This window comes from Triticum urartu, chromosome 2 (assembly GCF_003073215.2).
Source record: "Triticum urartu cultivar G1812 chromosome 2, Tu2.1, whole genome shotgun sequence".
NCBI classification, from domain to species: domain Eukaryota; kingdom Viridiplantae; phylum Streptophyta; class Magnoliopsida; order Poales; family Poaceae; genus Triticum; species Triticum urartu.
In genome coordinates this window covers 708,440,190-708,584,368 of record NC_053023.1, presented here as the reverse complement: position 1 = coordinate 708,584,368, position 144,179 = coordinate 708,440,190, and the positions used below count along the sequence as shown (strand labels likewise).

General features: G+C 45.5%; 1 pseudogene; it reads right to left on the bottom strand.

Annotated features, from left to right (window-relative positions):
• Window positions 1–23,451: 23,451 nt before the first annotated feature.
• On the bottom strand, window positions 23,452–25,039 carry LOC125534253 (annotated as a pseudogene).
• Between the last annotated feature and the right edge of the window lie 119,140 nt (window positions 25,040–144,179).

The following is a 144,179-nucleotide window of genomic DNA, read 5'->3' as shown; positions in this document are numbered from 1 at the left end:
TATGTCGTGGTTTTGTCACGGCAGATGTCCTAGCGTGAGGACTTAGTCGTGAAGCCAACGCATCTATGTGGTAGCTTGAGAGGGGTTGAGAGGAATCGAGAGACGCAACACAAGACAGGGATTTAGACAGCTTCGGGCCCCGGGAAACATCATCCGGTAACAATCCTACATGCTGTTTGAGGCTAGGTCTCATTATCATCACGAGGGAGTCGCCGTAAACCGGCTCTCCTCTTTGTGTCTATCCCTAAGATTGTTTCTTCTTGCTTGTAGCTTGTCCCTCTTTGGGGAGCCCTACCCCTCCTTATATATGTTGAAGAGGTGGGTTACATGTAGAGTCCAACTCGGACTTAAGACTTAACTATTCTAACTTATCTTCATGGGCTTCTTAACATCTTGGGCTTCATAACGTCTTAGGCTTCATAACCCCTGGCAACCCAGTTATCACTGTTTGCCAGTTTAACATTGTCTGCCAGTTTAACATTGTCTACCGGTTTAACATTGTCTGCCGGTTTAACATTGTCTGCCGGTTTAACATTGTCTGCCAGTTTAACATTGTCTGCCGGTTTAACATGGTCTGACTTAACTCCAGCCGGTTTACCGTCTGTCATAGCCATCTGTCTTAACTGTCTGCCTTAACTGTCCGCCGGTTTAACATCCGCCGGTTTAACATCCGCCGGTTTAACATCCACCGGTTTACCAAGTCCCAGCCGGTTTACAACTCCGGCCGGGTCATACCGCGGGGTATATCCCTGACATTAGCCCCCGGTTTAATTTGGATTTATCCATGTTAAACTAATCCTGATCCTCTTTAAATCCTTGTCATTTCCTTCCAGAAAATCCGGGTCAATAGGCCAGCTTCATAATCAATTTGCTGACATTGGTTTGTCACAGAGAAATATTGTGAAGAATAACTCCTTTGACTCAGCTCCCAATGCTTAACAAAAATATTGGTCTTTAAAATACTCATCTGATCTTCACCCGGTTTAAGAATGTAGAACTTTGCCGGTTTACAAATATTGATGGCACCGGATCACAACTATTTGTAAACATCAAGCTTGAAAATATACCTCCTTTGTATGAATATCACTTGTAGCCACCGAGTCTTAAGAAGGGAGCGTAGTAACTGCTTTAAGACTTGCTTCAATATGAATGTCACAGGCTTGAAGAAATCCATGTTGTTTATCCTAGTCACTTAGTAAAAACTGAATACTCCATATTATGTAGCCCCCAAGTTTCGGGTTGTCTTGCTTGCAGCAACCTGGGACTTGAAATTGCCTTATGCTCATAAAAACTTCAACCAGTGTAGCCCCCAAGGGCCGGGTCATTTATGCAAATAATGAGCAGGGACTTGAATTGTTGACAGGAGCAATTGGTAGCCCCCAAGGGCCGGCTCATTATGATGTGATGAGTCGGGTCTTCAATAAGACTAATAAAAATGACTTTGCATTAGCCCCCAAGTGTCATGGTGCATGCTTGCAGCGACATGAGACTTGCATATTTGATATAATCTTCAGTTGAATAATGTAGCCCCCAAGTGCCGGGTCGTGAGCCTATAGCGACTCGGGACTATTCCTTCAATTGTAAAATAAATCATATCCATTGATAATATAATAGCCATTGTGCTAAAGCGACTTTGAAAACCTTCATCATAATACTGGTTATTGATAACCATAATAAAATCCAGCCATGTTGGCTATTTGAAGGTTTGAATAATACAATCCAATGATTTATGAGCGCATGATTCCAATAGCGCAATCCAAATATATACTGGTGACTTATAGTCGAAACCAGACCGGTCTGATAGTCTCCGGATTATGATTTGACCGTGTTTCATCAATTTGTAATTGACAGTCGAACCGGTTTAATAATGTCGGCTTGAAAACACAATAAAAGAAATAGTTTAAAAGAGAACAAAATTCAAGCAAAGGCAAATATAAAACCATTGCAAATGAGGCTTTGAGCCGATCAAGAGGCATTACCATGGTCGGACACGACCAAGCCCCCAAAAGGCGTAGCTATGGTTCGAGTCAGCCAGGTCCCCAAATGATGCATTGGCATTACGCCGATCAAGAGGTGTAGCGATGGTTCGGGTTCGACCAAAGCCCCCAAGTGATGCTGTGGCACTAGGCCGATCAAGAGGCGTGACTATGGTTCAGACGTGACCACAAGTCCCCAAGTGATGTTGTGGCTTTACGCCTATCAAAAGGTGTTGCTATGGTTCGGACGCGACCAAAGCCCCCAAGTGATGTTGTGGCATTGAGCCGATCAAGAGGTGTGACTATGGTTCAGACATGACCAAGCCCCCAAGTGATCAATAATATGATAAGCCAATAAGGCTGGATACCCATGTTTGAACTGCGCATCATGGCAGCAGGTCCTCTTTGGCACCCTTTAACTTTTCGTAAGAGATAAATCCTTCTTGAACCAGGATTTTGAACCGGATATTGAGAGCTTCAAAGCTATGTGGGAGAACAAATTTCCCTTAAACCGGATTGCAAACCGGAATCTTCATTTTCAGCTAGAAATTTTCTGACGGCCTTTTAACTCAAACTTGCGAGAGGTTAATTCCTTTTTAAACTGGATTTGAGCACTTCAGAGCTTTGTGGTAGAATAGATTTCCCTTGAACCGGATTATAAACCGAAAGTATCATTGTGAGCCGGAATATTTCTGACGGCCTTTAAATTTTCATCAATATAACCGTAACCTCCGGGACCGGGTTATCTTTTCCTTTAACATCCTGGGACACTTGAATTTGCTGAAACTGGCAAGACTTGTTGATTCATATCATCGTAGCCCCCGAGTCTTAAGATGACTCAAGGAGTTGTCTTGAGATTCTCCGTACTTTGACCATAGTAGAAGGTATATATCATTGGTGTTGATAACGCGATGTAAATCCACAGAAGGCTGAGGTGACTGCGGCGGGTTATAAATGATCCCATATGAGCCGTGTCAGCAACTCGGCCAATGGTTCCTTCCAACTGGCTATTTGAAGTTGATCAAACTGTAGTGGCAGCGATTTGTGTGCATGTCCATTGAACCATTAGTGCAGACGGCGGCTGATGATAACTTGCCTCCAATTTGCTAAAAGAAAAACGGGCTACCCAAGTTGTGACTTGTTCATACGCAATAAACAGCTCATGCAGACAGGTGCGGCCCGATATGTTGATGTAGACCAGGCCACGAGAGACGGACAGCAAAGACGACCGCGGCATCAGAAGCGGCACGGACAGATGAGTCGGCCGCGGTGTTATAAGCCGGCTCGGACGGGCGAGTTAATCGCGGGCGCGGTCCCGGCAAGCTGATGTAAACCTGGCCACAGGGATGACGACGTGCTCACGTTCATTCACCAGGTGGCATGACACGGACGAAACACCAGTGCAGAATGTTGCTAGTGCGTGCTCCGCGCCCGTAATATAACGCCTCATTTGTAATGATCAATTATCCTGCGTCAAAAAATATCACATGCCAAAGCAACTGTTCCTTGACAAAAATATTATGCGCTAATAAAATAGTCCTTAGATGGATATCACCTGATATGTTAAGACGGAAATTATCCGCCGCGGAGTTGATGATCACCCCGATAAAGCTGATTTATTGTCCAATCGCGCGTAGTTGCGTTGAACCCGAGCAGCGGCTCACTTGCACTTAATAAACATCTCATGCAGACAGCACAGACAGCTGCTGATAATATAGACCGGATCACATGGTGGCGGTTTGCACATGTCCATTGGACAGCTTGCATGGGCAAGTGTAACCCTAATATGCTGATATAGATTGGTCCTGCATATAAAAATATACAAACCAACATAATTGTTCTTTGACAATAACAATATCTATCAAATAAAATAAACTTGAATGAATATCACCTGATTTTTTTTATCGGATGCTGACACTTAATAATGTCTGAACATAGCCCAACGCAGATGTATGTTGTGATCTGATGTAGCACTGCCTCATATATGTCTGGGTAGACAGACTGAAATATCAAATGTTGAAGTCTATGCTATCCTTCATATTCTAGCACTTGATCACTCGGTCTTCCCGACTTGATTTAGTACTTGGTCCATGTAATGTTGCTACCCACTCAGGTTGAATCTTTTCAACAAGTGCATGGGTCTTGCCTTGAAAACTGACCCGCCTATGACTGATGATCGTACAGCCTGAACCCGTGCAAGTCTTTCTTATGGCAAACTGTTGCTCTTGCAAGGACAGATCACACTAAGTGCAAACAGAACCTTGATAACTGACAGCGTTTTAGGGGCTGAACCGATCTGACCCCCTTTTTCTCCCAATCTTCAGCACCAGAGGCTAGACTTTTGTATTTTGTTTTAGAACACGCTGATGTATCAACGGAAATGCCTTACGCTTTGTAGAATCACTACCACATCAATCCAATCGTGCACCTGCCATCAGCAATGATCAGATGTACACACAGGGGTGGCTCGTGGCGGCTCAAACCGGACCGGGTTAGGCGACACGAAACTGTCTCGAGGTACGCCTACAGCCGCGGGTCAAAGCGACATGAGGCCTGCCCGGGGTGGCTTATTACACAGCCAGCAAAGGCAGCGGTGGTTTAGGCGGGGTCCACGGCGGTTTAAGCGAGGACCACGGTAGTTTAGGCAACTGTGGTTCAGCGAAACAACAAGCCGGCTTAGCCAAGGCCATGGTAATAGCAAGTCGCGACTCACCGGAGAAGCAGCAACTTAGCAAGGCGGAACGGAGGCGACGCCGGTTTGGCGAAGGCGAGTTGCGGCAGCTCAGGTCACCGGGAGGCGGCAGAAACAGCAACTCGGAGGCGGGCCGCCGCGTGAGGGGCGCGACGCAGCAACCCGGCGAAAGTGAGCCGGTGAAAGCGGTGCGATAAAAGCCGGCCCTCGATGGTGGCGGCTCACAGGGCGAAGCAACGGAGGCGGAGCCCCACGGCGGCTGCTCGACATGGCAGTTTAACCCGGCGAAGGCGGTTTGGAGGCGCGGAGGCCCGGTACAGGGCACACCGCAGCCGCGGGAACACCGCGCAGAAGCAAGTGCTTGACCCGGGACTGGGAGCACCGTGGAGATGACCCGTGGGCGGTTCGGTGGAGACGAGGGTGCGGACAAGGCCTGGAGAAGATGAGCAGCCGTCCACGGCGGGTCGCACGGGGGGAGTCCCGCAGAGGCGGAGCCCGACGACTTGAAGACGAGGTTGTGGTGGCGATTCTGACGCGGCTGGTTTGACGAGGCGATGGCGGTTTAGAACGACGGGGCAGGGGCGCCGGCGGTTCGACCATGGAGACAGGCGAGACGACTCGGGGTCGCGAGCCTGGGCGGTTTAGAAGCAGGGGCGTCGGCGGTTCACGGCGACGGGGCAGGGTCAACTTGGCCAATGGAAGCGCCTCGGTGGTGAAAAACGGGCGAGCTATGGCGACTGGAGGTGGCTCGGAGCCAGCGGAGGCGGAGTAAAGCAGAGTGGCGATTTACAACAGCGGAGGAGCAGGGCGTCTCAGGGCAACAGAGATGAGTCCGGGGCGGCCCGGCACCGGTTCGGCGGCGGCTCGGAAGTGGGTGCGAGGCACGGGTGCAGCGGCAGGTTGGAACGAGTCTACGCCGGATCGGTGCTGCGGGCAGCTCAGAAGCTGCATGTCAAAGCGGAGGGATGAGCTGGCGGCAGCCGGAGCCGGTTCAAGGCGAGGCCAGCTTGGCGCGAGGTCGGCGGCGGTTTGGCATGAGCAACCCGGAGGGCAGCGGAGGCTGAGCTGACGGGTTGGAGAAGAACAGAGGCCGAGGCCGGCGACGGCAGCTCGGGCGACTCAGCGCGGGGTCTGTTTCTGGGTCGTCCGCCTTGCCAAGTCGTCCGCCTCACCTTTACGGGCCGTAACCAGTTGAACAGACCAGGTCATGGCCTGTTTCTCTCTCTCTTTTTTATAGTAATCTTCCCTTGAGAATCTAAGCACTGGCACTGGCATCTAATACCCTGGCAATCTGATGTGATGGCTTGTCTTCATCTTCACCTTGGCTTCCGTCCAACACGTGAGACGTACTGGCTGAATTAGTACTTTGACTTTAAGCGGTGATTTGGGTCTTCCCATGAGGACGTAAGTAGCTTCATCAGTTTGTTCGCTTCCCAAACTTTGAGATTTGAAGCGAACCTGCATACATCAGCGGCTCGAACGCAATCTGCTTTACGCGTAATTTTTCCATCCTGTCCCAAAACGGAGATAGGGTTCATAGTAACCCGGCGGCAGCCGCGTCTGAGGTGCTGCCACAGGAAAATTTCTCTGTTCCAGCTTCTGACAATGGTGTAGCGGAAATAGATCCGGTTCAATGGATCGCGAGGTCACAGCAGCACGCAGTACGCAACCCTCGTCATCTTTATCCCAGAAAGCGATCAGCAGCTACCAGTTGATACCCTCGGATGCTCTGAAAGCTCATAGGTACGGTACAGTAGTAATGCAACATGCCGGATTGGATAAAGCTTCAGTTCATCTCGGCGGATCAAAAGTGATCAGACAAACCGCCGGACAGTAGCTACGAACAGACCCTGACCCTGACTGTTTTTGACTTTGGACCAATCTTGTATTTTGTTGCTCTGACTGCTTAATATTGAAACAACATAACTCCTCCGTTGATGACTCTTCTTTATCTTGAAAAATTGCAAACTTCTCGAACTTTAGAAAAGATCCCTCCAAGAACTCGACACCACCGTGCGCAGGCCCCACGGTGGGCGCCAACTATCGTGGTTTTGTCATGGCAGATGTCCTAGCGTGAGGACTTAGTCGTGAGGCCAACGCATCTATGTGGTAGCTTGAGGGGTTGAGAGGAATCGAGACACGCAACACAAGACAGGGATTTAGACAGCTTCGGGCCCCGGGAAACATCATCCGCTAACAACCCTACATGCTGTTTGAGGCTAGGTCTCATTATCATCACGAGGGAGTCGCCGTAAACCGGCTCTCCTCTTTGTGTCTATCCCTAAGATTGTTTCTTCTTGCTTGTAGCTTGCCCCTCTTTGGGGAGCCCTACCCCTCCTTATATATGTTGAAGAGGTGGGTTACATGTAGAGTCCAACTCGGACTTAAGACTTAACTATTCTCACTTATCTTCATGGGCTTCTTAACATCTTGGGCTTCATAATGTCTTGGGCTTCATAACCCCTGGCAACCCAGTTATCACTGTTTGTCGGTTTAACATTGTCTGCCGGTTTAACATTGTCTGCCGGTTTAACATTGCCTGCCGGTTTAACATTGTCTGCCGGTTTAACATTGTTTGCCGGTTTAACATTGTCTACCGGTTTAACATTGTCTGCCAGTTTAACATGGTCTGACTTAACTCCTACCGGTTTACCACCAGCCGGTTTACCGTCTGTCATAGCCATCTGTCTTAACTGTCTGCCTTAACTGTCCGCCGGTTTAACATCTGCCGGTTTAACATCCGCCGGTTTAACATCCGCCGGTTTACCAAGTCCCAACCGGTTTACAACTCCGGCCGGGTCATACCGCGGGGTATATCCCCGACATAGTATGTGCCCTAGATGTGATATGTGTTGGGGAACGTAGTAATTTCAAAAAATTTCCTACGCACACGCAAGATCATGTGATGTATAGCAACGAGAGGGGAGAGTATGATCTACGTACCCTAGTAGATCGACAACAGAAGCATTTGGTTGATGTAGTCGTACGTCTCCACGGCCCGACCGATCAAGCACCGAAACTACGGCACCTCCGAGTTCTAGCACACGTTCAGCTCGATGACGATCCCCAGACTCCGATCCAACAAAGTGTCGGGGAAGAGTTCCGTCAGCACGACGGCGTGGTGATGATCTTGATGCACTACTGCTGCAGGGCTTCGCCTAAGCACCGCTACAATATTATCGAGGACTATGGTGGCTGGGGGCGCCGCACACGGCTAAGAATAAGATCACGTGGATCAACTTGTGTGTCTCTGGGGTGCCCCTGCCTCCGTATATAAAGGACCAAGAGGGGCAGGCCGGCCGGCCACACAGGGCGCGCCAGGAGGAGTCCTACTCCCTCCGGGAGTAGGACTTCTCCCCCAATCCTAGTTGGAATAGGACTCGCGAGGTGGGAAAAGAGAGAGAGAGAGAAGGAAGAGGGCGCTGGCCCCCTCTCTCCTTGTCCTATTCGGACTAGGGGGAGGGGCGCGTGGCCCAGCCCTGGCTGCCTCTCCTCTTCTTCCACTAAGGCCCGTTAAGGCCCATGTAGCTCCCGGGGGGTTCCGGTAACCTCCCGGTACTCCGGTAAAATCCCGATTTCACCCGGAACACTTCCGATATTCAAACATAGGCTTTCAATATATCAATCTTTATGTCTCGACCATTTCGAGACTCCTCGTCATGTCCGTGATCACATCCGGGACTCCGAACAAACTTCAGTACATCAAAATGCATAAACTCATAATATAACTGTCATCGTAACCTTAAGCGTGCGGACCCTACGGGTTCGAGAACAATGTAGACATGACCGAGACATGTCTCTAGTCAATAACCAATAGCGGGACCTGGATGCCCATATTGGCTCCTACATATTCTACGAAGATCTTTATCGGTCAGACCGCATAACAACATACGTTGTTCCCTTTGTCATCGGTATGTTACTTGCCCGAGATTCGGTCGTCGGTATTCCAATACCTAGTTCAATCTCGTTACCGGCAAGTCTCTTTACTCGTTCTGTAATACATCATCCCGCAACTAACTCATTAGTTGCAATGCTTGCAAGGCTTAAGTGATGTGCATTACCGAGAGGGCCCAGAGATACCTCTCCGACAATCGGAGTGACAAATCCTAATCTCGAAATACGCCAACCCAACATGTACCTTTGGAGACACCTGTAGAGCTCCTTTATAATCACCCAGTTACGTTGTGACGTTTGGTAGCACACAAAGTGTTCCTCCGGCAAACGGGAGTTGCATAATCTCATAGTTATAGGAACATGTATAAGTCATGAAGAAAGCAATAGCAACATACTAAACGATCGGGTGCTAGGCTAATGGAATGGGTCATGTCAATCAGATCATTCACTTAATGATGTGATCCCGTTAATCAAATAACAACTCCTTGTTTATGGTTAGGAAACATAACCATCTTTGATTAACGAGCTATTCAAGTAGAGGCATACTAGTGACACTCTGTTTGTCTATGTATTCACACATGTATTATGTTTCCGGTTAATACAATTCTAGCATGAATAATAAACATTTATCATGATATAAGGAAATAAATAATAACTTTATTATTGCCTCTAGGGCATATTTCCTTCAGTCTCCCACTTGCACTAGAGTCAATAATCTAGTTTACACAGTAATGATTCTAACACCCATGGAGCCTTGGTGCTGATCATGTTTTGCTCGTGGAAGAGGCTTAGTCAATGGGTCTGCAACATTCAGATCCGTATGTATCTTGCAAATCTCTATGTCTCCCACCTGGACTAGATCCCGGATGGAATTGAAGCGTCTCTTGATGTGCTTGGTTCTCTTGTGAAATCTGGATTCCTTTGCCAAGGCAATTGCACCAGTGTTGTCACAAAAGATTTTCATTGGACCCGATGCACTAGGTATGACACCTAGATCGGATATGAACTCCTTCATCCAGACTCCTTCATTTGCTGCTTCCGAAGCAGCTATGTACTCCGCTTCACATGTAGATCCCACCACGACGCTTTGTTTAGAACTGCACCAACTGACAGCTCCACCATTTAATGTAAACACGTATCCGGTTTGCGATTTAGAATCGCCCGGATCAGTTTCAAAGCTTGCATCAACGTAACCGTTTACGATGAGCTCTTTGTCACCTCCATATACGAGAAACATGTCCTTAGTCCTTTTCAGGTACTTCAGGATGTTCTTGACCGCTGTCCAATGATCCACTCCTGGATTACTTTGGTACCTCCCTGCTAGACTTATAGCAAGGCACACATCAGGTCTGGTACACAGCATTGCATACATGATAGAGCCTATGGCTGAAGCGTAGGGAACATCTTTCATATTCTCTCTATCTTCTGCAGTGGTCGGGCATTGAGTCTTACTCAACTTCACCTTGTAACACAGGCAAGAACCCTTTCTTTGCTTGATCCATTTTGAACTTCTTCAAAACTTTGTCAAGGTATGTGCTTTGTGAAAGTCCAATTAAGCGTCTTGATCTATCTCTATAGATCTTAATGCCTAATATGTAAGCAGCTTCACCGAGGTCTTTCATTGAAAAACTCTTATTCAAGTATCCCTTTATGCTATCCAGAAATTCTATATCATTTCCAATTAGTAATATGTCATCTACATATAATATCAGAAATGCTATAGAGCTCCCACTCACTTTCTTGTAAATACAGGCTTCTCCAAAAGTCTATATAAAACCAAATGCTTTGATCACACTATCAAAGCGTTTATTCCAACTCCGAGAGGCTTGCACCAGTCCATAAATGGATCGCTGGAGCTTGCACACTTTAGCTCCCTTTGGATCGACAAAACCTTCTGGTTGCATCATATACAACTCTTCTTCCAGAAATCCATTCAGGAATGCAGTTTTGACATCCATCTACCAAATTTCATAATCATAAAATGCGGCAATTGCTAACATGATTCGGACAGACTTAAGCATCGCTACGGGTGAGAAGGTCTCATCGTAGTCAATCCCTTGAACTTGCCGAAAACCTTTTGCGACAAGTCGAGCTTTGTAGACAGTAATATTACCGTCAGCGTCAGTCTTCTTCTTGAAGATCCATTTATTCTCAATTGGTTGCCGATCATCGGGCAAGTCAACCAAAGTCCATACTTTGTTCTCATACATGGATCCCATCTCAGATTTCATGGCTTCAAGCCACTTTGCGGAATCTGGGCTCACCATCGCTTCTTCATAGTTCGTAGGTTCATCATGATCTAGTAGCATGACTTGCAGAATAGGATTACCGTACCACTCTGGCGCGGATCTTACTCTGGTTGATCTACGAGGTTCAGTAGTATCTTGTTCTGAAGTTTCATGATCATCATCATTAGCTTCCTCACTCACTGGTGTAGTTGTCATAGAAACAGTTTTCTGTGATGCACTACTTTCCAATAAGGGAGCAGGTACAGTTACCTCGTCAAGTTCTACTTTCCTCCCACTCACTTCTTTCGAGAGAAACTCCTTCTCTAGAAAGTTTCCGAACTTAGCAACAAAAGTTTTGCCTTCGGATCTGTGATAGAAGGTGTATCCAATAGTCTCCTTTGGATATCCTATGAAGACACATTTCTCCGATTTGGGTTCGAGCTTATCAGGTTGAAGCTTTTTCACATAAGCATCGCAGCCCCAAACTTTCAGAAACGACAACTTTGGTTTCTTGCCAAATCACAGTTCATAAGGCGTCGTCTCAACGGATTTTGATGGTGCCCTATTTAACGTGAATGCGGCCGTCTCTAGAGCGTATCCCCAAAACGATAGCGGTAAATCAGTAAGAGACATCATAGATCGCACCATATCTAGTAAAGTACGATTACGACGCTCGGACACACCATTGCGCTGTGGTGTTCCGGGTGGCGTGAGTTGCGAAACTATTCCACAATTTTTCAAATGTACACCAAACTAGTAACTCAAATATTCTCCTCCACGATCAGATCGTAGAAACTTTATTTTCTTGTTACGATGATTTTCAACTTCACTCTGAAATTCTTTGAACTTTTGAAATGTTTCAGACTTATGTTTCATTAAGTAGATATACCCATATCTGCTTAAGTCATCTGTGAAGGTGAGAAAATAACGATATCCGCCACGAGCCTCAATATTCATCGGACCACATACATCTGTATGTATGATTTCCAACAAATCTGTTGCTCTCTCCATAGTACCGGAGAACGGTGTTTTGGTCATCTTTCCCATGAGGCACGGTTCGCAAGTACCAAGTGATTCATAATCAAGTGGTTCCAAAAGTCCATCAGTATGGAGTTTCTTCATGCGCTTTACACCGATATGACCTAAACGGCAGTGCCACAAATAAGTTGCACTATCATTATCAACTCTGCATCTTTTGGCTTCAACATTATGAATATGTGTGTTACTACTATCGAGATTCAATAGACCACTCTTCAAGGATGCATGAACGTAAAAGATATTACTCATATAAATAGAACAACCATTATTCTCTGATTTAAATGAATAACCGTCTCGCATCAAACAAGATCCAGATATAATGTTCATGCTTAACGCTGGCACCAAATAACAATTATTTAGGTCTAATATTAATCCCGAAGGTAGATGTAGAGGTAGCGTGCCGACTGCGATCACATCGACTTTGGAACCGTTTCCCACGCGCATCGTCACCTCGTCCTTAGCCAATCTTCGTTTAATCCGTAGTCCCTGTTTCGAGTTGCAAATATTAGCAACAGAACCAGTATCAAATACCCAGGTGCTACTGCGAGCATTAGTAAGGTACACATCAATAACATGTATATCACATATACCTTTGTTCACCTTGCCATCCTTCTTATCCGCCAAATACTTGGGGCAGTTCCGCTTCCAGTGACCAGTCTGCTTGTAGTAGAAGCACTCAGTTTCAGGCTTAGGTCCAGACTTGGGTTTCTTCTCTTGAGCAGCAAATTGTTTGCTGTTCTTCTTGAAGTTCCCCTTCTTCTTCCCTTTGCCCTTTTTCTTGAAACTAGTGGTCTTGTTTACCATCAACACTTGATGCTCCTTCTTGATTTCTACCTCCGCAGCTTTCAGCATTGCGAAGAGCTCGGGAATAGTCTTATTCATACCTTGCATATTATAGTTCATCACGAAGCTCTTGTAGCTTGGTGGCAGTGATTGGAGAATTCTGTCAATGACGCAATCATCTGGAAGATTAACTCCCAATTGAATCAAGTGATTATTATACCCAGACATTTTGAGTATATGCTCACTGACAGAACTGTTCTCCTCCATCTTGTAGCTATAGAACTTATTGGAGACTTCATATCTCTCAATCCGGGCATTTGCTTGAAATATTAACTTCAACTCCTGGAACATCTCATATGCTCCATGACGTTCAAAACGTCGTTGAAGTCCCGATTCTAAGCCGTAAAGCATGGCACACTGAACTATCGAGTAGTCATCAGCTTTGCTCTGCCAGACGTTCATAACATCTGGCGTTGCTCCTGCAGCAGGCCTGGCACCCAGCGGTGCTTCCAGGACGTAATTCTTCTTTGCAGCAATGAGGATAATCCTCAAGTTACGGACCCAGTCCGTGTAATTGCTACCATCATCTTTCAACTTTGCTTTCTCAAGGAACGCATGAAAATTCAACGGAACAATAGCACGAGCCATCTATCTACAATCAAGCATAAACAAGCAAGATACTATCAGGTACTAAGTTTCATGATAAATTTAAGTTCAGTTAATTTACTTAAAGAACTCCCACTTAGATACACATCCCTCTAATCCTCTAAGTGATTACGTGATCCAAATCAACTAAACCATGTCCGATCATCACGTGAGATGGAGTAGTTTCATTGGTGAACATCACTATGTTGATCATATCTACTATATGATTCACGCTCGACCTTTCGGTCTCCGTGTTCCGAGGCCATATCTGTATATGCTTGGCTCGTCAAGTATAACCTGAGTATTCCGCGTGTGCAACTGTTTTGCACCCGTTGTATTTAAACGTAGAGCCTATCACACCCGATCATCACGTGGTGTCTCAGCACGAAGAACTTTCGCAACGGTGCATACTCAGGGAGAACACTTCTTGATAATTCAGTGAGAGATCATCTTATAATGCTACCGTCAATCAAAGCAAGATAAGATGCATAAAAGATAAACATCACATGCAATCAATATAAGTGATATGATATGGCCATCATCATCTTGTCCGTGTGATCTCCATCTTCGAAGCACCGTCATGATCACCATCGTCACCGGCGCGACACCTTGATCTCCATCGTAGCATCGTTGTCGTCTCGCCAAGCTTGTGCTTCCACGACTATCGCTACCGCTTAGTGATAAAGTAAAGCATTATATCGCGATTGCATTGCATACAATAAAACGACAACCATATGGCTCCTGCCAGTTGCCGATAACTCGGTTACAAAACATGATCATCTCATACAATAAAAATCAGCATCATGTCTTGACCATATCACATCACAACATGCCCTGCAAAAACAAGTTAGACGTCCTCTACTTTGTTGTTGCAAGTTTTACGTGGCTGCTACGGGCTTAAGCAAGAACTAATCTTACCTACGCATCAAAACCACAATGATAGTTTGTCAAGTTGGTGCTGTTTTAACCTTCGCAAGGACTGGGCGTAGCCACACTCGATTCAACTAAAGTTGGAGAAACTGTCACCCGCGAGCCACCTCTGTGCAAAGCACGTCGGGAGAACCGGTCTCGCGTAAGCGTACGCGTAATGTCGGTCCGGGCCGCTTCATCCAACAATACCGCCGAACCAAAGTATGACATGCTGGTAAGCAGTATGACTTATATCGCCCACAACTCACTTGTGTTCTACTCGTGCATATTACATCAACATATAAAACCTAGGCTCGGATGCCACTGTTGGGGAACGTAGTAATTTCAAAAAAATTCCTACGCACACGCAAGATCATGTGATTCATAGCAACGAGAGGGGAGAGTATGATCTACGTACCCTAGTAGATTGACAACGGAAGCGTTTGGTTGATGTAGTCGTACGTCTCCACGGCCCGACCGATCAAGCACCGAAACTACGGCACCTCCGAGTTCTAGAACACGTTCAGCTCGATGACGATCCCCGGACTCCGATCCAACAAAGTGTCGGGGAAGAGTTCCGTCAGCACGACGGCGTGGTGACGATCTTGATGCACTACTGCTGCAGGGCTTCGCCTAAGCACCGCTACAATATTATCGAGGACTACGGTGGCTGGGGGCGCCGCACACGGCTAAGAATAAGATCACGTGGATCAACTTGTGTGTCTCTGGGGTGCCCCTGCCTCCGTATATAAAGGACCAAGAGGGGGAGGCCGGCCGGCCACACAGGGCGCGCCAGGAAGAGTCCTACTCCCTCCGGGAGTAGGACTTCTCCCCCAATCCTAGTTGGAATAGGACTCGCGAGGTGGGAAAAGAGAGAGAGAGAAGGAAGAGGGCGCCGGCCCCGTCTCTCCTTGTCCTATTCGGACTAGGGGGGAGGGGCGCGCGGCCCAGCCCTGGCTGCCTCTCCTCTTCTTCCACTAAGGCCCGTTAAGGCCCATGTAGCTCCCGGGGGTTCAGGTAACCTCCCGGTACTCCGGTAAAATCCCGATTTCACCCGGAACACTTCCGATATCCAAACATAGGCTTCCAATATATCAATCTTTATGTCTCGACCATTTCGAGACTCCTCGTCATGTCCGTGATCACATCCGGGACTCCGAACAAACTTCGGTACATCAAAATGCATAAACTCATAATATAACTGTCATCGTAACCTTAAGCGTGCGGACCCTACGGGTTCGAGAACAATGTAGACATGACCGAGACATGTCTCTGGTCAATAACCAATAGCGGGACCTAGATGCCCATATTGGCTCCTACATATTCTACGAAGATCTTTATCGGTCAGACCGCATAACAACATACGTTGTTCCCTTTGTCATCGGTATGTTACTTGCTCGAGATTCGATCATCGGTATTCCAATACCTAGTTCAATCTCGTTACTGGCAAGTCTCTTTACTCTTTCTGTAATACATCATCCCGCAAATAACTCATTAGTTGCAATGCTTGCAAGGCTTAAGTGATGTGCATTACCGAGAGGGCCTAGAGATACCTCTCCGACAATCGGACTGACAAATCCTAATCTCGAAATACGCCAACCCAACATGTACCTTTGGAGACACCTGTAGAGCTCCTTTATAATCACCCAGTTACGTTGTGACGTTTGGTAGCACATAAAGTGTTCCTCCGGCAAACGGGAGTTGCATAATCTCATAGTTATAGGAACATGTATAAGTCATGAAGAAAGCAATAGCAACATACTAAACGATCGGGTGCTAAGCTAATGGAATGGGTCATGTCAATCAGATCATTCACTTAATGATGTGATCCCGTTAATCAAATAACAACTCCTTGTTTATGGTTAGGAAACATAACCATCTTTGATTAACGAGCTAGTCAAGTAGAGGCATACTAGTGACACTCTGTTTGTCTATGTATTCACACATGTATTATGTTTCCGGTTAATACAATTCTAGCATGAATAATAAACATTTATCATGATATAAGGAAATAAATAATAACTTTATTGTTGCCTCTAGGGCATATTTCCTTCAATATGTTCATCTGCTATGCTAGTTCGCATGATTAGTTTAATCTCTGCTGTTGTGGTCATGATTTATCTTCTGTTTATTCGGATTAAATCTCGTAGTAATTTGCTCATATTTCCAACAAGTACCCCCCGAACCGCAGTGTGGTTGTACTCGGGGTTAGACTTCATTGTAAACTTGGTTGTGGCTGAGAGGCCCCCGTGCGTAATGAAAATTTCCTTTCCCCACAAAAAACGTGATTTAAACTGAATCTTCTAACACCCTCCCTTAATCTAAACTACCCTATATTTAAGTTCCTCTTGAATTCCTCAAACGGCCTTGCCGGAAGGGCTTTGGTGAACCCGTCTGCCACTTGATTTTTGGAAGGAATAAACCATATGTCCAACTTCTTCTCTGCAATATTTTTCTCTCAAAAAATGAAAGTCAATTTCAATGTGTTTGGTTCTATCATGAAAAAACGGATTAGCAGAAAGGTAGGTTGCTCCCAAATTGTCACACCATAAACAAGATGTACGATGTTGCTTAATTCCTAGCTCATGAAGAAGTGATTCCAACCAAATAATTTCAGCAGTGGCATTCGCTAAGAATTTGTACTCAGCTTCTGTACTTGATCTTTACACTGTGGCTTGTTTTCTGGCACTCCAGGAGATAAGATTAGAGCCAAAAAATACTGCAAAGCCTCCAGTTGATTTTCTGTCATCACTACATCATGCCCAGTCAGCATTAGAAAATGCACTAACAAGAGTAGAACTAGAACGTCTGAACTGGAGACCCAAACTTGCAGTATGCTTTATGTATCTTATAATTCTTTTAACAGTTGTCTAGTGTACCGTAGTAGGAGCATGCAAATACTGACAAACCTTGTTAACTGCAAAGGATATATCTGGTTGTATCAACGTCAAGTACTGCAAGGCTCCCACAGCACTCCTATATTTTGTGCTTTCTTCTTCCTTGAGTGGCTCACCTTCAAACGCTGAAAGTTTTTCTAAAGAGGACAATGGTCTGGGTGAAGGCTTACAGTCCTTCATCCCCATATGAGTTAGAAATTCAGTAGCATATTTTTCCTGAATCAATACTATGCCATCTTGAAGCTTCTTAACTTCAATGCCTAGGAAGAAGCGTACATCACCAAGATCTTTGAGAGCAAATTCTGAACTTAGATCTTGCAGAAGAGCATTAGTAGCACTTTGTGAAGAACTTGCAACTATAATATCATCAACATACATCAACACAAATATAACTGTGTTTCCCTTATTATAAATGAAGAGTGACGTGTCAGCCTTGGATGCAATAAAACCAAGATGCCTCAACTGAGAGCTCAACCTTGAGTACCATGCTCTCGGTGCTTGTTTCAAGCCATAAAGAGCCTTATCAAGCTTGCACACATAGTGGGGTGTTTTTTTATTCTCATACCCAGGTGGTTGTCTCATGTAAACCTCATCTTCCAGAACACCATGCAAAAAACGCATTCTGAACATCTAGCTGTCTCAAGCTCCACCCCTTAGACACAGAAATAGCTAGCACAAGCCTAATAATTGCAGCTTTGATGACAAGACTGGAAGTATCTTCATAATCCAGACCATAACGTTACTTAAAACCTTTTGCAACTAGTTGTGCCTTATATCTGTCAATCGAGCCATCTGCCTTTTTCTTGATTCTATAAACCCATTTACAATCAATGATATTTTTACCTCTTTGTTCAGGTACAAGATGCCAAGTTTTGTTTCTCATAAGTGTAGAGTATTCTTCATCCATTGCATTTTTCCACCTCAGATCTCTGAGTGCATCTTCTAACCTTGTTGGTTCCCCTGCAATACACAACATGCCATATGGTATAGTTCCATCAGTTCGGATTCTTGGATTTCTTATACCTTTTTGTAATCGAGTTGAAACACGCAAGATCACTGGTTGAACAGGAAGTGTAATTTGTTGTGCATGGGGTGATGCAAACTCAGCCGCAGAAAGATCCTGATCCTGGAGAAACGTCAGATCCACTTTGCGCAGCAGATCTGGAGTTGGACATTGTAGCCTGCGTTGTGGCCCCTTTTCCTAAGTCAGCAGCCATAGAGGATCCCGAGCCAGTCGCTGTCATGGGCTCTCGCTCGCGCGTGGATTGCGGCGATCCCGAGCCAGCCGCTGGCACATGCAGGCACGTGGGTCGTGGGACAGCCGTTGTAGCAACCGACATGGCGCCCGCCCGCTGGCTGGACTGGGTTCTGCCAGGCACGCGATCCCGCGCAAATCTTCGTGCGTGATCCAAGGGATCTTGGCGCACAGGAGTTCCAGGTGCCGCGGGATTCTCCTCGTGTCCATCGCCTATTCCGTCTCCTTCCTGTGCATGAAATATAACCTCATTTTCAATGAAATTTTGACCATTTTCTTCACCGTTTTCTGGACCGTTTTCTTCTGCTCTTCTCCATGAGCCTGCACAGGTATAGACACAGTACGAGTACTAGTAGAATCATCATTTTTGTTAGTACAATTGTCACCCCCATGATCAAAATCATGAAGATTGAACGGAAGAAGAAGAATTTCCTTTTTAAGGAGGGCTCTGGCATTAGGATGAAGAGATGCAAAGGGAAAGACAGACTCATCAAAAACAACGTCACGCGATATGTAGACCCTACCAGTGGAGATATCTAGACATTTGACCCGTTTGTGAATTGGACTATATCCAAGAAAAGCGCATTGCTTTGAACGGAAGGCAAGTTTATGTGCATTGTATGGTCTAAGGTTGGGCCAGCATGCACACCCAAATACACGAAGTGATTTGTAATCAGGAGTGATGCCAAAAAAGTCGTGTGATAGGAGTTTCAAACTTGATGACTCTGCTAGGAAGCAAGTTTATAAGATATGTGACAGTCAAGAATGCATCATCCCAAAATTTTAGTGGCATGGATGCATTTGCTAGTAGGGCAAGCCCTACCTCAACAACATGGCGATGTTTTCTTTCTGCAGAACCATTCTGTTGGTGAGCATGAGGACATGAAGCATGGTGTGAGATACTAAGTTACTGAAAGAAAGAATTGAGTTTCTTGTATTCACCACCCCAGTCAGTTTGCATGGCAATGATCTTAGTGTTTAGTTTTCATTCGACAAGATTTTGAAAATTCTTGAAAACTTGAAACACTTCAGATCGTTTTTTAAGGAGATAGATCCAAGTAAATTTACTATAATCATCGATAAAGCTTACATAATATGAATGTCTACCAACTGAAACAGGAGCGGGCCCCCAAACATCTGAGAATACAAGTTGTAAGGGTGCAGTAGAGATACTGGTAGAAATAGGATATGGTAGCTGATGACTTTTAGCTTGCTGACATGAATCACAAACTGACTCAATGCTAGCCTCATGAGTATGAGAAAGCTTATTTCTACTAAGAGTAAGTTTAACAATAACCGATGAGGGATGACCTAATCTACTATGCCACTTTGAAGAAGATGCCTTGATGACGACAAAAGCTTGCTTATTCAGCGATGATGATGATGACGATGATATGAGTGGGTAAAGACCTCCCACGCACTTGCCCCTAAGAAGTACTCTCCTCGTGTCCAAGTCCTTAACCAAAAAGAACTAAGGATAAAATTCAATGGGAACACGGTTATCACGAGTAAACGTATGAAGTGAGACAAGATTTTTTGAAGTTTCCGGCACATGTAGAATTTGATTTAGATGCAAATTTTTCATGGGGGTTTTAACAATTGAATGACCAATATGAGTAATTTCCATACCAGAACCGCTTGTGGTGTGAATTTGATCCGGTCCATGGTACTTGTCTCTGATTATCAACTTGTCCAGTTCACCCGTGATGTCATTTGTAGCTCCAGTGTCCACATACCGGTTGGTATCGATGCCATAGCTGTTGGTGACAGCATTAGCCTCTTTGTCCTCGTAGTCATCTTCCTCATAGCGATCCCAACATGCACGGGCACCTCCCGCGTGGAACTTGTAACAGATCTGGCACTTGGGATAATCCTGAGGGGCTTGTTGACGATGATGCTGCTGTTGTTGGGGCAGCCTCTGTAGCTTCTTCCACCACTGCCAACAGAGGGAGAAGGAGGACGTCTTCCTCGGCCATGCCCTCTGTGGCCATGCCCATGGCCTTGATTCTTATTCTGGTCGCGCCCCCTGTACACCGTGTTTGCCGATGAATTGAAGATCCCATCTGTACCATCACCGAGCATCTCTACTCGTTGATCGATGGTAGAAATCTGGGCGAAGAGCTCATCCACCGTGATGGAAGTTTTGACTGCGCCAATGGCTGCCACAACCGGATCGTAATCTCGGTCAAGACCTGTAAGTACATAATCCACCATCTCGGGATCAAGACACCGGACGACCTGCTGCTGCAAGTTCGTCCCCAAGGTTTTTCATCTTGGCGATGTAGGTGTTGCTGGACATGGCCCCCTACTTCGTGATGGTGATGGAGATCAGCAGGTTCGTGATTTTGGACTGGGACTGCGATGCAAAAATTGTGGTGATTGCAGTCCATAGATCGAAGGTGTTTTCCTTACCGTGGTCTCCTCGGAGAGTGAATTCAGCAGGTGACTTAGGACCTGCTGATCCTTCGACAGCCACGGCGCGTACATAGGATTTGGTACTGCAACCGTGGTCTTGTCCGACTGCTGCTGCTCCACCGTGATTGGGGGCGCCGCATCTGTTCCATCTAGAAGCCCTGTGACCTGCGCTCCTCGCAGGCCGGGCATCACCTGAGCTTTCCACAAGAGGTAATTCCCCTTTGCCAACTTCTCGGATGGGGGAGGACCGAGGTTGAGGATGACCGTGGTTGAGGTGGAAGACATGGCGATGGAAGGAAGTCTTTCTGGAAGCTAGATTGGGAAGAGGGTAGCTCTGTATACCATGTAAAGTTTGGAAGCGTTCCCACTCCTTGTAAGGAACCGTGTGATTTGTAATTATATGCGACAGGAAGAGCCCCTGTTCGTGGCGTACAAGTTGAGACCAATCGCTAGGATACAGCGGTACATATAGAGAACAAGAGGAACACGAGAGGGAATAGAGATAAGGGGAGTTTGAGATTACAACGTGATTTAAACTGAATCTTCTAACACTTCTAAGCGCGCGCACACTAGACAAAGATGATCGGTCGGCTAACAATCGCCGTGGGTCAGACAACCGTCACGCCTGATCACGGTCCTGTCTTCATTTCTGTGGAGATGACTAGTTGCCGATGTTTATGTCGGGCCTCTCATTTTCTCACTTAAATGTATGGTCTTAACCTTTTGGATATGGTGACCTTAATGAAATAATTCAAAATGATATGGTGCAGTAAAATTATATCATGAAAATAGATGGCCAGAAGGCAATTTATGCTTCAATCCGTCGTTCCTCTTCTGGGGGTTCTTTTCTTTTCTCTTTAGCCGCTTGTTTCGATTGTGGGGCTCGTTTTGGTTTGTTCGGAGTTCATCGTGCAGGCAATTGAATTTTTTGGCTTCGCTAAGACTGTTGTGGCTCGTTGTCTGGTGCATCATTGCGGTTTGGTTAGATGTTATTTCTACGTTGTCAATTTTTGACGGGTGCGCGTGTCGGGTACCGAATGTATTCTTGAGTTTTATGCTTGGAAGCAAACAGAACCCAAAGGCACACTTTTGTCTCGGGTCTGGGTTCGTTTTTCAGGGGCACCCTCTAAGCCTCTCAGTGATGCTAGGGTGGTTTGTAGTCTTCGATCTTTGATCGGAAAGACCGAGCGAGTTGATATGCAGTTTACTCGGGCTCACGGGGTGCCCAGGTTACTTGTCAGTGTTCTGGCTATTGAGCACATTCCGGATGTGGTTAGGTGGACGCATGCCGGAATGGTATACAAACTAGAGATTAAATTAGAGGACGCTGAGATGTTTCAGAAAGCACTCCTGGATGGGGGTGATGTGGACATGTCTGATAAAGATGATGACACGGGCAATAGGGAGAACAATGGTAGTGATGGAGAACGGGAGGGTTCTAATGTGGCTGCAAGTCAACCCAATCCGTAGGCGCCGGAGAGGGGTTCAGTGCAGACTTCGTCCACACCTGTTCACACTCTGAGGTTTGGGTCCTTTGGGATGTCGTCTTCCGCACCTCCTCGACTGTGGAGTGACTGTGTCGATAATGATGATGTTGCAGAGCACAATTTGCCACCCATTCCGATGGATCCCATTACTGAGGAGCCACTTGTCTTGTCGCCGAAGTGTGGTTTGGCCTAGTCTGGCATGGCGCGCGCCACGAGTCCGAAGCGGACGACAGCGGCTGGGCAGGAGGCCATGGCGTCATCACTACCAGTGTCGGATCAGGCGGGGGTCGGCTACAGGCCGGCGGCCCGTGCTTGCTACACGAGTCCGACGCGGGCTGGCGAGGGGTCGCCACGCGCTAATGGGCAGGCGGCACAGGAGTGTCCCGAGCCCCAGCCAGCGCCCGCACACCAGATGGGTGCGCCTGAGAGGTCTTCGCCGCAGGCGAGTCCTGGGCAGGCGGCTCTGGACTCGGCCGCGAGACTACCTCCGGCACGATCTTCACCAGCTTCGTTTGGAGGGCGCCGGCCGGCTATGGGTCCTACGGGAGGTGGACCTGGAGGCTCCAGGCCGCCGACTCCCCCTTTGCCTGGTCACGTCACGGCGGACGGCCCTGCGGAGGAGGTGCCCATCCCGCAGCCGTGGTCTACTGAGGAGGTGATTGCGTTTGGCGGCCACCCGGACCCTGTACTCTCTAGCAGGCACGTCAGTACTCGGGTTCAGGACCAGCCAGATGCCGACGACTTTCAGCTTGGGCGCGCTATGCGAGCCGCCAAGCTTAGGGACGTCGAGGCCCAGACAGGTATGTCGGTTAATAAGCAATGTTCTATTCTGCATTTTTCACAGCATGAGATTATGAGTAGAGCCTATGACATAGGAGTCTCGCTTGGGACAAATGGGGTAGAAATTGTTAAATCAGTTAATGACATTTTAAACCTAGAGGCTGAGAGAGCCTTAGAGTTGATTCGACAGTTAGCGGCGGTTAAACCTATGTCGGATGCAGATATTCACAATTTTATAAGTCTCATTTCTATAAGTCTAAAGACTTTCGTTTTCCGTTTAATAAGTCTCATTTCTATGGCTTCCCAGCACACGCTCAGATATCAAGATGCATTAAATCATTGCATGCAACGATTAAATGAAAACCCACCAATGCATGTAAAAGTTCTTAGTTATTTATTGGTCACACATGCATGTATTGCAATTAATTCATTGAAAAACATAATTGTTTGAGAAAAACGAGTGCATTTATTGAGTCCTTTTGTAAACTATCAAAATTATTCCATCACTCATCATCTATTTTGGTTGGTGAGATTTTTTAGTTGAGCATTGCTATTTGGCTATCTAAACCGGTAAGGAGGGAGTACTAGTGGAGTAGCTAAAGCAGGGGATTGACCACTTGCCCGGTAAAAAGAACAATGCCACTCTTGTCCTCCCTGATTAGGAACAGGGACGGGTGATCTGCCATGAAGTCAACATGAGCCGCCGGTTCCTCCTCCGCCGTGATGGAGAACCCCATCATTAAATCAGCTTCAGTGGCCGCAGCGGCCATTGTTCCATCCTCGTTCACCTCCACAACGCACTCGTGGAGTACGTTCTGCACCGCTACAGGCGGCGCTGGCTCTGAGAATTCGATCATCTCCGACCAGTCGTATGTAAAGTGGAACGGTAGCTCCAGACCAAGGCCTTTCAGCACATCTCGCGCATCTATCTTGGATGACACCTGGAACTTTGGGATTCTCAGGTTCCTCACCGCGACGTGTCGTGTTGGGACGCAGCGGTCCAGGAACTCGGCGGTGCCGGAGGAGCTGATCTCGCGCACCAGGGCCTGCAGGCCGTCGCGCTCGTCGGGGAGGTAGATGTGCATGCTGAACTCGTGGTTGCCTTTGCTCTCGTAGGGCAGCAGCAGGACTTTGAAGCCGGGATGGCAGCTGATTCGCTGATCGTTTGTGCTCGTCATGAACGGCACGCGCACACGGCTCCCGTCGGCGTCGGGCAAGAAGAAGTCGTCGTCCAGTGTGTTGTAAGGAATGAACGGATCTAGCCATGTGCCCCTCACATAGAGCGCGTTGCCGATGACAAGATGACAAGGACCGTCGAGATGGCGTCGAGGTGGCCTTCTGGCATGAGGTCCTTGATGAAGCCGCCTGTCTTGTCCTCAAACCAGCGGTTGATCTCAACCCTCGCCTCTTCCACCTTAGGTTGATTAATTCTCAATTAGTTGGACAAAACAAATTAAAAATACAGGCAATATATAGCGGTATGATCGATCGACATTTTCTGTGTGTATATATAGGAACTAGCTAGGCAAGATCTGAATTGCAGCAGAAATTAAGAGAAGTGTGGTTGCCGGACGGATAATAATCAATTAAGTAGTGGAGAATTACTGTGCGTACATTCTCTCTGAATGGCATGGCTCGCACCGCGGCCTTGAACTTGGAGGCGACCTTGTCGGCGAAGGCGGGCCTCAGCCGGAGCGACGCGTCCACCCAAACGCCTACTGCGCACCGGATTTGGGGCTCCACGCCATCGGCCCTCCCGAATACAAGGGTGGCCACCTCCGAGGCGAGGGCCGCATGCGCAGCGCCGCGGGAGAGGCCCAGGAAGGAGACGATCTGGTCGAGGGTGTCGCCCGTGGCACCGGCAGCGAGAAGGACGAGCACGGAGTGGATAGACAGCGGGGAGATGGCCAGGTTGCGTTTCTCGCCGTCGCCGCTGAGTTGAAGCAGGAGCCGCGTGGAGAGGGCGGTCAGGTCCGTGATGGCTCCGGCGAGGTCCTCCATCTCCATGGAACGGTGCGGCGTAGGGCGGTAGGGGTGGGTGTCTCGGTGGGTGAGGCAGTGGCGAGGTGTATCGTAGGAAGGGAGTTGGGGTTTTATAATTCAAATTCCTTCCTCACGAAGTTCCAGGGTTTTACTCTATAACTGGTATTTATTGCCGGGAATGATATTACTGTACTTCGCCCTGAAGTTTTCTAGAATAAATGGATTTTTATTTTCTTTATCAGAAAATATACAATGTGTATTATACGGTAGCGCGATATGTCACTGATCTTCTAAGCGCGCGCGCACTAGACAAAGCCGGTCGGTCGGCTAACGATCACCGCGGGTCGGACAACCGTCACGCTTGATCACGGTCCTGTCTTCATTTCTGTGGAGATGACTAGTCGCCGATGTTTATGTCAAGCCTCTCATTTTCTCACTCAAATGTATGGTCTTAACCTTTTGGATATGGTGACCTCAATGAAATAATTCAAAATGATATGGTGTAATAAAATTATGGGGTTGTTTGGTTCTAGACCTAGCATTGCTATACTTTGCCACACATTTTTGTCAAGTTTGCCTAAGGTTAGTTCATCAAAATAAGAGCCACAAGTTGGCAAGCCTAAGAAAATCTTACCACACTTTTTGTGTGTATGTCGTGTGGGGTTTAAGTCTGGCTTGCCTAAGATGTGGCTGGAACCAAACACTCATCTAAATTGGTCAAACTTGCCTAACCTAAAATGTGGCAATCTTTGACAAAGTTAGTCACAAACCAAACAACCCCTATATCATGACAATAGATGGCTAGAAGGCAATTTACGCTTCGATCCGTTGTTCCTTTTTTGGGGGGTTCTTTTCTTTTCTCTTTAGCCGCTTGTTTCGATTGTGGGGCTCGTTTTGGTTTGTTCGGAGTTCATCGTGCAGGCAATTGATTTTTTTGGCTTCGCTAAGACTGTTGTGGCTCGTTGTCTGGTGCATCATTGCAGTTTGGTTAGATGCTATTTATGCGTTGTCAATTTTTGGGGGGTGCGTAGGTGATACGTCTCCAATGTATCTACTTTTCTTAACGTTTTTCCTTTTGTTTTGGATTCTAATTTGCATGATTTGAATGAAACTAATCCCTGACTGACGCTGTTATTAGCAGAACTATCATGGTGTTGTTTTTGTGCAGAAATAAAAGTTTTCGGAATGGAACAAAACTTTGCGAGAATTTTTTATATAATATATAAGAATTTCTAGAGCCAAGACCTACCGAATGGGGGAAATTGGGTTGGCACAACCCATTAGGGCACGCCCCCCTCACCAGGCACGCCCAGGTGGGTTGTCCCCACTTGGTGGCCCCGCAGACCCTGAACCGGCAGTATAAAATCCTATTTTTTTAGAAAAAAATTGGGGAGAAAGAATTATCACGATTCACGAGACGGAGCCGCCGCCACCTCCTGTTCTTCATCGGGAGGCCAAATCTGGAGTCCGTTTGGGGCTCCGGAGAGGGGGGGGTCTTCGTTCTTTGTCATCACCAACCCTTCTCCATCACCAATTCCATGATGCTCCCCACCAGGAGTGAGTAATTCCTTCGCAGGCTTGCTGGTCGGTGAGGAGTTGGATGAGATTCATCATATAATCGAGTTAGTTTTGTTATGCCTTGATCCCTAGTATCCATTATGTTCTTAGATTGATGTTACTATGACTTTGACATGTTTAATGCTTGTCACTTTGGGCCCGGTTGCCATTATTTTAGATCTGAACCGCTTATGTTATCACCATTATATTCATGTTCTAGATCCGATCTTACAAGTTATAGTCACCTACTACGTGTTATGATCCGACAACTCCGGAGTGACAATAACCGGGACCACTCCCGCTGATGACCGTAGTTTGAGGAGTTCATGTATTCACCATGTGTTAATGCTTTGTTCCGGTTCTCTATTAAAAGGAGGCCTTAATATCCCTTAGTTTCCAATATGGACCCCGCTGCCACGGGAGAGTAGGACAAAAGATTTCATGCAAGTTCTTTCCATAAGCACGTATGACTATTTACGAAATACATGCCTACATTATATCGATGAACTGGAGCTAGCGCCGTATCGCCCTGGGTTATAACTGTCTCATGATGAATATCATCCAACAAGTTACCGATCCAATGCCTACGAATTTGTCCTATATTGTTCTTGCGAAGTCATTACTGTTATCATCACTGTTACCGTTACTGTTACTGTTGTCACTACTATCAAAACTATCATATTACTTTACTACTGATTACTTGTTGTAGATAATTAATTTCCAGGTATGATTGAATTGACAACTCAGCTGCTAATACCTTCAAATATTCTTTGGCTCTCCTTATGTAGAATCTATAAATTTGGGTTGAATACTCTACCCTCGAAAACTGTTGCGATCCTCTATACTTGTGGGTTATCAGCAGGTTGGCGGCCACATGTGTTTTTGTTGCTATGTGGCACTGGTGTAGGTTGATATATAGTTGACCAACAAAACAAACCCTTGCTACGAGCCCACAACCGACTCCCAACAGCACGATGCACCAGGAGCCTCGAATTTGATTAGGTATGACAAATCTCAATTAAATGTGTGGTCTCAACCTTTTTTTCTAGGAGAAAATTTTCAATCTATTCATCTTTAATCATGGTAGTATGAGGAACACTAGAAATAATAAAAATTACATTCAGATCCGTAGACCACCTAGCGATGACTACAAAAACTGAAGCAAGCCGAAGGCGTACCGCCGTCATCACCCCTCCTCGCCAGAGTCGGGCAAAACTTGTTGTAGTAGACACTCGGGAAGTCGGCTTGCTAAGACCTTATAAGACCAGCGCACCAGAACAACAACCGCCGTCGTTAAAGAGTAGTGTATACCGAAAGGATCCAACCTGAAGACACATAAACATAGATGAACTACGACAAGATCCGAACAAATCCACCATGGTCTCAACCTTAAGATGATATGATGATAAATACTATGTAGTTTCGAATAGAATAAAATAAATTCTAGAGAAATGCCTAAACAAGCGAAAACCCAATTCGGTTCCCAGGCTCATCTGCACCCGGTCAGAAAACAAATCAAAACAAATACTAAAAAAATTCAATAAAATCCAAAAAAATGTGTGATAGATATTTTATGCGTGAGGTTCGGTCCACATTTCAACTTATTTGGACATCCGAGCAGCTCTCAGCAAAAAAAACAAATCAGGATCAGAACAGTGTGTGAACAATAAACTTTTTTACAGACCCTGAATTTGTCTTTTTTACTGAGAGTTGCTCAGGTGTCCAAATGAGTTAGAAACTTGGAGTGCACCTCACGCATAAACTTATATACCACACCAAAAAATTTGAATTTTTTTAGTTTTTGTTGTGATTGTTTTCGTAAGGGCAGGTGCCGATGAGCTCGGGAGCAGAAACGTCGCTCTCCTAAACAAGGGTGTTTCTATGAATATTTCCCTAATAATAAAGCACGGATTGACTTTGTCGGGTTCACCGTCACAATACGCTTTCTTCCTATGAATTTACGCTTTCAGTTTGAATTTAAAATATATACGCGAGGTGGTACTAAAGCGTTGATCGATTTCGCTATAGCCATCGAGAACGAAGAATCAGGCCAGCGACCCCATCCGGTTAAAACGTTGGTTTGGTCCGTCCGGCACCCCTATGGGCCGAGCTGGGCCTGGTCCTACTTTTTTGAAAAACAAAAAGAAGGTGCGATATGGATATTCGAACTCACGACCAGCCGTTCTGTCTTAAGGACTACGGCCAAATAAGCTAGCTCTATTGATTATTCAAATTAGAAGATTGACTTATACTAATAGTCTCATCTTGCTTCCTTCCACTAAATCCTCCTAATTTATATACGTCTTCCAGGTTCCTGGGTCTCAAGGAGGTGTCCGAGGAATTAAGAGTATTTCAAATGATCTAGAGAGATACAACCAGGCAAAAGGATCGTGTGGAAGAAGAGAGACCGGCAAGAGGGGTAATTGACGAGGGAGAAGGAAAGCTGCGTGATTAGAGGAATCATGTGTGCTAATTAACAAGGGAAAAGGAAAGAAGGGCTAAGGAGGAATCACGCATGCCAATTAACGAGGGAAAAAGGATGCAGGCGTATGTGTCTAAGACAAGACCTAATTGCGAGTCGCCTAGGTATTTCAATAAGCCATTGCCGCTACCCAGGGAACTCCAATGAACGAAGTCCTCCTCCCCGATCGCCGCAGTCTGCGACGTGCTAGCTACATGGATCCCGCGCGTCGGCTGACCAGCACTATCCTCCGCGCTCGATCAAGTCGTCTAGGCTTTTTATCGCACTAAGCCGCTACCACCACCGGAGAGAACTCAGACTAACAGAGTACGTGCTACACAGCACGGACATCCGGGTTCGATAGAATATGATCCGTATTTTAAAGTTCTTGCAAATTGAACTGGCTATTTAATATTTCTTCTATACAATTGCAGAGGAGAGATATTGATATGTTTTTTCTAGAAAAAGGAGAGTATGAATTCAACGGCCGTGCTTCATCTATTATGTGATACACCGTCGTACAACACGAGTACTTTTTTCAAAATGGTGGCAAAAGATTTACCCCATCGTTTAATTACAACATGAGTACTATATTCTATGCGATCAGATTATGAATAACCTTGAAGTAGCATGCTCTGTTGTAACTCTCAACATGGACTTTTTCCATTGTACTTTTGTGTTGTTAGTTTGATCCAACCGGAATTCATAGTGTTTGAGAATGATGCCCATTTTGTTCAAGTGCAATGTGCTAGCAGCATCACTGTTATGAGTTTTATGTGACTTGTGCATATCCGTGGCCACTTCTTTCAATGTTCTTTAGTTCTTTAATGGTTTTTTTTAAAGTCTGGGATTTAGGACAACTTATTTCAGGCGCACTAAACCGTTGTTTGGACATCGTTCATGGCCCTTGATACTTTTGATTGCTTTTAATATTCTTATGCTTGTTGTGAAATTGTTTGAATGATAAATTATTTTTTAGGTTAATCAGCTTATATTTATTTATTTCCTTCCGTTGTAATGCACGGATATGTTTGCTTTAAAAAATATATAAACGGACTTGAATTTCTCCATTTTTTCATCTGTCATGGTATTTACCCGACACAAATGAATTGATGTCCCGTGAAGTGAGAGAGGGGCTAAAACACATTATTTAAACCAACCGTTTGAGCTAGATTTTTCACGACCCCGTGCAAAATCCGGAAAAAAATTTGCTGCTCAGTGCGAATTTTGACTTTTTTTTCATGGCGTAGTGCAAATCCCAAAGAGTACTCCAACTTTCCAAAATAATACCTTCTATGGAAGATTCGAAAATTAGTCCTTTAATATCAGAACCGTCATACAAAATTCATACAAAAGTATCGTATGTGTAGCATGGTTTTTTATGTATGACTTATATGTATTTCTGCTAGCTTTTGGCATGCACCTCCCTGTAGCCACCAGATGACACCGTTTAGTTATTGTTGTGTTGTGCTTATGAATGTATCTATGGACGCGTCAATTATCTCTTCCGTTGCAACGCACAGCCATTTGTACTCTCTTGCTTAAATATGCAATATCACCCATTCAATGCGATGGATCAAGAAATAATCGAAAATTACATAGTGGCCAAAAAGAGTGCAGTGAATAATTAATGATCAAGTGAAGGTTGTTCGTGTGGAATCTTATCTGCGATCTCAACCTTCAAGCGATACGATCAATCGAAAGTGATTATTAATGACTGGACCCCAAAATCTACTTATAAATTGTATTGAAATGTGTGATCTTAAGTATTAACTTTTTTATATGGTACCGAAAATTTAATGGAAAATTATATACTGAGCCAAAAACCTACCAATGGCAAGACTATATAAAATTCCTTGCAGCTTAACCCTTTCAAGTTGCATCATGCATACTTATTTAAAGAACTCGAATCTATTATAAAACTTCATGAGAAGTACAAAGCACCTCAGACATAATAAAATTACGTTGAGATCTCTAGACCACTAAACGACCACGGTTGCCACTGAAACGAGTCACGGACGCTCCATATTCTGGCTAAAATTTCCAGCAGCATAACGGTATTCCACAACAAAAATTGAACAGGACTGCAACCCAGCTCTTCTGGAAACGACAAGCTAATCTGACAACATGACAAACTAACTAAGCCGTCCATGATTTATTTTTTTTTTGAAACAAGGCAAAAGACTTGCCATTTTCATTAATTAAGAAGAAGGTTGTTTTGTCGCGAGAATAGACCTTTTCGTTTTTGCCGCCCCGCGACTTATGTCTAAAGCCGTCCATGATTTCATCTTGCTACTCGCCACCATCTTTCCTTCTTCAGCAACTGAATATCAACGGATCATCGACGCACCTCTCCTGGAGATGAGCCCACAATGCTCATCAGCCCAATGGCCATCATCTCTTTGTTGCCACCAACCTGGTAATCCTTGGATGAAGCAAACGTCCTACAGACTGCTAGTCCTTCCTATCAGAGTGAAATTCAGGGCACGCATCAGATTATCAGTGGCACCTACTTAAACATAATCTGAAGCGTAGGGTATTGTTTCACTACTGTGAGGTTATATATAGCATACTGTAGGGGAGATGGTTCCGGTGACGAGGCGTGGCCGGTCTTCATGGTGAGTCCAAGATATGTCAGATGGAAGAGCATTCTGTCACACAAGGGGCGATTTAGGCCACATTTAAGTGACCCAATCTGCGGCGGAAAGATGTTGTTAGAGTACGTAATGGGCCTAATGGGTCTGGGTTGGCAGTATAGCCTGTTAGTCTTAGAGTTAATTAGAGATAAGGATCACTTGCTTAGAGGTCAAGTAAGCCTTGCTTGGGAGTCAAGTAAACCTCTCTATATAAAGATAGGAGATGTATCAATCTAATCAAGCAAGAATTAAGAAAGAAATCCCTTTCATCTTACCCGGCCGTGGGCAAAAGGCCCCCGGCCGGCCCTCTCGCGCCCTCCTTCGAGCAGCGTTATAACAATTTGGTATCAGCTAGCTTCGGTTCGATAATGTCTTCACCGCCGCCCAACCCGTCTCTCCCGTTGGCGGTCACCTCGTCGCCTCCGGCGACCACCACGACCGTCGCCCCGCTCCTGCTTGCGCCGGGATCTTCTGCCGCGCCCGCCCCCGTCGTCCTCACCCCGGAGGAGGTGTCCGGGGCGCTGCGGGACCTAACCTAGGCGGTCCAAGAGATCTGCCTGTTCTTGGCCGGGTCCTACGGGCCGCACCAGGCTGCGCCATGATGACCCACAAGTATATGGGACCTATTGTAGTCCTTTCGATAAGTAAGAGTGTCGAACCCAACGAGGAGCGGAAGGAAATGATAAGCGGTTTTCAGCAAGGTATTCTCTACAAGCACTGAAATTATAGGTAACAGATAGTTTTGTGATAAGATAATTTGTAACGAGCAACAAGTAAGAAAAGTAAATAAAGTGTAGCAAGGTGGCCCAATCCTTTTTGTAGCAAAGGACAAACCTGGACAAACTCTTATATAGAAGAAAGCGCTCCCGAGGACACATGGGAATATCGTCAAGCTAGTTTTCATCACGTTCATATGATTCGCGTTCGGTACTTTGATAATTTGATATGTGGGTGGACCGGTGCTTGGGTACTGCCCTTACTTGGACAAGCATCCCACTTATGATTAACCCCCATTGCAAGCATCCGCAACTACAACAGAAGTATTAAGGTAAACCTAACCATAGCATGAAACATATGGATCCAAATCAGCCCCTTACGAAGCAACGCATAAATTAGGGTTTAAGCTTCTGTCACTCTAGCAACCCATCATCTACTTATTACTTGCCAATGCCTTCCTCTAGGCCCAAATAATGGTGAAGTGTCATGTAGTCGATGTTCACATAACACCACTAGAGGAGAGACAACATACATCTCATCAAAATATCGAACGAATAACAAATTCACATGACTACTAATAGCAAGACTTCTCCCATGTCCTAAGGAACTAACGTAACTACTCACAAAGCATATTCATGTTCATAATCAGAGGGGTATTAATATGCATATAGGATCTAAACATATGATCTTCCACCAAATAAACCAACTAGCATCAACTACAAGGAGTAATCAACACTACTAGCAACCTACAGGTACCAATCCCAGACTTAGAGACAAGAATTGGATACAAGAGATGAACTAGGGTTTGAGAGGAGATGGTGCTGGTGAAGATGTTGATGGATATTGGCCCCCTCCCGATGAGAGGAGCGTTGGTGATGACGATGGCGATGATTTCCCCCTCCCAAAGGGAAGTGTCCCCGGCAGAATAGCCCCGCCAGAGCCCTAGATTGGTTCCGCCAAGGTTCCGCCTTGTGGCGGCGGAGTCTCGTCCCGAAAGCTTGCTTATGATTTTTTCCTCAACGAAAGACTCCGTATAGCAAAAGATGGGCATCAGAGGGCCACCAGGGGGCCCACAAGGCAGGGGGCGCGCCTAGGGGGGTAGGGCGCGCCCCACACCCTCGTGGCTGGTGAGTGGCCCCCTCTGTTACTTCTTGCGCTCGGTATTTTTTATATATTCTGAAAATAACTTTGTCAAGTTTCAGGACTTTTGGAGCTGTGCAGAATAGGTCTCTAATATTTGCTCCTTTTCCAGCCCAGAATCCCAGCTGCCAGCATTCTCCCTCTTTATGTAAACTGCTACCTCTTGAGCACTGCGTTGGTTTTCCCTTGAAGAGGAAAGGGTGATGCAGCAAAGTAGCGTAAGTATTTCCCTTAGTTTTTGAGAACCAAGGTATCAATCCAGTAGAGGCCACTGCTACCTCTTGAGCACTGCGTTGGTTTTCCCTTGAAGAGGAAAGGGTGATGCAGCAAAGTAGCGTAAGTATTTCCCTCAGTTTTTGAGAACCAAGGTATCAATCCAGTAGGAGGCTACGCAGGAGTCCCTCGCACCTACACAAACAAATAAAATCCTCGCAACCAACGCAATAAAGGGGTTGTCAATTCCTTCACAGTCACTTACGAAAGTGAGATCTGATAGATATGATAAGATAATATTTTTGGTATTTTTATGATAAAGATGCAAAGTAAAGAAAGCAAAATAAACGAAAAAGGAAATAGCTTGTTGACGAAAGATTAATATGATGGAAAATAGACCCAGGGGCCATAGGTTTCACTAGTGGCTTCTCTCGAGAGCATAAGTATTACGATGGGTAAACAAACTACTGTTGAGCAATTGACAGAATTGAGCATAGTTATGAGAATATCTAGGTATGATCATGTATATAGGCATCACGTCCGAGACAAGTAGACCGACTCTTGCATGCATCTACTACTATTACTCCCCACATAGATCGCTATCCAGCATGCATCTAGAGTATTAAGTTCAAAAGAAAAGAGTAACGCTTTAAGCAAGATGACATGATGTAGAGGGATAAACTCATGCAATATGATATAAACCCCATCTTGTTATCCTCGTTGGCAACAATACAATACGTGCCTTGCTGCCCCTACTGTCACTGGGAAATGACACCGCAAGATTGAACCCAAAGCTAAGCACTTCTGTCGGTGTCAAAACCGGCGGATCTCGGGTAGGGGGTCCCGAACTGTGCGTCTAAGGCAGATGGTAACAGGAGGCAGGGGACACAATGTTTTACCCAGGTTCGGGCCCTCTTGATGGAGGTAAAACCCTACGTCCTGCTTGATTAATATTGATGATATGGGTAGTACAAGAGTAGATCTACCACGAGATCGGAGAGGCTAAACCCTAGAAGCTAGCCTATGGTATGATTGTATGTTGTCCTATGGACTAAAACCCTCCGGTTTATATAGACACCAGAGAGGCTAGGGTTACACAAGGTCGGTTACAAAGGAGGAGATACACATATCCGTATTGCCTAGCTTGCCTTCCATGCCAAGTAGAGTCCCATCCGGACATGAGACGAAGTCTTCAATCATTTATCTTCATAGTCCAACAGTCCGGCCGAAAGATATAGTCTGGCTGTCCGGAGACCCCCTAATCCAGGACTCCCTCAGTAGCCCCCGAACCAGGCTTCAATGACGACGAGTCCGGCACGTAATATTGTCTTCGGCATTGCAAGGCGGGTTCTTCTCCAATTTCCAAGTGTTTGTAAATAGTATCCAGCCCCATAAATGTCCTCTTGGCTTCTGCGCCCAATAAGGGCAATTTCTCGAACGAATACGAGGTGCCCGGGCATTTTTACATTCGCCTCCCTAGCCAGATAAATAAATTGTCTATTAAATGGATTGGGATTCTTAGATCCGATCCACACCATCCTCCCCTCAGCGAGAGTCCATCAGAGCGCGTTTCGGAAAGACCGATTCCAGCATGGCCAACCTCCGCAGCTCCTCCTCCCGCCCTCGTAGTCCTAAGCTTGGTGATTGGGAGAGGTGTTCAGTTCCACATAGTCGATTGGTCGAACTGCAGACCAAAGGATTTCTTCCTCCGGCATACATGGTGCTTGTTCGAGCCGGGCTCGCCACCTACAATGGCGGGGAGCAAGCGGAGAACTTTCCCTGTCCCTCCATGGGGGAACGGGTTTGCCTTGTTCCTTACTTACTAAGGGGGCTCAGATTTCCAATTCATCCGTTCCTCCGCGGGCTCCTGGAGTTCTACGGCCTCCAACTACACAATCTCACCCCTGCCTCCATCCTACACATCGCCGGCTATGTTGCTCTCTGCGGGTTGTTCCTGGGCTGCGAGGCTCACTTCGAGCTGTGGAAAAGGCTATTTTGCCTTGTCCCTCACACATAGAGGGAATCACTTTATCAAGTGGGCGGAGCCGAAGTATGGCGCATCACCGATACCGGATATCTGTCCGGTACCCCGAAGAAGCCATCCGAAGACTGGCCTTCAGAATGGTTTTATATGGAGGACGTCCCCCTTCCGGACCCTGTTCGACGGGGTCTTCCTGAGTTCAACAATGCTCCTCTGAAGAAGCACCGAAATTGGCGCCCGCAGAGCCCCCAGGTGGAAGACGACAGAGAAGTCCTCTATCTGATGAACCGGATTAAGGCACTGGCTCAGTCAGGTTTGACAATAACCGAAGTTATGTCGATTTTCATAATGCGGGGAGTGCAACCACTTCAATATCATGGGCATCCCTTATGGTGTTTCAACGGGGAAGATGACGCCACCCGCTACGGGCGTAAGGGTCCGGGTGATGCTGCCGCATTAGCCAAAATGTTGTCTGAACTATTCAAGGGAGAGGAGGAGGAGTTCACCCGCATCAAGCCACGGGACGGATTTTCCATGTACAATCCTCCAAGCTGGGTAAGCTATATCCCCTTACTTCCATCTTCCTACGTTTTTCGTTGTAAGTATTCACCTTGCCAATTTACGGCAGGAACTGCGAAACACCAAGGAGGTCTGCAGCCCTTCTCCACAACCGAAGGACCCAGACCGGGCCCTTGACTCCGGACTCGAAGAAGATCCGGTTATCTCCGTGGAGCTGATAAACCGGCAGTTCTATCAGTTAAGCTGCGACGATGCCATGGTGGCCATTACGGCCGACTATCCCGGACTGCTCCCTGCATCGCACGTAAGAAAAACCGAAAAGTACCAACTCAAAAAAGTAGGATCCCCTTTTAGACACTTCACCCGCCATATTCACATGGCCTTTTTACAGGGAAGACATTCAGGACGCCCTGCAGCAACGCGCCAACAGGATGCGCCGAGGCCAGGTAGGCCAAAAAGGAAGGCAGTTAGGACGGAGACGCCGGCGCAGAGGTACAACAAACCCGCTCCATGGTTGTCGTCTTTCTCAAAATATAATGACGCCCGTGTTTCTTTAACAGAAAAATGCTCGCCGGAATATGTCCGGCGAAGTCGCCGATCACGCTTCCACCAGTCGGGCACCAGGACCGGACACGGAGGCAGAAGCCGATATGGGGCAGGCGCCGGATAATCCCCCTACATAGGATGCGGATAGGTTATCTGCTACAAACTCAGAAGTGGAAAGCGCCATGAATCATAGGCGCCGCCGGGCCGTACTCCGTGGAAAGCGCCATGAATCCCCCTACAGAGGCGTTTGATGCCTTTAATTCTGGAGAGGCGTACCTCCCTGCCGCTCACGATGGTCTAGCCAGAACCACGGATCAATATGTAAAGGATGTACGGGTGAGTGAATCTGACGATTTTGTATGTATCAGTAGCCCTTGAGACTTGAAACAGTTAGCCGAACTGATTTAAGGATCATCTTTATTGTGTAGGTTCTTACAGAGAAGAATAATAGGCTGTCCCAGGAGCTGGAGGAATGCAAGACCCAACTGCGGGCCGCTATTGCTGCATTACAGGAACAGAAAAAACCTCCCGCTGGTAACATTTTAAAGAATGATGGTTACCATATAGTGCGCGGCATGGCTGCAGATCTAACAATAGATTTTGCAGATGAATCCGGAGAAAATCCGGGGGACCAGCATGTTATGCGGCAACTAGAAGCTGGCAAACGCGTGCTGACTGAGGTTAGGCGGGAGAAAAACAATCTCCAAGACGCCAATATAAGGCTGAACGTGGAACTAAAAGACGTTCGGGGCAGCTTGCAGACTCCGAGAAGGAGAATAAGAGGCTTCGACGCGGCATTTTTAGTAAGTGCTTGCACGAATCCTTTAAAGGTATTCGGCGGAGAAGCCGACTAACAGCGTTATGTCTGTAGGTATGTTGACGGGTCATCCCGCGGAGGAAATGCCCGGGTCTATGGGTGATCTTCTGTCCGAGCTGTCACATCTGCACGAACAAGTTCGGCAGGTGATGCAGGGTGTTGCCCAGGCGCTGTGGCCGTCCGTCTCCTTGCCAGAGGGTGTTGCGGAGCTTGCGGAGAAGCTCAAAGGAGCAAGGCGGTGCTTCCGATTATGGAAGATAGCAGCCTGCCGACAGGGTGCCAGAGAAGCCTGGGCCATGGTGAAGACGCGGTATACCAAAATAGACCCAAATCACATGGCCGAGGTCGGACCTGTGGGGCCCGACGGAAAAGAGATTCCCGTTAGCTTAGTTTATGGGCAAGTAGAATTAGCCGCAAAGTATTCCCAACAGGATTGTAAGCTAGACCGCCTGTTGGATGGTATAGAAGAAGAATTTAGTCAGTCTACATGACTATGTAATTGAAGTGACATGTATAATGCCTTCTAGCCGGATTGTAGATCGTTTGCCGTTGCAGACCTTTTCGCTTTAGCCTCCGGACCCAATAGTCCGGAGTGTATCCCAATACCCGCTCAGTTATATAAGAACCGGGGTATGCGTGGAGACTAGGCGTAGGGGTCATTAGTGCTTTATCAGACAAGTGCCCAACTAGTTATGTTATATTACATGGGTAGTAAGAAACATCTTCCAGGGAGAATAGTTCCGTTAAGGGTTCCTTTCCCTGGGCAAGCATGCCCTAAAGTGCATGTCCGGACTGCGATAGGAAACGCAGAAAAAACATCTGGGGGCAGATATGAAAAAGTAAAAGTCATCTTTTGTTCACCGACCGAATATTCCCTTAAGAATGCTAGCTTTCGGCTTCACCCAGTCTAAGGTACACATCCGGCTGACCCGGCGGTAACAATCGCAGAGGTGCTCCCCTTATGCCCTAGCCGAATTAACGGGAACGTAGGGCATAAATACAAGAGCCAGGCAACCCAGCTTGGACAAAACTTAAGTCATATCGATGCATACAATGGTGAAAAAAGGTACATGCAGAAGTATAACACATGTGTTGGGCATGAAGCCTGGATAAATAATTTAAGCTTCTGTGAAAGAAGCCCCCAGGTATGAAGAGTGCAGCTAGCGCATCTGTAATGTGCAAACAAGGCACAAGGTGACCCTTGAAGGCCTAGAGAAATAAGAAAAGAAAGAAAGAAAGGAAAACAAGACAGATAATGTATTTGTGAAAAATGGACAAAGGGAGGGGACTAACATAGAGTCCGGTGCTAGGCATAGAATCTTCGGGGCCTGGCCGCGTTCCATGGGTTCGGCTCGAGTCGACTAGTCGATGCATCCCGCAGTCGGTACGCTCCACCGGTCATAACTTGGTCGATAATGAAGGGACCTTCCCATTTGGGCTCGAGCTTGTTCTTTTTCTTATCTGGCAGGCATAGAACTAGTTCGCCAATGTTATAAGTTTTGGCCCGTACTTCTCTGCTTTGGTATCTGCGAGCCTGTTGCTGATAAAATGCGGAACGGGCTTTGGCTACGTCGCGCTCCTCCTCCAAGGTGTCCATACTATCCTGCCGATCGAGCTTGGTTTCTCTTTCTTCGTACATGCGCACTCTAGGTGAGTCATGAATTATGTCACAGGGCAAGACTACCTCTGCGCCGTACACCATAAAGAAGGGTGTATATCCGGTACTACGATTCGGCATGGTCCGCAGCCCCCAGAGTATGGAGTCGAGCTCCTCTACCCAGTGTGTGTTAGACTCCGTTAAGGAACACACTAATCTAGGTTTAATGCCGCTCATTATAAGACCGTTTGCTCGCTCGACTTGATCGTTGGTTTGTGGGTGATAGACTGAGGCATAATCGAGTTTGATGCCCATTTTGCTGCACCAGAGTTTTACCTCATCGGCCGTGAAGTTCGTGTCGTTATCAGTGATGATGCTGTGGGGGACGCCGTAACGATGTACAACCCCGGATATGAAATCTATCACCGGTCCGGATTCGGATGTTTTAACCGGTTTGGCCTCTATCCATTTGGTGAATTTATCCACCATGACCAATAAGTATTTTTTCTTGTGGTTCCCCCCTTTAAGGGGTCCGACCATGTCAAGCCCCCAGACCACAAAGGGCCATGTAATGGGGATTGTTCGGAGGGCGGTGGGTGGCATGTGGCTTTGATTTGCAAAGAGCTGGCAACCGGCACAACGTTGAACCAAGTCCTGTGCATCTGCCCGGGCCGTTGGCCAATAGAATCCTGTACGGAAGGTCTTGCTTACAAGAGCGCGGGCTGCGGCGTGATGACCGCCGAGTCCGACGTGAATTTCTGCCAAAAGATTCCGCCCTTCCTCTTCAAAGATGCACCTTTGAAGGACTCCGGTAGTGCTTTTCTTGTACAATTCTCCCTCATGGACCATGTAGGACTTGGATCGCCGCACTATGCAGCGTGCCTCATTTTGGTCCTCCGGAAGTTCTTGTCTAGTTAGGTAGGCCAGGAATGGTTCTGTCCACGGGGTAATAATGGCCATTATTTCGTGGGCTGAAGGTGTTATTTCGGTGGCGGAGCCTTCGATTGTGTCAGAGAGTTCGATATCGGGTATCTTGGCCGGGTCCGGACTGTTGTTACCGTGTCCCCTTCCCATGCTACAGATGGCTTGAAGAGCCTTTCCAGGAATATGTTGGGGGGGGGGACCGCGTCACGTTTTGCGCCGATGCGGGCAAGGATATCCGCCGCCTGATTGTTTTCCCGAGCCACATGGTGAAATTCGAGTCCCTCGAACCGAGCTGACATTTTTAGGACGGCATTTCAATAGGCCGCCATTTTTGGATCCTTGGCGTCGAAATCTTCGTTTATTTGGGATATTGCGAGGTTTGAATCCCCACGCACCTCCAGGCGTTGAATGCCCATGGAGACTGTCATCCGAAGACCATGCAACAGAGCTTCGTATTCGGCTGCATTGTTGGAATCTATATACAATATTTGCAGTATGTACCGAATGGTATCTCCGGTTGGGGATGTCAGGACGACGCCAGCCCCTAGACCGGCCAGCATTTTAGAACCGTCGAAGTGCATGATCCAATTGGAGTATGCGTCGTACTCTTTAGGGAGTTCGGCCTCCGTCCATTTGGCGACGAAGTCGGCCAGTACTTGCGATTTAATGGCTCGGCGAGGTTCGTATGTTATGTCGAATGGGAGGAGCTCAATGGTCCATTTGGCAATCTGGCCCGTAGCGTCGCGGTTGTTGATAATATCATTAAGTGGCACTTCCGAGGCTACTGTAATCGAACACTCTTGAAAGTAGTGTCGCAGTTTCCGCGATGCCATGAATACTGCATATGCTATTTTTTGGTAATGCGGGTACCGTGATTTGCATGGAGTGAGGACAGTGGATACATAGTATACCGGCTTTTGAAGAGGGAATTTGTGTCCGTCCGCTTCCCGTTCGACAACAAGCACCGCGCTTACAACTTGATGAGTTGCCGCAATGTACAACATCATTGGTTCGCCAATGTTTGGCGCGGCCAGGATCGGGTTGTGTCGGTGTCAAAACCGGAGGATCTCGGGTAGGGGGTCCCGAACTGTGCGTCTAGGTCGGATGGTAACAGGAGGCAAGGGACACGAAGTTTTACCCAGGTTCGGGCCCTCTTGATGGAGGTAAAACCCTACGTCTTGCTTGATTAATATTAATGATATGGGTAGTACAAGAGTAGATCTACCACGAGATCGGAGAGGCTAAACCCTAGAAGCTCGCCTATGGTATGATTGTTGTGTATGAATGTGTTGTCCTACGGACTAAAACCCTCCGGTTTATATAGACACCGGATAGGGTTAGGGTTACATAGAGTCGGTTACAATGGTAGGAGATCTACATATCCGTATCGCCAAGCTTGCCTTCCACACCAAGGAAAGTCCCTCCCGGACACAGGACGAAGTCTTCAATCTTGTATCTTCATAGTCTAGGAGTCCGGCTGAAGCTATAGTCCGGCTATCCGAACACCCCCTAATCCAGGACTCCCTCAGTAGCCCCCGAACCAGGCTTCAATGACGATGAGTCTGGCGCGCAGATTGTCTTCAGCATTGCAAGGCGGGTTCCCCTCCAAATTCCATGTACCTGTTGAATAAAGTCCGGTTTCTTGTAAATGTTCAGCTCCTTGACTTCTACGCCCAATAATGGTCGTCTCCCACGTGTCAAATGAAAAGTCCAAGTGTTTTTACATCCACACCCTTAGCCGCGTAAATGAGACGCCCATTTAAGGGGACGAGGATTTAGATCCAAACCACATCTTCTCCCCTTCGCGAGTGTTCATCAGAGCGCATCCGACAAAGATCTATTCCACCATGGCCAGCCGTCGCAACTCCTCCCTTCGCCCCTCCAGCCCTCAGCCTGGATATTGGGAGAGATGCTCCATCCCTCATAGCGAGCTAGTGATGCTCCAGGCCAAGGGATTTCTCCCCCCAGCCTATATGGTCCCGGTTCGAGCCGGTCTTGCCGTCTATAATGGCAGAGAGCAAGCGGAGAGTGCCCCTAATCCCTCCAAAGGAGAGCGGGTATGCCTTGTCCCTTATCTAATAAGAGGGCTCGGATTTCCAATCCATCCGTTTCTCCGGGGGCTACTAGAGTACTATGGCCTCCAGCTACACAATCTTACGCCCACCTCCGTATTGCATATCGCGGGCTTCGTAGCCCTCTGCGAGCTGTTTTTGGGTGTTGAGGCTCATTTTGGGCTGTGGAAAGAGCTATTCTGCCTTGTGCCCCGTTCTCGGAAGGGGTCAATGTATCAAGTGGGCGGAGCCGAAGTATGGTGCATCGCCGGGACCGGATATCTATCCGGAACCCCAAAGAAGGCGTCCGAGGACTGGCCTTCGGAATGGTTTACATAGAGGACGTCCCGCTGCCGGATCCTGTCCGGATCGGCCTCCCTGAGTTCGACAGTGCCCCACTAAAGAAGTGCCTAAGTTGGCGTCCACGGAGCCCTCAGAGGGAAAGTGACAAGGACGTTATTTACCTGATGGGCCGGATAAGATTGTTAGCTCATTCCGGACTGACCATGATCGGGGTCATGGCCGCATGCATCATGTGAGGGGTGCAGCCGCTACAGTATAGAGGCCACCCCATGTGGGACTTCAATGGGGAGGACGACGCCACCCGCTACGGCCGTAAGGAGCCGGATTCTGCTGCGGCTCTAACAAAGACCTTATCCGCTTTGTACAAGGGGGAAGAGGAGGATTTTCTCCATGTCGACCCAAAGGGTGGATTTTCTATGTACAATCCTCCAAGCTGGGTAAGTGGTCGCATCTTGCCCATCCGTTTTATATCCCCATTGTTAAATATTCAGTCTAGTGACTTCAACGCAAGAACTGCGCCAGGCTGTTAAAGAAATAAACAGCCCTCCTCCACAACCCGAGGACCCAGGACGGTCCCTCGACCCGGACTCTCAAGAGGATCCGGACTTATCGGTGGAGCTGATTGATGGAGTGTTCCATCAATTGAGCAAGGACAACGCCTTGGTGGCCATTACGACCGATTACGCAGGGCTAATCCCGGCCTCCCAGGTAACTGAGATCGGAGTCCCAGTACCCCGAATAGGGGTCCGCCCTCTCGTGTCTTCAGTTTCCTGATTACAACCGAGCTTTGCATGGGAGGTTTCTAAGACGGGAGGCCGAACCTGCGACGACAAGCCAACGAGGGGCCGCAGGGCCTCGTGGGCAGAAAAGAGGTGTAGTCCGGACCGAGATGTCAGCGCAAAGGTATGGTGCGCCCCCTTATCCCAGGTGTTATACCTTCAAGGCACATTAACACTCGTGCTCTCTTCAGGACAAAGAGACCTCGCCGGATTATATTCGGAGAGGCTGCCAATCGCGCCTCCACCAGCCAGGCTCCAAAGCCTGGTCCGGAGGCGGAGGCGAACACAAGGCGCACACCGGATGCTCCTCCGATGGAGGATGTGGACAGGTTGTCTGCCACCAACTCTGAGGTGGAGAGTGCCATGAACCACAGGCGTCGCCGGACAATTCTTCGTGACGCTTGTTTCTCCCAAGAGGGTTAGATGCCTTCAAGTCGGGAGATGCTTACCTCCGTGCCGCTCAAAATGGTCTAGCCAGAGCCACGGAGCAATATGTAAAAGACATACAGGTAAGAAAATTTTGGTAATTATACATAGATACCAGTAGCCCCCGAGACTTGAAACAGTTAGAATAACTGATTTAAGGATCATTTGTTATGCAGGTTCTTACAGAAAAGAATTCCCTACTGTCCCAGGAGCTGGAAGAGTGCAAAGCTCAACTTGAGGCCGCACTAGCCGCGGCAGGGGAGCCCAAGGAGACCCCCTCTGGTAATATACACTTCGAAAGATAAGCATTTTGCGAAGCACGGCATGGGTGCAAATCTAACAAATGAAATTGCAGATGGCGCCGAATTGAATCCGGAAAGGCGACACCTCCTACGCCAGCTGAAGGCTGGTGAGAAGGTGCTGACAAAGGTGAGGCGGGAGAAGAACGATCTCCAAGATGCCAACACCAAGCTGGGCGTTGAACTGAAAGATGTTCGTGCCCAGCTGTCGGACTCTGTTAAGGAGAATCAGTGGCTTCAGTGCGGCATATTTAGTAAGTGCTTGAACGAACCTTTGAAAAAAAGGTTCGGCGGGGAAGTCGACTAACAGAGTAATGTCTGTAGGTGTGCTAACAGGTCGTCCTGCAGGGGAGATGCCCGGTTCTACGGGTGACCTTCTTCCCGAGCTATCGCAACTGCTCGAGCGAGTTCGGCAGGCGATGCAAGGCGTCGCCCAGGCCTTGTGGCCATCCGTCTCCATGCCCGAAGGTCTTGGAGAGCTTGCGGAGAAGCTAAAGGAAGCACGGCGGTGCTTCCGCTTGTGGAAGATATCGGCCTGCCGTCAAGGCGCTAGGGAGGCCTGGGCCATGGTAAAGACACGGTACACAAAGGCTGACCCCAACCACATGGCCGAGGTCGGTCCTGTGGGGCCCGATGGGAAGGAGATCCCTGTAAGCTTGGTATACTGCCAAGTAGAATTGGCCGCAAAGTATTCCCAGCAGGACTGTAAATTAGACAGCCTGCTAGATGGTATTGAAGAGGAATACAATCAGTCAGAATGACTATGTAATTTAATTGACATTTGTAATGCCTTCTAGCCGGATTGTAGATCATTTGTCATGGCCGACCTTTTCGCTTCAGCCTCGGGACCTGACGGTTCGGAGTGTGTCCGAATTCCCATGCGGTATTATAAGAACCGGGGAATGCATGGAGACCAGGCGTAGGGGTCATTAGTGTGTGAACAGACAAGTGCCCGACTAGTTATGTTATATTACATGGTTAGTAAGAAACATCTTCCAGGGAGAATAGTTCCGTTAGGGGTTCCTTTCCCTGGGAGGCATGCCCATTCCGCGAAAAAGACGCGGGAAAAAGCATCTGGGGGCGCATAAATAAATAAGTGAAAAGATCATCTTTTAGTTCACCGACCGAATATTCCCTTAAGAACGCTAGCTTTCGGCTTCACCCAGTCTGAGGTACACATCCGGCTGATCCGGCAGTAATAATCGCAGAGGTACTCCCTTTACCGCCTATCCGAATAATCGGGAACGTAGGGGTAAGCACAGGAGCCAGGAAACCCAGCTTGGCCAAAACTTAAGTCATATCGATGCATATAATGGTGAAATAAAAGGTACATGCGGAAGTGTAACACATGTGTTGGGCATTAAGCCCGTATAAATAAGCTTCTGTTAAAAGAAGCCCCCAGGTTTAATGAGTGCGAATAACACGTCATTTGATGAGCCTTTAAAGGCTATAAGAGAGAGGAAGGGGAGAAGGAGAGAAATGTAAGGCAGACAGTATATAAAAAATGGACAGAGGAAGGAGACGAACACAGAGTCCGGCGCTAGGCATAGAATCTTCGGAGACGGGTTGCGTTCCATGGGTTCGGCTCGAGTCGGTTGTCCGATGCATCTCGCAGGCAGTACGCTCCACCAGTCAGGACTTGGTCAATTATGAAGGGACCTTCCCACTTGGGCTTGAGTTTGTCCTTTTTCTTGTCCGGCAGGCGTAGAACTAATTCACCAACGTTGTAATTTTTGGCCCGTACTTCTCTGCTTTGGTATCTTCGAGCCTACTGTTGATAGAATGCGGAACGGGCTTTTGCCACGTCACGCTCCTCCTCCGATGCGTCCAAACTGTCCTGCCGATCGAGCTTGGCTTCTCTTTCTTCGTACATGCGCACTCGAGGCGAGTCATGAATTATGTCGCAAGGCAAAACTGCCTCTGCGCCGTACACCATAAAGAATGGTGTGTATCCGGTGGTGCGATTCGTCGTGGTCCGCAGCCCCCAGAGTACGGAGTCGAGCTCCTCTACCCAGTGCGTGTTAGATTCCTTGAGGGACCGCACTAATCTGGGTTTGATGCCGCTCATGATAAGACCATTTGCACGTTTGACCTGGCCGTTAGTTTGTGGGTGATAGACGGAAGCATAATCGAGCTTGATGTCCATGTTTTTGCACCAGAGTTTTACCTCGTCGGCCGTAAAGTTCGTGCCGTTATCAGTGATGATCCTATGGGGGACGCCGTAATGGTGTACAACCCCGGATATAAAGTCTATCACCGGTCCGGATTCGGCCGTCTTAACAGGCTTGGCTTCTATCCATTTGGTGAACTTGTCCACCATGACCAGTAGGTATTTTTGCTTGTGGGTTCCGCCTTTAAGGGGTCCAACCATGTCAAGCCCCCAGACCGCGAGGGGCCAAGTAATGGGGATAGTTTGGAGGGCGATGGGTGGCATATGGCTTAGGTTCATCAATGGCGTTAAAGGTAATAGCCGTGTCAGTCCATGGGTTTATTGTTGCTACTTGGTAGACTTCGGCAAGGCTGTGGAGTGTCCTTTTTCCCATATTATTTGATGTGAAAGTCTCGAAGACTGTTAATACCATATTGGTGTCTCTGGGGTGGCTTTCTGTGGCCTCCAGAATTAGGAGATCTTCGCCAATTTTGGCCACCTGCCGGAGTATCCAACATGCTCTAAGGCTGTGAGTTGGTGTGGCGTCCTCTATACTGTGAATTTTACGTGGTCCATTAAGCCATCCTTCCAGTACGGTTCCATGCCCTATAGAGGGTTTTTGCTTTTTGGTGTTTGACCCGGGTGTCTGGCGATGATGCACCCTTTTATTTCGGACTGGGTTTATACTCAGGGCCTGATCGTCCCAAAATTTTATTTCGGTTTTCCAGGCGCTTTCCATCACACAGTACTTTCGTACAATGGACGCCAAGTCAGCGAAGCGTGTAATATCACGGCGACTTATGGCATTGAGTATTCCCTTGTCCGTACAATTATTGCAGAAGATTGAGATTGCGTCTTCCTCGCGGCAGTCCCTTATCATGTTCCTAACCAGGAGGAATCTGGCCCAGCAATGATGTATTGTTTCTTCGGGCTTTTGCCTGATTTGGGATAGATCGCTTATGTTCGGGTGGGTGGGTGGAATTAAATCCTAAGCCTCACCCAATCTGAGGCTCAGAGGCCGAGGAATTTCTGAACTCGAAAATTTGGATTCCTGGATGTTGTCCAATGAATCCAGCCCGTCGCATGACTCTAAGTTCAGGCCTTGAGTGATATCCTCCCCTCCGCGGGTATCCGGCTTGGAGGGATCGGGAATCCGGAGGTAGCTAGTCCTTAAGATAGATGAGGGGTCGCCGTACTGTCCCTCTACCATGGCAACATGATGGGTGACTTGGGGAGAGTTAATCTCTCTCAGATCGGGTTTAGGCCCAATCCGGTCGTAATCCATAGCGACTCCCAGGGCGGCGATGCGATCCAAGAGCTCGTTTATGGAGGAGAGCTCCATTGGATCTAACTACTCGGCGAGCTCCGAGCTGACATGAAGATTGTTTTTGATGGCTCGAGATGTCATCGTCGGCGTAGAAGCCGAACAGGCGGTCATAAGAAAACCACCTAGCCGGAGGGTTTGGCCGACAGCCAAAGCTCCCTTAGCAACGGTGCCGTCTTTAAAGACGGGGCGAGGCATCCTTCCTGATGGCGACGACACAGAGGAACTCTCAATGAAAGCACCAATGTCGGTGTCAAAACCGGCGGATCTCGGGTAGGGGGTCCCGAACTGTGCGTCTAGGTCGGATGGTAACAGGAGGCAAGGGACATGAAGTTTTACCCAGGTTCGGGCCCTCTTGATGGAGGTAAAACCCTACGTCCTGCTTGATTAATATTGATGATATGGGTAGTACAAGAGTAGACCTACCACGAGATCGGAGAGGCTAAACCCTAGAAGCTAGCCTATGGTATGATTGTTGTGTATGAATGTGTTGTCCTACGGACTAAAACCCTCCGGTTTATATAGACACCGGATAGGGTTAGGGTTACATAGAGTCGGTTACAATGGTAGGAGATCTACATATCCGTATCGCCAAGCTTGCCTTCCACGCCAAGGAAAGTCCCTCCCGGACACGGGACGCAGTCTTCAATCTTGTATCTTCATAGTCCAGGAGTCCGGCTGAAGGTATAGTCCGGCTATCCGAACACCCCCTAATCCAGGACTCCCTCAGGTTGGTTGCCAGAATGGCCTTTATTTATTCCAATCCGGCTATGGCCGCGTCCGTCCACTCGAAGTGTTCGGTGTGCCGAAGGAGGCGATAAAGGGGTAAAGCCTTTTCTCCCAAGTGGGAGATAAAGCGGCTTAGAGCCACCACGCATCCAGTTAGCTTCTGGATTTGTTTGAGGTCTGTTGGGGTAGCCAACTGTGATAACGCTCGGATTTTGGCCGGATTAGCTTCAATACCTCTACTGGAGACAATGAATCCCAGGAGCTTTCTGGTTGGTACGCCGAAAACGCATTTTTCCGGATTGAGCTTGATGTCATATGTTCGGAGGTTGTCGAATGTGAGCCTCAAGTCGTCTATCAAAGAGTCGACGTGTTTGGTTTTGACGACCACATCGTCTACGTATGCCTCTACTGTTTTGCCAATTTGTTTCTCCAGGCATGTCTGAATCATGCGCTGATATGTTGCGCCAGCATTTTTGAGCCCAAAAGGCATTGTGTTGAAACAGAAGGGACCGTATGGTGTGATGAATGCCGTTGCGGCTTGGTCGGACGCCACCATCTTGATTTGGTGGTAACCGGAGTATGCGTCGAGGAAACACAATGACTCGTGTCCTGCGGTAGCATCAATGATTTGATCGATGCATGGGAGGGGGAAGGGATCCTTTGGGCAAGCTTTATTGAGGTCTTTGAAATCGACGCAAAGGCGCCAGGATTTGTCCTTCTTTGGTACCATCACCAGGTTTGCTAGCCAGTCCGGATGTTTTATTTCTCTGATGAATCCGGCCTCCAATAACTTGGCTAGTTCTTCTCCCATGGCCTGTCTCTTAGGTTCGGAGAAACGCCGAAGAGCTTGCTTGACCGGCTTGAATCCCTTTAGGATATTGAGGCTATGCTCGGCCAGCCTGCGTGGGATTCCTGGCATGTCTGAAGGATGCCAGGCGAATATGTCCCAATTCTCGCGCAGGAACTCTCGTAGTGCAGCGTCCACAGCGGGGTTTAACTGTGCCCCGATGGAGGTTGTTTTGGTAGGGTCCGTTGGGTGGACTTGGAATTTGACTATTTCATCCGCTGGTTTAAAAGAGGTGGACTTGGATCTCTTGTCGAGTATCACACCGTCCCTGTCCACTGCGGAGCGTAGCGTAGCGTGGTTAACTCCTCGGCCGAGAGGGCTTCGGATAATGCCTCGAGGGCCAATGCCGCTGTTTTGTTTTCGGCGCGGAGTGCTGTGTCCGGATCATTGGCGAGAGTGATGATTCCGTTGGGTCCGGGCATTTTAAGCTTCATGTACCCATAATGGGGTATGGCTTGGAAGATTGTGAACGCCTCCCGTCCTAAAAGAGTGTGATAGCCACTGCTGAACGGGGCCACTTGGAATGTAATTTCTTCGGACCTGTAATTGTCCGGCGTGCCGAATACCACATCTAGTGTGATTTTCCCAGCACAGCGTGCTTCCCGACTAGGGATAATTCCTCTAAAGGTTATGCTACCTTGCTTGATGCGGTTCCAGTCTATTTCCATCTTTTGAAGGGTTTCCTCATAGATGAGGTTTAGTCCGCTGCCGCCGTCCATGAGTACTTTGGTGAGTCGAAAGCTGTCCACGATTGGACTGAGGACCAGTGCGGCTGGTGCTCGGGCTGTTCGGAATTTGGGTTCATCACTGGCATTGAAGGTAATAGCCGTGTCACTCCATGGATTTGTGGCTGCTACGTGGCAGATTTCAGCCATGCTGCGGAGTGTTCGCTTGCGCCTATTATTTGACGCAAAGGTCTCGAACACTGTTAACACCGTATTGTTATCCACTGGATGGTGCTCTGTCGTATGTGGGCTAAGAAGATCCTTACCACTTTTGGCCACCTACCGGAGTATACAACATGCTCTAAGGCTGTGCGTTGGTATTGTATCCGCCGTGCTATGAATTTTGCAGGGTCCGTTGAGCCATCCCTCCAGTACGGTTCCTTGCCCTGTAGAGGGTTTTTTCTTTTTGGTAGTTAACCCGGGTGTATTGTGATAATGCACCCTTTCATTTCGGACTGGGTTTGTGTTCAGGGCCGGATTATCCCAAAAGTTTGTTTCGGTTTTCCAGGCACTTTCCATCGCACAGTACTTTCATACTATGGACGCGAAGTTAGCGAAGCGTGTTATCTCACAGCGATTTATGGCGTTAAGGATTCCCCTGTCCATGCAATTATTGCAGAAAAATAAGATTGCTTCTTCCTCGCGACAGTCCTTAACCTTGTTCATCGCAAGGAGGAATCTGGCCCAGTAATGATGTACTGTTTCCTGGGGCTCTTGCCTGATATGGGAAAGGTTGCTTGTGTTTGGGAGGGTGGGTGGAATTGAATCCAAACCCCTACCCGATCTGGGATCCAGGGGCTGAGGAGTTTCCAATTTTGGAAGTTCCGGTTCCGGGATGTTACCCGCTAATCCTGGTCCGCTGCCTGATTCTAAGTTCAGGGATTGGATGTTGTCCTCCCGCGAACGGGCGTCCGGCTCGGAGAGCTCGGGAATCCGTACAGAGTTGGTCCTCAGGATAGAGGAAAGGTCGCCGCATTGTTCCTCCACCACTGCAATATGATGGGTGACCGGTGGAGAGTTAATCTCCCTTTGATCGGGTTTAAGCCCAATCCGATAATAGTCCGTAGCGACTCCCAAGGCGGCGATGTGATCCAAGAGCTCGTTTAAGGAGGAGAGCTCCATTGGATCCATCTGTTCGGCGAGTGCCGATTTGACGTGGAGGCTGTTTTCGATGACCCGAGAATTCATCGTCGGCGCGGCAGCCGAATAGGCGGTCATAATGAACTCGCCTAGCCGGAGAGTTTGGCCGACAGCCAAAGCTCCCCCAACAGTAGTACCGTCTTTAAAGACGAGAGGAGACATCCTTCCTTATGGCGACGGCACAGAGGAACTCTCAATGAAAGCACCAATGTCGGTGTCAAAACCGGCGGATCTCGGGTAGGGGGTCCCGAACTGTGCGTCTAAGGCGGATGGTAATAGGAGGCAGGGGACACAATGTTTTACCCAGGTTCGGGCCCTCTTGATGGAGGTAAAACCCTACGTCTTGCTTGATTAATATTGATGATATGGGTAGTACAAGAGTAGATCTACCACGAGATTGGATAGGCTAAACCCTAGAAGCTAGCCTATGGTATGATTGTATGTTGTCCTATGGACTAAAACCCTCCGGTTTATATAGACACCAGAGAGGCTAGGGTTACACAAGGTCGGTTACAAAGTAGGAGATACACATATCTGTATTGCCTAGCTTGCCTTCCACGCCAAGTAGAGTCCCATCCGGACACGAGACGAAGTCTTCAATCCTGTATCTTCATAGTCCAACAGTCCGGCTGTCCGGAGACCCCCTAATCCAGGACTCCCTCAACTTCTCCCATTGCAAGAAAGATCAATCTAGTAGGCCAAACCAAACTGATAATTCGAAGAGACTTGCAAAGATAACCAATCATACATAAAAGAATTCAGAGAAGATTCAAATATTGTTCATAGATAAACTTGATCATAAACCCACAATTCATCGATCTCAACAAACACACCGCAAAATAAGATTACATCGAATAGATCTCCACAAGAGAGGGGGAGAGCTTTGTGTTGAGATCCAAAAAGAGAGAAGAAGCCATCTAGCTAATAATTATGGACCCAAAGGTCTGAAGTAAACTACTCACACTTCATCGGAGAGGCTATGGTGTTGATGTAGAAGCCCTCCGTGATCGATGCCCCCTCCGACGGAGCTCCGGAAAAGGCCCCAAGATGGGATCTCATGGGTACAGAAAGTTATGGTGGTGGAATTAGGGTTTTGGCTCCGTATCTGGTAGTTTGGGGGTATGTAGGTATATATAGGAGGAAGAAGTACGTCAGTGGAGCAAGGTGGGCCCCACGAGGGTGGAGGGCGCGCCTGGGGGGTAGGCGCGCCCCCCTACCTCGTGCCCTCCTCGTTGCTTTCTTGACATAGGGTCCAAGTCCTCTGGATCATGTTCGTTTGATACGTCTCCAACGTATCTATAATTTTTGATTACTCCATGATATATTACCTTATGTTTTGGACATTATTGGGCTTTATTATTCACTTTTATATTATTTTTGGGACTAACCTATTAACCGGAGGCCCAGCCCAGAATTGCTGTTTTTTGCATATTTCAGAGTTTCGCAGAAAAAGAATATCAAACGGAGTCCAAACGGAATGAAACCTTCAGGAACGAGATTTTCCGAACGAATATGATCCAGGAGACTTGGACCCTACATCAAGAAACAAAGGAGGAGGCCACGAGGTAGGGGGCGCGCCTACCCCCCCAGGCACGCCCTCCACCCTCATGGGCCCCCTGTTGCTCCACCGACGTACTCCTTCCTCCTATATATACCTACGTATCCCCAAACGATCAGAGACGGAGCCAAAACCCTAATTCCACCGCCGTAACTATTTTTATCCACGAGATCCCATCTTGGGGCCTGTTCCGGAGCTTCGTCGGAGGGGGCATTAATCATGGAGGGCTTCTACATCAACACCATAGCCTCTCCGATAATGTGTGAGTAGTTTACCTCAGACCTTCGGGTCCATAGTTATTAGCTAGATGGCTTCTTCTCTCTTTTTGGATATCAATACAATGTTCTCCCCCTCTCTCGTGGAGATCTATTTGATGTAATCTTCTTTTGCGGTGTGTTTGTTGATACCGATGAATTGTGGGTTTATTATCAAGTTTATCTTTGAACAATATTTGGATCTTCTGAATTCTTTTATGTATGATTGGTTGTCTTTGCAAGTCTCTTCGAATTATCAGTTTGGTTTGGCCTACTAGATTGATCTTTCTTGCAATGGGAGAAGTGCTTAGCTTTGGGTTCAATCTTGCGGTGTCCTTTCCCAGTGACAGTAGGGGCAGCAAGGCACGTATTGTATTGTTGCCATCGAGGATAACAAGATGGGGTTTTTACCATATTGCATGAATTTATCCCTCTACAACATGTCATCTTGATTAAAGTGTTACTCTGTTCTTATGAACTTAATACTCTAGATGCATGCTGGATAGCGGTCGATGAGTGGAGTAATAGTAGTAGATGCAGGCAGGAGTCGGTCTACTTGTCTCGGACGTGATGCCTATATACATGATCATACCTAGATATTCTCATAACTATGCTCAATTCTGTCAATTGCTCAACAGTAATTTGTTCACCCACCGTAAAATACTTATGCTCTTGAGAGAAGCCACTAGTGAAACCTATGGCCCTCGGGTCTATCTTCCATCATATTAATATTCCAACACTTAGTTATTTTCATTGCCTTTTATTTTACTTTGCATCTTTATCATAAAAATACCAAAAATATTATCTTATCATATCTATCAGATCTCACTCTCGTAAGTGACCGTGTAGGGATTGACAACCCCTTATCGTATTGGTTGCGAGGATTTATTTGTTTTGTGTAGGTGCGAGGGACTCGCGCGTAGCCTCCTACTGGATTGATACCTTGGTTCTCAAAAACTTAGGGAAATACTTACGCTACTTTGCTGCATCACCCTTTCCTCTTCAAGGGAAAACCAACGCAGTGCTCAAGAGGTAGCAAGAAGGATTTCTGGCGCCGTTGCTGGGGAGGTCTACGCAAAAGTCAACATACCAAGTACCCATCACAAACCCTTATCTCCCGCATTACATTATTTGCCATTTGCCTCTCATTTTCCTCTCCCCCACTTCACCTTTGCTGTTTTATCCGCCCTCTCTTTTTTGTTCGCCTCTTTTCCGTTTGCTTGTCGTTATGGCGAGTCCTGTATCTTCTCTGTTGTCTCCTGAAAATGAAGTTCTAAATTTTAAGCAAAGGGAGGGAGAAAATCTAAAAGACGCTTGGTATAGAATTTGCAATGCTCAAAATAGATCTACCAGGAAGCAATCTACTTCCGTTCTTCTTCGCAATTTTTATGTAGGCACTACTCCTTGGTACAGATATATCCTTGATACCATTACCGGAGGGAACTTCTTGGGTAGCCATACTTTTGATTCTTATAATGCTATGATAGATTTGTTTGGCTCACCACCTCTTTTGGTTAATGGAACTATGTTAACTTTGGAGCATGTAATGCAAAGACTTGAAATTATTGAGAATAAGGTTGCTACTGTAGAGTTAATTGAAAATTTGGATAAAAAGATCCACAACCGAATCACTCAATATGGATCTAAAGTAGGAGTCACTTTGAAAAATATTAAAGAAAAGGAACCTATAGTTAATGAGAAAATAAATCAGGATTCCACTAGAATCGGTAACTTGAGGATATTATTACCTACTTGGGAACCGCTTTTTCTTCCGTAAAGAATACTCCAAGTCCTCCCACTAAAATTGCCAAGCTTATGTATGTTCCTAAAAATAAGGGTGAATCCTCTAGTAAGGAAACTGCGGATCTCAAATCTATAAGTATTCATCCCAATCTTTTTGCTATCATTAAGGAACCATTTGTTACAAATGAATTTTTCGATCTTGTGCCTAAAAGTTTGATAATCAATAAAAATAAAGAAATTCCTAAGGATGGTAGATGCCTCATTGAATAATTACCTACCAAAGATGGCAATACCTAGATCTATCCTTGCTTTTTATGCCTAGCTAGGGGCGTTAAACGATAGCGCTTGTTGGGAGGAAACCCAATTTTATTTTTATTCCTTGCTTTTTGATACTGTTTAGTAATAAATAATTTATCTAACATCTGTTTTGGTTGTGTTTTTTGTGTTTAATTAGTGTTTGTGCCAAGTAGAACCGTTGGGAAGACTTGGCGAAAGTCTTGTTAATCTTGCTGTAAAAAACAGAAACTTTAGCGCTCACGAGAACTGCTGCCATTTTTATTTGGAAAGCGATATTTAGTTAATTATTTTTGAAGATGATTAATAGATAAATTCCTCACGTCCATAAATTTGTTTTAGAATTTTTGGGGTTCCAGATCTTGCGCTAGCTACAGATTACTGCAGACTGTTCAGTTTTTGACAGATTCTGTTTTTCGTGTGTTGTTTGCTTATTTTGATGAATCTATGTCTAGTAAAATAGTTTATAAACCATAGAGAAGTTGGAATACAGTAATTTTAACACCAATATAAATAAATAATGAGTTCATTATAGTACCTTGAACTGGTGTTTTGTTTTCTTTCACTAACGGAGCTCACGAGATTTTCTACTTTAAGTTTTGTGTTGTGAAGTTTTCAAGTTTTGGGTAAGGATTTGATGGATTATGGAACAAGTAGTGGCAAGAGCCTAAGCTTGGGGATGCCCATGGCACCCCCAAGATAATCTAAGGACACCAAAAAGGCAAAGCTTGGGGATGCCCCGGAAGGCATGCCCTCTTTCGTCTACTTCCATCGGTAACTTTACTTGGAGCTATATTTTTATTCACCACATGATATGTGTTTTGCTTGGAGTGTCTTGTATGATTTTATTATTTGCTTTTTAGTTTACCACAATCATCTTTTCTGTACACACCTTTTGAGAGAGACACACATGATTCGGAAATTATTAGAATACTCTATGTGCTTCACTTATATCTTTTGAGTTATATAGTTTTGCTCTAGTACTTCACTTATATCTTTTGGAGCACGGTGGTGGATTTGTTTTATAGAAACTATTGATCTCTCATTCTTCACTCAGATTATTTTGTGAGTCTTAAATAGCATGGTAATTTGCTTAAATAATCCTAATATGCTAGGTATTCAAGATTAGTAAAAACTTTCTTATGAGTGTTTTGAATACTAAGAGAAGTTTGATGCTTGATGATTGTTTTGAGATATGGAGGTAGTGATATTAAAGTTGTGCTAGTTGAGTAGTTGTGAATTTGAGAAATACTTGTGTTGAAGTTTGCAAGTCCCGTAGCATGCACGTATGGTAAACGTTATGTAACAAATTTGAAACATGAGGTGTTCTTTGATTGTCCTCCTTATGAGTGGCGGTCGGGGACGAGCGATGGTCTTTTCCTACTAATCTAGCCCCCTAAGAGCATGCGCATAGTGCTTGGTTTTTGATGACTTGTGGATTTTTGCAATAAGTATGTGAGTTCTTTATGACTAATGTTGAGTCCATGGATTATACGCACTCTCACCTTTCCATCATTGCTAGCCTCTTTGGTACCGTGCATTGCCCTTTCTCACATTGAGAGTTGGTGCAAACTTCGCCGGTGCATCCAAACCCCGTGATATGATACACTCTTTCACACATAAACCTCCTTATATCTTCCTCAAAACAGCCACCATACCTACCTATTATGGCATTTCCATAGCCATTCCGAGATATATTGTCATGCAACTTTCCACCATCCCGTTCATCATGACGCGTTCATCATTGTCATATTGTTTAGCAAGATCATGTAGTTGATATAGTATTTGTGGCAAAGCCACCATTCATAATTCTTTCATACATGTCACTCTTGGTTCATTGCATATCCCGGTACACCACCGGAGGCATTCATATAGATTCATACTTTGTTCTAGTATCGAGTTGTAATCATTGAGTTGTAAATAAATAGAAGTGTGATGATCATCAATTAATAGAGCATTGTCACAATAAAAAAATAAAGGCCAAATAAAAAAAGAAGGCCCCAAAAAAAGAAAAGGGGCAATGCTACTATCCTTTTTTCCACACTTGTGCTTCAAAGTAGCACCATGATCTTCATGATAGAGAGTCTCTTGTTTTGTCACTTTCATATACTAGTGGGAATTTTTCATTATAAAACTTGGCTTGTATATTCCAACAATGGGCCTCCTCAAGTGCCCTAGGTCTTCATGAGCAAGCAAGTTGGATGCACACCCACTAGTTTCTTTTGTTGAGCTTTCATACATTTATAGCTCTAGTGCATTCGTTGCATGGCAATCCCTACTCCTTGCATTAACATCAATCGATGGGCATCTCTATAGCTCATTGATTAGCCTCGTTGATGTCAGACTTTCTCCTTTTTTGTCTTATCCACATAACCCCCATCATTATACTCTATTCCACCCATAGTGCTATATCCATGGCTCACGCTCATGTATTGCGTGAAGGTTCATAAAGTTTGAGATTACTAAAGTATGAAATAATTGCTTGGCTTGTCGTCGGGGTTGTGCATGATGAGAGCATTCTTGTGTGAAGAAAATGGAGCATGACTAAACTATATGATTTTGTAGGGATGAACTTTCTTTGGCCATGTTATTTTGAGAAGACATAATTGCTTAGTTAGTATGCTTGAAGTATTATTATTTCTATGTCAATATTAAACTTTATCTTGAATCTTTCGGATCTGAATATTCATGCCACAATTAAGAAGAATTACGTTGAAATTATGCCTAGTAGCATTCCACATCAAAAATTCTGTTTTTATCATTTACCTACTCGAGGACGAGCAGGAATTAAGCTTGGGGATGCTTGATACGTCTCCAACGTATCTCTAATTTTTGATTGCTCCATGCTATAGTATCTTCTGTTTTGGACATTTTTGGGCTTAATTATTCACTTTTATATTATTTTTGGGACTAACCTATTAACCGGAGGCCCAGCCCAGAATTGCTGTTTTTTTTGCCTATTTCAGAGTTTCGCAGAAAAAGAATATCAAACGGAGTCCAAACGGAATGAAACCTTCGAGAACGTGATTTTCGAAACGAACATGATCCAGGAGACTTGGACCCTACGTCAAGCAACCAACAGGGAAGCCATGAGGTAGGGGCGCGTCAACCCCCCCCCCCCCAGGCACGCCCTCCACCCTCATGGGCCCCCTTTGCTCCACCGACATACTCCTTCCTCCTATATATACCTACGTACCCCCAAACGATCAGAGATAGAGCCAAAACCCTGATTCCACCGCCGTAACTATCTGTATCCACGAGATCCCATCTTGGGGCCTGTTCCAGAGCTCCGCCAGAGGGGGTATCGATCACGGAGGGCTTCTACATCAACACCATAGCCTCTCTTATGGTGTGTGAGTAGTTTATCTCAGACCTTCGGGTCCATAGTTATTAGCTAGATGGCTTCTTCTCTCTTTTTGGATCTCAATACAATGTTCTCCCCCTCTCTCGTGGAGATCTATTCGATGTAATCTTCTTTTGCGGTGTGTTTGTTGAGACCGATGAATTGTGGGTTTATGATCAAGTTTATCTATGAACAATATTTGGATCTTCTGAATTCTTTTATGTATGATTGGTTATCTTTGCAAGTCTCTTCGAATTATCAGTTTGGTTTGGCCTACTAGATTGATCTTTCTTGCAATGGGAGAAGTGCTTAGCTTTGGGTTCAATCTTGCGATGTCCTTTCCTAGTGACAGTAGGCGCAGCAAGGCACGTATTGTATTGTTGCCATCGAGGACAACAAGATGGGGTTTTATCATATTGCATGAATTTATCCCTCTACATCATGTCATCTTGCTTAAAGCGTTACTTTATTCTTATGAACTTAATACTCTAGATGCATGCTGGATAGCGGTCGATGTGTGGAGTAATAGTAGTAGATGCAGGCAGGAGTCGGTCTACTTGTCTCGGACGTGATGCCTATATACATGATCATACCTAGATATTCTCATAACTATGCTCAATTTTGTCAATTTCTCAACAGTAATTTGTTCACCCACCGTAAAATACCTATGGCCCCCGGGTCTATCTTCCATCATATTAATCTTCCAACACTTAGTTATTTTCATTGCCTTTTATTTTACTTTGCATCTTTATCATAAAAATACCAAATATATTATCTTATCATATCTATCAGATCTCACTCTCGTAAGTGACCGTGTAGGGATTGACAACCCCTTATCGCGTTGGTTGCGAGGATTTATTTGTTTTGTGTAGGTGCGAGGGACTCGCGCGTAGCCTCCTACTGGATGGATACCTTGGTTCTCAAAAACTGAGGGAAATAGTTACGCTACTTTGCTGCATCACCCTTTCCTCTTCAAGGGAAAACCAACGCAGTGCTCAAGAGGTAGCATCGTTCCGAAAATCACGTTCCCGAAGGTTTCGTTCCGTTTGGACTCCGTTTGATATTCTTTTTCTATGAAACTCTGAAATAGGCAAAAAAACAGCAAATCTGGGCTGGGCTTCCGGTTAATAGGTTAGTCCCAAAAATAATATAAAAGTGTATAATAAAGCCCAATAATGTCCAAAACAGGATATAATATTGCATGGAACAATAAAAAATTATAGATACATTGGAGACGTATCAACTATCCCCAAGCTTAATTCCTGCTCGTCCTCGAGTAGGTGAATGATAAAAACAGAATTTTTGATGTGGAATCCTACTTGGCATAATTTCAATGTAATTCTCTTAATTGTGGTATGAATATTCAGAACCGAAAGATTCAAGAAAAAAGTTTATTATTGACATAGAAATAATAATACTTCAAGCATACTAACTAAGCAATTATGTCTCTTCAAAATAACATGGCCAAAGAAAGTTATCCCTACAAAATCATATAATCTGGCTATGCTCCATCTTCACCACACAAAGTATTTAAATCATGCACAACCCTAATGACAAGACAAGCAATTGTTTCATACTTTTGGTGTTTTCAAACTTTTTCAATCTTCATGCGGTACATGAGCGTGAGCCATGTACATAGCACTATATGTGGAACAGAATGGTGGTTGTGGAGAAGACAAAAAGGGAGAAGATAGTCTCACGTCAACTAGGCGTATCAACGGACTATGGAGATGCCCATTAATAGATATCAATGTGAGTGAGTAGGGATTGCCATGCAACGGATGCACTAGAGCTATAAGTATATGAAAGCTCAACAAAAAGAACTAAGTGGGTGTGCATCCAACTCACTTGCTCACGAAGACCTAGGGCATTTTGAGGAAGCCCATCATTGGAATATACAAGCCAAGTTCTATAATGAAAAATTCCCACTAGTATATGGAAGTGATAACAAAGGAGACTCTCTATCATGAAGATCATGGTGCTACTTTGAAGCACAAGTGTGGAAAAAGGATAGTAGTATTCTCCCTTTTTATATATATTTTTTGGGCCTTCTTTTTTTGGCCTTTCTCTTTTTTGGGGGGGCAATACTCTATGAATGATGATCATCAAACTTCTATTTATTTACAACTCAATGATTACAACTCGATACTAGAACAAAGTATGACTCTATATGAATGCCTCCGGCGGTATACCGGGATAGCAATGACGCATGAGTGACTTGTACGAAAGAATTATGAACGGTGGCTTTGCCACAACTAAAATCTCAACTACATGATCATGCAAAGCAATATGACAATGATGGAGTGTGTCATAGTAAACGGGACGGTGGAAAGTTGCATGGCAATATATCTCTGATTGGCTATGGAAATGCCATGATAGGTAGGTATGGTGGCTGTTTTGAGGAAGGCATATGGTGTGTGTATGATACCGACGAAAGGTGCGCGGTATTAGAGAGGCTAGCAATGGTGGAAGGGTGAGAGTGCGTATAATCCATGGACTCAACATTAGTCATAAAGAACTCACATACTTATTGCAAAAATATATTAGTTATCGAAGCAACGTACTATGCGCATGCTCCTAGGGGGATAGATTGGTAGGAAAAGACCATCGCTCATCCCCGACCGCCACTCATAAGGAAAACAATCAATAAATAAATCATGCTCCAACTTCTTCACATAACGGTTCACCATACGTGCATGCTACGGGAATCACAAACTTCAACACAAGCATTTCTCAAATTCACAACTACTCAACTAGCACGACTCTAATATCACCATCTCCATATCTCAAAACAATTATCAAGTATCAAACTTCTCATAGTATTCAACACACTCATAAGAAAAAAAATATTAATCTTGAATGCCTAACATAACTAAAGCAAATTACCATGATGTTTTGTACGACTCTCAAAATAATCAAAGTGAAGCATGAGAGAACAATAGTTTCTATAAAACAAATCCACCACTGTGCCCTAAAAGATATAAGTGAAGCACTAGAGCAAAAATTATATAACTCAAAAGATATAAGTGAAGCACATAGAGTATTCTAACAATTTCCTAATCATGTATGTCTCTCTCAAAAGGTGTGTACAACAAGGATCATTGTGGAAAACTAACAAATAAAGACTCAAATAATACAAGACGCTCCAAGCAAAACACATATCATGTGGTAAATAAAAATATAGCTCCAAGTAAAGTTACCGATGGAAGTAGACGAAAGAGGGGATGCCTTCCGGGGCATCCCCAAGCTTGGGCTTTTAGGTGTCCTTAGATTATCTTGGGGTGCCATGGGCATCCCCAAGCTTAGGCTCTTGCCACTCCTTGTTCCATAATCCATCAAATCTTTTACCCAAAACTTGAAAACTTCACAACACAAAACTTAAAGTAGAAAATTTTGTGAGCTCCGTTATCGAAAGAAAACAAAACACCACTTTAAGGTACTGTAATGAACTCATTATTTATTTATATTGGTGTTAAACCTAATGTATTCCAACTTCTCTATGGTTTGTAAACTATTTTACTAGCCATAGATTCATCAAAATAAGTAAACAACACACGAAAAAATAGAATCTGTCAAAAACAGAACAGTCTGTAGTAATCTGTAGCTAACGCAAGTTCCGGAACCCCAAAAATTCTAAAATAAATTGGTGGACGTGAGGAATTTATCTATTAATCATCTGCAAAAATAATTAACTAAATAACACTTTCCAACTAAAATGGCAGCAATTCTCGTGAGCGCTAAAGTTTGTGTTTTATACAGCAAGATTAAAAAGACTTTCCGCAAGTCTTCCCAACGGTTCTACTTGGCACAAACACTAATTAAACACAAAAAAACACAATCAAAACAGAGGCTAGATAAATTATTTATTAATAAACAGGAGAAAAAATTAAGGAATAAAAATAAAATTGGGTTGCCTCACAACAAGCGCTATCGTTTAACGCCCCTAGCTAGGCATAAAAGCAAAGATAGATCTAGGTATTGCCATCTTTGGTAGGCAATCCATAAGTGGCTCTCATGATAGATTCATATGGTAATTTAATTTTCTTTCTAGGGAAGTGTTCCATTCCTTTCCTTAACGGAAATTGGACTCTAATATTCCCTTCCTTCATATCAATAATTGCACCAATCGTTCTAAGGAAAGGTCTACCAAGAATAATAGGACATGAAGGATTGCAATCTATATCAAGAACAATAAAATCTACGGGCACATAATTCCTATTTGCAACAATAAGAACATCATTAATTCTTCCCATAGGTTTCTCAATGGTCGAATCCGCAAGGTGCAAGTTTAAAGAGCAATCATCAAAATCACGGAAACCTAGCAAATCACACAAAGTCTTTGGAATCGTGGAAACACTAGCACCCAAAACACACAAATCATAGCATTCATGATCTTTAATTTTAATTTTAATAGTAGGTTCCCACTCATAATAAAGTTTTCTAGGGATAGAAACTTCCAACTCAAGCTTTTCTTCATAAGATTGCATCAAAGCATCAATGATATGTTTGGTAAAGGCTTTATTTTGACTATAAGCATGAGGAGAATTTAGCAAGGATTGCAACAAGGAAATACAATCTATCGAAGAGTAATTATCATAATTAAATTCCTTGATATCCAAAATAGTGGGTTCATTGATATTTAAACTTTCGACTTCTTCACTTTTAACAATTTTAGCATCAAGATCTAAAGACTCCGAATTTTTGGAACGCCTTCTAGGTAAAGGTGGATCATACTCAGTACCATCATTATCAAGATTCATATTGCAAAACAAAGATTTAATAGGGGAAACGTCAATAACTTTTAGATCTTCTTTATTATCATGGAAACTAGAAGAACACGCTTTTATAAAGCAATCTTTCTTAGCACGCATTCTAGCAGTTCTTTCTTTGCACTCATCAATGGAAATTCTCATGGCTTTGAGAGACCCATTGATATAATGCTTAGGTGGAATAGATCTAAGTTTCAAAGAATCAATATCAAGATAAATTATATCAATGTTCCTAGCCAACTCATCAATCTTAAGCAATTTTTCTTCAATCAAAGCATTGAAATTCTTTTATGAAGTAATAAATTCTTTAATATTAGATTCAAAATCAAAGGGTATCTTATTAAAATTTCCATGAGAATTGTTGTAGGAATTACCATAATTATTAGAGGAATTACTAGGATACGGCCTAGCATTAAAGTTTCCTCTATACGCGTTGTTTCTAGAATTATTCCTACCAACAAAATTCACATCCATAGATTCATTATTATTCTCAATTAAAGTAGACAAAGGCATATCATTAGGATCAGAAGAAACACTTTTATTAGAAAATAATTTCATAAGTTCATCCATCTTTCCACTCAAAACATTAATTTCTTCTATCGCATGCACTTTCTTATTATTTAGATCTTTCAGTGTGACATTGAGAATAATTAACCAGAATATTATCTAGGAGTTTAGTAGCTTCTCCTAAAGTGATTTCCATAAAAGTGCCTCTCGTGGCCGAATCTAAAAGATTTTAGAAGCAAAATTCAATCCGGCATAAAAATTTTGTGTAATCATCCATAAATTCAAACCATGTGTAGGGCAATTACGTATCATTAATTTCATCCTCTCCCAAGTTTGTGCAACATGTTGATGATCAAGTTGCTTCAAATTCATGATATCGTTTCTAAGAGAGATGATCTTAGCGGGAGGAAAATACTTAGAGATAAAAGCATCTTTGCATTTGTTCCACGAATCAATACTATTTTTAGGCAAAGACGAAAACCAAGCTTTAGCACGATCTCTAAGCGAAAAAAGAAATAGCTTCAATTTAACAATATCATTGTCCACATCTTTGTTCTTTTTCATATCACACAAATCAACAAAGTTGTTTAGATGGGTAGCGGCATCTTCACTAGGAAGGCCGGAAAACGGATCTTTCATGACAAGATTCAACATCAGTAAGAGGAGAAATCGGAGTGCTAATAAAATCATTGTTGTTGGTATTAGTAAAGTCACACAATTTGGTATTATCTTGAGCCATCGTGACAAGCAAGCAATCCAACAGACAAGCAAACAAGAGACGGGAAAAAAGAGGCAAATGGAGAAAGAGAAGGAGGACGGAGAGAGAGAGAGAGGGCGAATAAAACGGCAAGGGTGAAGTGGGGGAGAGGAAAACGAGAGGCAAATGGCAAATAATGCAATGCGGGAGATAAGGGTTTGTGATGGGTACTTGGTATGTTGACTTCTACGTAGACTCCCCGGCAACGGCGCCAGAAATCCTTCTTGCTACCTCTTGAGCACTGCGTTGGTTTTCCCTTGAAGAGGAAAGGGTGATGCAGCAAAGTAGCGTAAGTATTTCCCTCAGTTTGTGAGAACGAAGGTATCAATCCAGTAGGAGGCCACGCACGAGTCCCTCGCACCTACACAAACAAATAAAATCCTCGCAACCAACACAATAAAGGGGCTGTTAATCCCTTCACGGTCACTTATGAAAGTGAGATCTGATAGATATGATAAGATAATATTTTTGGTATTTTTATGATAAAGATGCAAAGTAAAGAAAGCAAAATAAACGGCAAAGGAAATAGCTTGTTGACGAAAGATTAATATGATGGAAAATAGACCCGGGGGTCATAGGTTTCACTAGTGGCTTCTCTCGAGAGCATAAGTATTACGGTGGGTAAACAAATTACTGTTGAGCAATTGACAGAATTGAGCATAGTTATGAGAATATCTAGGTATGATCATGTATGTAGGCATCACGTCCGAGACAAGTAGACCAACTCCTGCTTGCATCTACTACTATTACTCCACACATCGACCGCTATCTAGCATGCATCTAGAGTATTAAGTTCAAAAGAACAGAGTAACGCTTTAAGCAAGATGATATGATGTAGAGGGATAAACTCATGCAATATGATATAAACCCCATCTTGTTATCCTCGATGGCAACAATACAATACGTGCCTTGCTGCCCCTACTGTCATTGGGAAAGGACACCGCAAGATTGAATCCAAAGCTAAGCACTTCTCCCATTGCAAGAAAGATCAATCTAGTAGGCCAAACCAAACTGATAATTCGAAGAGACCTGTAAAGATAACCAATCATACATAAAAGAATTCAGAGAAGATTCAAATATTGTTCATAGATAAACTTGATCATAAACCCACAATTCATCGGTCTCAACAAACACACCGCAAAATAAGATTACATCGAATAGATCTCCACAAGAGAGGGGGAGAACTTTGTATTGAGATCCAAAAAGGAAGAAGAAGCTATCTAGCTAATAACTATGGACCCGAAGGTCTGAAGTAAACTACTCACACTTCATCAGAGAGGCTATGGTGTTGATGTAGAAGCCCTCCGTGATCGATGCCCCCTCCGGCGGAGCTCCGGAAAAGGCCCCAAGATGGGATCTCACGGGTACAGAAAGTTATGGCGGTGGAATTAGGGTTTTGGCTTTGTATCTGGTAGCTTGGGGGTACGTAGGTATATATAGGAGGAAGAAGTACGTCGGTGGAGCAACGTGGGCCCCACGAGGGTGGAGGGCACGCCTGGGGGGTAGGCGCGCCCCCCTACCTCGTGCCCTCCTGGTTGCTTTCTTGACGTAGGGTCCAAGTCCTCTGGATCATGTTCGTTCCGAAAATCATGTTCCCGAAGGTTTCGTTCCTTTTGGACTCCGTATGATATTCTTTTTCTGCGAAACTCTGAAATAGGCAAAAAATAGCAATTCTAGGTTGGGCCTCCGGTTAATAGGTTAGTCCCAAAAATAATATAAAAATATATAATAAAGCCCAACAATGTCTAAAACAGGATATAATATTGCATGGAACAATCAAAAATTATAGATACGTTGGAGACGTATCAGCCACGCACGAGTCCCTCGCACCTACACAAACAAATAAAATCCTCGCAACCAACGCAATAAAGGGGTTGTCAATCCCTTCACAGTCACTTACGAAAGTGAGATCTGATAGATATGATAAGATAATATTTTTGGTATTTTTATGTTAAAGATGCAAAGTAAATAAATCAAAATAAAAACGGCGCAGGAAATAGCTTGTTGACGAAAGATTAATATGATGGAAAATAGACCCGGGGGCCATAGATTTCACTAGTGGCCTCTCTCGATAGCATAAGTATCACGGTGGGTAAACAAATTACTGTTGAGCAATTGACAGAATTGAGCATAGTTATGAGAATATCTAGGTATGATCATGTATATAGGCATCACGTCCGAGACAAGTAGACCGACTCCTGCCTGCATCTACTACTATTGCTCCACATATCGACCGCTATCCAGTATGCATCTAGAGTATTAAGTTCAAAAGAACAAAGTAACGCTTTAAACAAGATGACATGATGTAGAGGAATAAACTCATGCAATATGATATAAACCCCATCTTGTTATCCTCGATGGCAACAATACAATACGTGCCTTGCTGGCCCTACTGTCACTGGGAAAGGACACCGCAAGATTGAATCCAAAGCTAAGCACTTCTCCCATTGCAAGAAAGATCAATCTAGTAGGCCAAACCAAACTGATAATTCGAAGAGACTTGCAAACATCTCTATCTCTTCTCTACTACTATAGTACACGATTTTTTAAATATTTGAATCTGCCTTCTTCTCTCATATTTTACCCGCCACTTCCAGAATCAAATCATCTATGGCCGTCAACTTATTAAATCGAACGGCCCGTGTTACCCGGATTCGCCCCTCACGCAGTCCCGCCAAACCTGAAAACCAGTCGCCCCTTCTGGAGAACTCCACAGCCCCCACGATAGCCTCCACCCTCCAGGCTCTAGCAAATCGATTCCCTGGCAACCTCCCATTTTTCATCTCACGCTGGTCTTTCCCCTGGAATCTGGATGCTCCGTATCCAATTTCTCTAGCCCGTGGGTCACACACTCACACTCACACACCAGCAACTCCATTGGTCCATTCCCGGTCCACACACCCAGCACGGCAGCACCTCCGGATCACCTCCACGTCCAGATTGCTTCTCCAGCCCCGTCTCCTTGCAGGCTCTGGCTTGCTTCGAAATTTGTTTCCGCCTGGTGATTAAAGGCTCATAGGAGCTGGACATCCATCTACGGCCAGCTGACCATATTGCCGTTGACCACAGGTGAGGTTGGTGATTCTTCTGTTCCTTTGAGATTTTGTTGCATGAGAATGTTGTGCAAGTGATTCTTCTTGCTGAGGATGATATGAAATACAGATCCACTGGTCTGATTGTAGCTTGCTGATTTTTCTACTTTTCTTGCACGCAAGGTGTTTGTGTTTATGTCCAAACAGTACACTAAGAAAGGCAATGCAGCATATGTTCATTCTGTTCTGCAAAGCCAAATAAGGATATTGACCCATCAGGGAAAAGCACAAAAAATATTCTCTACAAGGATGTTTTGGTATAATTCATGTGCATGCTGTGTACAGCAGTGTTATGTTTCTAATATGGTTGTATTGATGTAAATAGTACCCAGGAAAATAATGTTATGTAGGGCTTCAGTCATTAGTTTGTCCCTGTGAAAGTTGTAGACCAAAAGTTATGTTTGCAGGGGTACTATTCTAGCATATGCAATACTTAAACCATGTACTACTCCTTTTTCAGTTATTGCATATAGCAGAAATCCAGCAACAGAAGTGAGCAAATATCATTCTTTATGATACAGAGCCATTGGGCTTCAAATGTATATACAATATACTGACATTTTTCAGTTTTAACGTACAACATAGACATCCTGTCAACGGAAGGGAGCACAGACCATTTTGCTTTACTCATACCATAAATAGATTATTAATTCCAATCTGATGCGCCTTGGCAGCAAGACCATGAACAGAACCAGCGGATTGCCTACCAATTTTGAGAAATTACACAGGCGATAAACCCCAGCATATGTTGGGGATGACGACGCAGGCAGCTGTTGTTGAAGAAGAGGTGGTCGCAGCAGATCGTGGTGCAGCAGCTTTCAAGGAGATTTACGCCCTCGCCGGGGTGCACGAGTTGTACAGCGGCTCTCCTCCAAGATACAATAATCTCCTATCTCCTATTGTGCACTCAAGAGGAGACGAACCAGCAGGTTCTCACGAACATAGCTCTTTCTATGCCAAAGTTCAGATGTATGTGGAGAAACTCAAGATTGATCTACCCAAAACATCTGCCGTACGTGGCCTTATATAGTCTCCTTCTCAACTGGAAAATTTTATCTCTTGGCCAGCAAGTTTTCTTAGATAACAAGCTTAATTCGTTGGCCAAAATATCAGAAGAAGTTGAGTCAATATCTGGTACGTACAGCTGAAACCAAAACTGTTTAAATCACCCAAACTGATAACAAACAGAGATCACAAATTCTGTTCAGAGGCGTCCCATCTGAACGAACGCGAAGATTGGCATTGATTCGATCACAAGTCAAACGGAAAACAGGGTATGAAATCTTAACAAGCGATTAACGACATTGTCAAGACATTCATTTGTAACTTTATTCAGAAACCGAAACAGACAAAGTCTGATCCTTAAAAGCTAAAATGAAACTGAAACTCTGAACTTCTGAATTCCAACAGCATAGATGTTGTAACTTCTGCATGCTGGCACTGCATTAGAGTTAGCAGAATCATATTTGAACTCAACGGGGGAAGTGCAATGATCCAGCGTCAAGTGCATATCAAACTTCATACTGTTCAGTTGAGAGTTTTCAGCATCGAAACAATTCTCACGTTCCTGGTTAGCGGCAAAGATGATCTCGCCATGGTGACACCTTGAAATAACACCTGCAGAAGCTGAAATACAATACATGAAAATTCACAATAATGACAAAAAAATTACAAATTGTTCTTAATATTGGCAACATCTAATGATTTAGTTGCACTGAAAGAACATAGAAAACAATTACAGTTTAACTCTATAATTTTTCTTGTAAGCAAGAAATGGGTACACAAATGATTTAATCACCATACTTGTTCTTTATTTTCTGTAACCTACAAATCCAAAAAATTCACAAGTAAATAACAAAAAAAGATCACACTCATCAATCTTATTCTCCGTTCTTTCACTGAAAAAATATATCAGAAATTGAGTCCCTTCTGTTCGGGGACATCCAATAAAATCAGAAATTGAGTCCCTTCTGTTCGGGGACATCCGATAAAATCAGAAATTGAAGTACTCACCTTGCTGCTGCCTGCTGAGTGCCCAATGTTGATGCTACGGTCAGTGCTACTCGCCTGCGCCATTGCTCGGAGGCGTGGAGTGTGCCGCCTGCCGGCGTGTGCTGTGTGCGGCCGTGGCTACCGGATTCGGGCGCTGTCGTGCCTGCTGATGAATTGATGATGACTGGGCAAGACGAGCATGATTGCCGGATGGCCGGTCGGGCGCTGCGCCTGCGGCGTGGCAGTCCTCGGGTCGGCGGCAGGGAAGAAGGGGCGGCGGCGCGGTGGCGCTCCGCTCGACGATCTTTTTTTTATAGAACTCCACTCGACAGCCAGAGGCAGGGAGCTCACTTTTTTTTTTTGAGAATCGACAGGGAGCTCCCCTGGTTCGCGTTTCTGAGTGGGGCTCAACGGTAAGGCAGGACGCAGAAGGTCGAGCGGTCTCCCCTAAAATCCAAAAACAAAAAAGTTTATTTTTTAAATAGAAGTCGAGCGGAACAGGCTATTCTCACGTTTTTGCATGATTTTTACGTGCATTGATATGGACTGATACATATCCATTTTTCTGCTCGCAAAAAATATTGCATATGCATGGTAGAATGCATTACATCCATGTACGTCCAAGTAATGTACGTAGAATGCATGGAGATTATTATTTTCTGGACAAAATTTAATCCCATGATGTAAGTTCCATTTTGTGAATATTAACTGCAAGTTTGTCTTTTCTTTTTTTGCGGGAAACTGCAAGTTTCTTAAATGTTTGGGAAATATAAGAAAATCAAATTGTTCATGAACATTGTAAATCGGCAAGCGATTGCGAAGCTAAAACTCCATATAAAAAGTGTTTCATTTATACTTCAGATTTTTTTGCTTGTATGGTCTTTTTGTTAAGAATGCACACGTGCAAAGCATGTGCCTTTGACTAGTAACCAATAATACATAAAAGAATTCAGAGAAGATTCAAATATTGTTCATAGATAAACTTGATCATAAACCCACGATAAATCTGTCTCCACAAACACACCGCAAAATAAGATTACATCGAATAGATCTCCACAAGAGAGGGGGAGAACATTGTATTGAGATCCAAAAAGAGAGAAGAAGCCATCTAGCTAATAACTATGGACCCTAAGGTCTGAGGTAAAGTACTCACACATCATCGGAGAGGCTATGGTGTTGATGCAGAAGCCCTCCGTGATCGATGCCCCCTTCGGCGGAGCTCCGAAAAAGGCCGCAAGATGGGATCTCACGGGTACAGAAGGTTGCGGCGGTGGAATTAGGTTTTTTGCTCCGTATCTGGTAGTTTGGGGGTACGTAGGTATATATAGGAGGAAGAAGTATGTCAGTGGAGCAACATGGGCCCCACGAGGGTGGAGAACGCGCCTGGGGGGGTAGGCGCACCCCCTACCTCGTGCCTTCCTAGTTGCTTTCTTGACGTAGGGTCCAAGTCCTCTGGATCACTTTCGTTCCAAAAATCACGTTCCTGAAGGTTTTCATTCCGTTTGGACTCCGTTTGATATTCTTTTTTTGTGAAACTCTGAAATAGGCAAAAAAAACAACAATTCTGGGCTGGGCCTCCGGTTAATAGGTTAGTCCCAAAAATAATATAAAAGTGTATAATAAAGCCCAATAATGTCCAAAACAGAATATAATATAGCATGGAACAAATAAAAATTATAGATACGTTGGAGACGTATCAAGCATCCCCAAGCTTAATTCCTGCTCGTCCTCGAGTAGGTAAATGATAAAAACAAAATTTTTGATGTGGAATGCTACTTGGCATAATTTCAATATAATTCCCTTAATTGTGGTATGAATATTCAGATCCGAAAGATTCAAGTCAAAAGTTTAATATTGACATAAAAATAATAATACTTCAAGCATACTAACTAAGCAATTATGTGTTCTCAAAATAACATGGCAAAGAAAGTTATCCCTACAAAATCATATAGTCTGGCTATGCTCTGTCTTCACCACACAAAGTATTTAAATCATGCACAACCCCGATGACAAGCCAAGCAATTGTTTCATACTTTTGGTGTTCTCAAACTTTTTCAATCTTCACGCAATACATGAGCGTGAGCCATGGACATAGCACTATATGTGGAATAGAATGGTGGTTGTGGAGAAGACAAAAAAGGAGAAGATAGTCTCACATCAACTAGGCGTATCAACGGGCTATGGAGATGCCCATTAATAGATATCAACGTAAGTGAGTAGGGATTGCCATGCAACGGATGCACTAGAGTTATAAGTATATGAAAGCTCAACAAAAGAAACTATGTGGGTGTGCATCCAACTCGCTTGCTCACGAAGACCTAGGGCATTTTGAGGAAGCCCATCATTGGAATATACAAGCCAAGTTCTATAATGAAAAATTCCCACTAATATATGAAAGTGATATCATAGGAGACTCTCTATCATGAAGATCACGGTGCTACTTTGAAGCACAAGTGTGGTAAAAGGATAGTAGCATTGTCCCTTCTCTCTTTTTCTCTCATTTTTTTATTTGGGCCTTTTCTCTTCTTCTTTTTTATGGCCTCTTTTTTTAGTCCGGAGTCTCATCCCGACTTGTGGGGGAATCATAGTCTCCATCATCCTTTCCTCACTTGGGACAATGCTCTAAAAATGATGATCATCACACTCTTATTTACTTACAACTCAATACTTAGAACAAAATATGACTCTATGTGAATGCCTCCGGTGGTGTACCAGGATGTGCAATGATGCATGAGTGACATGTATGAAAAAATTATGAACGGTGGCTTTGCCACAAATACGATGTCAACTACATGATCATGCAAGCAACATGAGAATGATGGAGCGTGTCATAGTAAACGGAACGGTGGAAAGTTGCATGGCAATATATCTCGGAATGGCTATGGAAATGCCATAATAGGTAGGTATGGTGGCTGTTTTGAGGAAGGTATATGGTGGGTGTATGATACCGGTGAAAAGTGTGTGGTATTAGAGAGGCTAGCAATGGTGGAAGGGTGAGAGTGCGTACAATCCATGGACTCAACATTAGTCATAAAGAACTCACATACTTATTGCAAAAATCTATTAGTTATCGAAACAAAGTATTACGCGCATGCTCCTAGGGGGATAGATTGGTAGGAAAAGACCATCGCTCGTCCCCGACCGCCACTCATAAGGAAGACAATCAATAAATAAATCATGCTCCGGCTTCATCACATAACGGTTCACCATACGTGCATGCTACGGGAATCACAAACTTTAACACAAGTATTTCTCAAATTCAAAACTACTCAACTAGCATGACTCTAATATCACCATCTCCATGTCTCAAAACAATTATCAAGTATCAAACTTCTCATAGTATTCAACACACTCATAAGAAAAAATTACTAATCTTGAATGCCTATCATAATTAAAGCAAATTACCACGCTGTTTTGTAGGACTCTCAAAATAATCAAAGTGAAGCATGAGAGAACAATAGTTTCTATAAAACAAAACCACCACCGTGCTCTAAAAGATATAAGTGAAGCACTAGAGCAAAAGCTATATAACTCAAAAGATATAAGTGAAGCACATATAGTATTCTAATAATTTTCAAATCATGTGTGTTTCTCTCAAAAGGTGTATACATATAGGATGATTGTGTCAAACTAACAAATAAAGACTCAAATAATACAATACGCTCCAAGCAAAACACATATCATGTGATGAATAAAAATATAGCTCCAAGTAAAGTTACCAATAGACGAAGACGAAAGAGGGGATGCCTTCCGGGGCATCCCTAAGCTTAGGCTTTTGGGTGTCCTTGAATTTTACCTTGTGGTGCCATGGGCATCCCCAATCTTAGGCTCTTGCCACTCCTTGTTCCATAATCCATCAAATATTTTACCAAAAACTTGAAACCTTCGCAACACAAAACTCAAAATAGAAAATCTCGTGAGCTCCATTAGCGAAAGAAAACAAAACACCACTTCAAGGTACTGTAATGAACTCATTCTTTATTTATATTGGTGTTAAAATTACTGTAATCCAACTTCTCTATGGTTTATAAACTCTTTTAGTAGCCATAGATTCATCAAAATAAGCAAACAACACAGGAAAAACAGAATCTGTCAAAAACAGAACAGTCTGTAGTAATCTGTAGCTAACGCAAGTTCTGGAACCCCAAAAATTCTCAAATAAAATGCTGTACGTGGGGAATTTATCTATTAATCATCTTCAAAAAGAATTAACTAAATAGCACTTTGCAAAAAATGGCAGCAGTTCTCGTGAGCGCTAAAGTTTCTGTTTTTTACAGCAAGATTAAAAAGACTTTCCCCAAGTCTTCCCAATGGTTCTACTTGGCACAAACACTAATTAAACACAAAAAAACAACCAAAACAGAGGCTAGATAAATTATTTATTATTAAACAGTATCAAAAAGCAAGGAATAAAAATAAAATTGGGTTGACTCCCAACAAGCGCTATCGTTTAACGCCCCTAGCTAGGCATAAAAGCGAAGATAGATCTAGGTATTGCCATCTTTAGTAGGCAATCCATAGGTGGCTCTCATAATAGATTCATATGGTAATTTAATTTTCTTTCTAGGGAAGTGTTCCATGCTTTTCCTTAACGGAAATTGGAATCTAATATTCCCCTCCTTCATATCAATAATTGCACCAATCATTCTAAGGAAAGGTCTACCAAGAATAATAGGACATGAAGGATTGCAATCTATATCAAGAACAATAAAATCTACGGGCACATAATTCCTATTTTCAACAATAAGAACATCATTAATTCTTCCCATAGGTTTCTTAATGGTGGAATCCGCAAGGTGCAAGTTTAAAGAGCAATCATCAAAATCACGGAAACCTAGCAAGTCACACAAAGTCTTTGGAATCGTGGAAACACTAGCACCCAAATCACACAATGCATAGCATTCATGATATTTAATTTTAATTTTAATAGTAGGTTCCCACTCATCATAAAGTTTTCTAGGGATAGAAACTTCCAACTCAAGTTTTTCTTCATAAGATTGCATCAAAGCATCAACGATATGTTTAGTAAAAGTTTTATTTTGACTATAAGCATGTGGAGAATTTAGCACGGATTGTAACAAGGAAATACAATCTATCAAAGAGCAATTATCATAATTAAATACCTTGAAATCCAAAATAGTGGTTTCATTGATATTTAAAGTTTTGATCTCTTCAATCCCACTTTTAACAATTTTAGCATCAAGATCTAAAGAGTCCGAATTTTTGGAACGCCTTTTAGGTAAAGGTGGATCATATTCAGTCCCATCATTATTAAGATTCATATTGCAAAACAAAGATTTAATAGGGGACACATCAATAACTTTTAGAGCTTCATCTTTATTTTCATCGAAACTAGAAGAACACGCTTTCACAAAACAATCTTTCTTAGCACGCATCCTAGCGGTTCTTTCTTTGTACTCATCAATGGAAATTCTCATGGCTTTGAGAGACTCATTGATATCATGCTTAGGTGGAATAGATCTAAGTTTCAAAGAATCAACATCAAGAGAAATTCTATCAATGTTCCTAGCCAATTCATCAACTTTAAGCAGTTTTTCTTCAATCAAAGCATTGAAATTATTTTGCGAATTCATAAACTCCTTAACACTAGTCTCAAATTCAGAGGGCATCTTACTAAAATTTCCATAAGAATTGTTGTAGAAATTACCATCATTATTAGAGGAATTACTAGGATACGGCCTAGGATTAAAATTACCTCTATACGCGTTATTACCAAAATTGTTCCTACCAACAAAATTCACACCCATAGATTCATTATTATTCTCAATCAAAGTAGACAAAGGCATATCATTAGGATCAGAAGAAACACTTTTATTAGCAAATAATTTCATGAGTTCATCCATCTTTCCACTCAAAACATTAATTTCTTCTATCGCATGCACTTTCTTATTAGTAGATCTTTCAGTGTGCCATTGAGAATAATTAACCATAATATTATCTAGGAGTTTAGTAGCTTCTCCTAAAGTGATTTCCATAAAAGTGCCTCCCGCGGCCGAATCTAAAAGATTTCTAGAAGCAAAATTCAATCCGGCATAAAAAAATTGTATAATCATCCACAAATTCAAACCATGTGTAGGGCAATTACGTATCATTAATTTCATCCTATCCCAAGATTGTGCAACATGTTCATGATCAAGTTGCTTAAAATTCATGATATTGTTTCTAAGAGAGATGATCTTAGAGGGAGGAAAATACTTAGAGATAAAAGCATCTTTGCACTTATTCCAAGAAGCAATACTATTTTTAGGCAAAGACGAAAACCAAGCTTTAGCACGATCTCTAAGCGAAAATGAGAATAGCTTCAATTTAACAATATCATTATCCACATATTTCTTCTTTTGCATATCACAGAAATCAACAAAGTTGTTTAGATGGGTAGCGGCATCTTCACTAGGAAGGCCGGAAAACGGATCTTTCATGACAAGATTCAGCAAAACAGCATTAATTTCACAAGATTCAGCATCGGTAAGAGGAGCAATCGGAGTGCTAATAAAATCATTGTTGTTGGTATTAGTAAAGTCACACAATTTGGTATTATCTTTAGCCATCGTGAGAGGCAAGCAATCCAACACACAAGCAAACAAGAGACGGGCAAAAAGAGGCAAATAGGAAAAGAGAAGGAGGACGGAGGGAGAGGGCAAATGAAACGGCAAGGGTGACGTGGGGGAGAGGAAAATGAGAGGTAAATGGCAAATAATGTAATGCGGGAGATAAGGGTTTGTGATGGGTACTTGGTATGTTGACTTTTGCGTAGACCTCCCCAGCAACGGCGCCAGAAATCCTTCTTGCTACCTCTTGAGCACTGCGTTGGTTTTCCCTTGAAAAGGAAAGGGTGATGCAGCAAAGTAGCGTAAGTATTTCCCTCAGTTTTTAAGAACCAAGGTATCAATCCAGTAGGAGGCCACGCATTAGGTGCGCACCTACACAAACAAATAAAATCCTCGCAACCAACGCAATAAAGGGGTTGTCAATCCCTTCACGGTCACTTATGAGATATGATAAGATAATATTTTTGGTATTTTTCTGATAAATATGCAAAGTAAAACAAAGGAAAAGTAAATAGCAAAGGAAATAACTAAGTAGTAGGATATTAATATGATGAAGATACACCCAGGGGCCATAGGTTTCACTAGTGGCTTCTCTCGAGAGCATAAGTATCCCGGTGGGTAAACAAATTACTGTTGAGCAATTGACAGAATTGAGCATAGTTAGGAGAATATCTAGGTATGATCATGTATATAGGCATCACGTCCGAGACAAGTAGACCAACTCCTGCCTGCATCTACTACTATTCCTCCACTCATCGACCGCTATCCAGCATGCATCTAGAGTATTAAGTTCATGAAAACAGAGTAACACATTAAGCAAGATGACATGATGTAGAGGGATGAACTCATGCAATATGATGAAAACCCCATCTTGTTATCCTCGATGGCAACAATACAATATGTGCCTTGCTGCCCCTACTGTCACTGGGAAAGGACTCCGCAAGATTGAACCCAAAGCTAAGCACTTCTCCCATTGCAAGAAAGATCAATCTAGTAGGCCAAACCAAACTGATAATTCGAAGAGACTTGCAAAGATAACCAATCATACATAAAAGAATTCAGAGAAGATTCAAATATTGTTCATAGATAGACTTGATCATAAACCCACAATTCATCGGTCTCAACAAACACACCGCAAAAAGAAGATTACATCGAATAGATCTCCACAACAGAGGGGGAGAACATTGTATTGGGATCCAAAAAGAGAGAAGAAGACATCTAGCTAATAACTATGGACCCGTAAGTCTGAGGTAAACTACTCACACTTCATCGGAGGGGCTATGGTGTTGATGTAGAAGCCCTCTGTGATGGATACCCCCTCCGGCGGAGCTCCAGAACAGGCCCCAAGATGGGATCTCGTGGATACAGAAAGTTGCGGCGGTGGAATTAGGGTTTTGGCTCCGTATCTGATCGTTTGGGGGTACGTAGGTATATATATAGGAGGAAGGAGTACGTCGGTGGAGCAACAGGGGGCCCATGAGGGTGGAGGGCGTGCCTGGGGGGGTAGGCGCGCCCCCTACCTCGTGGCCTCCTCCTTTGTTTCTTGATGTAGGGTCCAAGTCTCCTGGATCATGTTCGGTGAGAAAATCATGTTCCCAAAGGTTTCATTCCGTTTGGACTCCATTTGATATTCCTTTTCTTTGAAACCCTGAAATAGGCAAAAAAACAGCAATTCTGGGCTAGGCCTCCGGTTAACTGGTCAGTTCCCGAAAATAATATAAAAGTCGATAATAAAGCCCAATAATGTCCAAAATAGTAGATAATATAGCATGGAGCAATCAAAAATTATAGATGCGTTGGAGACGTATCAAGCATCCCCAAGCTTAATTCCTGCTCGTCCTCGAGTAGGTAAATGATAAAAACAGAATTTTTGATGCGGAGTGCTACTTGGCATAATTTTAATGTGATTCTTCTTAATTGTGGTATGAATATTCAGATCCGAAAGATTCAAGATAAAAGTTCATATTGACATAAAAATAATAATACTTCAAGCATACTAACTAAGCAATTATGTCTTCTCAAAATAACATGGCCAAAGAAAGTTCATCCCTACAAAATCATATAGTTTAGTCATGCTCCATTTTGGTCACACAAGAATGCTCTCATCATGCACAACCCCGATGACAAGCCAAGAAATTGTTTCATACTTTAGTAATCTCAAACCTATAAAATTTCACGCAATATATGAGCGTGAGCCATGGACATAGAACTATGGGTGGAATAGAATATAATGAGGGGGTTATGTGGAGAAGACAAAAAAGGAGAAAGTCTCACATCAACGAGGCTAATCAATGGGCTATGGAGATGCCCATCAATTGATGTTGATGCAAGGAGTAGGGATTGCCATGCAACGGATGCACTAGAGCTATAAATGTATGAAAGCTCAACAAAAGAAACTAAGTGGGTGTGCATCCAACTTGCTTGCTTATGAAGACCTAGGGCACTTGAGGAGGCCCATTGTTGGAATATACAAGCCAAGTTCTATAATGAAAAATTCCCACTAGTATATGAAAGTGACAAAACAAGAGACTCTCTATCATGAAGATTATGGTGCTACTTTGAAGCACAAGTGTGGCAAAGGATAGTAACATCGTCCCTTCTCTCTTTTTCTCTCATTTTTTATTTGGGCCTTTCTCTTTTTTATGGCCTTTCTCTCTCTCTCTCTCTCTCTCTCTCTCTCTCTCTCTTTTATTTCCTCACTTGGAACAATGCTCTAGAAAATGATGATCGTCACACTTCTATTTATTTACAACTCAATGATTACAACTCGATGCTAGAACAAAAGATGACTCTATATGAATGCCTCCGGCGGTATACCGGGATATGCAATGAACCAGGAGTGACATGTATGAAAGAATTATGAATGGTGGCTTTGCCATGAATACTATGTCAACTACATGATCATGCTAAGCAACATGACAATGATGAATGTGTCATGATAAACAGAATGATGGAAAGTTGCATGGCAATATATCTCGGAATGGCTATGGAAATGCCATAATAGGTAGGTATGGTGGCTGTTTTGAGGAAGATATAAGGAGGTTTATGTGTGAAAGAGCGTATCATATCACAGGGTTTGGATGCACCGGCGAAGTTTGCACCAACTCTCAAAGTGAGAAAGGGCAATGCACGATACCGAAGAGGCTAGCAATGATGGAAGGGTGAGAGTGCGTATAATCCATGGACTCAACATTAGTCATAAAGAACTCACATACTTATTGCAAAAATCTACAAGTCATCAAAAACCAAAGCACTACGTGATGTCTACTACACAATCTTCTTCTTGTAGCCATTGTTGGGCCTCCAAGTGCAGAGGTTTGTAGGACAGTAGCAAATTTCCCTCAAGTGGATGACCTAAGGTTTATCAATCTGTGGGAGGCTTAGGATGAAGATGGTCTCTCTCAAGCAACCCTGCAACCAAATAACAAAGAGTCTCTTGTGTCCCCTACACACCCAATACAATGGTAAATTGTATAGGTGCACTAGTTCGGCGAAGAGATGGTGAAACAAGTGGTATATGGATAGTTGATAAAGGTATTTTAATCTGAAATAATAAAAACAGCAAGGTAGCAAGTGATAAAAGTGAGCATAAACGGTATTGCAAATGATAGGAAATAGGGCCTAGGGTTCATACTTTCGCTAGTGTAAGTTCCCTCAACAATACTATCATAATTGGATCACATAACTATCCCTCAACATGCAACAAAGAGTCACTCCAAAGTCACTAATAGCGGAGAACAAACAAAGAGATTATGGTAGGGTACGAAACCACCTCAAAGTTATTCTTTCCAATCAATTTGTTGGGCTATTCCTATAAGTGTCACAAACAGCCCTAGAGTTCGTACTAGAATAACACCTTAAGACACAAATCAACCAAAACCCTAATGTCACCTAGATACTCCAATGTCACCTCAAGTATCTATGGGCATGATTATACGATATGCATCACACAATCTCAGATTCATCTATTCAACCAACACAAAGGACCTCAAAGAGTGCCCCAAAGTTTCTACCGAAGAATCACGACGAAAATGTGTGCCAACCCCTATGCATAGGTTCATGGGCGGAACCCGCAAGTTGATCACCAAAACATACATCAAGTGAATCACGTGGCATCCCATTGTCAGCACAAATACGCACGGCAAGACATACATCAAGTGTTCTCAAATCTTTAAAGACTCAATCCGATAAGATAACTTCAAAGGGGAAACTCAATCCATTACAAGAGAGTAGAGGGGGAGAAGAAACATAAGATCCAACTATAATAGCAAAGCTCGCGATACATCAAGATCATGCCAAATCAAGAACACAAGAGAGAGATCAAACACATAGCTACTGGTACATACCCTCAGCCCCGAGGGAGAACTACTCCCTCCTCGTCATGGAGAGCGTCGGGATGATGAAGATGGCCACCGGAGAAGGATTCCCCTCCGGCAGGGTGCCGGAACGGGTCTAGATTGGCTTTCGGTGGCTACAGAGGCTTCTGGCGGCGAAACTCCCGACCTATTATGTGTTCTGGAAGTTTTAGGGTACGTGAGTATATATGGGTGCAGGAAGTACGTCGGTGGAGCTTCGGGGCCCCCATGAGGCAGGGGGCGCGCCCTAGGGGGGCGCGCCCCCCACCCTCGTGAGCACCTCCCTTGGCTCCTCACGTGGGGTCCAAGTATATCCGGTAGCTTTCCTTCCAAAAATAACTTCTCCAGTTGATTTCGTTCCGTTTCGACTCCGTTTGATATTCCTTTTCTTCGAAACACTGAAATAGGCAAAAAACAGCAATTCTGGGCTGGGCCTCCGATTAATAGGTTAGTCCAAAAAATAATATAAAAGTGGATAATAAAGCCCAATATTTCCCAAAACAGTAGATAACATAGCATGGAGCAATCAAAAATTATAGATACGTTGGAGACGTATCACTAGCGCATGCTCCTATGGGGGTAGATTGGTAGGAAAAGACCATCGCTCTTCCCCGACCGCCACTCATAAGGAGGACAATCAAATAACACCTCATGTTTCAAATTTGTTACATAACGTCTACCATATGTGCATGCTACGGGACTTGCAAACTTCAACACAAGCATTTCTCAATTCCACAACTACTCAACTAGCTCGACTTTGATATTATTACCTCCATATTTCAAAACAATCATCAAGCATCAAACTTCTCTTAGTATTCAAAACACTCATAAGAAAAAAATTACTAATCTTGAATACCTAGCATATTAGGATTTTAAGCAAATTACCATGCTATTTAAGACTCTCAAAATAATCTAAGTGAAGCATGAGAGATCTGTTGGGGAACGTTGCAGAAAACAAAAATTTTCCTACGGTTTCACCAAGATCCATCTATGAGTTCATCTAGCAACGAGTGATCGGATTGCATCTACATACCTTTGTAGATCACGCGCGGAAGCGTTCAAAGAACGGGGATGAGGAAGTCGTACTCGACGTGATCCAAATCACCGGAGATCCTAGCGCCGAACGGACGGCACCTCCGCGTTCAACACACGTACGGTCAGCGTGACGTCTCCTCCTTCTTGATCCAGCAAGGGGAAAGGAGAGGTTGATGAAGATCCAGCAGCACGACGGTGTGGTGGTGGATGCAGGGGTCACCGCAGCAGGGCTTCGCCGTTCTACTGCGAGAGGGAGAGGTGTAGCAGGGGAGAGGGAGGCGCCAAGACTCAAGGGTGCGGCTGCCCCCTCCCTCCCCCCCCCCCTTATATAGGCCCCTAGGGGTGCGCCGGCCCTAGGAGATGGGATCTCCTAGGGGGGGCGGCCAAGGGGTGGTGTGCCCCCCAAGCCAGGTGGGCCGCTCCCCCACCCTAGGGTTCCCAACCCTAGGCGCATGGGGTGGGCCAAGGGGGCGCACCAGCCCACTATGGGCTGGTTCCCCTCCCCACTTTGGCCCATGGGGCCCTCCGGGATGGGTGGCCCCACCCGGTGGACCCCCGGGACCCTTCCGGTGGTCCCGGTACAATACCGGTGACCCCCGAAACTATCCCGATGGCCGAAACTGCACTTCCTATATATAATTCTTCACCTCCGGACCATTCTGGAACTCATCGTGACGTCCGGGATCTCATCCGAGACTCCGAACAACTTTCGGGTTACTGCATATTATATCTCTACAACCCTAGCGTCACCGAACCTTAAGTGTGTAGACCCTACCGGTTCGGGAGACATGTAGACATGACCGAGATGGCTCTCCCGTCAATAACCAACAGCGGGATCTGGATACCCATGTTGTCTCCCACATGCTCCTCGATGATCTCATCGGATGAACCACAATGTCGAGGATTCAAGCAACCCCGTATACAATTCCCTTTGTCAATCGGTACGTTACTTGCCCGAGATTCGATCGTCGGTATCCCAATACCTCGTTCAATCTCGTTACCGGCAAGTCACTTTACTTGTACCGTAATGCATGATCCCGTGACCAGACACTTGGTCACTTTGAGCTCATTATGATGATGCATTACCGAGTGGGCCCAGAGATACCTCTCCGTCATACGGAGTGACAAATCCCAGTCTTGATCCGTGTCAACCCAACAGACACTTTCGGAGATACCCGTAGTATACCTTTATAGTCACCCAGTTATGTTGTGACATTTGGTACACCCAAAGCACTCCTACGGTATCCGGGAGTTACACGATCTCATGGTCTAAGGAAAAGATACTTGACATTGGAAAAACTCTAGCAAACGAACTATACGATCTTGTGCTATGTATAGGATTGGGTCTTGTCCATCACATCATTATCCTAATGATGTGATCTCTTTATCAATGACATCCAATGTCCATAGTCAGGAAACCATGACTATCTATTGATCAACGAGCTAGTTAACTAGAGGCTTACTAGGGACATGTTGGTGTCTAAGTATTCACACATGTATTACGATTTCCGGATACCACAATTATAGCATGAATAAAAGACAATTATCATGAAAAAGGAAATATAATAATAATCCTTTTATTATTGCCTCTAGGGCATATTTCCAACAGTCTCCCACTTGCACTAGAGTCAATAATCTAGTTACATTGTGATGAATCGAACACCCATGGAATTCTGGTGTTGATCATGTTTTGCTCTAGGGAGAGGTTTAGTCAACGGATCTGCTACATTCAGGTCCGTATGTACTTTACAAATATCTATGTCTCCATCTTGAACATTTTCACGAATGGAGTTGAAGCGACGCTTGATGTGCCTGGTCTTCTTGTGAAACCTGGGCTCCTTGGCAAGTGCAATAGCTCCAGTGTTGTCACAGAAGAGTTTGATTGGCCTCGACGCATTGGGTATGACTCCTAGGTCGGTGATGAACTCGTTCACCCAAATTGCTTCATGCGCTGCCTCCAAGGCTGCCATGTACTCCGCTTCACATGTAGATCCCGCCATGACGCTCTGCTTGCAACTGCACCAGCTTACTGCCCCACCATTCAAAATATACACGTATCCGGTTTGTGACGTAGAGTCATTCAGATCTGTGTCGAAGCTAGCGTCGACGTAACCCTTTACGACGAGCTCTTCGTCACCTCCATAAACGAGAAACATTTCCTTAGTCCTTTTCAGGTACTTCAGGATATTCTTGACCGCTGTCCAGTGTTCCTTGCCGGGATTACTTTGGTACCTACCTACCAAACTTACGGCAAGGTTTACATCAGGTCTGGTACACAACATGGCATACATAATAGAACCTATGGCTGAGGCATAGGGGATGACACTCATCTCTTCTATATCTTCTGCCGTGGTCGGACATTGAGCTGAGCTCAATTTCACACCTTGCAACACAGGCAAGAACCCCTTAGACTGATCCATATTGAACTTCTTCAATATCTTATCAAGGTATGTGCTTTGTGAAAGACCTATGAGGCGTCTTGATCTATCTCTATAGATCTTGATGCCTAATATATAAGCAGCTTCTCCAAGGTCCTTCATTGAAAAACTCTTATTCAATTAGGCCTTAATGCTGTCCAAAAGCTCTATATCATTTCCCATCAAAAGTATGTCATCTACATATAATATGAGAAATGCTATAGAGCTCCCACTCACTTTGTTGTAAACGCAGGCTTCTCCATAAGTTTGCATAAACCCAAACGCTTTGATCATCTCATCAAAGCGAATGTTCCAACTCCGAGATGCTTGCACCAGCCCATAAATCGAGCATTGGAGCTTGCACACCTTGTCAGCATTCTTAGGATCGACAAAACCTTCCGGCTGCATCATATACAATTCTTCCTTAAGGAAATCATTAAGGAATGCCGTTTTGACGTCCATTTGCCATATCTCATAATCATAGAATGCGGCAATTGCTAACATGATTCGGACGGACTTCAGCTTCTCTACCGGTGAGAAAGTCTCATCGTAGTCAACCCCTTGAACTTGTCGATAACCCTTAGCGACAAGCCGAGCTTTATAGATGGTCACATTACCATCCGCGTCTGTCTTCTTCTTAAAGATCAATTATTTTCTATGGCTCGCCGCTCAATGGGCAAGTCAGTCAAAGTCCATACTTCATTTTCATACATGGATCCTATCTCGGATTTCATGGCTTCTAGCCATTTGTCGGAATCCGGGCCCGCCATCGCTTCTTCATAGTTTGAAGGTTCACCGTTGTCTAACAACATGATTTCCAAGACAGGGTTGCCGTACCATTCTGGTGCAGAACGTGTCCTTGTGGACCTACGAAGTTCAGTAGCAACTTGATCTGAAGTTTCATGATCATCATCATTAACTTCCTCTCTAGTCGATGCAGGCACCTCAGGAACATTTTCTTGAGTTGCGCCATTTTCCGGTTCAAGAGGTAATACTTCATCAAGTTCTACTTTCCTCCCACTTACTTCTTTCGAGAGAAACTCCTTCTCTAGAAAGGATCCATTCTTGGAAACAAAGATCTTGCCTTCGGATCTGAGGTAGAAGGTATACCCAATAGTTTCTTTAGGGTATCCTATGAAGACGCATTTTTCCGACTTGGGTTCAAGCTTTTCAGGTTGAAGTTTCTTGACATAAGAATCGCATCCCCAAACTTTTAGAAACGACAGCTTAGGTTTCTTCCCAAACCATAACTCAAACGGTGTCGTATCAACGGATTTTGACGGAGCCCTATTTAAAGTGAATGCGGCAGTCTCTAAAGCATAGCCCCAAAAAGATAGCGGTAAATCGGTAAGAGACATCATAGATCGCACCATATCTAATAGAGTGCGATTATGACGTTCGGACACACCATTACGCTGAGGTGTTCCAGGTGGCGTGAGTTGTGAAACTATTCCACGTTTTCTTAAGTGTGTGCCAAATTCGTGACTCAAGTATTCTCCTCCACGATCTGATCGCAGGAACTTGATTTTCCTGTCACGTTGATTCTCAACCTCACTCTGAAATTCCTTGAACCTTCCAAAGGTCTCAGACTTGTGTTTCATTAAGTAGACATACCCATATCTACTCAAGTCATCAGTGAGGGTGAGAACATAACGATAACCACCGCGAGCCTCAACACTCATTGGACCGCACACATCAGTATGTATGATTTCCAATAAGTTGGTTGCTCGCTCCATTGTTCCTGAGAACAAAGTCTTGGTCATTTTACCCATGAGGCATGTGTCGGTGTACTAGAGTAGGGGTACCCTAGTATCCCAAACTTGTGCATGGGCAGTCGCAGCATCCCGCGGCAAGGCTTGCTAAGGCTTGCCGGGTGACCGCCAAGATCCTCCGTGGTTCCTTTGGAGCCATTCAAGAACAAAGTGTCCAAGTCAAGAAGACAAGACCCCGGCAAGAGGAGCTTGCCGGGAAGGCCACTCAAGGCATTTCAAGGAACTTGCCGCGGCGCACCACGCGTTCCGGCAAGACCCGGTGAGCGACAAGCTCCCGGACGCGGCAAGACAACGACCGCGGCAAGGCGCTCGCCGCGGCAAGCCACCTCTCCGCGCCCGCGCTCCAGCACATCCACCAATGTGTCGCTTTGGGGCCCTTCCAGGCGTACGTGGCGGAAGGCTGTGCAGCTAGGGACGTGTGGTGGCAAGCGGCGCTGACAAGATCGCCATCGTGGCGAACGGTGGCGTCCCTGGCGGTCCCTTTTCGCACTGTTTAGGCGACACAGACGGGCATTTAAGACCCTTGTCCCCTGCCGTCAGGGTTAGGTATGATACACTGTAGCAGGTAGCTGTGCCTACCACAGCACCTTTCCATTTTTGCCCTTTACCTCTGTTGCCACCTGTCAGTAGCCCCTTGAGCATATAAAAGGAGGCCCGTGTGCAACGTAGAGGGGGGTTAGCCAGTTCGAACACTCACGCTCGGTCTTGCTAGCCGCTGGTGTGTACTGTAGCACTCCGCGCTCCCGAGCTAGAAATCAATACAAAACCACAAAGCAGGAGTAGGGTTTTACGCATCCGTGCAGCCCGAACCTGGGTAAATCGCTCGCGTGCTTCACCTCGATTTGCTCTTTGCACGATCTCCGCCCCCGCCGAACCGAAAGGGACCCGGCCCGCCGGTCACATAGGTGCCCGTGGATTAGCACCCCGCCACCATGGTTCGCATGTGTCAAATGATTCGTAATCAAGAGACTCTAAAAGTCCATCTGCATGGAGCTTCTTCATGCGTTTGACACCTATGTGACCAAGGTGGCAGTGCCACAAGTATGTGGGACTATCATTATCAACCTTACATCTTTTGGTACTCACACTATGAATATGTGTAGCATTACGCTCGAGATTCATTAAGAATAAACCATTCACCATCGGAGCATGACCATAAAACATATCTCTCATATAAATAGAACAACCATTATTCTCGGATTTAAATGAGTAGCCATCTCGTATTAAACGAGATCCTGATACAATGTTCATGCTCAAACTTGGCACTAAATAACAATTATTGAGGTTCAAAACTAATCACGTAGTTAAATGTAGAGGCAGCGTGCCGACGGTGATCACATCGACCTTGGAACCATTCCCGACGTGCATCGTCACCTCGTCCTTCGCCAGTCTCCGCTTATTCCGCAGCTCCTGCTTTGAGTTACAAATGTGAGCAACTGCACCGGTATCAAATACCCAGGAGCTACTACGAGTACTGGTAAGGTACACATCAATTACATGTATATCACATATACCTTTCGTTTTGCCGGCCTTCTTGGCCGCTAAGTATTTGGGGTAGTTCCACTTCCAGTGAGCACTTTCCTTGCAATAAAAGCACTCAGTCTCGGTCTTAGGTCCATTCTTTGGCTTCTTCCCGGCAGCTTGCTTATCGGGCGCGGCAACTCCGTTGCCGTCCTTCTTGAAGTTTTTCTTACCCTTGCCTTTCTTGAACTTAGTGGTTTTATTCACCATCAACACTTGATGTTCCTTTTTGACTTCTACCTCTGCTGATTTCAGCATTGCAAATACTTCAGGAATGGTTTTTTCCATCCCCTGCATATTGAAGTTCATCACAAAGCTCTTGTAGCTCGGTTGAAGCGACTGAAGGATTCTGTCAATGACCGCGTCATCCGGGAGATTAACTCCCAGCTGAGTCAAGCGGTTATGTAACCCTGACATAGTGAGTATGTGCTCACTAACATAACTATTTTCCTCCATCTTACAGCTGAAGAACTTGTCGGAGACTTCATATCTCTCGACCCGGGCATGAGCTTGAAAAACCATTTTCAGCTCTTCGAACATCTCATATGCTCCGTGTCTCTCAAAACGCTTTTGGAGCCCCCGTTCTAAGCTGTAAAGCATGCCGCACTGAACGAGGGAGTAATCATCGGTACGTGTCTGCCAAGCGTTCATAACGTCTTGTTCTGCAGGGAGAACAGGTGCTTCACCTAGCGGTGCTTGTAGGACATAATCTTTCTTGGCATCTATGAGGATGATCCTCAGGTTCCGGACCCAGTCCGTATAGTTGCTGCCATCGTTTTTCAGCTTGGTTTTCTCTAGGAACGCGTTGAAGTTGAGGACAACGTTGGCCATTTGATCTACAATACATGTTGTAAAGATTTTAGACTAAGTTCATGATAATTAAGTTCATCTAATCAAATTATTCAATGAACTCCCACTCAGATAGACATCCCTCCAGTCATCTAAGTATAACATGATCTGAGTTAACTAGGCCGTGTCCGATCATCACGTGAGACGGACTAGTCAACATCGGGGAACATCTTCATGTTGATCGTATCTTCTATACGACTCATGCTCGACCTTTCGGTCTTCTGTGTTCCGAGGCCATGTCTGTACATGCTAGGCTCGTCAAGTCAACCTAAGTGTTTGCATGTGTAAATCTGTCTTACACCCGTTGTATGTGAACGTTGGAATCTATCACACCCGATCATCATGTGGTGCTTCGAAACAACGAATTGTCGCAACGGTGCACAGTTAGGGGGAACACTTTCTTGAAATTATTATGAGGGATCATCTTATTTACTACCGTTGTTCTAAGTAAACAAGATGCAAAAACATGATAAACATCACATGCAATCAAATAATAGTAGTGACATGATATGGCCAATATCACATAGCTCCTTTGATCTCCATCTTGGGGCTCCATGATCATCTCGTCACCGGCATGACACCATGATTTCCATCATCATGATCTCCATCATCGTGTCTCCATGAAGTTGCTCGCCAACTATTACTTCTACTACTATGGCTAACACGTTTAGCAATAAAGTAAAGTAATTTACATGGCGTTTCTCAATGACACGCAGGTCATACAAAAAATAAAGACAACTCCTATGGCTCCTGTCGGTTGTCATACTCATCGACATGCAAGTCGTGATTCCTATTACAATAGCATGAACATCTCATACATCACATATATAGCATTCATCATTCATCACAACTTTGGCCATATCACATCACAAAACACTTGCTGCAAAAACAAGTTAGACGTCCTCTAATTGTTGTTGCAAGCTTTACGTGGCTGCAATAGGGTTCTAGCAAGAACGTTTTCTTACCTATGTGAAAGCCACAACGTGATTTGTCAACTTCTATTTACCCTTCATAAGGACCCTTTTCATCGAATCCGCTCCAACTAAAGTGGGAGAGACAGACACCCGCCAGCCACCTTATGCAACTAGTGCATGTCAGTCGGTGGAACCGGTCTCACGTAAGCGTACGTGTAAGGTTGGTCCGGGCCGCTTCATCCCACAATACCGTTGAAGCAAAATAAGACTAGTAGCGGCAAGAAAGTTGACAACATCTACGCCCACAACAAATTGTGTTCTACTCGTGCAAAAAGAACTACGCATAGACCTAGCTCATGATGCCACTGTTGGGGAACGTTGCAGAAAACAAAAAATTTCCTACGGTTTCACCAAGATCCATCTATGAGTTCATCTAGCAACGAGTGATCGGATTGCATCTACATACCTTTGTAGATCACGCGCGGAAGCGTTCAAAGAACAGGGATGAGGAAGTCGTACTCGACGTGATCCAAATCACCGGAGATCCTAGCGCCGAACGGACGGCACATCCGCGTTCAACACACGTACGGTCAGTGTGACGTCTCCTCCTTCTTGATCCAGCAAGGGGAAAGGAGAGGTTGATGAAGATCCAGCAGCACGACGGTGTGGTGGTGGATGCAGGGGTCACCGCAGCAGGGCTTCGCCGTTCTACTGCGAGAGGGAGAGGTGTAGCAGGGGAGAGGGAGGCGCCAAGACTCAAGGGTGCGGCTGCCCCCTCCCTCCCCCCCTTTATATAGGCCCCCTAGGGGTGCGCCGGCCCTAGGAGATGGGATCTCCTAGGGGGGGCGGCGGCCAAGGGGTGGAGTGCCCCCCAAGCCAGGTGGGGCGCCCCCCCACCCTAGGGTTCCCAACCCTAGGCGCATGGGGTGGGCCAAGGGGGCGCACCAGCCCACTATGGGCTGGTTCCCCTCCCCACTTTGGCCCATGGGGCCCTCCGGGATGGGTGGCCCCACCCGGTGGACCCCCGGGACCCTTCCGGTGGTCCCGGTACAATACCGGTGACCCCCGAAACTATCCTGATGGCCGAAACTGCACTTCCTATATATAATTCTTCACCTCCGGACCATTCCGGAACTCCTCGTGACGCCCGGGATATCATCCGGGACTCCGAACAACTTTCGGGTTACTGCATATTATATCTGTACAACCCTAGCGTCACCGAACCTTAAGTGTGTAGAGCCTACGGGTTCGGGAGACATGTAGACATGACCGAGATGGCTCTCCGGTAAATAACCAACAGAGGGATCTGGATACCCATGTTGGCTCCCACATGCTCCTCGATGATCTCATCGGATGAACCACGATGTCGAGGATTCAAGCAACCCCGTATACAATTCCCTTTGTTAATCGGTACATTACTTGCCCGAGATTCGATCGTCGGTATCCCAATACCTCGTTCAATCTCGTTACCGGCAAGTCACTTTACTCGTACCGTAATGCATGATCCCATGACCAGACACTTGGTCACTTTGAGCTCATTATGATGATGCATTACCGAGTGGGCCCAGAGATACCTCTCCGTCATACGGAGTGACAAATCCCAGTCTTGATCCGTGTCAACCCAACAGACACTTTCGGAGATACCCGTAGTATACCTTTATAGTCACCCAGTTACGTTGTGACGTTTGGTACACCCAAAGCACTCCTACAGTATCCGGGAGTTACATGATCTCATGGTCTAAGGAAAAGATACTTGACATTGGAAAAACTCTAGCAAACGAACTATACGATCTTGTGCTATGTATAGGATTGGGTCTTGTCCATCACATCATTCTCCTAATGATGTGATCTCATTATCAATGACACCCAATGTCCATAGTCAGGAAACCATGACTATCTGTTGATCAACAAGCTAGTTAACTAGAGGCTTACTAGGGACATGTTGGTGTCTAAGTATTCACACATGTATTACGATTTCCGGATAACACAATTATAGCATGAATAAAAGACAATTATCATGAACAAGGAAATATAATAATAATCCTTTTATTATTGCCTCTAGGGCATATTTCCAACAAGATCAATAGTTTCTATAAAACAAATCCACCATCGTGCTCTAAAAGATATAAGTGAAGTACTAGAGCAAAACTATATAACTCAAAAGATATAAGCGAAGCACATAGAGTATTCTAACAAATTCCAAATCATGTATGGCTCTCTCAAAAGGTGTGTACAGCAAGGATTATTGTGGTAAACTAGAAAGCAAAGACTCAAATCATACAAGACGCTCCAAGCAAAACACATATCATGTGGTGAATAAAAATATAGCTCCAAGTAAAGTTACCGATAGAAGTAGACAAAAGGAGGGGATGCCTTCTGGGGCATCCCCAAGCTTTGGCTTTTAGGTGTCCTTAAACTATCTTGGGGGTGCCATGGGCATCCCCAAGCTTAGGCTCTTTCCACTCCTTGTTCCATAATAAATCAAATCTTTACCCAAAACTTGAAAACTTCACAACACAAAACTCAAAGTAGAAAATCTCGTGAGCTCCGTTAGCGAAAGAAAAAAAAAGGCCACTTCAAGTTACTATAATGAACTCATTATTTATTTATATTGGTGTTAAACCTACTGTATTATAACTTCTCTATGGTTTATAAACTATTTTACTAGCCATAGATTCATCAAAATAAGCAAACAACACACAAAAAACAGAATCTGTCAAAAACAGAACAGTCTGTAGTAATCTGTAGCTAGCGTAAGATCTGTAACCCCAAAAATTCTAAAATAAATTTCTAGACATGAGGAATTTATCTATTAATCATCTGCAAAAATAATTAACTAAATATCACTCTCCAAATAAATATCATTCTTTTTTTAGAGCAAGTTTAACAAGACTTTCCCCAAGTCTTCCCAACGGTTCTACTTGGCACTAACACTAATTAAACACAAAAACACAACCAAAACAGAGGCTAGATAAGGTATTTATTACTAAACAGGATCGAAAAGCAAGGAATAAAAAAATTGGGTTGCCTCCGAACAAGCCCTATCGTTCAACGCCCCTAGCTAGGCATAACAAGCAAGGATAGATCTAGGTATTGCCATCTTTGGTAGGCAATCCATATGTGGCTCTCATAATAGATTCATTATTATTCTCAATCAAAGTAGACAAGCGCATATCATTCGGATCAGAAGAAACACTTTTACTAGCAAATAATTTCATAAGTTCATCCATCTTTCCACTCAAAACATTAATTTCTTCTATCGCATGCACATTTTTATTAGTAGATCTTTCACTATGCCATTGAGAATAATTAACCATTATATTATCTAGGAGTTTAGTAGCTTCTCCTAAAGTGATTTCCATAAAAGTGCCTCCAGCGGCCGAATCTAAAAGATTTCTAGAAGAAAAATTCAATCTGACATAAAAATTTGTATAATCATCCACAAATTCAAACCATGAGTAGGGAAATTACGTATCATTAATTTCATCCTCTCCCAAGTTTGTGCAACATGTTCATGATCAAGTTGCTTAAAATTCATAATATCGTTTCTAAGGGAGATGATCTTAGCGGGAGGAAAATACTTAGAGATAAAAGCATCTTTGCACTTATTCCAAGAATCAATACTATTTTTAGGCAAAGCCAAAAACCAAGCTTTAGCACGATCTCTAAGCGAAAAAGGAAATAGCTTCAATTTAACAATATCGTTATCCACATCTTTCTTATTTTGCATATCACACAAATCAATGAAGCTATTTAGATGGGTAGCGGCATCTTCACTAGGAAGGCCGGAAAACAGATATTTCATGACAAGATTCAGCAAAGCGGCATTAATTTCACAAGATTCAGCATCGGTAAGAGGAGCAATCGGAGTGCTAATAAAATCATTGTTGTTGGTATTGGTAAAGTCACACAATTTAGTGTTATCTTGAGCCATCGTGACAAGCAAGCAATCCAACACACAAGCAAACTAAAAAGCAAGCAGGCAAAAAGAGGCAAATAGAGAAAGAGAGGGAGGATAGAGAGAGAGAGCGTGAATATAACGGCAAGGGTAAAGTGGGGGAGAGGAAAACGAGAGGCAAATGGCAAATAATGTAATGTGGGAGATAGGGATTGTGATGGGTATTTGGTATATTGAATTTTGCGTAGACTCCCCGGCAACAGCACCAGAAATCCTTCTTGCTACCTCTTGAGCACTGCGTTGGTTTTCCCCGAAGAGGAAGGGATGATGCAGCAAAGTAGCATAAGTATTTCCCTCAGTTTTTGAGAACCAAGGTATCAATCCAGTAGGAGGCTACGCGCGAGTCCCTCGTACCTGCACAAAACAAATAAATCCTCACAACCAACGCGATAAGGGGTTGTCAATCCCTACACGGCCACTTACGAGCGTGAGATCTGATAGATATGATAAGATAATATTTTTGGTATTTTTGTGATAAAGATGCAAAGTAAAATAAAAGTAAAGTAAAAAGCAAAGGAAATAACTAAGTATTGGAAGATTAATATGATGAAGATAGACCCGGGGGCCATAGGTTTCACTAGTGGCTTCTCTCAAGAGCATAAGTATTTTACGGGCGAATTACTATTGAGCAATTGACAGAATTGAGCATAATTATGAGAATATCTGGGTATGATCATGTATATAGGCATCACGTCCGAGACAAGTAGACCGACTCCTGCCTGCATCTACTACTATTACTCCACTGATCGACCGCTATCTAGCATGCATCTAGAGTATTAAGTTCATGAAAACAGAGTAACGCCTTAAGCAAGATGACATGATGTAGAGGGATAAACTCATGCAATGTGATGAAAACCCCATCTTGTTATCCTCGATGGCAACAATACAATACGTGCCTTGCTGCCCCTACTGTCACTGGGAAAGGACACCGCAAGATTGAACCCAAAGCTAAGCACTTCTCCCATTGCAAGAAAGATCAATCTAGTTGGCCAAACCAAACTGATAGTTCGAAGAGACTTGCAAAGATAACCAATCATACATAAAAGAATTCATAGAAGATTCAAATATTGTTCATAGATAGACTTGATCATAAACCCAGAATTCATCGGTCTCAACAAACACACCGCAAAAAGAAGATTACATCGAATAGATATCCACAAGAGAGGGGGAGAACATTGTATTGAGATCCAAAAAGAGAGAAGAAGCCATCTAGCTAATAACTATGGACCCGAAGGTCTGAGGTAAACTACTCACACATCATCGGAGAGGCTATGGTGTTGATGTAGAAGCCCTCCGTGATCGATGCCCCCTCTGGAGGAGCTCCGGAAAAGGCCCCAAGATGGGATCCTCACGGGTACAGAAGGTTGCGGCGGTGGAATTAGGTTTTTGGCTCCGTATCTGGTAGTTTGGGGGTACGTAGGTATATATAGGAGGAAGAAGTACGTCGGTGGAGCAACGTGGGCCCCACGAGGGTGGAGGGCGCGCCTGGGGGGTAGGCGTGCCCCCCTACCTCGTGCCTTCTTGGTTGCTTTCTTGACGTAGGTTCCAAGTCCTCTGGATCATGTTCGTTCCAAAAAATCACGTTCCCGAAGGTTTCGTTCCGTTTGGACTCCCTTTAATATTCTTTTTATGCGAAACTCTGAAATAGGCAAAAAAAACAGCAAGTCTGGGCTGGGCCTCCGGTTAATAGGTTAGTCCCAAAAATAATATAAAAGTGTATAATAAAGCCCAATAATGTCCAAAACAGAATATAATATAGCATGGAACAATCAAAAATTATAGATATGTTGGAGACGTATCATAAACCTTGTAAAATAAGAGAAAATAGGCATAAGTATTGTGACATAATGTGTAATAACAGCCCATAATGCAATAAATATCGGTATAAAAGCATGGTGCAAAATGGACGTATCAACTCCCCCAAGCTTAGACCTCGCTTGTCCTCAAGCGAAAGCCAAAATCGAAAAATATGTCCACATGTTGTCCAATGAATCTAGCCCGTCGCCTGACTCTAAGTTCAGGCCTTGAGTGATATCCTCCCCTCCGCGGGTATCTGGCTTGGAGGGATCGGGAATCCGGGGGTATCTAGTCCTTAAGATAGATGAGGGGTCGCCGTACTGTCCCTCAACCACGGCAACGTGATGGGTGACTTGGGGAGAGTTAATCTCTCTTAGATCGGGTTTATGCCCAATCCGGTCGTAATCCGTAGCGACTCCCGAGGCGGCGATGCGATCCAAGAGCTCATTTATGGAGGAGAGCTCCATTGGATCTAACTGCTCGGCGAGTTCCGAGCTGACATGAAGATTGTTTTCGATGGCTCGAGAGGTCCTCGTCGGCGTAGAAGCCGAATAGGCAGTCATAAGAAAACCACCTAGTCGGAGGGTTTGGCCGACAGCCAAAGCTCCCTTAGCAACGGTGTCGTCTTTAAAGACGGGGCGAGGCATCCTTCCTGATGGCGACGACACAGAGGAACTCCCAATGAGAGCACCAATGTCGGTGTCAAAACCGGCGGATCTCGGGTAGGGGGTCCCAAACTGTGCGTCTAGGTCGGATGGTAACAGGAGGCAAGGGACACGAAGTTTTACCCAGGTTCGGGCCCTCTTGATGGAGGTAAAACCCTATGTCCTGCTTGATTAATATTGATGATATGGGTAGTACAAGAGTAGATCTACCACGAGATCGGAGAGGCTAAACCCTAGAAGCTAGCCTATGGTATGATTGTTGTGTATGAATGTATTGTCCTACGGACTAAAACCCTCCGGTTTATATAGACACCGGATAGGGTTAGGGTTACATAGAGTCGGTTACAATGGTAGGAGATCTACATAACCGTATCGCCAAGCTTGCCTTCCATGCCAAGGAAAGTCCCTCCCGGACATGGGACGAAGTCTTCAATCTTGTATCTTCATAGTCCAGGAGTCCGGCTGAAGGTATAGTCCAGCTATCCGAACACCCCCTAATCCAAGACTCCCTCAGTAGCCCCCGAACCAGGCTTTAATGACGATGAGTCTGGCGCGCAGATTGTCTTCGGCATTGCAAGGCGGGTTCCCCTCCAAATTCCATGTACCTGTTGAATAAAGTCCGGTTTCTTGTAAATGTTGCGCTCCTTGGCTTCTACGCCCAATAATGGCCGTCTCCCACATGTTAAATGAAAAGTATGAGTGTATTTACATCCACTCCCTTAGCCGCGTAAATGAGCCACCCATTTAAGGGGACGAGGATTTAGATCCAAACCACATCTTCTCCCCTTCGCGAGTGTTCATCAGAGCGCATCCGACAAAGGTCCATTCCACCATGGCCAGCCCTCGCAACTCCTCCCTTCGCCCCTCCAGCCCTCAGCCTGGATATTGGGAGAGATGCTCCATCCCTCATAGCGAGCTAGTGATGCTCCAGGCCAAGGGATTTCTCCCCCCGGCCTATATGGTCCCGGTTCGAGCCGGTCTTGTTGTCTATAATGGCGGAGAGCAAGCGGAGAGTGCCCCTAATCCCTCCAAAAGAGAGCGGGTATGCCTTGTCCCTTATCTAATAAGAGGGCTCGGATTTCCAATCCATCCGTTTCTCCGGGGGCTACTGGAGTACTATGGCCTCCAGCTACACAATCTTACGCCCGCCTTCGTATTGCATATCGCGGCCTTCGTAGCCCTCTGCGAGCTGTTTTTGGGTGTTGAGACTCATTTCGGGCTGGGGAAAGAGCTATTCTACCTTGTGCCCCGTTCTCGGAAGGGGTTAATGTATCAAGTGGGCGGAGCCGAAGTATGGCGCATCGCCGGGACCGGATATCTATCCGGAACCCCAAAGAAGGCGTCCGAGGACTGGCCTTCGGAATGGTTTTACATAGAGGACGTCCCGCTGCCGGATCCTGTCCGGATCGGCCTCCCTGAGTTCGACAGTGCCCCACTAAAGAAGCGCCTAAGTTGGCGTCCACGGAGCCCTCAGAGGGAAAGTGACAAGGACGTTATTTACCTGATGGGCCGAATAAGATTGTTAGCTCATTCCGGACTGACCATGATCGGGGTCATCGCCTCATGCATCATGCGAGGGGTGCAGCCGCTACAGTATAGAGGCCACCCCATGTGGGACTTCAACGGGGAGGACGACGCCACCCGCTACGGTCGTAAGGGGCCGGATTCAGCTGCGGCTCTAACAAAGACCTTGTCCGCTTTGTACAAGGGGGAAGAGGAGGATTTTCTCCGCGTCGACCCAAAGGGTGGATTTTCTATGTACAATCCTCCAAGCTGGGTAAGTGGTCGCATCTTGCCCATCCGTTTTATATCCCCATTGTTAGATATTCAGTCTAGCGACTTCAACGCAGGAACTGCGCCAGCCTGTTAAAGAAATAAACAGCCCTCCTCCACAACCCGAGGACCCAGGACGGTCCCTCGACCCGGACTCTCAAGAGGATCCGGACTTATCGGTGGAGCTGATTGATGGAGTGTTCCATCAATTGAGAAAGGACAACGCCTTGGTGGCCATTACGGCCGATTACCCAGGGCTAATCCCGGCTTCCCAGGTAACTGAGATCGGAGTCCCAGTACCCCGAATAGGGGTCTGCCCTCTCGTGTTTTCAGTTTCCTAATTACAACCGAGCTTTGCAGGGGAGGTTTCTGAGACGGGAGGCCGAACCTGCGGTGACAAGCCAACAAGGGGCCGCAGGGCCCCGTGGGTAGAAAAGAGGTGCAGTCCGGACCGAGATGTCAGCGCAAAGGTATGGCGCGCCCCCTTATCCCAGGTGTTATACCTTCAAGGCACATTAACACTCGTGCTCTCTTCAGGACAAAGAGACCTCGCCGGACTATATTCAGAGAGGCTGCCAATCGCGCCTCCACCAGCCAGGCTCCAAAGCCTGGTCCGGAGGCGGAGGCGAACACAAGGCGCGCACCGGACGCTCCTCCGACGGAGGATGTGGATAGGTTGTCTGCCACCAACTCTGAGGTGGAGAGTGCCATGAACCACAGGCGTCGCCGGACAATTCTTCGCGACGCTTGTTTCTCCCAAGAGGCGTTAGATGCCTTCAAGTCGGGAGATGCGTACCTCAGTGCCGCTCAAAATAGTCTAGCCAGAGCCACGGAGCAATATGTAAAAGACATACGGGTAAGAAAATTTTGGTAATTATACATAGATACCAGTAGCCCCCGAGACTTGAAACAGTTAGAATAACTGATTTAAGGATCATTTGTTATGCAAGTTCTTACAGAAAAGAATTCCCTACTGTCCCAGGAGCTGGAAGAGTGCAAAGCTCAACTTGAGGCCGCACTAGCCGCGGCAGGGGAGCCCAAGGAGACCCCCTCTGGTAATATACACTTCAAAAGATAAGCATTTTGCGAAGCACGGCATGGGTGCAAATCTGACAAATGAAATTGCAGATGGCGCCGGATTGAATCCGGAAAGGCAACACCTCCTACGCCAGCTGAAGGCTGGTGAGAAGGTGCTGACAAAGGTGAGGCAGGAGAAGAACGATCTCCAAGAGGCCAACACCAAGCTGGGCGTTGAACTGAAAGATGTTCGTGCCCAGATGTTGGACTCCGTTAAGGAGAATCAGCGGCTTCGGCGCGGCATATTTAGTAAGTGCTTGAACAAACCTTTGAAAAAAAGGTTCGGCGGGGAAGTCGACTAACAGAGTAATGTCTGTAGGTGTGCTAACAGGTCGTCCTGCAGGGGAGATGCCCGGTTCTACGGGTGACATTCTTCCCGAGCTCTCGCAACTGCTCGAGCGAGTTCGGCAGGTGATGCAAGGCGTCACCCAGGCCTTGTGGCCATCCGTCTCCATGCCCGAAGGTCTTGGAGAGCTTGCGGAGAAGCTAAAGGGAGCACGGCGGTGCTTCTGCTTGTGGAAGATATCGGCCTGCCGTCAAGGTGCTAGGGAGGCCTGGGCCATGGTAAAGACGCAGTACACAAAGGCTGACCCCAACCACATGGCCGAGGTCGGTCCTGTGGGGCCCAATGGGAAGGAGATCCCTGTAAGCTTGGTATACGGCCAAGTAGAATTGGCCGCAAAGTATTCCCAGCAGGACTATAAATTAGACAGCCTGCTAGATGGTATTGAAGAGGAATACAATCAGTTAGAATGACTATGTAATTTAATTGACATTTGTAATGCCTTCTAGCCAGATTGTAGATCATTTGTCATGGCCGACCTTTTCGCTTCAGCCTCGGGACCTAACGGTCTGGAGTGTGTCCGAATTCCCATGCGGTTATATAAGAATCGGGGAATGCATGGAGACTAGGCGTAGGGGTCATTAGTGCGTGAACAGACAAGTGCCCGACTAGTTATGTTATATTACATGGTTAGTAAGAAACATCTTCCAGGGAGAATAGTTCTGTTAGGGGTTCCTTTCCCTGGGAGGCATGCCCTAAAGTGCATGCCCATTCTGCGAAAAAGACGTGGGAAAAAGCATCTGGGGGCGCATAAATAAATAAGTGAAAAGATCATCTTTTAGGTCACCGACCGAATATTCCCTTAAGAACGCTAGCTTTCGGCTTCACCCAGTCTGAGGTACACATCCGGCTGATCCGGCAGTAACAATCGCAGAGGTGCTCCCTTTACCGCCTAGCCGAATAATCGGGAACGTAGGGGTAAGCACAGGAGCCAGGCAACCCAGCTTGGCCAAAACTTAAGTCATATCGATGCATATAATGGTGAAATAAAAGGTACATGCGGAAGTGTAACACATGTGTTGGGCATTAAGCCCGTATAAATAAGCTTCTGTTGAAAGAAGCCCCCAGGTTTAATGAGTGTGAATAACACGTCATTTGATGAGCCTTTAAAGGCTATAAGAGAGAGGAAGGGGAGAAGGAGAGAAATGTAAGACAGACAGTATATAAAAAATGGACAGAGGAAGGAAACGAACACAGAGTCCGGCGCTAGGCATAGAATCTTCGAAGATGGGCTGCGTTCCATGGGTTCAGCTCGAGTCGGTTGTCCGATGCATCTTGCAGGCGGTATGCTCCACCAGTCAGGACTTGGTCAATTATGAAGGGACCTTCACACTTGGGCTAGAGTTTGTCCTTTTTCTTGTCCGGTAGGCGTAGAACTAATTCGCCAATGTTGTAATTTTTGGCTCGTACTTCTCTGCTTTGGTATCTTCGAGCCTGCTGTTGATAGAATGCGGAACGGGCTTTTGCCACGTCATGCTCCTCCTCCAATGCGTCCAAATTGTCCTGCCGATCGAGCTCGGCTTCTCTTTCTTCGTACATGCGCACTCGAGGCGAGTCATGAATTATGTTGCAAGGCAAAACTGCCTCTGCGCCGTACACCATAAAGAATGGTGTGTATACGGTGGTGCGATTCGGCGTGGTCCGCAGCCCCCAGAGTATGGAGTCGAGCTCCTCTACCCAGTGCGTGTTAGATTCCTTGAGGGACCGCACTAATCTGGGTTTGGTGCCGCTCATGATAAGACCATTTGCACGTTCGACATGGCCGTTAGTTTGTGGGTGATAGACGGAAGCATAATCTAGCTTGATGCCCTTGTTTTTGCACCAGAGTTTTACCTCGTCGGCTGTAAAGTTCGTGCCGTTATCAGTGATGATGCTGTGGGGGACGCTGAAACTGTGTACAACCCCGGATATAAAGTCTATCACCGGTCCGGATTCGGCCGTCTTAACAGGCTTGGCTTCTATCCATTTGGTGAACTTGTCCACCATGACCAGTAGGTATTTTTGCTTGTGGGTTCCGCCTTTAAGGGGTCCAACCATGTCAAGCCCCCAGACCGCGAGGGGCCAAGTAATGGGGATAGTTTGGAGGGCGGTGGGTGGCATATGGCTTAGGTTCATCACTAGCGTTAAAGGTAATAGCCGTGTCACTCCATGGGTTTATTGTTGCTACTTGGTAGACTTCGGCAAGGCTGCGGAGTGTCCTTTTTCACATATTATTTGATTCGAAAGTCTCGAAGACTGTTAATACCGTATTGGTGTCTCTGGGGTGGCTTTATGTGGCCTCCGGAATTAGGAGATCTTCGCCAATTTTGGCCACCTGCCGGAGTATCCAACATGCTCTAAGGCTGTGAGTTGGTGTGGCGTCCTCTGTACTGTGAATTTTACAGGGTCCATTAAGCAATCCTTCCAGTACGGTTCCATGACCTATAGAGGGTTTTTGCTTTTTGGTGTTTGACCCGGGTGTCTGGCGATGATGCACCCTTTTATTTCGGACTGGGTTTGTACTCAGGGTCTGATCATCCCAAAATTTTATTTCGGTTTTCCAGGCGCTTTCCATCGCATAGTACTTTCGTACAATGGACGCCAAGTCAGCGAAGCGTGTAATATCACGGCGACTTATGGAATTGAGTATTCCCTTGTCTGTGCAATTATTGCAAAAGATTGAGATTGCGTCTTCCTCGCGGCAGTCCCTTATCATGTTCCTAACCAGGAGGAATCTGGCCGAGTAATGATGTACTGTTTCTTCGGGCTCTTTCCTGATTTGGGATAGATCGCTTATGTTCGGGTGGGTGGGTGGGTGGAATTAAATCCGAAGCCTCACCCAATCTGAGGCTCAGAGGCCGAGGAATTTCCGAACTCAAAAATTTGGATTCCTGGATGTTGTCGAATGAATCCAGCCCATCGCCTGACTCTAAGTTCAGGCCTTGAGTGATATCCTCCCCTCCGCGGGTATCCGGCTTGGAGGGATCGGGAATCCGGAGGTAGCTAGTCCTTAAGATAGATGAGGGTCGCCGTATTGTCCCTCTACCACGGCAACGTGACGGGTGACTTGGGGAGAGTTAATCTCTCTCATATCGGGTTTAGGCCCAATCCGGTCGTAATCCGTAGCGACTCTCAGGGCGGCGATGCGATCCAAGAGCTCGTTTATGGAGGAGAGCTCCATTGGATCTAACTGCTCGGCGAGTTCCGAGCTGACATGAAGATTGTTTTCGATGGCTCGAGAGGTCCTCGTCAGCGTAGAAGTCGAACAGGCGTTCATAAGAAAACCACCTAGCCGGAGGGTTTGGCCGACAGCCAAAGCTCCCTTAGCAACGGTGTCGTCTTTAAAGACGGGGCGAGGCATCCTTCCTGATGGCGACGACACAGAGGAACTCCCAATGAAAGCACCAATGTCGGTGTCAAAACCGGCGGATCTCGGGTAGGGGGTCCCAAACTGTGCGTCTAGGTCGGATGGTAACAGGAGGCAAGGGACACGAAGTTTTACCCAGGTTCGGGCCCTCTTGATGGAGGTAAAACCCTATGTCCTGCTTGATTAATATTGATGATATGGGTAGTACAAGAGTAGATCTACCACGAGATCGGAGAGGCTAAACCCTAGAAGCTAGCCTATGGTATGATTGTTGTGTATGAATGTATTGTCCTACGGACTAAAACCCTCCGGTTTATATAGACACCGGATAGGGTTAGGGTTACATAGAGTCGGTTACAATGGTAGGAGATCTACATATCCGTATCACAAAGCTTGCCTTCCACACCAAGGAAAGTCCCTCCCGGACACGGGACGAAGTCTTCAATCTTGTATCTTCATAGTCCAGGAGTCCGGCTGAAGGTATAGTCCGGCTATCCGAACACCCCCTAATCCAGGACTCCCTCATCAGTCATTGAGGCAATTGCAATTTATCATAACATAGGAAAGAGTCAATATAAGAGCTTTTCAGCAAGTCCACATACTCAACCATCTTTTAGTCTTTCACAATTGCTAACACTCACGCAATATTTATGGGTATGAAGTTTTAATCAGACACAGAGAAAGATGGGGGCTTATAGTTTTTCCTCCCAATGTTTTACCTCAAGGGTAATGTCAACAATAATTGTTCATCAAGACTCACATCCAATTAGCTATATATATATCAGGATCTTTCCACCATATTGTGCTTGCCAAAAGACAAAATGTAAAAAAGGAAAGGTGAAGATCACCATGATTCTTATGTAAGGTGGGAGATAAAAGTAAAAGATGGGCCCTTCGCAGAGGGAAGGAGAGGTTGTCATGCGCTTTTATGGTTGGATGCACAAAATCTTAATGCGAAAGAACGTCACTTTATATTGCCACTTGTGATATAGACCTTTATTATGCAGTCCATCGCTTTTATTTCTTCCACGATCCACTACAAAAAAGACACATCCGTGACATTTTGGGCCGAATGAAATTTTTTTCTGTCATACATATGACACTTATATGACGATAATTGTGACAAAACCCGGTATCATCATAGATGTGGTGGGCTCCTACTTCTATGACAAAAAATCATGACAGAAAATGGGCTTTTCGTCCTGGGCGGGCTGGAGACGCAGCTGCATGACATTCTTTGGGCCGTCCATGACGAAAAAAACCATGGTAGAAGCGAGGGCGAGGAAAATTTCGGGGAGTTCCCGGTTACGGTGGGAGGTCGAGGGCCGAGTGATGCGCGTTTATCTCATATACGTATGCGCGTGTGTGCGAGGCGTTGGCTCTAACTGAACCCGAGCGAGGCGTTGGGCTCTAACTGAACCCGAGCGATTGCACTGCAGGCTACGCGTTACTGAACCCGAGTGATCGATCGATGGCTGTTAACTAAACCCGATCGAGCGATTCCTTTGCTACTGCTGCTAACTGAAGTCGATCGATGCTGCCTCTGGATGAACAGTGAGCGTTGCAGGGGGGTTGGATGAACAGTTCTCGGTGGGGGTGGATCAACTGGACCCCGTGGTGTTGCCTCTGGATGAACAGGACCCCGATCAATCGAGCCGGTTGGGGCTGGATGAACAGGACCCCGTGGAGGGCTGGATGAACAGGACCACCCCGTGGAGGGCAGGATGAACAGTAGACGGTGGAGGGCAGGATGAACAGTAGCCCATGGAGGGGTGGTTGAACAGGAGCCCGTGGAGAGGGCTGGTTGAACAGTAGCCGGTGCAGTAGCGCGCGGTGGAGGCTAGATGAACAGGAGCCCGTGGATGAACAGTCGCAGGTGGAGGCTGGAGGAGGTCGACGGTGGATGAACAGTAGCTTGTGGAGGCTGGAGGGGGTCGACGGTGGAGATGAACAATATCCCGTGGAGTCCCGTTTTGCGGTACGCCACTCCCCTCCCGATGAACAGGACCCCCGTTTCGACCGTAGCGCTCCAACACAAGTCCGTTTCGTCCGTTTTGCAGTACGCCACACCCCTCCCGATCAACAGGACCCCCATTTCGACTATAGGAGATCCGTTTCCTCCGTTTTGCCGTACGCCAGACCCCTCCCCATCAACAGGACCCCGTTCCGAACGTAGGAGGTCCGTTTCCTCCGTTGTGCGGTACGTCAGGCCTCGTTTCCATCGCCTGTTCAGTCCAAGCCCTCCCGATGAATACGACCACGCATTCCGTTCCGACCCAGCCGGTTGGCTCCCATGCGTTCTGTTGCCTCCCGATGAACACGACGCATTCCGTTGCCTTCCCATGAACATGACGCATTCCGTTGCCTCCCCATGAACACGACGATGACGCTGTTTCTCCGTTCCAACCCAGCCATGTCAACGAGCCCTCGCCATACGTATGCGCGAGTAGGCGTTCGAGACCCCGCCCGTATGTACACATACGTGGCCGTATTTTCTTTCTTGCACCCTGGCCGCCTCTACTACGACACGTGCGCGCCTCTACATCCACCAGTATATATGTACGTACACGTTCGCGACCAGAATGACAACGCTACGTATGCTTCGACTAGGTGGGTCCCGACTGTCAGGCACTTCCTTGCGTGGGAAGATGTAGCTGGAGGGTCCCAGCAGTCAGGGGGGGCGAAATACGGTGGCCCATTCGGTGGGTCCCTGCTGTCAGGTGGAGGAATAATTATTTTGCACGTAATAAGGAGGCACTTCCTTATTGCGGCCGTGGACCCAGCTGTCAGCCTCTCCATGTACAGTCCACGTCCGATGGAAGCCATTCCTTGACCACGTTGACCACATCGCGCCGAGAACACCGGGGTGGTGGACGACGGCGAGGCCTAGGAAGGGGACGACGCAGAGCCGGGGAAGACGCGGTAGTGGATGCCCATGCGTAGAGGAGTACGAGGGCACGGGTTCGCTGCGGTGTGAGGCTGCCGTCACCGCAGAGTAACAGGGGGTGTGGGTGAGTAGAGGGATGGCCTGGCCAGCGGTGGGAGTAGTAGGGTGCGGTGAGGCCTCCGCCGCATCGTGGCCGGCCACGGGAGGCAGGAGCACGAGGCACGACCGGCGCTGGTTTGGGCAGCTGGAGCAAGAAGACCAGAGGTTGAAGAAGCACTACGGCCGTTGGATGGACATCGTACGGTCACTGGAGCTAGAATCGTTCATATTGACTAAGTTGACAAAGCCCTCCGTCCCCGTCAACTTAGTAGGCCCACAAGTCAGCCTGCCACTATACTGGGTCCCAGCTAACAGGGGGAGTATTCATTTTTTTGTGCGTAATAAGGAGGCACTTCCTTGCGTGCGAAGATATAGCTGGTGGGTCCGAGCTGTCAGCGGCGGTAACGTTTTTTTGCGAAATACAGAGGCCCTTTCGGTGGGTCCCCGATGTCAGGTGGAGGAATCATTATTTTGCGCATAATAAGGAGGCATTTCCTTGCGGGTGGCCGTGGACCCAGCTGTCGGCCTCTCCACGTATAGTCCACTTCAGATGCATGTCAGTCGTTGACCACGTTGACCAGGCCGTGCCGAGAGCACCAGGGCGGTGGACGATGGCGAGGCCTAGGAAGGGAACGACACGGAGGCAGGGAAGACCCGGCAGTTGTTTCCCACGCGGAGGGGAGTACGACTGTACGAGGGTTTACTGGTTCGTCTGCCGTCGCCGAAGAATAACAGCAGGTGTGGGTGAGTAGAGGGATGGCTAGGCCAGCGATGGGAGTACGGTGGGGCGGTGAGGCCTGCGCGGCAGCACAGCCGGCCGCGGGGAGGAGGGAGCAGGCGGTCCCGCCGGCGCTTGTTTGAGCGGCTGGAGCAGGAAGAGCAGAGATTGAAGAAGCACGATGGTCGTTGGATGGACATCCAACAGTCACTACTTGTGCGTCAACCTTTTTTTAGGAAAGCCTCAAATCTGTGGAAAACAGCATACAGCCCATCTGCCATTATTTCTAATAATTTTCAGCCCATTTGCTAATTCTTAAGGTTTTTTTTGGAGCCCATATTCTTTTTGTTAGCATTACAGCCCAAATTGTGGCCACGGTGAAAAAATTATACGAAATTTTGCATATTTCGGTGCGGTCCAAACTGTTTTTAATCCCGAAATTTCGACTCACATTCAAACTGATTTTAAAAATAAATGTATATCAATATAAAATCCAACAAATTCTCCATGCATAAAAATTAATGTAATTTAAAATCTTGAAATGAAAAAAAAGATATTTTAAACTAATTGCCGGTTTGATGTGTTTTAAAAATGTACAGCCCATTTCTCATTACTGATGGGCCATTTTCTCGGCCAGCCGAATGAAAGCTCTCCTTGTCTAGAAAGATTTGCAGCTCAACAGGATGACAAAGCGACTTACTTGGCAAATCACAAAAAAACTGGGCTGTGGCCGTGGACCCAGCTGTCAGCCTCTCCACGTACAGTACTCTTCCGATGGAAGTCGTTCCTTGACCACGTTGACCATGCCACGCGGAGAGCACCACGGCGGTGGACGACGGTGAGGCCTAGGAAGGGGACGACGCGGCAGTGGAAGCCCGCGCGGAGAGGAGTACGAGGGTTCACTGGTTCGGCTGCGGTGTGAGGCTGTCGTCGCCGCAGGGCCTGGCCAGCGGTGGGAATAGTAGGGGGCAGTGAGGCCTCCGCGGCAGCACAGCCGGCCACGGGAGGCAGGAGCATGCGGCACGACTGGTGCTGCTTTGGGCGGCTGGAGCAAGAAGACCAGAGGTTGAAGAAGCACTACGGCCGTTGGATGGACATCGTACGGTCACTGGAGCTAGAATCGTTCATATTGACTAAGTTGACAAAGCCCTCCGTCCCCGTCAACTTTGTTGGCCCACAAGTCATCCTCCCACTATGGTGGGTCCTAGCTAGAAGGGGGTATTCATTTTTTGTGCGTAATAAGGAGGCACTTCCTTGCGTGCGAAGATATAGCTGGTGGGTCCGACATGTCAGTGGGGGGAACGTTTTTTCATGAAATACAGAGGCCCTTCCGGTGGATCCCAGCTGCCAGGTGGAGGAATCATTATTTTGCGCGTACAGTCCACGGTCGATGGATGTCGTTCGTTGACCAAGTTGACCAGGCCGCGCCGAGAGCACCATGGCGGTGGACGACGGCGAGGCCTAGGAAGGGAACGACACGGAGCCGGGGAAGACTCGGCAATGGTTTCCCACGCGGTGGGGAGTACGAGGGTTTACTGGTCCGGCTGCCGTCGCCGGAAAATAACAGGAGGTGTGGCTGAGTAGAGGAATGGCCTGGCCAGCAATGAAGTAGGGTGGGGCGGTGCGGCCTGTGCGGCAGCACAGCCGGCCACGGGAGGGGGGAGCAGGCAGTCCCATTGGAGCTGGTTTGGGCGGCTGGAGCAAGAAGATCAGATATTGAAGAAGCAGCACGGCCGTTGGATTAACATCCAATGGTCACTGCTGCTAGAATCGTTTGTGGACTAAGTTTTTTTTGCGGGGAGTTTGTGGACTAAGTTGACAAAGCCAAAGTACACGTCAACCTAGTAGACCCACAAGTCAGCCTCCAAATCTGTCCCAAACAGCATACAGCCCGAAATTTCTAGCCAGATTCAAATTAATTTTAAATCTAAATATACCTTAATTTAAATTCAATGAAATTTTACCCGCACAAAAACAATGAAATTTAAAATACCAAAATCCGAAAGAAAACAGTATTTTGGAACTAATTGTCTGTTTGTTGTATTTTTCATTTTATAGCCCATTTATTATTACTTATAGCCCATTTATTATTACTTATAGCCCATTTTCTGGGCAAAATGCATCCCTCCTCGTCTTGAAAGATTTCCGGCCCAGCAGGGCGTAGAAAAGCAAGTAGGCCTATGTTGGTTATTCTGCAAAAACAAAATAGCTGGCTAGCAATTTTCAGAAAGGAAAAAAACAAACTGGGCTGGTCATGTGCTAAACATATGAAATAAAAGTCTGGGCTAGATGGGCCACGGGTCCCGCACAACCCAGTTGATACCCTTCTCCATCTCGAAAAAACAAAATTACTGCGCGCGCTGCTGGGTCCCTACTGTCATCCTCACCATGTACAGTCATCTCCTTATTCCTCTCGGTTGTTGACCATGTTAACAACACCGGAGGGCGGCGCCGCGGTGAGCGAACCAAGGCGGAGGGCGATGGTGAGGCCTCGGACGGGAACGAACAGGAGCCGGGGCAGATCACAGCCAGCCGTGGGAGGCGGGAGCAGGCGGTCCCACCGGCGCTGGTTTGGCTTTGGCGGCTCGAGGAAGAAGAGACTGAAGAAACGCGACAGACGTTGAATGTCAATCCAACAGTCAAGGTTGGCACAATCGTTTTGTTGACTAAGCGGAAACCAAGTAGCATACTTTTTTATATATAGGAAGAAAATTGTGAGGAAAATGCATTCGTCTGCCGTCCTCCTCACAGGGAACGTTCGCCACATAAGTGACTAGCACCCTTGGTTTTCAACCGAGAGGTCTTGGGTTCGAGTCCTAGGAACTCTCAATTTTGTCCTCCTTCCTTCCTCGCAAAAAAAAGGGAAATAAAATCAAAGACTTGGGGAGGCTTACAGAACAAGCTAGTGTACCAGTAATGAGACGTTGTCGAGTTTTAGAAAAAAGAAAGACGTGCTCCTATAGCTGGTTCGAATCCAAACCTAGACTATGAATATATATGGTGCTATGCTACTCTGCAAGTAATAAAACTGACATATCCAACGTTGGTTTCTCCTCTTCTCTACTTACTCTGCCTAGCATCAGAAGCTCTGGCCGCAGCAACCATGTCCGCTGGCTGCTCGTCCACCTGCTCTTCAGCAGGAAACAACCAGATATGCGCCCAGTCGCAACCCGTACCATCGCCTGTGGGTCTCATCACACCCTCGCCGGCACGCGCACCGCAGCCAATTGCTCATCGCAACCCGCTGCCGTTGGTGTGGTGCCACTACTGCAAATCACGCAGAGTCATCCGTCGCGTCTCAACCACAATCCGCAACCCTGGACGAGTCTTCTATAAATGCCCGAATCATGGGGTAATAATATGTTTAAGTGTTGTTCTGCTGCTTTTCAGTTGCTGATTTTTTTAATAGTTTGGTTGATGATTTACCAATTTGATTCGTGCAGAAAAGGGAAGATTCGTGTGATTTGCATTTCTGGGAAGTTGCTGATGTGGGGGAATGCAACTATGCTGATTATTTGGTTAGCCGAGGAATCCCAATACCAGCAGGTTGGGGTGTTGGACAAGTAACTGAAGGAACGGCAGAAGAGGAAGATGCAGAGCAGAAGCTTAAAGATGCAGTTCCTCTGATCATGGCCAAGCAACAGCTGCTGAATGGCCTTAACAGCAATGAGGAGATGAAAGAGCTTGTGAAGATAATGGGCAAAACCGATGTGCTCTGTAGGATGATTGTCTCTTTATTTGCAGTGTATGTAGCACTCGTGATGTATTCAGTGGCTACGACATGAGCACTTTGCTGAAACTAGTAATGAATGAAACCTGTGTAGCAGGTTGGGCGTAGTGTTGTGAACATCTAATGATTTCTATTAACGGAAATCAGGGGGTATCCCCTTTTGCTCATATAAATAAATAAATAGCAGAGGCCTTGTCGGGTCAGCTTTGTTCTCATTCGAAGACGTCAAGCAAATTGCAGTCCAACAGCAAACTATGTCATCAAATTCAAGTTTCACAGCCAAATATGAGTACAACTAAACAACAATGTCATCATGTTTTAGTTGTCATACAATCACCAAACACAAATCAACATACATAACAAGTGATGTTCTCACAGCAAAATACTAAACAACATGTTCATCAAGTTTCAGTTGTCATAGCAAACACAATTCCACATAGTAGATAAAAAAACGTCTTCTGACAGGCAAATACGACAAAAGCAATGTAATCATCATCCGCAGCAGCAGCGTCAACATCTTCGCCATGTGTATCAGTCTGAATCGTAATTCCCCACGGTGTCATCTTCTTCTTCGTCCTCAACGTCCTCGAACATTGGCTTCTTCTTGATCAACTCTTGTATGTCCACAGCACGACATGCAATCTTTTCGCCAGTGTCATTGACGTGATGGTTCTCAAAGATATTAGGAACGTCTGTGTTATCTTGTACATCAGGAGCAGTGTAAGCATCATCTTGTTGTGCAACTTCATTAAACGAATTCCTCTGCTCAAACCTTTGCAATACTCTCCAATCATCGCTACGTGCAAATGTGTCTTCCAAGAAAAATATCTGTGTTGCTTGATTTGCCAAAATAAAAGGCTCGTTGGTCTAGTACGCCGCCTTGACATTGACGGATTTGAAATAATCATCAGCTTTGGGTTTTGCGATCCTGGAAAACAGGTTATACCAACGACAGCACAACAGAACCACACACCGATGGTCCTCGAAACTGGAGATGTACTGCAACTGAATAATGTCTGTTACGTTAGCATACATTTCAGTTGTCTCTTTGTCATACGTATCCGTGCTCATGATGGCACTGTTTTGTGTCTTCCTGCCTTCGTCTCGTGCAAGGGTGTTGTAGCGCACATCTCCAACAACGCAAGATTCATAATGTCTTACCCGAGTATCAGGACCCATTGCTAGTGAGTAAAGGGCATCATCAACTACCTGCCCATCCTCCCGCATCTTCTTAACCTATGGTTAGAAAATAGACAAGCTGATCATCTTATGTACTCAATATATTAAAAAAACTGACAGTGCACTTCAAAAGATTACATGGTTCTTGAACCATTTCACAAATCCTGCCATAACCAGTTTGTCAATGTTTCTTGGATTTTGCGGCAGTAACTCCTCTTTGTAGATGCTGCACAACATAGTGATCGCGTCAAACATCTAAATATATAAGAATGTGCTGCAAGTTTAGTAGATTACGATGTATAAGCTGCAGTAGTGCACTTACTTGATATAAGGTAGTATCTCAGGACAGTTATTCAACACATACCAAACCATTTTGTCCAAATCTTTAGGTTTGTCCTCTTGTCGACTCTTCCCTGTAACTCGAACAGAGTAATCAAAAACATTGAGCCCGAGATTGTCTTCACCCACCTCTTTGCTAAGCTGATCAGTTGTTTCAATGTATTTTGAGCAGAATGTCAACGCTTCTGTAGCAATGTAGGCATCTGCAATGGAACCCTCGGGTCTAGCTCTGTTCCTAACATAGCCCTTGAAAGTGCCTAGCCGCCTTTCAATAGGGTACATCTAGCCATACTGTACTGGACCTCTAAGTAGTGCCTCATCAGGTAGATGAACAACCAAATGCACCATCACATCAAAGAAGGCTGGAGGATATATCTTCTCAAGGTCGCATAGGATATTTGGTATCTTGTGTCTAAGACGCTCCAAAGCATCTATCCTGATATTCCTACTGCAGAGTTCCCTGAAGAATTGTCCCAACTCTGCAACTACTCTGTATAAGTCAGGGCGGCCCAATCCTCTAAGGATAAGAGGTAAAACCCTTTGAAGTAGGACGTGGCAGTCATGAGTTTTCAACCCTTGTACCTTGTTTCCATCTGCACTAACTCTCCTTTCAGGGTTGGAAGCAAATCCATGTGGGAATCTCACACGTGACAGGACCTCGCAGAATTCTTTTCTTTTTACCTTGTCTAAGACGTACACAGCTGGTGCCATATCCCGTGGTTTACCTTCATCTTGCATCTGCAAATCCTTTCTGATACCCAGGTGTGTCAAATCAATCCTAGATTTTAAGGTATCTTTCGTCTTGCCTTCAATATTAAGAAGTGTGTCGATAATGCTGTCACATATATTTTTCTCGATGTGCATCACATCAAGATTATGCCTCAGATCCAAATCTTTCCAATACTCCAAGTCCCACAAAGTGGACTTGCGGGTAAACAATAATCTCTCTTCTACCCTACTACGCTTCCTTTTCCCGCTACCATTACCAGGATGGTTTCCTGGTGTAATATGCCTGACCTTCTCTAATTCCACTTGCAACTCATCGGCGGTGAGCCTCTTTGGCGCATCACGGTTTTCATGCTTTGCATTGAACACATGTCTTAGGTATTTTCTAGGATGCGGCTTGTCCTTGGCAAGGAAACGGTGGTGTCCAATGTAACAGATCTTGCTAAGTATTGCGTATGACAGTGAATTCCTGTCACAGTGAACACATGCATTGTAACCATGTGTCGTTCTCCCTGACATAGTGCCCAAAGTCGGATAATCATGGATGCACCAAATTATAACAACACGCAGGAAAAAAATCAGCTGGTGGGCTGCTATATAGGTCTCGAGTAAGAACACCCTTCCATAGCTGTTGAAGTTCCTCCACAAGAGGCTCCATGAACAAATCAAAATCCTTTCCAGGACTTTTTGGACCTGGGATGAGCAAGGCCATCATGTAGTTTGATTCTTTGGTGCAGACATTTGGAGGCATGCTGTAAGGGATAACAAGCACTGGCCACATGCTATATGTGGCGCTCTGGTGGCCAAATGGGTTAAATCCATCTGAAGATAAGACAAGTCTAATGTTTCTTGGGTCAGCAGCAAACTCTTTGTGTTTATCATTGAAGCTTTTCCACTCACTACCATGAGATGGATGGCTCATTACATTCTGATCTCTGTACTCCTGGTTCCTAGAATGCCACAGTACATCCTCTTGTTTCAGCATCATGAAACAACCTCTGCAATCTTGGTGTAATTGGAAAATGTCTCAGAACATTATGAGGAATCCTCTTCACAGCATCCCCATCTTTCCATCTTGATGATTTGCATTTCGGGCATTCACTTAAGTTGGCATAATCCTTCCGGAACAGAACACAATTATTCTTACAAACATGGATCATATCATATCCAATTCCAACTGCACGAAGGAAATTCTTCATTTCACTGTAGGTGTGTGGCAGCTCAGACGCATCTGGGAAAGATTCACGGAAAGCAGCCAACATCGCATCGAATGATTTGTTGGTCATCCGCTCAGATGTCTTCACCTGAAGAAAGGTGACCATAGCTAAGAATACTGACAGCTTATTTCTTGGGGTGACAGCAACGTTGCATTGTTCCAACATGCAGGCCCACCATTTTCTTCTGCAGGTGAAAGTTCACGGAATGCACGAGCATTTCGTAGCATTGTTTCAATGTTGGTCAAACTCACTGGCTCCGCCACCACCACCTCCTCCTCCTCTTCCACCTGAGCATCAGGCAGATCAAGATGGTGATCTGCTGCTTCCATGTAGTCAATAACATTGACGTTCACAGCTTCACCATGATGAACCCACATAGTATATGTGACCGACATCCCATACAAGTGTAGATGATTTTGCACAGTTGACTGGGGTCTTGTAACTGAATTCATACAACTGCTACATGGGCAGAGCACATCTGATTTCGGACCACCGTACTCAGCTCTGATAAAGTTCATGAAGTTTTCAACCCCCCTCAACATATGCAGTGGAGAATCTTCGAGCAGAAGTTATCCAAGTCTTGTCCATCTGTTAGACATACAAATTAGTTCTTCTACTAGATATTACAGGAAAAACATATATGCTTTTTTATGAAGTCCAGAAAAAAATACCTAGGTCGATGTCTAAAGCTATGGCAAGATATTTGGACGAGCAAATCTAAGTAACGAAATATATGTAAAGCTAATTCAGCAAACAGATTTGAGTGCCAAATTATGGCAGGTTGTTTCAGCAATCAATGAGGCCGAGCACACAGCCATCGAACTATCGAAGGCCATCGCAGCAACAAAGATCGAGTATAAAACGGTGTAGAGCTATTTCAGCTAACAGATTGGCTACTAGACCATGGCAATCTACGTCACAATAAATATATGGCAGGATATTTTAGCAAATAATCGGCCTTGGCATGCCATCTCAGCTAAGCAGATTGAGTGCAGAACAGGGCAAAGAAGCTTCTTAAGCAGAGCATATTGACAGTAAACTACTTCGGCAAACAGTGAGATTAACAGCGTCTATCAGCTAACATTCAGCGCTACACCGACATGAACGGGGCCTCAGTCTAGAATGCGCGTACCGTGGGAGAAGCTGACCACCGTGCGTCTCCACACGAACGTCGCCAGCGGTGGCGGCGCTGATCGCCATGCGCCTCCACAAGAACGTAGCCAGAGGTGGCGGCGCGGCTAGAGGACGACAGTCTACGAGAGCGTACTATGGGAGCGAGAGGATCGCCGAACCGCGGCGCCGACGTATCGGTGCGGCGGGGAGGGCGGCTTTGGCAGAGCGAATGGAGTGGAGGGGGGAGGGGGTTTGGGGAATATTATTGGCTAGTTGGCTGAAGGGCGGTTGAATCGGATTTGGGGGGAATTTTTGGGTGTGGGGGGAGGATTTTCGCGCGGTGGGCGGGGGGAGTTTGGCGCATGGTCGGTTTCTCCAAGTGTAGTCCCACGTGTCAATGAAGAGGCAAGCCGAAGCGCGTTCCGTTTGCGTGAGCCGTGTGCAGGACCGAACGTGTGTGGGGTGCAATGCGACCACGACAGGAGTGCTGTGAGTGTACCGCATTTTTTCCTTTTGAACTAGGTGCTTCGCCCCCTCAAAAAAATCTGTTGCTTCACGTGATCCATCAATACTACTACTAGTAATCCGGTAATCCCGACTAAAACGGCGCGGCCGGGTCTTTTCCCGCGTGATTTGCTGGGAGGTTGGCTTAGTTGGGTTTTTTAGGACGAGTAATGCTACACCTACGTAATCCCAGTTACGTAATTAACGTAATGTGAAACGTGTGAGCTGTTGACTGTAGATTGGGGGGGAGGGGCCCACCACCATGAAAATCAGGGGAGGAGAGAGAGAGGCAATTTACGTTAACCCTTTCGTAGGTTCCCGTAGAGGTAGAAAGATGTGTCCGATCCAGCAATATAGGCCGTCCAATCTATATCTAACGGATAGGAAGGAAACTATGACAATTTACCCGCACTCCTCTCCACATTTGCAGATAAGGCTTTCCCTCGTTCATCCTTTTCTCCCACAAGATCTTGATCTTCCGTGCAACGCACGGGCATCTTGCTAGTACTCCTACAATATGTATATTATTGTGAAAGTTCATATACACCGGCCGAGATTAATGCAAACACGGCAGATTTTCATTACATTTCGAACTTCTATAGGACAAAAAAATAAAAGAAACCCGACCCTAAACCTATTCTACGGTGGCGACCGACGTCCTCCATCTGTGATCTCCATGTACGGGGGCGGTGTTCAAGACCCGTGAAGTGAAGGTGTGGTCTCCGGCGAGGAAAATTAGAACACGGGAGACGGACCAGCCAATTGGCACACCATGCCCTGCCGCCTCCCATGCCCTACTCATCCTCGGAGGAGTCCCCGACCTCGGCAGTGCCGGACGTTGGACGGCGGCAAGTAGGACGCGTGGCTGACGGTGCTCCCGTCGTCGGCCGCTAGCGTGGCCACCGCTTGTGCGGTGACTTGAGCAAGGGCGGCGACCTCGAGCTCCATCCCCAAAGACAAGCTCTCCCGCAGAGCGTTCGCGCTTGCGGTCATGGAGGATGTGGTTCCAGGTAGGAGGACGATGCGCTATGGTGTGGAGGTTAGCTGGGCGTTGCCGCTTTAAGTAGCGCATTCCGGTGAGGCCAAGCGTCCGGGTGCGTCATTAAGTCGCCGGAGTTGGTTCCGCGGGCACCGAGCCTCTTAATGACGACATACGAACGGATGGCATGAATGCGGGCAGCTGAAGCCGGCTGGGAATGCACCGTGCGACGGCATGAGGGACGAGGGTTTTGGTGTGCCAGGGTAGTCAGCTGCGGTCGTGGCAACGTTGGAGATGCCCTTTGCTCACATGCGATCCCCGCATGTCATTGAAAAAGCAAGATGACCCGGCATGGTCTCAGGTCCATAGGATGCAGTTGGCCGCGCTACACCACTCCGTGGATGTGTCGCGACGTCCCGCGCATCCTCGATGAGCCGGGTGTTGGGGTGTGTTTGGATTGTGGCCAAAGTGCACCTTGCCAAAATTTTGGTCATGACCAAAAGATTGGTCTTTGTTTGGATGGTTGCCATTTTTTGGCATGCCAATGAACTCTAGCCAACTCTAGTTCATTTTTCTTGCCAATGTAGGCCAAATCATGGGCAACCAATACCTCAACCAAAATTTTGGTCATGACCCAAAGATTGGTCTTTGTTTGGATGGTTGCCATTTCTTTGGCATGCCAATGAACTCTAGCCAACTCAAGTTCAGTTTTCTTGCCAATGTCGGCCAAATCATGGGCAACCAATACCTCAACCAAAATTTTGGCTACCCAATGCTTTGATGGGGCAACCTTGGGCACAAACCAAATATACCGTTGGTCGTGCCACAGCACTAACGCCACCCTCGGCAAACTGAAACCGACCGTGTCTAGCGACGATGTCACAGCCCTAGCTTTACCCTGGCCTTGGACTAGTTTGGTTGCTGCATCATGTTTAAATTCAATTGAAATTTGAATTGAGGAATTTTCCAAGCCTCAGAAAACCTCTAAAAATAACCAACATTTAAATCTCATCAAATGAGTCCAAGAAAATGTTCCTATTATTCTGTGAAAATATTGGCATGAGGTGAAATTCAAACCAATATTTTGGGAGTCACAGAAATAATTTATTTGGGACTTTGATTTAAATCAATAATATATTTGGGTTGGAATTATTTCTGTTATATAAGAAATAGTGTCCAAATAATCCCAAACTGAAATGTATCATGTTGGGTTTATTCCATACAGTGAGCATGAGCAGTTTGGTGATTTTTGGAAGTGTCTAAGTATTTTTAATAAAGCCACAAAGTTGCAGAATAATAGAAAACAAGAAATATAAAAAAAGAGGTACCTTACCGTGCAGCCCACCACTGTAGTGGCCTACTGGCCAAAGCCAGCCCGGCCCACCAGGGGCAGCACTGTCTTCTTCCTCCTGCCAGGAGGAGAAGCAGCTGCGTGCCCGATGGCCGGCGAGCCGCACTGGCTCCTCCCTGCCTGGCCCCCCCCCCCCCCCCCCCGACCCCCTCGTCCTCTCCCCTCTCTCCCTGGACCTCTTTCCCCTCCTCTGGCTCCCTCTCCCTCTCTTCTCGAGCGCACCAGAGGGCGCCGCCGTGCTCTACCATGGCCACCGGCCACCCCACGCCTCGCCGACGCGCCAAGAAGCCCCGCCTCGTTCCCCTCTTCCTCCTCACCAAGGCGGAGGGCGCCGGAAGCCCTGTGATGCCGCCAACGTCATCCTCTTCCTCGCCGGTCGCCAAAGATCCTCCTTGCCGCCCCGGCTGCTCCGGACCGTCTCCGAGCTCGCTGACCTCCCTGTCCGACTCGCCGTGAGCCTCCGACCCTGCCCATCCCTCTCTTCTTCCCCGTAGGTCTCCGTAGCCACCGGACCGCCTACGCCCGAACCCGCCGCCACCTGCGCTCGCCGCCGACGCGACTCCGGCGACCAAATGGTCCGCCCGACGCGTCCAACACACTCACCGCATCGTGTAGATCACCTAGGAGCTGGCCCTGTTCTTCCAGAGCCACAACAACGGCGAGTTTGGCCTCGCCCGAACTCCGGCAGCCGCAAGGCTCGTCGCCGGCGTCGATTCCGGCCGTCCCAGGCCCGACAACCACCACCACTCGACGCACCGTCGCGCCAGCTTTCCAGAGAGCCCAGCCAAGCTTCGAACGAAGCACCACAGCTCGACTCCGAGCACCTCCGCCGCGCCTGGCCATCACCGGCGGCCTAACTCCGGCGAAGCCGACGTGGCGATGTCATTAGCCTCTAATGACGCCTTAACTAACACCCTAGTGCCACTGCCGTGTGGGCCCCGGCACCAAAAATTAATTAGTTTAATTTCTTTTTAGATTAGTGCTAATCGGTGTGGACCCCACGTGTCAGCTTTGACTTGGTCAAGTCAATGTTGACCGGTCCCACCTGTAATAGACCCAAACCAGCCTGAGACACTGACCAGTGGGTCCCAGCGTCAGGTTTGACCTGGGCTGACGCTGTTGACTTGATGACATCATTCTGACGTCAGGCTGACGCAGTAATGCTTTCTGGATTTTAAATAAATCAGAAATGATTTATTTAATTCAGAAAAATGTCCAAAACTTCCAAAAATCATAGAAATTCAACCGTAACTCCAAATGAAATAATCTATATATGAAAAATTATCAGAAAAATCCAATCTATCCATTTATACTACTTTCATGCATGTTCAACCAACTTATACCCAATGTATAAGTGAAAACATGATAATGGCATTTTAAATGCTAAATATGGAGTTTGCATATGAACCCTTGGTCCATATGGACTTCATCTAAATTGTTGCTAGATGCATTAGTGCAAAACACATTCATATTGCCATGTCATAGCATGCATCATATTGTTGCATATCGTCATGTGTTGATTGAGTTCTTTCTCAGTTGCCGATGTTTGTCCCCTCTCGATAGACGTTGTACCGACGCTGTGATCGTTGACACTGATGAAGACCCAATGATATCTTCAGAAGTGCCAGGCAAGCAAAACCCCTTTGTTCATTCCGATACAATCCCACTCTCTCGCTCCTGCTCTCTTTTACTGCATTAGGACAACAACGATTCAACAGTTACTTGATGCGGTAGTTGAGCCCCTTATCCTCTGCATGACCTGTCATTGCCACAGTAAATAGATGAAACCCACTAGTATGAGTAGGAGTTGTTTGAGCCCTGATGTGCCTACTCATTCATGCTTGTTTGTCATGCCTGCTATTGCATAGAGTTGTGTCAGGTCTGATTCATCGGGGATGAATCGGAGGTGTGTAAACATGTCCTACTGTTGAGAGCTAAGTGTGTGAACACGATTTGGTAAAGGTAGCAGTGAGAGGCCATGTAGGAGTACATGGTGGGTTGTCTCATTGAAGCCGTCCTTAGGATCTGAGTTCTGTGTTTGTGATCCATGAAACAGTTACTACCACGCATTGGGCCCGAAACCAATGGACCCTCTTGGCTTCTTGATCACCCTTGTCCTCTGTCCAGGAGTTGCAACTAGTTTCTGGTGTTTATAGGATATGTGTTGGCGGCCGTGCGTAGCGCTGACCCTAGGGGTAGGCTATGATGCGGTAGATACACCGTGGCCGGGCATGCCGGGCGCCCGTTTGGTGTCTCAGAACCCTGTACACATCATCTGGGGCCGTATGTGGAAACCTCGGCCGGACTCCCTACGGATGGAACCTGGATAGGCGATAAACCTGGACTAGAGACTTGAGTGTTTAGGTAGGCCATGGCCGACACCCTCGTTGGGCTTTCGCTTGAAGGTTGCCGAGTACATGTCGTGTAAACGACGGTAAGTGGTGAGAGCGTGTGTGAAGAAGTACACCCGTGCAGGGTTATCATCATCTATTCGAATAGCCGTGTCCGCGGTAATGGACTTCTGGGTTGCCTATAACAGTTCATAGACAAGTGAAAGTGGATACTCTAAAACTCGCAAGATAAGTGTGAGTGCTATGGATGGCCTTCCCGTAGGGAGACGGGAGCGGATCCATAGTGGTGTATTGAATGGTGAATATGTGGACTCGTGTGCGCCACCTCAAAAGAGTTGCTTGCAGTCGTAGTTCAGGTTAGCCACTGAGTCAAAGCTGGCTTGCTGCAGTTAAACTCCACCACCCCCTTTATTGATACTGATGTATATGTAGATAGTTCTGATGTAAGTCTTGCTGGGTACATTTGTACTCATGGTTGCTTAATTTATGTTTTGCAGAGAGACTTCAGTCTCGCTGGTAGTTTCGCGTGGACTTCGACGTTTAGCTTGATACCTCAGCTACGATATTGTGCCCTCGGCAGGATCTGGTAGATAGTCAGGCTTCTCAGCCTTTTCCATTTGTAGATGTCTGTACTCAGACATGTTAAGCTTCCGCATGTGCTTTGATTTGTATGCTATGATTGTTGGGTCATGAGACCCATGTTTGTAATATCTCGCTCCTCGGAGCCTAATGAATAAATACTTGAGTTGTAGAGTTATGTTGTGATGGCATGTTGTATTTACACATATCGAGCATATTGTGTGTATGATTGAAATGCTTGGTATGTGTGGGATCCGACAATCTAGTGGTTTATCCTTGGCAGCCTCTCTTATGGGGAAATGTAGTCTAGTGCTTCCATGAGCCATAGTAGTCCGCTACAGCCCGGTTCACCGGAGTCCTGCTAGCCCAGCACTACTGCTCAGGACAGTTGACTGGACGGCATGTGTTTCACTTTGTTCCTTTGTCTCTCCCTTTGGGAAAATGTCACGCGGTGACATCCGGAGTCCTGCCTAGCCTGCTACAGCCCGGGTTCCCGGAGTCCTGTTAGCCCAGTGCTACAGCCCGGATTCACACGCTGCTGACCGACACGCTCGATGTGATTCATGTATGCCTGTCCCCATAGGTTAGTGCCGCTTTGGGTTCACGATTAGCCATGTCGGCCCGGGTTCTCTGTCATATGGATGCTAGCGACACTGTCATATATGTGAGCCAAAAGGCGCAAACGGTCCCGGGCCATGGTAAGGCGACACTCGTGGGAATACCGTGCGTGAGGCCGCAAAGTGATATGAGGTGTTACCGGCTAGATCGATGTGACTTGGAATCAGGGTCCTGACAGACGATATGAGTGTGTCGCTCACCGCGGTCGTCGTGTCCAGAGGCGGTGCTGGAGCTGCGCCCTGTTGTTGGCCCTAACGACCCACATGAACGGTTGTCGGTGGCGAGGAGGTCATGGGCCATCTCCTCCATTGGACTAGTCTGCGCTACGTCGTCCCGACGGGTGTTCCCCACATGTCTGTTTCCCTGTTTTCCCGGCCATATTCGAGCGTCGGTGCTCCGTGTTGCGCATTAGGCCTTTCACTATGTAGGCCAAGCGAGACAACTTATTGTTTATTTGAGCCGTTCAAGTATAATCATGTGGCGTTTGCTTATTTCTCATTCCTCTCCAACCCTCTTCTCCATCGATCATGTCGCCCTCCAGTCGAGTCCATCCTCCCGCATGCCTCATTTGAACATTCCGCCGAGTATCATTCGCATGTACCCACCCTAGTCCTCTTTCAATAGATCTCTGGACCCCGAGATGAAATTGAGAGGGAACGAGTGGGGGCACATGATACCTAAGGCAGATTCAAAATTTTGAACCGGTGATCATAGCATCCGCAAATCATATATAAAGGGTATTCAATGTTCGTTTCATTTTTGAACATACAATATACTCCCTCCTATCCATTCTAGTTTACATATAAGTTTTATGTGTAGTCAAAGTATATCTACTTTGATCAAAAAGGTATCAACATTCAACAACGCCCAATCAATATTGTTAGATTCATACGTACTCCTACATTTGTACTCGAGATGGTTTCCAATTTGACTATTGACAAGATTAATAGTACATGAGATGTATAATGTGAAAATTATATCATTGGAAACTCCTTTCACATACGAATTTGACCGTATGCTTTGTGTAAGTTGCATGTCATATATTATTACTCTAACATTTGGTCAAAATTAGCCTCGAAAAACGCATTAGACCTTGTATGTTTTGTGTAAGTTGCATGTCATATATTATTACTCTAACATTTGTGTATGTTGCATGTCATATATTATTACTCTAACATTTGGTCAAAGTAGTATAGTGGAAGTGGATCCTCTGACATAGGTATCCCTGCCTTACCCTCCCTTTCGGTCACTTACTGGCGGACCCCATGCTTGCTAGGCCCCGCATGTCAGTTACTCAATGGGTTCGGCCACGTCAGGGGATCCTCATCCGTAGTATACTCCCTCTGTTTTTATTTACTCCGCATAAACAGAGGGAATGGTGGTATAATAAATGACGCGGGCGGGGGAGGGGGAGGGACGTCGGTTTGCTCTCAACTGCGGTCCCACAAGCGAGCGAAAATGCAAGACGAAGCGCGTTCCATTCGATGAGCGACGTGGAGGGTCCAGCGTGTTGGGCTGCAACACGAACGCGACAAGAGCGATGTACAGTCAAAACCGATTGACCGGTCGTCACCGGAACCACTATTCACACCAGAACCTTCGCTGCTCAGCCTATGCCAGCCACTGCCCTAAAACCACACCAAATCTCCAGCCCATTCCCCCACCTTTCGATCCTCTAGCCAGCATAAAGCGTCCCCTAGTTCGCCGGAAAGCCATGGTGCGCCGCAAGATCACTTACTACAAGATGCTAACGCCGGAGCGCCGCGCAGAAATCGCGGCGGCAGTCGGCGCCACAGACCTCCGTTCCTAAGCTTGCTTTGCGGCGGGCCAATCCCCGAGTTCTCTGGAGCCAAGCTACGACGAGGAGGAAGCCGATCCAATGTTCATGGCGGAGGTCGCGGCGCAGAAGGCCCCCGATGGGTATGAGACGATGGACGTCGACTTCGTGCCAGCGTCCGAGTCCCCCATGGTGCAGGCGGACCAGCGGTTCAACATGGCGATACTAAAGGAGGATCGGGAGGTAGAGGCTCAACTCGACGCGGAGCACGCGCATGCCGATGCCATCGAGGCTCTCCTGCAGGCGGAACCGGATGTCGTGGATGTGAACCGGGCGGCGGAGGCTCAACTTGAGGCGGAGCACGCGGATGCCGCTGCCATCGAGGCCCTCCTGCAGGCGGAACCGGACGTCCTGGACTTGAACCGGGCGGCAGAGGCTTGACTCGACGCAGAGCGCGCGGATGCCGCTCTCATCGACGCCCTCCTGCAGGCGGAACCGGACGTCCTGGACTAGAACCGGGCGGCGGAGGCTCGACTCGACGCGGAGCGCGCGGATGCCGCTGCCATCGAGGCCCTCCTGCAGGCGGAACCGGACGTCCTCGACTTGAACCGGGCCATGCTCTCGTCCGTGCAGAGCACCCGCACGCTCCGCTTGAATGAGTAGCTGGAGGCCAAGGACAACCACGGTGCGGAGACACACGTCGGCAGCGACGGCTGGTCGCGCCGGCAGCCAAAGACGACGAGGTCATCTCTTTCCGCGAGCAGTGATAGTTTTTCTTTATGTTGTTGTTTTTATGGATCTTTTGATGTGTAAAAACATATATTTGTTATGCAAGTCACTTGAATTGGGTCAGTCTACCATTTCAGGCAGTTGGATGAATATCCTACGTCTCCTAACCATTCTTTCCTTCTTCCTCACCTCTTCTTCTTCCCCAACAGACCACCGCACGGGCCGTACGGATACTCCCCAACATGCGGTTGGATAAACATACTCTATGAACAAAAATTATGTGTCAGCGATAGGATGGCTGAGTTTGGTGTGTTCACATGCGACAGCACGTGTCAGTGAGGGTGCGTTCCCTTGGTTGGGTTTGCGGCGTGCAGGAGCGACCGTGTGAAGGTACGGTGCGACCGCGGCATGCAGGAGCGACCGTGTGAGGGTGCGGTGCGACCGTGATAGCCGTGCGCAAGTGTACCTCCTTCTCATTTGAAAACTTTAGGCAAGCTTGGCAAAAATGTGTGGCAAAGTTTGGCAATGCAAGGCCTAGACCCAAACAGGATAAGTACGTACGTACTAGGAGTACTAGTGTTAAAAAAGAAAGGTTGGGTTTTCCTTCGCGGGATTTAATCGATACAAATCCTCGTTTCACGTGTCAATTAATGCCTATTTTTTTCTCCAAAGACCAAAGAGCTAACCATCTCACTCCTCATCGCTTGATTAATGCAGCGTCATGCAAACCAACCTTCTCACTTCCGCATGCATGCAGGGGATATTAATGTCCTTGGTTGCTAACCCCATCAATTTTGCCTCGATTAGTGTTAGTGGCCCTTTGCAAATTGTAATTTTGATATACTGGCCTTGTGTACAAAAAAATGGAGGTAGTAACTATATTTGACTTCCTTCCCCATTGCGGTGATGTCGACGATATATTTTTTTGGTGGTTTGGCAAAGTGCGTTCGACGGAGAACACCATTGAGGGAGACCACGGTAAGTCACTCGCAAGTGCCGCCTGCAAGCCGAGACAACCGCCTTATTTGCATCCAGGAAGTCCTTTACTAGTACTACTATAACTAATGCGGTGAGATGGCTTCTCGAAGAAGACGATGGAGAAGCGGAGTCAGCGAAGAGTGAAATGATGGTTGCTTCGTCCGTACTTTTGTGATTTGATGCCTCACTTCTTTGTGATTTGTGATAGAAGGGACATGGGAGTAGACTTTGTGCTCTATACTGTACTACATGTGTCCAAGCATGGGAGAAAGAGGAGAGATGTTGCATTTTTCTATTCCTTCAATCAATCAATTAGGGAGCTTCGGTTCCATCTTTTTGGCTTTGGCAACACCGTCCACAATGGTTCCCAGGATGCCAAAAGCTATTTTCACATTTGGATACACATTGTGGATGCCCTTAACCATACCACTTGGTTTTGCTCTTGTGTGCTATCTATACAAATCTCAATTATATTGATCTAAAAAATTATAGAATCGAGATTAGTAAAAAGGAGGTGATTTTGCCGCGCGGATGGCGGGGGAGGTTTCTTATTTGAGCAATGCTACATCCACGTAATGGTTTACGTAAAGTTACGAACTGATGTGATGTGGGACTATTTGATTGGATTAAAGGAGAGGATTAGGCCCACCCCACCTGAAAATCAGAGGGGGCATATATAGATTAGATGGAAAGTATACGTAGCAGCTACGTAGCCCTTTGTAAGTCTAGGATTAGGCTTCTTATTTTCGGAGGACGTTGTCCTGGCGGTTTGCTAACATGTGGTCCCACGTGTCAGTGCTTTACCAAGCCGATCCGCGTCCCACATGAGGCAGAACAACGGCAGAAGCAACACGTGGTTAAGTTGAAGAAGATGAGGGAGAAGCGGATTCAGCAACGAGTGAAATGATGGTTGCTTCGTCCCTCCAACTTAACTGCGGGAAAGGTGCGGCTTTGTGATTTGACGCCTCATTGCTCATTACTACGCCGGCGCCATGACTGGGGTGCTTCACCCCGGCTGCTCTGCACTGTATTCCGGTATGGCACGTGGACCCGGTAGCTTGATGTCCCACATGTCGGCGAAAGGGGCTAGAAGATTTATGAAAGCGAGCGCTCCACTCTTACGACAGAGGAGTAGACGACACGACGGCCCAGTGAACTGTCACTTGTATTGCATCTGTATAGTACTATAGTTTTGTTGTTTCGCACGATCCATCGATACAAACCCGATTAAACAAGAAAGGGCGGGATTTTTCCCGCGCGGTAGATGATACTGGCCATACATTTCAAAGGCAATTTTAATGTATGCAAACTAAATAATTATAAGTAACAATATGATATCTAGTAAAACTAAAAACACATATGATTTATTGTGTTAGAGTGTAGTAGTAGTGTTGTATTGCATAGTTGTTAGATGTAACATGTAGAGATATAGTTTTGGAGGGCCTACAGAGAGAAAAGCGTAATACGGTCACCGAACTTCGGAATAAGCTGATTACGGTCACTATATACGTTTTGCGGTGATTATACGATCACTTGCTCACAGCTCAGCATCGGATTGCACTTTGTTGACCGGCCAAATAGTCTGCGTGGCGCCATGTTGACTAGTTAAATTGACCATGTTCATTGTGGGTCCCACTTGTCAGTCTGCATAGGCAAAAGGTCAGATAAACACAAATTTACGCAGGCGCGACAAGGCTCCAACCCGTGCGCGGGAATCACCTGGTTGTGTATGTGTCTGTCAGGGCCTGGTGTGTGCGCATGCACGTGTAGGTTGAGCACTTGAGCGTGAGAGTGTGTGTTGGTCGTATGGTGTACTGGTGTGTGCATGCATGCGTGTGTGTGTGAGTGTGTGTTGCGTGCGTGTGTGTGAGTGTTGCGTGCATGCGTGGTTGCGTGTGTACATGTGAATGTTGCGTGAGTGTGTGGGTGCATGTGTTTGTGTGAGTGTTGCGTGGATGCAGTTCGTGTGCATGCGTGCGTGTGTGTATAATCACCACACCAGCTCCTGTGTGTTAAAACAGGCGGCTCAGCATACCAATACAAGGCCACCTTGTCCGCTGTGCCCGCGGTCATGACTTCGAACCACCGTCCAAATATTTTTTTGTCGTTTGTTTTCATTCTTACTAGCAAGATGCCCGTGTGTTGCATGTAACATCAAGATGCATTTATATGACTTGTTTATCTTGTGAGAGAAAAGGATGAACGAGGGAAGGCCTTGTTTGCAAATGTGGAGAGGTGTGTGGGTACCTTTTTGCAAAATTGCCATAGTTTCTTTCCTATCCGTCGGATATAAATCGGGCGGCCTATATTGCAGGATGGCAGGCACACCATCATCACCAACTCTGTTTTTTATAAGAGTGTATTTTATGTATTTTATAAGAGTGTAGATGTAGAGTAGATACAAGTCGACAGGTGGGCACGATGGTAGTGAGATAATGTGATGCAACACTAGAGGTGCCACGTGGAGCGTTTAACTGGTCAACTAGTCATGTCATGAGCAAATACAGAGTTGTACGGTGAGCCCGTGACTGCATAATAACCACTAAACATAAATGGTGACCGTAATGAGTGGATTCTGAAGTCCAATGTACGTATCGTGCTTTCGCTTCAAATACAATGATCGTCATTGCATATATCGCGAGAGAAAGATGAAACATGCGTGAATTTTCTCGGGGCTTACTTTTAGAGGACCTGGAGATAGTTTTGTGTGCATACGTGAAAGGGGCGTACAGGAGGGTATGCGATGGAGAGAGAGATGCTCTTCATTTCTCTTTATTATGACTAACTTTGTATATAGTATAACAATATACAAATTCACAGTGCGGAATAAATATCATTGTGGGCACCATGCGATGCAAATTAGCGTTCGTACTCCTCCATATAACTTTGTAATGTTGTATATATGTAGAAACTCTAAAATAATTTTTTGGCCACACTTTATTCAAAAGGAATGTTGTATGCGAAATAAACGTGAAGAGAGGGCTTTTTAGATCAATGGGGTACGTGATGTAACATGTGTGAATGTGTAGTTGGTGCATTTGGCGGGGCCTAGAGAGGTATGTGTGTGTATTACGTATTCGAGAGAGGCATGGATAGAGGGGTCGACGGGGGGGCGTGGGAGAGATAGCACGAGAAATGAGAGTGGTCTAGAGAGAGAGACGAATATGACATCACGACAAGAGATTCCATTCCCTTGAGTGTGTATATGCAAGGGGGGAGGGAATAGAGGCACCAGGAGAAATTTTCTGTGTGTGGTGTTTATGTTGGTATGTGTGGGTGTGAGAAGATAATGAGACGTGGGGGCAGAGGGTGTGTCACCGCGTGAGGTCCGGTGGGTCGAGGTGAGGCCCTTCGTTCTGTTCCGTCCTGCGCCACATTGGTCGGCCCGTGATGCATTTAGGAAGACCCATGGATGACTAGTCGTACAAGACAAAGATAGCAGGATTGTGAAGGACTCTGTGTCCACTGACAAAGCCGGCTAGGATTTGTAACCCTAGGTTCTCGGACTAAGGTAACCCCTTTATCTTTGATATTACTATTCATCCAACCTAACTTTAAGGGGCATCCTACAGAATGCTCTGCTAGAATCATACTCGTCGATTAGGAAGAGAGGTGTGAGACAATGTGTGAGAGACAGGCGTAAAGATAATGTGCGTACATGAGACACGTAGGAAGGTCCATGTATATAGAAAGGGTCGATGAGGATTGTGCGTGTGTATGTTTGCGAGAGGAAGAGTGCTTGTGATAAAGGTTAGTGAAAACAGTTGTAAATGGTTACTAGAGGGAGGGAGGGTTATATCTAGAGCATGTGTGCGAGAAAGACACCTCAGGAGAGAGTGTGTGAGCATGTGTGAGAGACCACCGATGGAGAGTGAAACTACACGTAAAAGACTGCTCTACACATTGATTAAAGATATAAATTGTATCCAAATATTAGGATGGGATCATGATATTTGCAATTCGCATAAGGAGCGGTCATTGATCCATCAGACATCTAGATTCTATCGAATTTGAGCATGTCTATGTTATTATTCGACACAATTGATCCACATAGTTAGTATTTTGAACTCCAGACAATGCATCGCTTTAGCAATCGAATATAAACATGAGTATAGTTCATGTTGTGTGTGTAAAGCACATTATACATACGAAAGTTACACAATGGACATTATAAATAGCTACTACCTATGAACTAGCATACATTTGAATTCAACTTAAGGTGGTTTAAAAAAATCGAATTCAACATGAAGTCCATTCAATTATTTGAATTTGATATCATGGCATTTGTAAACAATACCTAAATTATGGGGGCACCAATCTTTGCTCTGATTTTGTACATAATAGCATATGTAGTCGTGTACAAAATAGATTCAAATTTAGCTCCGCCATTCCAAAATAATCGTAGTTATAGGATTTTCAAGTGTCAAAATTTCAAAAAGAAGCGGATAATTTAATGAGGTTTTCAAACATACAAGGTCAAATATAACGTTGTATTGTAGCGACCAGACCTCAAACAGTCTGATCTCTGTGCTCCGGTGTCATCCTTGGATCAGTAATGCTGACACCACACAGTACTCGGAGGATTTATAGCAGAGTAGCAATCACACACTTATTACATCGAGTGTCTCAAAAGAGAACTTATTACAATAAATATGGCTTAAGGCCATCTAATAACGATAACAGCGGAAGGCTTGGAAGATAAGTGAGTCCATCAACTCCAACGGCATCACTGAGTATAGAACCACGACCTAAAAACTCCTTAATCATCGTCTGAAAAGTCTACAACATTAATGTTGCAGCCCGAAAACGGGTCAGCACATGGATAAGTGAGGATTGATCTAATGCAATAAAACTGGGTAGTAGAAAAGGTATGATCAAAGTGTTACTTGCCTTGCTGATGATCCGTGAAACCTAACGATTCGAAGTAACAAGCGGCGCACTCCAGGTACTCTATCGCAAACAAACAAACAAGCATACAATAAGTACTCATCTAAATGCACAGGTAAAACTCAAATAAGAGATCTAACCAGAAGGTTCATCTTAAGAACTCCGGTTGGCAAAAAAAATCAAATCGAACGAAGCAACGAAAATCAAACAGCAAAAGAAAACAACTTCGTTCTAGTAATCTGGATCTAAGGCAAATTTTACAGTAGCAAAAACTTGTTTAAGTTGGTTATTCGGATAGAGGGTTTTGAGACAAAACTCTAGGCGCTTGAATCGCCTGATTCCGATAAACGAGCGAAAAGTTATACTAAAACAAAAATCGGATCAGAAATCGCGATCAGAAAAATCGCGGATTTAATCCGAGAAAAAGAAAAACGGCGAACGCCGATCTTTTTTTTTCTTTTTTTTAACGACGGCACGGAAGTCGAGGAGGCGGCGAACCTCGGCGGCGGCAGTGGCGGCGGACGACGGCGGCGGCAGCGGCTAGGGCGGGGCGCGGGCTAGGGTTTGGGGGCGCGGGTGGCTGGGCTCGGCTGGCTCCCCCCCCCCCGGCTTATAAAGCCTAGTGGGCCGGGAGTCCGGGTCGAACACGGCCCCTAGGTCGGTTCGTACTTTTTTTTCTTTTTTTTATTATTCCACTCGAAAGAAAAAAAATAAAAAGAAATATTAAACGGACTCCAAAAATTCCGAAATAAATTTTCACGGGCTTCTAAAATCAAGCCGCACAAGGTGAACATTTATTTGGGACCTAAATGCAATTTTGAAAAACGCACATTTTTCCTAAATTCAAATAAAACACCGAAAAACTCCGAAATAAAATCTTATTTGATTTTATTATTAAATCCTCAATATTTCTTTATTTTGGGAAAGTCATTTTATTCCCTCTCTCATATTTTTGTAATAGAAATAATTGATGATAAAATAAATAAAATCAAATGATCCTATTCTCAAAATTTGAGAGAACTCAAATATGAAAATAACGAAATCCCCAACTCTCTCCGTGGGTCATTGAGTTGCGTAGAATTTCTAGGATCAACCAAAATGCAAAATAAAATATGATATGCATGATGATCTAATGTATAACATTCCAAATTGAAAATTTGGGATGTTATAAACCTACCCCCCTTAAGATGAATCTCGCCCTCGAGATTCGGGTTGGCTAGAAAATAGGTGAGGGTGGTCCTTGAGTAAATCTTCCTCTCGCTCCCAGGTGGCTTCATCCTTCGTGTGGTGGCTCCACTGAACTTTGCAAAACTTGATAACCTTGCTGCGGGTAACTCGGCTGGCAAACTCGAGGATCTTAACTGGTTTCTCCTCATAGGTCAAATCGTTATCCAACTAAATAGTTTCCAATGGGACTGTGTCTCTCAACGGTATTTCAGCCATCTCCGCGTGACATTTCTTTAACTGAGAAACGTGGAACACATCATGAACTCCTGACAATCCTTCGGGCAATTCCAACTTGTAGGCCACTTCTCCCATACGCTCCAAAACTCGATATGGTCCTACAAATCGTGGTGCTAACTTACCTTTTACTCCAAAACGCTTTGTTCCCCGAAGTGGAGATACTCGAAGATAAGCTCTATCTACGACTTCGTAAATTGTCTCCTTTCATTTAGAATCTGCATAACTCTTCTGTCTGGACTGGGCTACCTTGAGCCTATCGCAAATCAACTTCACCTTCTGTTCAGACTCTTTAATCAAGTCAGGTCCAAACAACTGGCGGTCTCCAACTTCGTCCCATGACAACGGTGTCCTGCACCTCCTTCCGTACAAGGCTTCGAAAGGGGCCATCTTTAAACTGGTTTGGTAACTGTTGTTGTAAGAGAACTCTGCATATGGCAAATTATCGTCCCAACTAGATCCGTAATCTAGCGCACAAGCTCTCAGCATATCCTCCAAAATCTGATTGACTCTCTCGGTCTGTCCATCTGTCTGTGGATGAAAAGATGTACTGAATTCTAGCCTGGTACCCAAAGTTTGCAACTGCTTCCAGAACTTTGAGGTAAACTGGGTTCCTCTATCTGATACGATACTCCTTGGAACTCCATGCAGACATACGATCCTGGTCATGTATATCTTTGCCAACTTAGCACTGGTATAAGTGGTCTTTACTAGGATAAAATGAGCTACCTTCGTCAATCGATCAACTACAACCCAAATCGAGTCATAACCTGAACGAGTCCTGGGTAATCCCGTGATAAAATCCATGCCTAGCTTATCCCACTTCCATTCGGGTATCGGCAATGGTTGTAACAATCCTGCTAGCTTCTGATGCTCTGCCTTTACTCTCTGACATACATCACAAACTGCTACATACTCCGCAATATCCTTCTTCATTCCGGTCCACCAGAAAATATCCTTCAAATCCAAATACATCTTGGTATTTCCTGGGTGAATTGAATATGGTGAGTCGTGTGCCTCTTGCAAAATCAACTTCCTGATCTCCGGGTCATTGGGCACGTAAACACGGTCTTCAAACCATAGGGTGTCGTGCTCATCCTCACTAAATCCTTTAGCTTTTCCTTTGCTCAGTTTCTCCTTTATAGCGGCAATCTCTTTGTCAACCTTCTGAGCTTCCCTGATTTTATCCATCAAGGTTGACTGAATCTCCAATGCTGCTACATAGCCTCTCGGAACTATTTCCAAACATAGTTCACGAAGATTTACTGCTAACTCCTTGGGTATTTCTCCCGTCATTAATGTATTGACATGGCTCTTACGGCTTAATGCGTCAGCTACTACATTAGCCTTTCCGGGGTGATAATGCAATTTCATATCGTAATCCTTGATAAGCTCCAACCATCTCCTTTGTCTGAGATTCAACTCCTTCTGTGTGAAAATGTACTTCAAACTCTTATGATCCGTGTACACCTCACAATGGTTTCCGATGAGGAAATGTCTCCATGTCTTCAATGCATGCACTACGGCTGCTAAGTCCAAATCATGCGTGGCATAATTCAACTCATGAGGCTTCAGTTGTCTTGAGGCATATGAAACAACTCTCCCTTCCTGCATAAGCACTGCTCCAAGTCCTCGACGTGAAGCGTCGCAATACACCTCATAATCCTTGGTCTGGTCTGGCAAAATCAACACTGGTGAGGTAACCAAGCATTTCTTCAACTCCTGGAAACTAGCCTCACATTCCTCTATCCATATGAACTTGGTATCCTTCTTTAACAACTCAGTCATAGGCTTCGCAATCTTTGAGAAATTCTCAATAAATCTCTGGTAGTATCCTGCGAGTCCAAGAAAACTCCGGATCTCTCCAACTGTTGTTGGGGCTTCCCACTTGGTCAAGGTTTCAACTTTAGCAGGATCTACTGATATACCTTCTCCAAATATAACGTGTCCGAGGAATCCTACTTCCTTCAACCAAAACTCACATTTGCTGAATTTGGCATATAATTGATGTTCTCTGAGCTTTCCAAGTACCAAACGCAAATGCTCCTTATGTTCCTCTTCATTCTTCGAATAAACCAGGATATCATCAATGAACACTATGACTTATCCAAGAACTCCATAAACACTTTGTTCATCATGTTCATAAAATAGGCAGGTGCGTTAGTCAGACCAAATGACATAACGGTATACTCGTACAGCCCATACCTGGTGGTAAAAGCTGTCTTAGGAATATCATGTTCTCGAATCTTCAACTGGTGGTATCCTGATCGCAGATCGATCTTGGAAAATACCTTAGCTCCTTGCAATCGATCAAACAGATCGTTGATCATTGGTAGTGGGTACTTGTTCTTGATCGTTACTTCATTCAATCCTCGATAATCAACAACCATCCTTAGCGATCCATCCTTCTTCTCCACTAGTAGTACTGGCGATCCCCAAGGTGAAGAACTTGGGCGAATATATCCCTTATCCAGTAACTCCTTAATCTGCTTCTTAATTTCCACCAAATCCTTTGCTGGCATCCTATATGGTCTTTTTGATATTGGCCCTGTGCCTGGCAATAGCTCAATCAAAAACTCAATATCTCTATACGGTGGCATGCCTGGCAACTCCTCTGGAAATACATCAGGGAAATCCCTTACCACTGGTACTTCCTCCTGCACAACTCCTATTAGGCAATTTACTTGAGTCCTCTTTGGCACATGCCGGGATACATACTTGATCCTTCTCCCTTCTGGGGTGGTAAGCAAAATTGACTTACTAGCACATTCAATATTCCCTTCATACTTTGATAACAAATCCATGCCTAATATCACATCCAATCCTTGAGATTCCAATACTATTAGGTCTGAGGGAAAAACATAGTTACCAATCCTTAATGGTAACCGATCACACCATAGATTAGCCACATACTCTGCTCCGGGCGAGGTTACTAACATGGGTGACCTAAGGGCTTGGGTTGGTAGGTTATACTTATCCACAAATCCCCTTGAGATGTATGAATGCGATGCACCAGTATCAAAAAGAACGAGTGCAGTAAATGACTTAACCAAAAACTTACCTATTACTGCATCGGGCTGAGCTTCAACCTCCTCCACGCTAACGTGGTTCACCTGTCCCATGTTGAAAGGGTTCGGCTTCTTCCCAGAACTTCCATTGCCATTTTGGCCTTCAGGACATTCATTGGCATAATGTCCGGTCTTCTGACACTTAAAACAAGTGACTTGGCTCAGGTCCTTCTTGGCTGGGGTTGAGGGGTTGGTGTGGTTCTGGCCGTTGCTTCCTCCATTGCCATTACCATTCTTGGTGCCATTGTGATTGTGCGAGCTACCTCCTCCATGGGTATGCTGAAAATGTCCTCCCGGTCTAGGGGTAAAACGTGGCTTCTGCTGAGCTCCTGAATTGTTCTTTCCTTGTCCATACTTCCTCTTGCGGTTCTCAATCTGCTGTTGCTTCCCTTCAATCATAAGAGCACAATCTACCAACTCCTGGTAGTTGTTGAAGGTTGCTACCATCAACTGCATGCTCAACTCATCATTCAGTCCTTCCAGATACTTCTCCTGCTTAGCTGCATCCGTAGCAACGTCATCTGGGGCATAACGTGCTAACTTACTAAATTCCTCCACATACTGGCCAACTGTCCGTCCTCCTTGGCGCAAGTTGCGAAACTCACGCTTCTTCATGGCCATAGCTCCTGCTGAAACATGTGCAGTACGAAAAGCCTGCTGAAACTGGTCCCATGTGACAGTGCCGACTGGGAAAGTGGCTGTGAAATTCTCCCACCATGATGCTGCGGGTCCTTCTAACTGATGTGCGGAAAACTTCACCTTCTCCGCATCTGTGCATCCTGCTGTGGTCAACTCCCTAGCTGTCTTGCGGAGCCAATCATCTGCTACTATCTGCTCGGTGCTACTGGAAAACACCGGCGGATTCAGCCTAAGAAAACGGGCTAAGTGGTCAATAGGTGGTGGTGGTGGTGGGTTGTTGTTGTTGTTCCCCTGATTCTGATTCTGGACTAGCAACTGCATCAATGTGTTCTGCTGCTGGATCAACTGGGTGAGCTCCGGTGGAAAGGCAAATCCGGGGTCACGTCTCGGAGGCATCTGAGGGTTTAGAAAAGATGAGATATAAGAATAGAGGGGGTCTAAAGAGAAAACACTACCCATATGCACATGAGGCAAAAGCAAACAATTCACTTCAATCAATCAAACAAAGGCATAAAATCGATCTATCTATCGCAAAAGTGCTCAGACTACTATATTTACATGGTGGACTACTACTACTAATGAGGTGGTCTACTAGAAATATTCTTCGGTTGCAGACTCCATGATATCTGCTCTAGCTTCATCAACATACTCATCATCGCTACTATCTGCTTCCGAGTCGGTGGCATCGATGATGATGTAGTCTTCCGGGCTAATTTCCTGGGGTTCTTCGTCTTCATCTACTGGCGTAGGGCCTCCCATAAATACTGCTAGCTTCATAGTTAGGTCGGCATTCTTATCCACCAATACTTCAATTTCCTCTTCATAATCTTCACGCGTAGCCTTGAGTTCTTCCTCCAATTCCTTGATTCTAGTCTTAGCCTTCTTCAGATCTATCATGTCGGCGCACATCTGGTTCTTCTGTCGTCGAATGTGCTGGTTTAACTCCTGGATAAAAGATGCAATTGATCTATCCTTCCTGGTGTTGATCATCTCCCAGTGTTCATCTTGGTGCCCACAAATCTGGTAGATAGTATCCTTGAGATCCTTGCGGTAAACTTCTCCAATGCGTCCCATGGCGATGTGAGCTGCCATGCTCTTTCCTAGATTCCAAGTTGGTGCATCAAAAGAAAACTCTATGGGCTCAGTGACTGGCATGAACGTCCTTCCTGGAACTTGAACTTGAATCATCCAGCGCTCTTCTTCGGGTAAAGTGGCATTGTAGGTTCCCGTGAAGCTTGGTACTCCGATATTCAGGTATCTAGTGACTTCCTTCAACTGTCGTCCAAAGAGTGTATCTTCATCCGGTTGTGTGAACTTGTTCCTTGCATCCGCCATCCTAAAGAGTAGAAAAGATGAGAGGTCGGAAGAGAAGAGAGTGAATAGTGATCTAGGTCTCTAACTTAGTGGTCGTGTCCTACAGTCAGCGTGTGCTCTAATACCATCTCTGTAGCGACCAGACCTCAAACAGTCTGATCTCTGTGCTCCGGTGTCATCCCTGGATCAGTAATGTTGACACCACATAGTACTCGGAGGATTTATAGCAGAGTAGCAATCACACACTTATTACATCGAGTGTCTCAAAAGAGAACTTATTACAATAAATATGGCTTAAGGCCATCTAATAACGATAACAGCGGAAGGCTTGGAAGATAAGTGAGTCCATCAACTCCAACGGCATCACTGAGTATAGAACCACGACCTAAAAACTCCTTAATCATCGTCTGAAAAGTCTGCAACATTAACGTTGCAGCCCGAAAACGGGTCAGCACATGGAATATGCTGGCAAGGTAACACATAGAGAGTAATGGAATGAAACAGCTATACTATATGCATATTTGGCTGGTGGAAAGCTCTATGGTTACAGTTTTGCATAAAGCCAATTTTTCCCTACTTCAAAGGAATAAATTTATTTAACTATCATGGTGGTTGTTAAACATTGAGAATGGTTGACAGCATTCTCAATCCCAATTAAGCATCATCATTAAACATAACCCAACAAAATTAATTTTAGAGTAACATGTTGAGATTCACATGATAATCCAAGTACTAGATACTCAAGATGTCCATAACCGGGGACACGGCTAACCATGATTAGTTTATTACACTCTGCAGAGGTTTGCGCACTTTTCCCCACAAGACTCGATCGCCTCCATTTGGTTTCTCGCACTACATGGTGTTTGAGAAGACGGATGACCGAGACATAGTCTTTCAGAAGCGCTAGCACCTTACGATCGGGTAGACCATACCACCTACATCCCCTACATCTGCTAGTCTACCACTGTAAGAGTTCGCACGACTTAGTCAACTATGCTAGAGCCCATAATAGCTTGTGGCTGCACACAGAAGTTTCTAGTATGAATAGTCTCATGATCCCTTTGAGCCTGGGTGGCGGTCCAAAAGAAAACAGGCAAGTCCTGGAATACCCAAGTGCCTCAATCCACCCAGATGTGTGTTTAAGTTGCCACCTTAGATAAACCATTAATTAACAATCTCACATCTGTCATGGATATCACTCACCCAATCCACGTCTACTAGCTTAGCATGGCATAATAAGCAAACGTAGAAGTAACTCCCAAAGGTTTGATAATAACAGGTAATAGGTACTACCTCATCTACTTCCCATCCCACAATTTAATTAGATCCTAATCATGCAATGTGTGAGGATTGATCTAATGCAATAAAATTGGGTAGTAGAAAAGGTATGATCAAAGTGTTACTTGCCTTGCTGATGATCCGCGAAACCTAACGATTCGAAGTAACAAGCGGCGCACTCCGGGTACTCTATCGCAAACAAACAAACAAACAAGCATACAATAAGTACTCATCTAAATGCACAGGTAAAACTCAAATAAGAGATCTAACCAGAAGGTTCATCTTAAGAACTCCGGTTGGCAAAAAGAATCAAATCGAACGAATCAACAAAAATCAAACGGCGAAAGAAAACAACTTCGTTCTAGTAATCTGGATCTAAGGCAAATTTTACAGTAGCAAAAACTTATTTAAGTTGGTTATTCGGATAGAGGGTTTCGAGACGAAACTCTACGCGCTTGAATCGCCTGATTCCGATAAACGAGCGAAAAGTTATACTAAAACGAAAATCGGATCAGAAATCGCGATCAGAAAAATCGCGGATTTAATCCGAGAAAAAGAAAAACGACGAACGCCGATCTTTTTTTTCTTTTTTTTAACGATGGCACAGAAGTCGAGGCGGCGGCGAACCTCGGCGGCGGGATCCAGCGGCGGCGGCGGACGGCGGCGGCGGCAGCGGCTAGGGCGGGGCGCGGGCTAGGGTTTGGGGGCGCGGGTGGCTAGGCTCGGCTGGCTCCCCGGGGCGCGGGTGGCTGGCTCGGCTGGCTCCCTCCCCCGCTTATAAAGCCTAGTGGGCCGGGAGTCCGGGTCGGAAACGGCCCCTAGGTTGGTTTGTACATTTTTTTTCTTTTTTTTATTATTCCACTCAGAAGAAAAAAAATAAAAAGAAATACTAAACAGACTCCAAAAATTCCGAAATAAATTTTCACGGGCTTCTAAAATCAAGCCGCACAAGGTGAACATTTATTTGGGACCTAAATGCAATTTTGAAAAACGCACATTTTCATAAATTCAAATAAAACACCGAAAAACTCCGAAATAAAATCTTATTTGATTTTATTATTAAATCCTCAATATTTCTTTATTTTGGGAAAGTCATTTTATTCCCTCTCTCATATTTTTGTAATAGAAATAATTGATGATAAAATAAATAAAATCAAATGATCCTATTCTCAAAATTTGAGAGAACTCAAATATGAAAATAACGAAATCCCCAACTCTCTCCGTGGGTCATTGAGTTGCGTAGAATTTCTAGGATCAACCAAAATGCAAAATAAAATATGATATGCATGATGATCTAATGTATAACATTCCAAATTGAAAATTTGGGATGTTACATGTATATTTAGGTCAATCCTCAAAGTTCAAGAGTACTCTAAACGTGAATGCTTGTGTTTCAAAATTTCGAACGAAGCGCCAAAAGAGCCTCTACTCGCCCGAAACTACGTGAGACCAATGTTTGGTAGTACAAGGAAATTACTTTTCTAATAACTCCGACCCGTGAAACCTACCGGCCCGACGTCCAAAGGTCTAAACCGGGGTAGGTTTGTAGCTTCATCTAGATGCCACGCAACCGCATCCGAAAAACATTCATACACAATGGCCGCCTAAGCACACATGCGCGTGGCCGAAATCGCTCCCGCCCACTATTTGGGACACCTGGGATTACCATCCTACCCCCGACCCGCAGTAGGTCTGAAATTTAAGAGGGGGCAAAGTTTGTACTTTCCCCAAATTTCAAACAAGCGCGTCCCATTTCTGTTCAAAAAATCCAAAAACAAGCGTGTCCCAGACCGAAACATGGTCCCCCCCCACCCGTCCGATTCCCCATTCATACTCCGTGGGCGCCAAAACTACCTCTCCACCAGCCGCGAAACCCCAGTGTCCTCCGTCTGCCACCCCATCCCACCCATCAACCGCCGCCCTCCTCCATCACGCCGGAGCCGATACCCCGACGTCGTCGTCCACCGCAACCTCAACCGTAACGCCCTCCACGGCTAGTAGTTGAAGCCGAGGCCGAGCCGTCCGTACCCGAGCCAGTTCAACCACGCCGTCCTGCGCCTCACCGTTGCCGCTCCAACTTCGCCACACTCCACCGCACCGGAGCTGTTCCTGCTACGCCGTCCTTCGTCGCCTCGGATCTGCTTCCCCTCCGCCGACATACGGCCATGGCAACACAGTCAACAATTTGGCCATGGGTTCGTCCAAGCCTGCACCCTCCAGAACATCGGTTTCCCCGGTAAAAAGAAGAAAATCAGCGCGACTTGTGGAGGTGACCACACCGGCAACCGAAAAAGGCACTCCTCTTCCCTTATTCATGCAAATCTTACGTCTTTGCTTGCACGGTATTCATCCCACAGAAGACACTGGTTGACCGCTTCTTCTTGATACTAGATGTTCCTAGTAACTCGCGATGCACAAGGTTTCTCCTCATATACTATTTCACCTTAGCTAGAGGTCCATCGCCCCCCTGAATTTCAATTTCTGGCCACTTGATTCCCAATTAACGGAAGCATTCCCCGGCGTAACAGGCGCTAGTACACCTATTATGCCGGGGAAGCAGCGCCTTGGTGTTTATCTTAGGGGCGTGTGCGGCCTAGAGCTACCGGCGCCCGATCTGGAGGTCGGCCGGGATTAAAGGGATGGCCTGGGGCGCTGCCAAGCACGGCGGTGGTGTGAGGTCGATGGGAGGGCGGGGCGGTGGGGGCAGGGGTCTGGGCCGGTGGTCGCTGGCGGTTCGAGAAAGATCGTCAATAGTGACTGGCGGGAGGTAGACGAAGGCCATCTGCCTGTTCCTTATAGATTGGACGATTCATTAAAAAAATCGACGGACCTATTTATTTTCAGTCGACTGTTATCTTAGATATGACCACATGTGGTGGTGTGCTGGAGGAGTACCTGCATTTCCTGTGCTCATATATTACAAAATCATACAGAGTAGAATCTAATTTTGTTTGCCATGCAATGTTGTAGAGCTATCATATGTCTCCTGTCATTTATTTTTCAGCCACCTGCTATCTGCTACTTTTACAGTGCACTAGTTCTGCACACACTTCACCCTTACTCTCACTGTTGTGTTTTTATGCAAGGGTATTTCAGACTCTGCTGCCATGAGAGAAGCCAAAAAGAAAAGAGAGAAGTCGCTCCAGTTTGGTGTGCGGCTAGGCAAGACACGTTTCAACGCTTTAAAGGGTGTAGTGTCAGCAGATGGAGACGGGGAACGTAGCTCTGGAGTTGATGACCTCGCTCGCAATGAACCACCATCCCAGGTGCTTGCTTTAACTTCGCAGTGTCATATGTGGTTGCATGTTCCATATGGTGTCTAGCTTGTATTCGAAAGGCCGAAGTTGGTAAGATAAGGGAAGATATTTTTTTTACATGAACCACCATCCAGTGATCACCAGAAGACAAATAGCTAGTCAGGGCACTGGCCGAGCCAGTGACAAGCCCAGCAAAGATAGGCATCACCTGGAAGCCAACTAAAAAGCTGCGATGGTGGCGAAGCAGCCCGCCTCCCACCAGGCTCTCAGGTCCTAGATGATCATGCTCACCACTCCAGCCGGATGTCTAGCCTGTATTGCTTCCAATTTGGTTAAATTGCATCTGCTTAGCTTACACATTATACCTTTGAATATGACATGCCTTTCTGTTTTTGGTACATACTAGTACATCTGTGTATTAACCATGTTCTTACATCAAACTAATTTTCTTGTGTATCCCTCATCAATCACTTATGACGAGGCAGGCAGGCAAGGGGACTACTCCTCATTTAAAGAATGCAGCGTCAGCCTCCCGACATGATTCTCAAGAAACAGAAATGCTAGATGAAGATAGTGAACGTAGCTCTGTAGTTGATTACAGCATTTCCCCTACACTAGCATCGCAGGTGCTTGCTCTAACTTGGCAGCGTGATATGTGGTTGCATGTTGCATATGGTGTCTAGATTGTAATTCTTCCAATCTGGTTAAACTGCATGTGCTAGTCTGCTTAGCTTATACATTATACCTATTAATGTGACATGCCTTCCTATATTTAGTACATAGTACATCTGTCTATTAAGCATGTCCTTACATAAAACTATTGCTTTTTTTGTATCCTGCATCAATCAACATGACGAGACACCTTTAGTATATGCAGTGCGATATTAGTTGCATCTTTCATATGATTTATAGCATGCGCTGCTTCTAATTTGTTGAAATTCCATTTATGATGGGACGCTTTTAACTTGGCAGAGTCATATTGGTTGCATCTTTCATGTGGTGTCTAGCTTGCATTGCTTCTTATTTGCTGGAATAGTTTCTGCTTAGTTTACACAAACAGTTGTGAACATGCCATGGGGTCCTGTTTTTCGTACATATTCCATCCTGGTATCATGTGTTTGCCTTACGTCAAAGTAGTGATTATCGGTATCATGCATGAATGAATTCTGAAGAGAGAATTTTATTGCTTTTTCTTGTCGGTTTTACTTGACAATTCAAAATCAATAAAGCGGAAGGAAGTTAGCAAGGCAGCGGATAAAGGTGCTCCTTCTGAACGGAGGGCCTCTACATTTTCTACTCCTCCACACCCCCAAGATGATTTACAAGACAACACATGCATAGAAACTCAACAAAGTTGTGTTTATGATGAGCATGTCTCCCCTAGTGCAGCATCACCGGTGCTCCCTCTAACTTGGCACTGTTATATGTGGTTGCATGTTATGTGTGATGTCTAGCTTGTATTGCTTCTAATTTTGTTGAATTCCATCTGCTTACTTTACACATTATACTTGAATAAGACACATGTTCCTGTTTCTAGAACATACAATATCTGTCTATCACACCATGTTCTTACATCAAATTACTACTGTTGTGTAACCTGCAACAATCACTTATCATAAGTTACGTTTGACTTCGGAGTGTGATATAGGTTACATCTCACATTCTTTTCTAGCTTGTATTACTAATTTGTTGAAATGGCACTTATGACGAGACAGTTTTAACTTGGTAGAGTGATATTCGTTGCATCTTTCATATGGTATCTAGCTTTCATTGCTTCTAATTTGTTGAAATGCCTTCTCCTTAGTTTACACATCATAAGATGTGAATATGCAATGCTGTGAATATGCAATGGCACTAATGACGAGAGACCTCTAACATGGTAGTGTGATGTTGTTTGCATCTTGCATATGATTTATTTCTTGTACTGCTTCACATTTGTTTAAACGCCATTTATGATGAGACACTGTTAACTTGGCAGAGCGATATTTGTAGCATCTTTCATATGGTGTCTACCTTCCATTGCATTGCTTCTAGTTTGGTGAAATGTCTTCTTCTTAGTTTACACATCATAGTTCTAGTTATCTCTTCCATCCTATTTTTCATACATATTACATCCTCCTATCATGTGGTTGTCTAACATCAAAGTTCAGTTCGTCTGCATCACGCATCAATTTGTTCTGAAGAACTAAATTGTTATTCATTTTTCTTGTCGGCTTGACTTAACATGGCACAGAGAAAGAGGAAGAAACACAGAATGGCAGGGAATGAGAAGCGGATGAATCCTGCAGATTCTGCTGGTACTGATGGTGCAATAGAAGGTCAGAGTCCAGCAGAAAATTCTACAAACACGGCATCCCATGCTACACGAGTTGCAAAAAAAGACAAACAGAAACAAATAGCTGCCACCAAACAAGCAGAGACAGCCCTAGTTCTTGCAACACCTACCATAGTACTAATAGCTGCACGACGTACTCGTGCGTCAACTGAGCTAGCAGCACGTTCCCAAGCTCCCTTGCCACCTGACACTACTTCCCAAGCACTCTTGACACAAGACGAGTTGGCAATATCAGATGAACCTTGTGAGCTTCAACAGCAAGAAGGTAGTTGCTGGAGTCAAGTTACAGTTGCATGCTTCTTTATATGTAGTCTCACAGTTTGATGTACACTAACACTTCCTATGTTTGTTGTTGGGCTAGCACCTAGGCGCAAGAGGAAACAAACATCAGGGATAATGCTCGATAGGTTAACTAAATCTAGAGGAGGAAGAATGGAGATCCGTTTTGAGGCAGGTTTAAAAAGGCCACGTGATGCTACAGAGTCAGCCAAGTTAGTATCAGAGGCAGCGGTTGCTGTTAGGTGTCATGTACGTATCCTCCCAACATGGATTCAGTACAGGAATGACAAAGACGAAACCCAGTTCAACATCTTCCTCGACCATTTATCTGTAAGTATGGTTATGTATGGAAACTAGTAATATCGTCTTGCTCTGTCCAATACTTTCTAGGTTGCTGATAATGAGACTCCCATGATTTTCAACAGATGAGGTTCAAGTTGGATAGCCAAGATGATGCAACCAGACAAGCTTGCACCCATGTTTTCAAGTCTGCTCTGCGACAGTACCGGTATAACTTGAGGAAAACTCACTTTGAAGGCAAGGCTAACAGTGAACTTTCCCAAACATCTCCAGTGGAAAATATATCTGATGAAGACTGGAGAGGCCTCGTTAAACACTGGTCCGATCCGAAGTATCAGGTACATTATATATATGTCATTAGATCACATGTTGAAGTCCTATTTACGCATTTGTCACACAAATCTATCTTCTTGTAGGTGAACTGTTCAAAGAACAAGGCCAACCATACAAAAGTGAAATTCCAACAGACGACAGGATCTCGTAGCTATACTGCACACTGCGAGGCTCTTGTAATTAGCTGATGTTTCACTCTTTTCGATGTACCATATTATCATATCTATATTGACTTGTTCCAAATGTAGAGGAAAGCCCGCAAGGACCAAAAAGTACCTGAACCAAATGCTATGGAAATCTTCAAGTACTGTCACACCAGCAAGAAGAAGGGCATGGCTACACCAGTCAAAGCCGTTGTTGTAAGTCCTTAATCCTCATGCCTTTTAACTACTACTTACTCTGACTTGTGCCTTGAACTGCATGGTTTGCAGCCAATGTCTATTACTCTTTTCAATTTTATACACAATTGTCTTAGCGTATCATTGCACCTTACAAGGTTTAAAAGAGAGGAGTGATGTTCCTTTGATCTTGACCCGTAATCTAGTTCCGTGCTGGACTTGCCCACACAATGTTACAATTGCCTGTTTGTCTGTTCTCAGTTGTTTTGTGATATGAATGACGTCATACTATGCTTACCGTATTATAAACTTCGTCTATTTATCCTTAGCCATCAATACAATGTGAAGAAATAGACAATACATTAGCGATTGTACATGGTCATATGTTTGGAACCTGGTTTTATTATGTATTTTGCAATAAAATACAACTAATATTTTACATGGGTTCACCGGAATAAGTTCTGTATATAGACCAAAGCTATTTTGTTTGGTTTTGCTGCCTCCTTAATATCTTCTTTCTGGTACTACTAATGTAAAACCTAAACTTTTCAGCGAGCTATGGAAAAAATGGTGGAACCGCCACCTTCTGAAGGTGGCGAGGCAACTATAACCGCAATGTCAGCTCTTGCTGTAGTGGGTCAGTACGTGTCCACTAACAGTGCCAAAAGCACGTTCCTGTGTAATACTGGGTTGGTTGTTAAGGCAATACGTCCAAACTGCCTCATGATCAAGATATGCAAGCTCAAAGCAATGTTGTATCTGCGCTCCAGACACAAGTCCATTCCCTAACAGAGACCCTTTGTGAAACAAGGAGAAACATTGCTCAATGTCGTCAAGATATGCATGCTTTTGAAACCAGACTATCAGACATTTGCTATGTTGTTCAGGAGCCTAGGGGAAATGAAGGCGAGGGTTATGGTGCTCCATCGGACAATACAGCATGAAAATGTAACAGTCCGGTCAAATGAACTGAGCTTCTGAACTTCTGGTGGTGCATTTATCTGCTAGACTGTTAAGTTTTATGCCAACCTTCCTTTTGTTATATAGTTGTAATTTGTTTTGGTGCGATGCAAAATTTATTCTTAACGTGCAGCCACCGCCTGAAGAAAACAGCAAGCCATTTTTGTATAGTGTAGGGTGTTCCCTATATTTGCACTGGTGGCGATCTTTGATGCCGAGTGGATGTAATCTGTGCAATCGCCTTAATATCCTAACATTAGTTTCGGCCTTATTTATTTCCTAGTCTTCTTTTTC